This window comes from Lactuca saligna, chromosome 6 (assembly GCF_052625555.1).
Source record: "Lactuca saligna cultivar CGN05327 chromosome 6, ASM5262555v1, whole genome shotgun sequence".
Classification (NCBI taxonomy): domain Eukaryota; kingdom Viridiplantae; phylum Streptophyta; class Magnoliopsida; order Asterales; family Asteraceae; genus Lactuca; species Lactuca saligna.
Genome location: NC_136422.1, coordinates 85,956,418 through 86,100,596, shown reverse-complemented (window position 1 = coordinate 86,100,596; position 144,179 = coordinate 85,956,418).

The following is a 144,179-nucleotide window of genomic DNA, read 5'->3' as shown; positions in this document are numbered from 1 at the left end:
AGATTATTTGAGAGGATGGATTTTCGCAAGATGGGCGTTCGTTATGTTGATTGCCTCCATAGTCTGTGGTGGATGTTCGAGTCGCAATACTCACTAGTCAGAGGGTGTTGTGATACTGCGTGGAGTTGCAGTACTCACTGGGTGACAAGAGAATTTTTATGTTGGAATATTTTCGAGCAGCGTATGAGGTGGAAGAGTTTCGAGTTTGGGTAGCCCTGGTATTGAGTCTTTGGAGCTTGGATGTTGAGTCGGGGGCGAGACGGGGGTCTTCATCTCTGTCGGGAGATGCGGGGCGATACGCAAGGAAGAGGCACAGCAGAAACCAGAGATTAGAGTTGAGACGATCCTCGGTGGGATTGTATTTTCTCTCACGAGGAAAAGAAGATTTTGTGACTTACGTGTCACTGGGTCGGGATAGTGGTCACGGGGAGAAAAGTTAGTGGAATATTTGGATCGCGATATGGGTGACCGTTGGGGGCTCAGAGGTGGAGCCAAAAGTTGATCTGGTACTTAGTCTTGAAGAGGAATATGGGAAAGGAGCTTATCATGATGACATCTGAGGACACTTTAGAGAGGGCGAACGATGCGGACGTTCGAAGACATGTTTCGGGCATGTGTATTAGCTGTCGGAGGAAGCTGCGGTACGTAATTATCATTGGTTGAGTTGTTCCATATTAACAGCCATCATTAGTGCATTAGTATGCCGCCCTTTGAGCTGTTGCATGGAAGGTGATGTCGGAATCTCGTTCGTTGAGGAAAGGTAATGCATGGACCCGAGAGTCCTTGCGAGCAGATCCGGAACGGGTGCGGTACATGGAATAGTGACAAGGTCGTCAAGCGGATTTCCTAGGTAAAGGAAGAGAAAGGTACGTGGGGGGCGAGTGCAGCATGTGTATACGATTGCAAGAGGAGAACTCGTGAGAGTTGCCCTAAGAATTGAGAATGGGTCCCTCAGTTGTCCGATATGGATAAAGTGGGCTTAGGAACGGGGAACCGGTGATTCAGAGTTTCATAACCCTTATGGGTCGTGTGATCATTGAAATTTAGATCAGAGTCGCGTCTTGGGTAATTCTCGGTTGCAGGAAGCGGTGGACAGTACAGCGATCGTGTTTTGGTCGACAGAGCAGATGCAGTAGGATTAACCAGAGGTTAAAGATCGTTAGAGTTGACAGGAAGGTTATGCTGATAGACGCCGTTTCGAGCATGGGTTTCAGGTCGGCGACTTCGTATTCCTGACAGTCTCTCCCTGGGAAGGGGTGTTTCGATCCAGGAAGTGGAGTAAGTGGGGGCCTCGGTATGTTGGGTCTGTGTGTGAAGGTGCGAAGGTAGGAAAGGTGGCCTACCGGTTGGAGCTGCCAACGGAATTGGGATGGATCCATGACACTTTTAGGTGTCGCCATTGAAGAGGTGTATAGCAGATGAGTCAGCAGTGGTTCTACTAGAGAACGATTAGGTGGATGCGAGCCTGTGTTACGCCGAGAGGCCAGTGGCCATCAGGGATCGGAAGATCAAGTTTATGAGGAACAAGGAGGTACCTCTGGTATTGATTCAGTGGCAACCGCGGAAGAGATCGTAAGTGTCTAGGGAAGCCGAAACGTGTGGTGCGGGAGCAGCAGCCAGAACTATTTTCAGAGTGAGACTTCGAGGGCGAAGTCTAATTCTAGTGGGGGAGAATTGTAACAGCCCAAAATCTTAAGTATTGTTTAATAGCATTTTGGGGTGTTTTAAAGGGGGGACTCGGCGAGTTGGAGCCAGACTCGCCGAGTAGGGTCGCAGTTGTGGTCGTGGGTTCGTGGCTGGACTCGACGAGTCCAGGTATGGACTCGGCGAGTCGACGCTGTTCAGCGGAAAACCCTAGCCGTTCAGTTTGGGACGTATATAAGGGATCTTATGCCGTCATTGCTCGTCTTTTGGCCGATTGAAGAGAACCCTAAACGACTGAGGCGTCTAGAGCAAGCTTGAAGGCCATGGGTTACCTTGAAGGAATTGTTGTGCAAGGAGGAGAAGGGTTTTAGTTAAAGGAACTGCAGGGAGTTCGAGTTCTGAAGTTTGGGGAACATGGAAGGTACATCATTCAGGTAATAACTCGGATTACATTCTCCTGTGATTGATGTGTATATAGATTTAGGGTTTATGGAACCCATTTGGAGTCTAGATGGTTTGTTGTGTTGTTATTCAACGTTTATAACCTTGCATTAGGACCCTTAGAGGTCCAGAAGGATCCATGTTTGTATATTCGGGAAAATATGTACCTCAGGAAGCAGTTCGATCGACTGCATGGCGTGGACTCGCCGAGTCGGATGGTCAGACTCGGCGAGTAGCTTGAAGATTCACTGGGACTCGCCGAGTTTGTTCTTCAGACTCGGCGAGTGGAGTCGGGGTGGCCCCGCGATTCTTCCAGGAGTAACTCGTCGAGTCAAAGGGGATATTCGACGAGTAGAAGGGGAATTTTAGAGGATTGAAGAACGACCAGACTCGCCGAGTCGCCAAGGAACTCGCCGAGTCCAGTCGAGCTGACAATGGACTGTTGACCAGAGATAACCGGTGTGATTTCTTAGGGTCAGCTAACGTGGAAGGTAGAAGTGTTAATAAGAGATATATGATGTTACAGGGAGCTTGTAGCTCGGAGGATCAAGTGCAAGGGACTTCAGGAGTTGCTATCTCCCAGCGTCTGCGAGGTGAGTCTTCTCACTATACTTCACCCGGAAGGGTTTGATTGTGTGACTGGAAGGTCAAGTATGTTATGTGTTATGTTTATATGCTATAAATGGAAAGTTAGCTGCTACGCGTGATATACATGTTTATATATGGGCCGGAAGGCAAAGTATTATGTGACAGAAAGGTCAGGTATGATATATGATATATGTGCTTTATGTGTTAGAGTATGTTACGGGCCGGAAGGCAGGTTGATATATGATATATGTGCTTTATATGTTAGAGTATTTGTATTATGTGTTATATATGTGTATGGGCCGAAAGGCAATTATTTTATGGGCCGGAAGGCAATTATCTTATGGGCCGGAAGGCAATTATCTTATGGGCCGGAAGGCAATTATCTTATGGGCCGGAAGGCGATTATCTCATGGGCCGGAAGGCATTGTGCAGTGGACCGAAAGGTCAGGGCCTGGAAAGGCGTACGTGCGTAAGGTGTATATTGGGGAACTCACTAAGCTTCGTGCTTACGTTTTTTATGTTATGTTGTTTCAGGTTCTTACAGTAACGCGGGATGGCAACGGTTCGATTGTACACACCGAAGAAAGAGTTGTGTTTTGGAGGATCCTGGTCTTCTATTATAATGAAAATGAAACTATGTTTTGTAATTCGAATGTGAATAAGATTTTAAATAAGTGTTTTTAATATTAAATTGATTATTTAAATGAAAAATCTTGTCTTGAAAATCACGGTGTTACACGGTTTAAGGTAGTTAGTACAGCAGTAGTTCCTATAAAACAAAATTACAGTACTACAATAATTTACCCATTACATTTTGGTGATAACCTCACTTAAACTTTAATGTACAAACTATATTTTGTTAAATGATAGTTACACTTGGGAAATTACACACTTTTACATCAAACGAGCATACAAAACAGTTAAGCCTTGGTAGAGGGCTACTTTAATAGAAAATATAGGTTTTTCTGAGAGATTCAAACTTTTACAAACACTTACATACATTTACAACTCATACCTGCGACAGGTTCAAACGTTTTGATAATAAACCTCGACACTAAAATACTTATGAATTCACCAGCTTAATGCTGATATACTCTTTCAAAATAACTTGTATTCTTAGGTCATCAGTAGACATGTACCGATGCTAGCTTTTGAGAAGATGGAGCGCATTCAAGACTCATCATACTATTTTGATTTACATTATATTTTTGGTGTCTAAAACTGTACGGAACACGCTTGTATTAAAATTTTATATTTAATGCAATGGATGATGTTGTTTTCTTATTTACATTTACTGTGTTGTGATACTTTACATGACGTCCTCCGCCCTAGAACGTTTCCGCCATTCTTGGTTTTGGGGTGTGACAGATTGGTATCAGAGCATTGTTTATAGTGAAGCAAGTATATCAACCCATAAAAGATATACTAAACTATAAACCCATTTGGGATTAAAACACTCTGACCAAGAGTCTATACTTTAAATACTAAAATAGTTAATTAAGTATACTAGTCTGCATTCATACTAAAACCAGTGTCACAACAACAAGAACAAGAGTATTACGATTGTTAAATATCACAGGTAAGCTAGGGGATGTATGGTCAGTCCTGGGAATGGCATAGCGTGATCAACTATGCTGGTCCGAGGAGTGATTAGCATATGCCCTAGAATAGTTGTGATGTGTTAAAAAGTCTAAAAACTTACCAACAATGCCACAAAAAGATCAGTGGAACTTAAACTTAAAATACTATAGGTGTATTTTGTGCTATTAACTACATACATACTATATCTTTATACCTCTCTTCTAGCGTAGATTTAAATGGCTGGATTCCATCACGACGACCCGTACTTTCCAAATGAAGGCAACATAGGAATGCTCGAAGCAGAGTCTGACAATGAACACTAAATTCCGTTGGATGATCATCAAGCTGAAGGCTTCTCAGATGGATCAGACTCTGAGCCTGAAGTCAACAACCTACCGCTCGTAGGTCAACCCACGAACAACAACCCTCGACCAGCTTTTCCAGGTCCTACTCCCTTATGGGCAAACAACTTGAATCGTTGGAGTGATGAACAGGGTCAACCCTTACCATACTTTGGGGACCGAAGCTTTTACAACGTCAGCAATGGTGGCTCTGCTGACCGAGCCCTGCCTGTCATTATCCGCAGAATAGCTCGTAATGTCGAGCAAGGTAGAGCAGCCATCGACCGGGTCATGGAGATTGATGCCAACTCAGGTGTCAACACAGTCCGCATCCGCCGTCTTGAAGAAGACATGGAATGGACCCAGAGAACCAATGAAACCCTACAGCAACATCTAGTTGCCTCTCAAGCTGAAGTCTTGGAACTCCGAGCTCGCCAAAGTGCTCATGAGCAACACCTTCAAGAGGTGATCCGTCAAATAAGAGACCTTAGGGTTCTCCCGAGGAATATTCATCGCCGTTAGATGATGTCTAGTACATCATTATCTTTAGGGTTAAGGATTAGCCTTTAACATCTGTGCTCTAAGTAGCACTTGTCTGTAAAATATTCCTAACTTTCAGTACTCTAATTAGGAATCTAAGAACTGTCAAAATTTTCTATATGGTATGATGTAAGACCTACTGTTAGGTCGATTTTCCTTGAACTTATTACATCAGTAATACCAGTATTATTGAAATCTATCTAAATTGTGGGAAAAATCTATACACTTGTGTTTTCCTACTAATATTTCTTGTTGTGATTTCAAACACTCATTTAACTGTTGGGCTATGGTTAGTTAGTCCATGTGTCACTCTCACGTTAGTAAGTTACCATCGGGGTAACACGGGATCATACTACTACAATTTCTAGATCAACGAGTCAGTTCATTTAGGAGTCAATACTTATTACTAAGAGAACATATACAACGATACTAGAACAAGTAACATTATATTTCATATACACGAATACGTTAACAATTATGATCCACTGTATGGGAGCATGTCTTAATTGTCATGACCCGAGTTGTAGCCAGAGTCTCTTGGAGGGAGAGCGTGAGTTTGCGTATAGATCTATACTAGATTGACTATCCTACACCTCGCTGCTAGCTATAGTGGGACTGACAGGTCTGCGGGTGCCAAACGTCATACCTTATTTTTCGACTATACGTTGTTGATGTTACCAGTCGATAGTATGGTGCAATTTATCACATGATACCTTAATATAAACCCGGTTTAAGGTAGTTAGTACAACAGTAGTTCCTATAAAACAAAATTACAGTACTACAATAATTTACCCATTACATTTTGGTGATAACCTCACTTAAACTTTAATGTAAAAACTATATTTTGTTAAATGATAGTTACACTTGGGAAATTACACACTTTTACATCAAACGAGCATACAAAACAGTTAAGCCTTGGTAGAGGGCTACTTTAACAGAAAATATAGGTTTTTCTGAGAGATTCAAACTTTTACAAACACTTACATACATTTACAACTCATACCTGCGACAGGTTCAAACGTTTTGATAATAAACCTCGACACTAAAATACTTATGAATTCACCAGCTTAATGCTGTTATACTCTTTCAAAATAACTTGTATTCTCAGGTCATCAGTAGACAGGTACCGATGCTAGCTTTTGAGAAGATGGAGCGCATTCAAGACTCATCATACTATTTTGATTTACATTATATTTTTGGTGTCTAAAACTGTACGGAACACGCTTGTATTAAAATTTTATATTTAATGCAATGGATGATGTTGTTTGCTTATTTACATTTACTGTGTTGTGATACTTTACATGACGTCCTCCGCCCTAGAACGTTTCCGCCATTCTTGGTTTTGGTGTGTGACAGAATCACATGTATAACAACTGTCATCGTAACAAAGTACATCCCAAGATCATAAAACAATTCCTTCATCAGTGTGTACAGATCACACCGGCGCCTTCCCACGGTCCTCGCTAGTACCTGAAACACATAACACAACAACTGTAAGCATAAATGCTTAGTGAGTTCCCCAAAATACTACTTACGCATGTACACCCTTCCGGGCCATGACCTTATGGTCCATGTGTCTCAGGGGACTTCCATCTCGACTCAGTAAACCTTCCGGTCCTACCTGCATCAACCTTACGGTCCACATCACAACGCCTTCCGGCCTATAACATATATGCCTTCCGGCCCATAACATAATGCCTTCCGGCCCATATCAAGCATAGCATACATAACACATACAAATGGTTAACTTATCATATACAATGCATACAACTCATAACATATCCGACCTTCCGGTCACACAATAAAACCATTCCGGGTACAGTATAGTGAGAAAACTCACCTCGTGGAAAGTGTAGAATCTCGCATGCTCGCTATCTCCGAATCCCAACCCCGCGTAATCATAACGAATATCATTTAATTAATATAGACTTCCACAACTAGACTTTACCCTTATTAATATTCCTCAGAGGGGTAAAAGAGCATTTTAACCTTCCTTGACTCAAAGTCCTCATGTTGACCAAAACCCTAAAAGTCAACAAAAGTCAACATCTTACAGTACGCGGGGCGTACATCACCAACTCACAATCGGGGTCTCCACCAGTACGCTGCGTGTACTGGGAGTTACGCCCAGCGTAACACTCAGATTTAACCATGCTTCATTTTTGGTCTTAAATGGCTAAGACACTTCTTCAACTTCTAGATCCAGCTCTCTTTAAGCCTCCTTACCCATAAAGTCGAAACCGTTAAGCCTTGGCATGGCTGTAAAGGCTCCTACACTCCTTAATACCTTTCCATTTCAACTCAAAAGATCTAGATCTCATGCATGGCTAATCATTCACATCCACGATTACATGTTTATGAATCTACAACTCAAATGGACTAGAAATATGATGGATCTAAGCTAATGGAGACTATTTGCTCATAATGTCTCCATCTTTGGAACCAAAACCCTAGAAAATGGTCCATAAAGCATACTACAAGAACTACAAGGCAAGATCTGAACTTTTTACCTTAGGAAGAAGCTCCAACCTTTGCTAAACATGGATCTACACTTGAACACCAACTTCTAGCCTCCACAATGGACTCCTCTTCTCTTTTGCTACCTTGAAATGACACCACCAAGCTTAGAACACTCACAAATAAGCTATGAACGAAGGAACAACTCTCTTAGGGTTTCTTTCTGAGGGATGGTGGCTGAGGAACCAAGCAATCTCATTCCTTTTATAGCTGTGACAACTGCCAATTCAGGTCATTCTTGGACTCATGCATCTTTATGATAACCATTCATGCACAACATGCCATGACCTAGTAGTATAAATTAGGTCAAAAATCTTGCATAAACTAGGATCCAACTAAGGTCTAGGACTAATATACTTGATACTTACAATTCTAGTAAGTTGCTTAGCTACAATAGGAAATGCCAATACTATAATTAGAATAAAGCTTCAAGCTTTGTTATAATTGAAATAGGGTATAAAACTCTAAAAATAAATTAAAACATTCTAATTATACTTCAACATGTTGTTGAATATCAAACAATATTCCAAAAACCCTAAAGAGCCAAAAATCCAAAGTTATAAATTATAAAGCTTAAAAACTTTATAAAATTTGGCTATAAACTTCCTAATATCAAATTTTATTAATCAAATTATGGATTATACCAATGAACTAGAAATATAAATTACAAGTATTAATCATAAATTATTTGTTGAAAACAAGATTTTTAAATAAATCAAATTGCTTAATAAACATTTTATAAAAATGAATGTTTTTATATAAAATATAGGAGGGAAGTTTATAAAGTTTAAAATTTAGGAGAGAGGAGGCCAAAATGCATGCAAAAACTGGCCATCACCTCTCCCCATGCCCTCTCTCTTCTCCAAAACACAATCATTAAGCTTAAACCCTTACTCCACCTCTTCCCTCTTCACTCTCTCACTTCACTCTCTTCACACACTTCACTCTCTTCTTCCCTCTCTCTAAACTCACGAAAACCCTCTCATTTCTCTGCAAAATTTCGAGATTGTGAAGCCCTTGAAGTGTTCTTACTTCTCTCAAGGTCAAAACCAAGGTAAACAACAACATCTTCTTCCATAGTTTCATGGTTAAACCTCTTTTTCTTCTTAGTCTTCTCTACTTTTCGGATTCTATGCCTTTCCATGGCTAGAAATCTTTATTCTCCCCTTGTGGTTTGTAGATTCTCACCATAACACAATGCATGTGTTAGAGATGGTGAAAATCCGGGATCAAACCCATGCAAGGAGTGGAAAAGATGCACATATGATCATGTGACATCAAAACCTAATATTTCATGTTCTTCTCCATTTCTTTTGTGTTCATGCATGAACAAAAGCATTTAAACCATTTCTAGTACATCTTGGATGCTCATTCATTCCATGAATGTGTTAGAAATCGGGCCTTACCAAAGACATGCATGATGTTCTTGTTGAAATACCCTAATAATGCACACAAGCAAACATGCAATCTGCCAGATTACTTTGTTCGACTTTGAACAGTCATAATTCAGTCATTTCTTAACCAAATCATGATATTCTTTTTGTATTGGTTAGTTCCACGAGTTAACTTTCAAACCCAACTGGTCTCACTGTAAAATATTAAATATCCGATTTTTAGCAGATTTTACAAAAAGGTTGCACATACAGCTCTTTTTCTGTGATCACTATTTTTATCTTGCTTAAACAATGGCCTTAAACCCAATCATAAATCTGAGGAAAAATACCTTAGAAACTTAACATATCTAATGAATTATGGTTGAAATTTCGTGGCTTAAAACCTCACTGAATGGGCAACACAGATTCATGAACTTCAGCCACATTTACACTTCATGCATTATTGCATGTAACTTTTCTTAAATTGTTTGGAATCATTACCCTCATTTCTCTTCTAAATACATTTTTTTACATTTTTCCTTTTGAAAGCCCTTGCATGCATGAGATAATCTGGAAAATTTCAAGAGCTTTTGTTATTTCTTTGATTTATTAGAATTATTGCTAAAACCAAGGGCATAAATCATATAAAATACTTCCAGAGGTCAATAAATCCTAAATAAATTCATGGATGATCCTTATGGGGAATAATGACCCCTCACCAAATTTCAGCAATTTTTGTTACTGTTTCATATGATTTCTAATTTTCTTTGATTTAGGACATGATAAATTACAAAACCACTTTATAGGATGTGAAAATTGTATCTAACAACTTTCGCATACCTTACCTATGATGGGTGACTCCAGAAAATAATTTCAAGATTTTCCATCATGTTTTACTATTTTTCCCAATTTTTGGTAATTATAATGGTCTAAAAATGGGAGAAATAGTTCTGATTATCCAAAATTTATGAAAATTTACCAGGATATATTATTATAGAGTAGGAGGTTACATAAAAATTTTGAATATTTTTATCTATTGTAAACTATTTTTCTCTTATTTTCTAAAGTTAATTGCACTAAAATACACTTAAATATACATAAATACCCAAAACCAGTTTATACATTATGAAAACCACTTTTGATATTTTTCCCAGGATATTTATACTATAAATGATGTTACAAAAATTTATGGTGATTTATTTTAACTGTTTAATATTATTTCTTTAATTAATGACTATTTAAAGGAATAAAGCAAGGAAAAATAGAAATACCCACTGAAAAATATCTTTTATATTTTTCCCAGCCTATTTATGTATAATAACAATTAAATAAAAAGTTTGGGTAATTTTGGAAACTGTTTTCTATTTATTTCAATTTTTATTGAAATAAATGCTCAAAAATCATAAAATATAATTAAACAGCTTGGAAATCCATTTTTATAATTTTCCCAGCTTAGTATTGTGTAATAACAGTTAAATAAAAAGTTTGAGAATTTTTATCCCTCGAATGCTATTTTCGTGAATTTATATTGTAATAAGGACTTAAAAATTTGGAAAGTTTATATTCCAAGGTTGTAATTAATCGCCCGATATATAGAATTTCATTACTTCAGAAAGAGTGTAACTAATTGATATAAACTCCAATACTAAAACATAAATTGGCATTTCCCTATATGTAGAGTTTAGTATATTAGCATTAGATATCGACATGGAAACTCACTAGTTCGTGTGTTTGATGTCGTAGGATCCCGGTAGTAAGATGTTGGTGCATCCCGAAGTACCGCTTGTGTCTACACAAAACATCGTGAGTATTCACCACTCCCCTATTTTATGGTTTTAAATGTTTTGGGGTGGAAAAGCATGTCCTAAACTATTTATATCCGTTGTATTTATTTAACTCGTATAAACTTGGTTGCTATATTTAGCATCTTGTGAGTATTCACGCACTCCCTTATTTTCGGTTTTTATGTTTTGGGGTGGAAAAGCATGTCCAGAAAAACTACTGTTTGCATGTTGTATTTAAATTGAATTGTATCAAACATGATTGCTATTGTATTGCTATGTTTCTTTATGTATATCTATGCAACACGAAACATGAGAACTTATCGTACTAAGGCCCTTCCCTTATCTCTAACCATTAACTCTTTGAGCCAATGGTCGTTATGGATAGTGCTATTAGGAATTGACAACTCCTCACTCGCCCGAATCGCTGGAGTGCATGATACCATATTCATCTATCGAACGATAAGCATAGATCTCGATAGGGCTTCAGTCATAGGTTTGGTTGAGACTCATTGTTTGCTCATACACATACAAACGCGTTTCCCGTTCTAGCAATAAACTTGTATACCTTAATAGCAATAAACTTTGTTTTATCATTGAAGCAATGTACTTGTACTTACGAAAAGCACTATTGTACCCTCGATTTATAAACTTGTGATACTCACCAACTATTTTCATAGTTGATGCTCGTTTTACATGCTTTTTCAGGAAGTAATTAGTAAGTGGATGTAAAGATTCATCATCATAGAGCATGCTGCATCGTGTTGAAGCTATTATGAAGCTATATTTTGAACAATGTTATTTTGAAAAACTTGTATTTTGTTTCTTTTGAAGCTATGGGTTGTAAACTTTTAAATACTGCTATGGTGATGTATCTTTATCTTTTGCATTGAAACTGTTATCGTTGTCATACCTTGCGTTTCCGCTTTAGCGGGGTGTGACAATAGCCAACCATTAAATTAGGGTTTTTGGGTCTGGACCAGTTACGCCCAGCGTACCCGAGGGAGGATGTATTTAAATGAAGCGCACGAGTACGCGCAGTGTACTTCTTGTACGCCCAACGTACGCGCCCAACGCAAAAGCCAAAAATGACAATGTATCAAAAGATGAAGGGATAATTAAAAGTACCTGAATTTCAGGATACAATTCTCCCCCACTAGAACCAGACTTCGTCCCGGAAGTCTTATACCGAAAACAATTCCGGATACTGCTCCCGCATCTCCGACTCGGACTCCCATGTCAGCTCGGACCCCTTCCGATGTTGCCACTGCACTTGCACCAAGGGTACTTCCTTGTTCCTCAGAACCTTAACCTTTCGATCCCTAATTGCCACTGGTCTCTCAACATAATTCAGGCCTACATCCACTTGAATATCATCTAATGGTACAACTGCCGACTCGTCGACAATACATTTCCTCAACTGCGACACATGAAAGGTGTCGTGGATCTGACCCAAATTAGCAGGTAGATCCAACCGGTAGGCTACCTTGCCTACCCTAGTGATTACCCTGAAAGGTCCAATATATCGAGGTCCCGACTTGCCCCTCTTCCTGAATCGTATCACTCCTTTCCAAGGAGAGACCTTTAAGAACACCAGGTCCCCAACCTGAAACTCGAGCTCGGACCGACGCCTGTCCGCATAACTCTTCTGGCGACTCTGAGCGGTCAACAATCTTTGCCTGACCTGCTGTATCTGCTCGGTCATCCGAATCACAATCTCCGTACTACCCATTACCCATTTCCCCACCTCTCCCCAGCAGATGGGGGTTCGACACCTCCTCCCATACAACAGCTCAAAGGGTAGCATACCAATGCTCGAATGATGGCTGTTGTTGTACGAAAACTCTGATAAGGGTAAATAGATGTCCCAACTCCCTCCAAAATCCAAAACACACACTCGGAGCATACCCTCGAGCATCTGAATCGTCCGCTCGCTCAGTCCGTCCGTCTACGGGTGGTATGCGGTACTAAAATGCAGCCTCGTACCCAACTTCTCGTGAAACTTCTTCCAAAACCTGGAAGTAAATCGTACGTCCCGATCTGAAACGATCGACATCGGAACCCCGTGTCGTGATACCACCTCCCTAACATATAACTCTGCTAACTTCTCTGCAGAAGAGCTCTCACTGATAACAAGAAAATGAGCGCTCTTCGTCAATCTATCCACAATCACCCAAATTGCATCGACCCCTCTCGAAGTCCTTGGCAATTTGGTGATAAAATCCATGGTAATCTGTTCCCACTTCCACTCGGGAATCTCCAGCGGCTGCAAGTTACCATGCGGATGCTGGTGCTCGGCCTTAACCTGATGACAAGCCAGGCATCTCTCGACGAATCATGCAACATCCCTCTTCATACAGGGCCACCAATACTCCTTCTTTAGGTCCAAATACATCTTAGTAGCCCCTGGATGGATCAAAAACTTCGATCGATGTTCTTCTTCCATCAAAATAGTACGCGTCCCACCCACAAACAGTACCTAAATCCGACCTTGAAATGTTATAAGTCCCCGACCATCAGTAACGAATTACGATACCTGCCCGACAACCCGCTCCCTCTTTCAGTTTTCTGGTCTCGCAGCCTCAGCGTGGACCCCTCGGATGGTGTCCAAAATCGAAGTCATCACCGTCAACCTCATACAGATGTCTCGGATCGGGGAGCTCTCCGCCCTACGGCTCAACACATCGGCTACGACATTAGCCTTGCCCGGGTGGTACAGGATCTCACAATCATAATCCTTCACCACATCCAACCACTCCTCTGGCGCATATTCAGATTTGGCTGATCCATCAAGTACCTCAGACTCTTGTGGTCCGTGTATATGGTACACCGAACCCTATAAAGATAGTGTCGCCAGATCTTGAGGGCAATCACCACAGCCCCCAGTTCCAGGTCGTGGGTGGGATATCTCGACTCATGAGGCTTCAGCTGCCTCGATGCATACGCTATAACGTGTCCCCTCTGCATAAGCACTGCCCCTAATCCAGATACAGATGCATCACAATAGACCACAAAATCCTCCATCCCTTCCGGGAGTGCGAGCACCAGGGCCTTACACAATTTCTGACTAAGGGTCTCAAATGAGGACTGCTGCTCCGGACCCCATGATAATGCAACACCCTTCCAGGTCATCTTTGTAAGTGGCACGGCGATCTTGGAGAAATCCCTAATAAACCTTCGATAATAGTCGGCCAATCCCAGAAATCTCCTGATCTCAATGGGCGATCTCGACACTTCCCATCTCGTCACAGCCTCGATCTTGGTCGGATCGACCAATATCCCCTTCTGGTTAACAAGGTGCCCTAGGAACTAGACCTCTCGTAACCAGAAATCACACTTGGAGAATTTGGCATACAGCCTCTCGGATCTCAATACTCCAAGAATCTCCCTCAAATGTTCCTCATGCTGCTCTCTAGACCTCGAATATACCAAAATATCATCAATGAATACGATCACCGACCGATCCAGCATCGGCCTGCACACCGTGTTCATAAGATCCATGAACGTAGCCGGGGCATTGGTGAGCCCAAAAGACATCACCACAAACTCGTAATGTCCATAACGAGTTCTGAATGCAGTCATCTGGATATCGTCATCCCGAACCCTCATCTGATGATAACCCGACCTCAAGTCTATCTTAGAGAACCAAGATGTCCCCTGCAACTGATCGAACAAATCATCGATCCTAGGTAACGGATACCAGTTTTTAACCATCAACTTGTTCAACTCCCGGTAATCGATACACATCCGGTGTGAACCATCCATTTTCTTGACAAAAAGAATCGGCGCTCCCCAAGGTGACCTACTCGGTCGAATAAACCCCTCTCCCAACAGCTCCTGAAGCTGCGACGATAACTCCTGCAATTCAGGTGGAGCGAGGTGATAAGGCACCTTGGCGATGGGTGCCGCGCTGGGAACCAGATCGATACGGAACTCCACTTGCCTTTCCGGAGGCACGCCCATCAGTTCCTCGGGAAACACATCCGAAAACTCGCACGTGTATAGCCTTAATAGCCTTAATTTTGGAGGGGTCCACGTGTATACCCTTTTCGCTAACAACGTGACCTAAAAATTCGACTCTTCGAATCCAAAATTCGCATTTAGAGAACTTCGCATAGAGTTTTTCCGTTCGCAGTGTTTCTAGGACTTGTCGTAGGTGTTGACCATGCTCTTCCTCACTTCGAGAGTAGATAAGTATATCATCGATAAAGACGATGACGAACTGGTCCAAGTAAGGGCGGCATACCCTATTCATTAGGTCCATAAATACTGCTGGTGCATTGGTTAATCCGAACGGCATCACCACGAATTCATAGTGTCCATAACGAGTTCGGAAAGCTGTCTTTGGAATGTCCCCCTCTAGAACTCGTAATTGGTGATATCCGGATCGCAGGTCTATTTTGGAGAAGTAGTTCGCCCCTTGCAGTTGATCGAATAGGTCGTCGATACGGGGTAGAGGATAGCGATTTTTGACAGTAAGTTTGTTCAGCTCTCTGTAGTCGATGCACATACGGAAAGATCCGTCTTTCTTCTTTACAAACAAGACCGGTGCTCCCCAAGGTGAGAAACTTGGTCTTATGAATCCTTTGCGAAGGAGTTCGTTAAGTTGACTGGAAAGTTCTTGCATCTCTGCTGGTGCGAGGCGATAAGGCGACTTCGCTACTGGGGTAGCTCCTGGAATTAAGTCGATCCTGAACTCGACTTGGCGTTGCGGTGGTAATCCTGGTAGTTCTTCTGGAAAGATATCGGGAAAGTCGCGTACCACCAAGATGCTCTTGATGTCCTTCAGTTCTTGACTTGTATCGACGATGTGTGCTAGGAATGCCCGACAATCCTTCCGCAAGCACTTTCGAGCTTGGATGCACGAAATGATGCGAAGGTTTGTACTAGATTTGTCGCCGTAGATAACTAATGCTTCGTTGTTTGGGAGGTTAAGACGGACTGCTTTCTCAAAGCACATGATGTCAGCGCGAAAGAGACTCAACCAATCCATGCCGACTATGACGTCGAAACTTTTAATTTGTACTGGCATGAGATTGATTGGGAAAGAATGACCGTCCAATGTTAACGTACAGCCCATGTATATGTAATTTGTGCTTTCGGTTTTTCCATTGGCCATCTCTACAGTGAATGATTCTTTTAACTTGCTAGGTTTAGGTTTAAGTAAATGGATAAAGTTTTGACTCACGAAGCTTCTCTCCGCTCCACTATCGAATAATATGCATGCGTATGAATTATCGAGAAGAAACGTACCAGCAACTATAGTTGGGTCAGCTACAGCTTCGTCGTGGCCTATTGCCAAAACTCGTCCTACACCTCCAGTGCCTGCTGCCTTAGGACAGTTCCTCTTGTAGTGGCCCACCTCGCCACAACCGTAGCAAGCCTGCCCTACACCCGCACCGGGAATTTGAGTGATCGGCTTTGCGGGTTCTTTGTAGAAACGAGTCGTGTGTCCTTTCCTGTTGCAGTTGGCACACTGCATATCTCGGCACGGTCCATGGTGGTGGAAATTGCACTTGGTGCACTTTGGGAGGTTGCCTACATAAGGCTTTGTTGGGTAGGTATTTGTAGGGACTGTAGCAGGTACAATAGCAGCATTAACCGACACGAGTGGTTTCTTTGCGGATTCTTGGGAAGATCCACCCTTTCCTTTGATCCACGCTCTCTTCCTGCCATTGTTGTTGTTGTTGTTGTTGTAGTTGTTGTTTCCTTTCTGTGGTGCTGGTGCAGAAGTGGTTGAGTTCTGATGACCTCCGTAGTCGATCAGAGATTGTGCCAGTTCCTTAGCACTTTCGAAGGTGTCAGGTTTGGAAGCTAACACGCTTGACCGCATCTGGGGCGTCAGTCCCCAGATGTACCTTTCTATCTTCTTGCTCTCGGGAGCAATCATGTCTGGACAAAGGATTGCCAGTTCGCAGAATCTGTTGGTATAAGTAGCGATGTCGGTACCCACCATCTCGAGAGTCCATAGTTCGTGTTCAAGCTTTTGAATTTCTCCCCGCGGACAGTATTCTCTCATCATCATGGCCTTCAAGCTCTCCCAGCTTGTGGAGTTTGCCACGATTAGGGTAAGTACTTTAACGTGGCCATTCCACCAAGTTAAAGCTTTATCGAGAAGGGTGAAGGTGGCAAACTTGACCTTGCTGTGTTCGGGACAGGAGCATATTTCAAAGACTGCCTCCGTCCTTTCAATCCACTGTCTCAGGGCCATCACACCACCAGTACCATAAAACATCCGGGGCTTGGCATTGGTGAAGTCCTTATAGGTGCATTCCCGAGGTGGTCCATGACTCTCGCCATGATTGGACGTGTGTACGCCAGATCCCGAGACATTAGCACTCGAGTTATTGATCTGAGACATGGCAGCTGCCACTGCTGCGGTGACGGCTGCTTGAAACATTACAGCATCAAATTGGGGTGGTGGAGGTGGTGGTATAGGTATTTCCTCATTGTTGTATCGCCTTGGATTCCTACGCGGAGGCATCCTTCAACTATAGATGGAAAGAAAACAATGATAAGAATTTCATGAAATGGGAAATGTATGTGTCTCATGAATTAAATCACTATAATTCAACAACAAGGGATAGTATGAGTCTTAAAATAGAAGAATGAAAGTTATTTGTAAGACTGAGGGTATGAAACAAGTATTTGGGTTCCCAAGGACCATTCAAGGTTCGAACGAAATACTCCACATAGTAATAATAGTGCCACTTATATTAATATAAAAGTTGTTACAACGATCAAGAAAATTTGTCCTCTATAAGGATCTCCGTTTACTAAGTTTAAGAAATTTAAAGACTTTTAGCCGAGGTCCTAAGCTATAACAAAATTTGAGTTCTTGGCAAGCTCTACTTGTGTCGAAAGTTGCGTTTGGAGCTTGACTCCGCATCTGATTGCTTTGACTCCATTAGACGTCTATCTAAAGCGGCTTGCTGTTCCCTTAGTTTGGCGAGGGCTGCAATAATTTGCGCTTGAAACGCTTCGGTTTGGAACTGAGCGTTGTCTTGCCTATTATCCAACCTACGGATGTCAGAAGTGTGAGCCTGCACTTCTACGTTGATATCCCGGAGTCGACTAGCTTGTACTCCAGACTGATAGGACTGATTGGCTAACTTACCCACCATTACTGGGAGTGCTCGATTAGCCGAACCTCCGCCGCGGACATCATAGAAGTCCCGGCACATGCCGTAGGGAGGGCGTAGGTTCTGCTGTTGGCTCCAATGGTGGAGGTGACTTCCCCAGACGGGAGTCGGTCCTTGAAAGTTCCTTACGAAGACGGGAGGTTGAATGGGTGGTGGATCGATGACATCCGGCTCTGAGTCGGTACCGGAGTCATCACCCACGTTTATGGGTTCCTCGTCCTCTTCAGGATCATCTTCGATCCATCCTCCGTTACCTTGGTTGGGAAAGTAGGGATCGCCAGGGTGGTGAAATCCAGCCATTTGACTATACGAGAATTAAGGTTATAAGAATTGAATAACGTCGGAACATGTAAAACGTGTAAGTTAAACTAGTTTTAGATAGTAAATACTCCTATAGTATTTAAATTCTTGTGTTTGATTTTTGTAATGACTTGGTAAGGTTTGACTTGTTGCTTACTACGATCATTCCTTGATTCGTGCGTATCAACTTGCCTATATACTTGTAAAATTGTATAACATGAAAATAGTTTGTGGTATGCATGTAATTGTACTTAAATGAACTATTAATTTAAGTTGAACGAAATGCTGCTTAAGTGTAAAAAGGAATTTGTTTTGTTAGAGAGTATTAGTCCCTTAAGCTTTTATAGTTTGTATATCTTATGTGGTTCGATATACTTAGTTCACTATAAACATTGCTCTGATACCAATCTGTCACACCCCCAAACCTGAACGGCGGAAACGTTCGAGGGTGGATGACTTCATGTGGTAGCGTAACAAATGAATACATAGTAAAGAAAGCAATACAACCATCATATATATAATTGAAAGTTTACATTTGTCAAAAGTTACATGTTCAAAACCAATTACAATATGATGTTCAAAAATATGAGATTAAGCTGGCGCCGCAGCATCTCTTCTTCAAAAGCATACTAGTACCTGAAATTTACTGAATCCCTGGGATATACAAGTAATTTTGAAAGAGTTGATCAGCATTTAAGCTGGTGAATTCCATAAGTATTTAAATGACAATGTTTAAATGAAATGAAATGTTTTATCTTTTCTTGTGTGTGTTTAGAAAATCCTATATTTTCTACTAGCATAAAAGTAGCCTTCACTCGAGACCAATGTTTGTTTCCAAAATGTATGTAAAAGTAAAATAATAAATGAGTTTGAAAACCTTGTAAATCAATGCGTTTTTAATACCCCATGTGAGTTTTATAACCATACTATTGACTAGAAATGCCTATACACAACGTTCTTCAGGCGTTGGAATGTTATGATGTTTGTCACCCTAAACGGTGGACTGTAGCTAACAGTCAGGGCGCGGGTTGTCAAGCCCGTATAGATCTATACACAAACACCATGCTCCCCCTCCAAGGGATTCTGGTATATAATACAGGACTTGAGATGTGTACTCGAACGTACATGAAGTTAGTGTCTCACGAACCCGTGGTATAAAAACAGATCAACTTGTTAAAATGTTACGTTTGTTCTTGTATACGAAGGTAAACCTCTTGAAATATATGTTTCTAGTACATAAGAGTTAGAAATCTATTCGTAAAACTATACCTATTATAGTTTCGAAAAGTGTGCTTTGTTTGTTTAGAAATACTTAGAAAAGAATAATTTAAGAACCGTTTAGTTTTACACATGTATTACAACCACTTCATATTTTAAAAGATTCGAATACTATTGTAACATATGTGTTGTATTTATATATAAAAGTTCCTTTAAAAGTTTATAAACCGAATGTGATTTGAGTATTTAACAGTATATAAAAGAGTTTCTTTATGTAACACACGATAATACTCGTGTGTTTTACTTGTAATCCCCCCCTTTGAAAGCATATAAAAGTATTTAGAATAATTAAAACGGTTGATTAAGGGGTATGAAACTCACTTGAAAGTTTTGGAGATAGCGAGATGGAAGACCGGGCAGAGTTTCGTCTCGGGAAACGGATTTTCCTCGGGATTCTCGGGAATCTCGGGAGTAAAATCGACCTTCGGGACTTGAGCCAAAAAGACCAGAGCTTCGGGTTTGAAAGGGCACGGAAAACGAGGCAAAGTAGAGTGAGAGAGAAGAGAAATGAGCCCCTTCTTTGGAAACCCTCGCATGCTATTTATAAGGAGGCTGGTCTACCTCGGTACGCGGGGCGTACGCTAGTACGCAGCGCGTACGCGTGCGTCATGCGTGACCGAACCCGACCGCCTCTGCCTCGGATGGGACGGGTTCATAGGTTCGCGGGTCGGATGGGACGGATCGCTGGCACGCGGGTCGGATGGGACGTCGGGTCGGGTCTTCGGATCGTGCGACGTGGACTGTTTGAGACCGAGCGTTCTCGGGTACGCGGGGTGTACAGCAGTACGCGGCGCGTAACGCGTATGCTGACTCCCCTTCGGATAATATCCGAATATTGATTTAAATAAATAATTAATTTATTTAATAAACTTCAAAAATTCATATCTTCTTCATACGAACTCCGTTTTCGATGGTCTTTATATCCCCGCGTAGGTGAGACTACGCTCTTCAACTTTCGTTTAGATTCCGTCGGCAAATTCCAAAATTATTTTTTTATTAAATATAAAATCTATCGTGTTTAAGGAATTTCTTTGAAAATTCGTAACTTCTTTATCTGATGTCGGTTTTTGCCAGACTTTTTACCGCTAGAATACCATTGTTGAGACCTTCGATTCTCGTTTAGGTCATTCCGGTCAAAAGTCACTCAATTTTTGATTCGAGTTTTTAGCTGTCTGTTGCTGAGTCGAATTTGGAAAATTCATAATTTCGCTAAATGAAGTCGGATTTGGGCGTTCTTTTCACGTACGATCATGGTTCAAAGACATTTAATCATAGAAGGAAAATAAATAGGACTTATTTGTACATTTATTATGAAAGTAAATTTTATTACTCAGAAGTGGTTACAATACTTGACCCACTTTGATCGTTACAAAGAGTTGAAATATCGGGTTGTCACATAAGGTTTGTTAATATATTATAAGTTCTAATATATTAATAAGGTTATTTAATTAGTATTGATCAAGAATTAATTTGGAATTAATTAAGTGATCAAAAGAAGACTAATTAAATATATGGGTTGATTGTGTAAATCATTCATTCTTATATGTGTGGGCTTGTGATCCAAGATTCCTTATGTTGGACTAAGTCCATGGGGTGACCCATGGATACTCCATGGAGGTTAAAATCCATGGAGCATAAGGAATGGGTAAAGTCATGAGTTACATGGTGTAACCCTAATAGCCACCATATAAAAGAAACCCATGGCTCAAGAAATCGGGACGATTACTAACACTAGGTGTATGTATGAGGGCTACACGATTTCATGAAGTGTTCTAATTTCTCTCTAAGTTATTCCAAGTGCTTATGGTGTTGTGTGAACCATTTGAGGTGTCACACTTGGGGCACTAAGCACTCAAGCTTCATGAAGACAAGCACTATCAAAGAGGTATGTATTCTATCTTGTTATATCCATTATTTTGTATGCTAGATTAGGATAATACCTTGGATGTTCATATTTGCATGTATAATAGAGAAAACATAGATCCAAGGTATTTAGGGTTGCATGTACACTTAGGAGTGTTAGAATGCTCATAACCCAACAGTGGTATCAGAGCCTAGGCTTGTTTTCTTGTTATACCTGCAATAGAAGCTAAAAAATCGAGTTTTGATGCTGTCAGCCCAGCTGACTCGCCGAGTCCATTAAGGGACTCGACGAGTCCATGGAAAAATGCATCCAACTCGCCGAGTTGAGTTCATGCACTCGACGAGTTGGACCCCAGACAGCATATCTTCGAGGTTTTTGGCTAGAAATGGACTAGGAACATTACCCTAAGTTGTTTTGAACTTATAAACTTGTTTTTTAATGTGGTAATGTTCATGCTAATCCATTTTCAAAGATAATTGTCAATAGATTCATGTTTTGTATTAGTTTAAAGGTTAGACTAATTACATGAAAAAGTTTGATTTGAATTATCTTGTTCTTATGAGTTGCTTAGATTAATAGAAAAGTTGAGTGAAAAAATTGTTTTCAATCCAAATTAATCTAAGAGTTGAGTATAAAATGTGTTTGTGTAACTTATCCTTAAGTTACATGAAGAGTCACATTAAAGACTCATAAAACTCATAAAGTTGGCAAAGGTTACAAAAAAGATGAAGAGTCTTGTCCTTAAGTTATGGAGGTTCAAGAGTCACTTCATTAATAAATAAATAAATAAAATATGTAACCTTAATTAATTCCATAAGTTATAAAATAAAGAAACGATTAATTCTTTATTAGTTTAAAGTCTTCCATAATTTGTCCACAAGTTATGGAACTTGAAGAGTTTTTGGATTAAAACTACTATAAATACATAAGTTATGGAATTAATTAGTTTTGAATAGTTTCAAAACTTGCCCTCAAGTTTTGGAATTTGTAAAGTTTTCTCTTATGAATACTTTAATTCCAAGTTAGCCCTTAGAATTTTAAAAGTTAAAATTCAACCCTTATACTTTATAATATTATAAGTTAATAATATTTATATGTATAAGAGTAAAGTCGGTCTTACCGCTAGTACGCCTCATTCACGAAGCCGGTCTATAAGGTGGGTATAAGGTTGTTGCCTATAAAATGGCAACTTAATGGGTGTTCACTCTCACCCACCGCTCGCTTGACTGGTGGAGGGTCGTTAGCTGAACGGGTTTGACATGACTATAATTCTCCCTTCATTAAAAGTATTAATGATAAATACTAAGTAACTAAACTTTTAATAATACCCAATCTTAGTTACTTAGAAAAATGTGAATAAGGTGCTAATCCATGAAATTACACTTTGCACTTTGTTTGAGTCGGTTAGTGGAGCGCGTGTGGTTAACCGGCACACTAACTCGTATTTAACAAGGTAGGCAAAGGGTAACTTAATGTTTATCATAGTATCGATGGAGCGTGTGTGGTTAACCGGCACATCGATTGAGGGGTAAACACTTAAGGGTACCAAGTAATTTGCATGGTTACTTCATACCTTGTTTTGTGATCCTCGGCATCCCAGTCACAAAACCTGAAGGGCACACTCGAGATTGAAACATGCCATTGAACAGTTCAATGAATCTCAAAAGATCTAGGAGTTTCAAAACCAATTAAAACCTAATAATACATTTCGTTTATCTTGGTGGAAATTGGTGAATCGTCATTCACCTACCTTCAAATTGTTTTATAGCTTGGATTACGACATACCTCTTCTAAGTTATAAAATAGTTTGTTGGGTCCTAGCCTTAATATTTTCATATTGGGTGTCATATTAAGGACTCAAAGATCAACTATCTTGAATATCTCCCATAACATGTCTGGATTAGACATTTATGATCTTCCCAAATCTCTTGAAACAAGCTTTCCTAAATGAAGATGATGTCCCATGGATATCATACTTCTTTCTCCTCCTCCAATTATTCTCCCTAACCCACAAGTTCTTGAAAAGTTTAAGATCACTCAAGCCCTAATGGCAAGGCAAGGTCTAGGTGTGATCACATCTTGGAGATGTAGTCACATATTGACAAGCCGGGAGAGTTGGGTGTCAAAGTCTTGAGAAAGTTGGTGGTTCAATCACTTTCTAAGTCACATAGTGAGTTCCTTTGGGACACCTATGAAATAGACTATGACAAGACCCTTAATGATCTTATCTATTGTTAAGATCAACTTCCTGAAACTTTATGGACATTGACAATGGTGACACTGGAAATACAGAAAAAGCATTCTCTTGCCAATGGAAAGGGATCGGCCATAGTCAACACAGTTGAACAAATGGTAAAGAGAAAAGCTAAGTCTGTGATAGTCCCGTGTACCATTATCAAAGGGTCCATATGTTTATATTGCCAAAGTAAGGGTCATGAGTTGCAAAGCTGCCTAATTTACCTAAGGATGTTAAAGTCAATAAGATTGACTCTACTTCAGGTAAAAGTCCACAAATCTAACTCTGTTAAGTTTCTATTCTGAGATTCCTGATACATGTTGTGACTGGGTCACATGGTAATGTTTTAAGAATCAAAGAAAAGTAAAGGAACTTAAAGAAAGAATATGCTGAATCTGATCGCATAGATGGATTTCTATCGCGTAGTTTGAAGATCGGATTCTTGAGTTACTTCTTAGGAGTTATGAGATATTGCTAAGGAATAGACAACAACAAGTTTTCGTATGGATTGTAAGGATAAGTTTTTCCGCATAGTTTTAAAATAAAAGAAAGTTTTTGATTTTATTTATTTTAAAAAAAATATCCTTACAATGGCATTTGAGAAAAAAAAATTGTTGCTTATACGATTCCATTAATAGCAAGAGTGGAAGTATGAAATTGATTCTTTCATTTGTGGTAATGTCTAAATTTATCAAATAAAGGAAAGATTCTCATCACCCAAGTCTCAATTGGACCGGGACTTGGAATCATGCAAGTTGTATAGCATGATGAATGAGAACTTTCAAGTATTGGAAAATTAAGACTAATTACTTATTCACATGGATGTGTGAGTCAAGTAATGGACTAAGGGATCGAGTACATAGTCATGTGCACTGATTAAGTCCACCACAAAAGATATAAGGCTATTCGTCATAGTTTACTAAAGCTCAGTAAATATGATTATACTTACAAGCTTAAGTGTAACTCTGAGACTTTGGAAAAGGTTCCAATGTAAGGCAGAGCGGATAAGAAGAATCAAATTAGGTAGAAGGATAAAAGTCTCTCAAATCTGAAAAGATGGGAGAGTACTTTAGTATCAGCTTTGTGATCATCTCAATGATTAAGAAACCATATCAAAATTAGTTCTCCAAGGAAGTCTTAGTGCATTCTTATGACTAAGAAGAAGGGATCTTAAATTGTTGAAATGGTTAAATCAAGAAGATGAGTCATACTTCGTTCCAATACAAGTCTTAGAGTCATACTCCAAGATTGTAATATGAGTGACATGTCTTAAATAAGGTTTAAAACACTTGACAAATGTAAGAGTAAAAGTTTTCTACTCTTGTACATTTGAAATTGGTAAGTTGTGATGTTTTGGATAAAACAAAGACCAACTAAGGCCAATTGTGTGAAGTGTCTGTCTTGATTAGAATCCACACTATCTCTTGGATGTTTGACAAGGAAGTCTTATAGGTCAAGAGGACAGTGGGAGTCTTAAAGGTCTTGAAAGTCTCAAGAACTAATCAAGAATGAAACCTAAAGTTCTTCACTAGCACACGACTTGAGGTTTATAACCTATCGTGTTGACATATTCTGTGCCCATTCTAGTTAAAGTTGGCTTCGCATATGAGTTCTTAGAGTTCTCAATGTGTTGCACAACAACTTGGAAGCAATGGTAGGCCCTTGAGCTACCAGGTGGCAAGAAATTAAGATTGAGTTCAGTCCATATGAGTTTGGATTTGTCATTATCCTTGTTTTGTGACTATGGTTTTGACAATTCACGTGGATAAGAACACATACACCATTAAATCTAAGTGTCATAGAGTTTCTCTCCGATTCATGAAAATGATGGTGAGGAAACACTTCCACTAAGTAGATTTTAGCTAGATAGCAATTGTGATATTTGCATTCTCAAAGTCGTTAGTGGAGCGTGTGTGGTTTACCGGCACACTAACTTGGACTTGTGAGAAATGGCAAAAGTCAAAACGATCAAGACTATGATTACGACATCCCTTTTCATAGTTCTTAAAATTGTTTTGACACACCCATGAGCTATCTAAGGGAAGGCGTATGTTTTTTGATAAAGTCTTATCAAAACAATCTAGTATCAGAAATCTGAACTTTGGTAACAAAGTCAATAAAGTATTGATTTCTAGAAGTCGAGCTTTCTGAGTATATGTCAAAGCTAGTGGGAGCATAAGTGTTATGCTAATAATCATCATGTTAGTGAGAGCATGATAATTACGATAAGTATTGCAAGCTAGCAATGTTAATTATAGAAAACAAAAGTTTCAACTGGGAAAAAGTTGTTTTGCTATAATTAAGGGAGAGGAAATTATACTTCATCTCAAATCTATAAGCTTAGATTGTGAGGTTTTAATCATTTAGTCAAGGATATATATGAATTTCATGTTGGAATGGCTCAACATAAGGAAATTCTGTATATGGGTCCATTATTTGCGTTCTTAAATTCGATTATGATTACGACATCCCTTTTCATAATCTGAATTATGAGAACTTGGCAAATTGAAATGGAAATGTTATAGCAAAAGACTGGTTTAGTCTTTATGTGAGACATCATGAATCGTGTCCCATATGCTTCGGATATAGGATCGATTACATGTGTTATATTCATCCTTTCTAAAATTTTCCAAATGCCTAGGGCATTAAGAAGGGAAAAGGTTTAGAACTGGATATGACTAAAAGGATTAAACAATTGTCGAGGACAATCTAAGGTTTACCAAAGACTGGTTTCTCAAGGACAATTGGAAGTATAGTGGTAATTCTGGAAGGACCATATTGACATAATCTGTAAGGAGGCAACTCTTGTTCAGAAGTGATAGTCAAAATGGAATTTGGAAATGTTTCAAAGTTAGAATTTTCAATCTGTGTAAGATTAAGGAAACTTAATGCAAGAAGGATGGTTCCAAGGACTTGATCTCCTTTGGAATGCTCTGTAATGATTGTTGTTAAGTCTTTCTGACTTTGTGCATAATCATTACAAGAGGATCGATGCATATGAGTTTAGAATCTAACAGATTTCAGTAAATGACATGAATTTGGAATTCTTGCATTTGCAGTAAGGATTTGGGAGTGTGAAAAGAGAATCATTGAAGTTATGTTCATTTGATCTAGTTCACAAAATAAAGATCATAGTCAAACATATTATGCATACTTGGTGTATGGCATGACTATTGTTTAGAAAACATAGTGTGCATGCTTGGAGCATGGGACAACTATTGTTTTAAATTCAAGAATAATGTTGATAGCTGAAACAATATACAATGTATAATGTGTAATCATATGGTGACAAATAAAAAGTGTTTTATTTATATTCATAAGTTCTGAGACCATATTGGATTCAATTATTATTGTGTTTCACTTTGCATGTTTTGACTTCCCGAATAAACTAGATTATTCTTCCGGAATGACTAAGTTATTCAAACCATCCACAGTCGGTCATATGTTGGAAGTAGATATGAATTAAGACTATCATGGGTTGGCTTGTAGAGGTCTAAGTTGTTGGACAAATGGCTACAACACTCATGAGTGCTCATAAGTTCTGAGTATTGGATTCAACCCGCGCTCATTGGAATCACTTCATGGGTTTTATCACGAGTGATCATGAGACGATAATATCTTATATTCTTCAAACCTAGAGATATGAGTTGTTACTATGAGTTGATAGTACATTGATTACACGTAACGCATTGGTAACTCGATGTTATAAAACGTGTCTTTGTGTATGATTCAACAAGTAGTAGAACAAGCCATATGAGTTGAAGTTTATCCATTCCTTTTACCTTCGGGATGAAAGCGATATCTGTGGGCCCCTCGATGATTTGATGATGACAAATGGAAGTGCTCGGCCGGGCCAAGACTGATTTGATTTGTTCAATTAGTCAGTCGTCATAAATCGGAAATCAGGAAACAACAAATGGACAGAGAGAATGATTATAATCCATGTCTCAGTCCATATGATATCTAGAATGGAGGAATATATGATCCCTTATCTAATGGACAAGTCGTTGACAAAGATCAGAGTTCATCTACAAGGTCAGAGTTCGACAGAAGCTTTTGAGAGCTACGATTGCTAGTTGGTTCCTGAAGTCATACGCAATAATAGTTTTAGACTTATCCAAGTGGGAGACTGTTGGATTAATGTCTAAGTCCATAACTATAATTGGTAAGACTTGACCCGACCCGACATGGTCCATTTGGGTTGCATGGCATCATGTACTTGGATAAACTAAAATGAGAGAAATAACACTTAAGGTTTGTTAATATATTATAAGTTCTAATATATTAATAAGGTTATTTAATTAGTATTGATCAAGAATTAATTTGGAATTAATTAAGTGATCAAAAGAAGACTAATTAAATATATGGGTTGATTGTGTAAATCATTCATTCTTATATGTGTGGGCTTGTGATCCAAGATTCCTTATGTTGGACTAAGTCCATGGGGTGACCCATGGATACTCCATGGAGGTTAAAATCCATGGAGCATAAGGAATGGGTAAAGTCATGAGTTACATGGTGTAACCCTAATAGCCACCATATAAAAGAAACCCATGGCTCAAGAAATCGGGACGATTACTAACACTAGGTGTATGTATGAGGGCTACACGATTTCATGAAGTGTTCTAATTTCTCTCTAAGTTATTCCAAGTGCTTATGGTGTTGTGTGAACCATTTGAGGTGTCACACTTGGGGCACTAAGCACTCAAGCTTCATGAAGACAAGCACTATCAAAGAGGTATGTATTCTATCTTGTTATATCCATTATTTTGTATGCTAGATTAGGGTAATACCTTGGATGTTCATATTTGCATGTATAATAGAGAAAACATAGATCCAAGGTATTTAGGGTTGCATGTACACTTAGGAGTGTTAGAATGCTCATAACCAGCATAAAAGTAAATACACGAAAGAATACATACCAGCCACAACATCGGGCGCTGCGTGGACCTCCTCCACAGTCAACTGAAAAGCTCTCCCACGAGCCTTTGGAGCCTCGACTTTCACTGGCCGAGTCTCGGTAACCCTAGCAGTAGGCGCAGACCCCTGTGCTGATCCCTGGTGAAGCTGAGGACACTCGGCCTTCTGATGGCCGGTCTGGTTGCAATGGAAGCAAACCATAAATCCCGTGGGGCAATCCCTAGCGATGTGCCCTTCCTTGCCACACTTGTAGAAAGCACCTGATCGACAGGTCCCCTCATGACCCTTGCCGCACTTTCTGCAAGTGCGGCCCTTCTCACCTCCCGTCCTCGAATCGGCGGACTTGGTCCGCTTGGCTGTCGGCTGGGTCAGAGTCGCCCGCCAATCCACCCGCTGAGACTCGGCCTCCTCCCTCACCTGAGTCTCCAACTCGATCTCCCTCTTCAGGGCATTTTCCTGTAGCTCAGCAAATTTCCGGTATATCGCCCTCTCATGAAACTTCCGGGTGATCACAGTAACTGAATCGTTACCCTGCTTGAGGGTCAAGAACTCCTGAATCAACCGTTCCCTCTCCACCAGGGGAATATACTCATCTCTGAACATAATAGTAAATCTCTTCCAAGTCACGGCCGAAATCTCCGCAAGGGTGAAGTTCGCCGTCACGAACTTCCACCAATCCTTTACTCCCAGGCGGAGCTGGTTCAAAGCGAACCGTGCCCTCAGATGCTCCGGACATGAACATGTGTAGAAGCATCCCTCAATGTCAACAATCCATCTCATCGCAGCGATCGGATCCTGCGTCCCGTCAAACTCGGGTGGCTTCGTGTTGTTGAACTCCCAGAATAGCAACAAGTCACCTCCCTGTGGTCTGGCAGCAGCCACAACTGCGGTAGCTGCAACGGATGCAACCTCAGTTACTGCGGCGTACCGCTCATCGAAAGTCTCCATCAGTGTGGTCTTGATAGACCCAAACATCTCCGGAATCTCAGCCCGGATCGCCGCAGCCACCTCTTCGTGAATCATCTGACGAAGCTCCTCGTCACTCACACCGCTCGTCTCAGGTCTGTGGCGTGGCCCAACCATAATGCCTCTGAAATACAACATAAAAATATTAGAGACTCACTCGAGCATACTCGCACTTGATAACGCAACCCTACTCGGCCTCCGATACCCAAAGGATTCTTACTTGGGTTGCCCACTAATCCGTTGTCTTCAGTAGTACGGGCCCTATACTACCGACTACACCACATCAGCATTCACACCAAGTCCTCCTCCCTGGACCCCGGATCACGAGTACTCTATTCTTGCTACGCACTGGCTACCTACTCACTCTCAAAGCATCTCATAGCAGTAGGTTCCCCTAGACTAAGGCATCACAAATCAGGCCACTCTAGTCCTAATATGAATACCTAGTCTACTCTAGCATGCATAACATATCATAACATATCTCATAACACATATTGTAAGGGTATTTTGGGGATTTTACCGTTCGGGCGCTGGCTGACCGTACACACCGCTTCTCCTTTGGTTATTACAAAATCTCTTATAAAAAATTTATGCCTTTATTAATTGAAATTTTTTCTCAAATCCTCGGTTTGAGTTCAGTTACGCCCGAAGGTGCATCCGAATCCCTCATACCAAGGCTCTGATACCAACTTGTAACAACGTGAATTTTCAAAACAATTTTTTGAAAATTTCAAACAACATAAACCATCATTTAATATTCTGAAATCAAATGTATAACAACTGTCATCGTAACAAAGTACATCCCAAGATCATAAAACAATTCCTTCGTCAGTGTGTACAGATCACGCCGACGCCTTCCCACGATCCTCGCTAGTACCTAAAACACATAACACAACAACTGTAAGCATAAATGCTTAGTGAGTTCCCCAAAATACTACTTACGCATGTACGCCCTCCTGGGCCTTGACCTTATGGTCCATGTGTCTCAGGGGACTTCCGTCCCGACTCGGTAAACCTTTCGGTCCTACCTGCGTCAACCTTATGGTCCACATCACAACGCCTTCCGACCCATAACATATATGCCTTCCGGCCCATAACATAATGCCTTCCGGCACATATAAAGCATATCATACATAGCACATTCAAATGGTTAACTTGTCATATACAATGCATACAACTCATAACATATCCGACCTTCCGGTCACACAATAAAATCCTTCCGAGTATAGTATAGTGAGAAAACTCACCTCGTGGAAAGTCTAGAATCTCATGTGCTCGCTATCTCCGAATCCCAACCCCGCCTAATCATAATGAGTATAATTTAATTAATATAGACTTCCACAACTAGACTTTACCCTTATTAATATTCCTCAGAGGGGTAAAGGACCATTTTACCCTTCTTTGACTCAAAGTCCTCATGTTGACCAAAACCCTAAAAGTCAAAAAAGTCAACATATTATAGTACGGGGGGTGTACAGACTTATGTACGTGGGGTGTACATCGCCAACCCACAATCGGGGTCTCCACCCAGTACGCTGCGCGTACTAGGAGTTACGCCTAGCGTAACACTCAGATTCAACCATTCTGTAGTTTTGGTCTTAAATGGCTAAGACACTTCTTCAACTTCTAGATCCAGCTCTCTTTAAGCCTCCTTACCCATAAAGTCGAAACCGTTAAGCCTTGGCATGGCTGTAAAGGCTCCTACACTCCTTAATACCTTTCCATTTCAACTCAAAAGATCTATATCTCATGCATGGCTAATCATTCACGTCCAAGATTACATTTTTATGAATCTACAACTCAAATGGACCAGAAATATGATGGATCTAAGCTAATGGTGACTATTTGCTCATAAAGTCTCCATCTTTGGAACCAAAACCCTAGAAAATGGTCCATAAAGCATACTACAAGAACTACAATGCAAGATCTGAAGTTTTTACCTTAGGAAGAAGCTCCAACCTTTGCAAAACACGGATCTACTTTTGAACACCAACTTCTAGCCTCCACAATGGACTCCTCTGCTCTTTTGCTACCTTGAAATGACACCACCAAGCTTAGAGCAATCACAAATATGCTATGAATGAAGGAACAACTCTCTTAGGGTTTCTTTATGAGGGATGGTGGATGAGGAACCAAGCCATCTCATTCATTTTATAGCCAACCATTAAATTAGGGTTTTTGGGTCTGGACTGATTACGCCCAGCGTACCCGGGGGAGAGGATGCGTTTAAATGAAGCGCGCGAGTACGCGCAGCGTACTCCTTGTACACCCAGCGTACTCACCCAACACAAAAGCCGAAAATGACAATATATCAAAAGATGAATGGCTAATTAAAGGTACCTGAATTTCGGGCTGTTACAGTTGAGTTTCGCATCGACCCGATTCCTAGAACAAATCCTGTAGCCAAATCTTCCTATCGCTTAACCTCAACAAAAATGCATGATTTATCTAGTCAGCTTAATGAGCTACTCTGCAAAGGTTTCATCAGACCGAGTTCCTCACCCCGAGGAGCCCCGGTATTGTTTGTTCCTTTCGAATGTGTATAGACTACCGCGAGGTGAACAAATAAACCGTCAAAAACCAATATCCCCTTCCTCAAATTGACGACTTCTTCGACCAATTTTAGAGAGCCAGTTACTCCACGAAGATAGACCTCATATCAGGATACCATTAGACACGAGTTCATGAGAATGATGTTTCCAAGACAGCATTCAGTACTCGATATGGTCACTACGAGATCGTAGTGATGCCCTTCTGTCTAACCACTTTCCTTGGTCACGTGGTAAGCAAGGAAGGCATACATGTGGACCCGTCCAAAATCCAGATGATAGAGAATTAGTCGGCACCGCAGACACCCACATAAATCCGTCAATTCTTGGGTCTCGCTGGCTACTATCGCAGGTTCATCCAAAATTCATCTAGAATCGTCTAAACACTAACCACTTTGACACAGAAAGGTGTACCCCTTATGTTGGAGAATTGTGTCTTGTTGATGGCCTTACCTCAAAAAGACATGATACACTTTGAAAAGCGCGTAAAACTTAACCTGAGGTACATAAGACCTTTCGAAATCCTCGTTGGGATCGATCCCGAAACCTACAAACTCCGACTACCTTCAGAACTTAGCAACATCCACGCTGTCTTTCACATCTCTACTCTTGGAAAGTACCTATCCGATGAAACCCTAGTAATCCCTTCGATGAGACCAAGATCAACAAAAGTCTAAGCCACATGAAAGAACCAATCGAAATCATAGATCAAGAGATTAAAACGTACGAAACAAATCCATATCCCGATAAGTGAAGTTTCGTTGGAATACCATGCGAGAACCCGAATTCACTTAGATACACAAAGACTCGATGAAATAGAAATAACCACGTCTGTTTCCAAACCGATGATTGTGCCTTAAATCAAAATTTCGGGACGAAATTCCCTCTAATGGGGGGATAATGTGGCAACCCGAAAATTTTCTGTCACGATAACCCGTTCCCGTCAGCGAAACCCGTCTATCTTTCAATTTTTCAGCTAACATTTTGGGTTAGGTCATTTAACTTAAGACTTTTTTAATGATCTCGTAAGTATCCAAACCCATTAGAAACACATGAAAACGCCCCAAATTATTATTTGGAAAAAATTTTAGTTTTATTCCATCGGGTTATAAACAATTAAATCGGGTACAACCAAAAGCCCCGTTTAACGTCAATATCGGGTAGAATTCCACTAAGCCCCAAACCCGAACCATATATAAGGTTGAGTGGCCTTCATTTGAAGCTTTTCCACTCTTTCTCTCTCTCTCTCTCTACTCTCTCACTAGAAACTCAAGTTGATCCAAAAACCATCCAATTCAAGCTCCAAATCGGTAAGGAATCAATTCTAGCTCATAGTATAACATGTTTAGCCTTCAAATTCGTGTTTAGATTATGAAATAGGACCATAAACATGTTTTTATGGCCCTGGAACAGCCTTAGGCCGCAAACACATACAAATGGGGTTTTTGAGCCTTAAAACCCTTCCAAGCCACATTGGAGCTTAGATATGACTTAGGGGATTACAATACTAGACTTGGAACACCAAAAACTCATCCTTAAAAGGGGTAAACAAGAGTTTATGGCCCAAGCACATGCTTGTACCGTAAACACCCTTTCTTAGGCCGTAAACACCTTCTAAGGTGTTAAGATGCCCCTTAAACACCTCCTAAGCCTTGGAATAAAGTCTAGAACCAACCACCATTTTTTTAGGGGCCTTAATCATCAAGAAAATTACTCCCTAAGGAGTTCACGGCCATAAATCCCCCAAGGAAAGGTTCCTAGGCCGTAAACTCCTATAAATGGGTCAAATGGTGCCTTAACTTCATCCTATGACTTGTATATTGAGCTAGAAACACTTGTGATTGACCTAGGACCACCAAAACACACTTTGAATGGGTACATAAGAGTTTACAGCCGTAAACTCCTAGTTTACTACCATAAACTTCTCAAATGGTCCCTATGATGTTCAAATTCCATTCCAATGCCTTAAAACCAAGCCTAGCATTAACCTACAAGAGTTGTGAGACCATTAGGCACCCAAGAACCCCCCCACCCCCACCATGAGTTTACAGTCGTAAACTCATGGGGAGTTGGTCATTTAGGCTGAAAACTCCATTAGGAGTTTACTCTTGAAGAGTAAACTCCATATCCAAGCCATACACATCCATAGATGCCACCCGGGTCACTCCAAACATTTGTATTGAAGTGTTTTCGTGTCTCGAAGTATTTATTGATATTTGATTAGTGGTTCAGGGTCTAATTAGATACAAATGTGTATCTCTTCATATTATAGAGGAACCCCGCAGGTAATCAATCCCCAAACTGACGTTTAGCATCGAAACCGACACATTCCTCGATTGGTGAGTTCATACCCCTACTCTTTTTCCGTGTTTTTGAAATGTTTTCAGGGGGGAATACAAGCAAAAATACAAGGAAATCTAGTACTCAAACTTATTATTTTAGTTCAAATGTTCATATTCTGTATGCTTTTAATATCGAAAACCGTATTAACCAACAATTTGACTCGCAGGGTTAGGTTTCAAACTAATTGTAGATTTCTTTATAAAATGTTATAATCTTTGTTTCATTTTATAATTTTATGAAAGATTCATGTTAATCATAAACTAAGGTTACTACTAATAAAATACGCCTCCAGATAGTAACAGAACGACAAAAGTACAGCTAGGGCACGCCTTTGGTTGGCACCAAGACTTCGGAAATACAGCTAGTGCGCCTTGATTGTCAGCAGAGTTTCAGAAATAATTCGAAAGTACGCCTTTGGATATCAACAGAGTTTCAAAAACATACGCCTTTGGATGTCAACAGAGCTTCGGAAATACATCTAAAGTACGCCTTTGGAAGTCACCAGAACATCGAATATAGTCTCTGAGTGTCTCCAAACATTCAAAAATACGGATAAGTATAGTAGATATTCGACATTCGAGTGTAGGATAACCAAGATATCATAATACCTAACTAATACTACAAGTATGATAGATACTAGTACATAGCATTCTGAACCAAGAACTAACCACGACTTTTAGGAAAATAAGGGTTTTTTCTGGGATAACGAACTGTTCCTAACCAAACTACAGAATAAATGAATAACTAAACTTACATATAAGAAAATATGGGATTTTCGTGGATTACGAACTGTTCCTAACTTGACTGTGCAACAAATGGATAACTAAACTTTACTTATAAGAAAATATTGGATTTTCTTGGATAACGACTTTTTCAGAAAAACCAAAGGAAACTTGTTCATTTTCATAAAATAAACCGCTTATGAACTCACCAGCTTTATGCTGATTTTCAAACTGCTTGTATTCTCAGGTCCACTTTAGACAGGTACACAATGATCTTTTGGAGAAGACGGAGCGTATAGAAGACTCATCTTATCTTTTGTTCATATGATATATATGTATAACACTTGTAACACTTTGTTTTCAAACAATGTAAATATTTCTATGTAATGTAATGGTTGTGTTTACTACGCTTACTATGTACATTGGTTGCGATACTACATGCCGTCCTCCGCCCAGGAGCGTTTCCGCCATCGGGTGTGACAGGCTGGGACACCATGAAGGACCTAATGATGAATGAGTACTGCCCTATGGGCGAAGTTCAGAAACTAGAAGAAGAACTTTGGAATGTCAAGATGAAGGGGACTAACATAATAGCTTATACTGCCAGGTTTTGCGACCTCGTAGCTCTGTGTCCCAACATGATCCCTTCTGAAAGCAAGAAGATAGAATGATACATCTGGGGTTTAGTGCCCCCGTATCAAGGAAACGTGTTGGGATCACGCCCTACAACCTTTGATAGCGCCAAGGAATTGGCCCAGAGGTTAATCATGAAACCCCCTCCACCCCATCAACAACCATGATGTGACAACTGTCAATTCAGGTCATTCTTGGACTCATGCATATTTATAATAACCATTCATGCACAACATGCCATGACCTAGTAGTATAAATTAGGTCAAAAATCTTGCATAAACTAGGATCCAACTAAGGTCTAGGACTAATATACTTGATACTTACAATTCTAGTAAGTTGCTTAGCTACAATAGGAAATGCCAATACTATAATTAGAATAAGCTTCAAACTTTGTTATAATTGAAATAGGGTATAAAACTCTAAAAATAAATTAAAACACTCTAATTATACTTCAACATGTTGTTGAATATCAATCAATGTTCCAAAAACTCTAAACAGCCAAAAATCCAAATTTATAAATCTTAAAGCTTAAAAACTTTATAAAATTTGGCTATAAACTTTCTAATATCAAATTTTATTAATCAAATTATGGATTATACCAATGAAATAGAAATATAAATTACAAGTATTAATCATAATTTATTAGTTAAAAACAAGATTTTTAAATAAATCAAAAATTGCTTAAAGAATCACTTTTATAAAAATTAGATTTTTATAAAAATTAGATTTTTATAAAAATTAAGGAGGGATTTTTTATAAAAATTTGAATTTAGGAGAGAGGAGGCTTTAATGCCTCAAAAATCTGGCCATCTCCCCTCTCCCCATGCACTCTCTTCCCAAAACTCATGATTAAACTCAAACCCACACTCCACCTCTTCTCTCTTCACTCTTCTCACTTCACTCTCTTCACACACTTCACCCTCTTCCTCTCTCTCTCTAAACTCACGAAATTTCTCTCATTTCTCTGCCAAATTTCAAGACTTTGAAGACCTTGAAGTGTTCTTACTTCTCTCAAGATCATAACCAAGGTAAACAACATCATCTTCTTCCATAGTTTGATGATTCTACTTCTTTTCCTTCTTAGTTTTCTCTTCTTTTAGGATTCTATGCCTTTCCATGGCTAGAAATATTTATTCTCCCCTTGTGGTTTGTAGATTCTCACCATAACACAATGCATGTGTTTGAAATGGTGAAAATCCGGGATCAAACCCATGCAAGGAGTGAAAAAGATGCACATATGATCATGTGACATCAAAACATAATATTTCATGTTCTTCTCCATTTCTTGTGTGTTCATGCATGAACGAAAGCATTAAACCATTTCTAGTACATCTTGGATGCTCATTCATTCCATGCATGTGTTAGAAATCGGGCCTTACCAAGGACATGCATGATGTTCTTATTGAAATACCCTAAAAATGCACACAAGCAAACATGCAATCTGCCAGATTATTTTGTTCGACTTTGAACAGTCATAACTCAGTCATTTTTTAACCAAATCATGATATTCTTTTTGTATTGGTTAGTTCCACGAGTTAACTTTCAAACCCAACTGGTCTTACTGTAAAATATTAAATATCCGATTTTTGGCAGATTTTACAAAACGGTTGCGCATACAGCTCTTTTTCTGTGATCACTATTTTTATCTTGCTTAAACAATGGTCTTAAACCCAACCATAAATCTTAGGAAAAATACCTTAGAAACTTAACATATCTAGTGAGTTATGGTTGAAATTTCGTGGCTTAAAACCTCACTGAATGGGCTACAAAAATTCATGAACCTCAGCCACATCTACACTTCATGCATTATTGCATGCAACTTTTCTTAAATTGTTTGGAATCATTACCCTCATTTCTCTTCTGAATACATTCTTAACATTTTTACTTTTGAAAGCCCTTGCATGCATGAGATAATCTGGAAAATTTCAAGAGCTTTTGTTATTTATTTGATTTATTAGAATTATTGCTAAAACCAAGGGCATAAATCATATAAAATACTTCCAGAGGTCAATAAATCCTAAATAAATTCATGGATGATACTTATGGGGAATAATGACCCCTCACCAAATTTCAGCAATTTTTGTTACTGTTTCATATGATTTCTAATTTTCTTTTATTTAGGACATGATAAATTACAAAACCACTTTTTAGGATGTGAAAATTTTATCTAACAATTTTCGCATACCTTACTTGTGATGGGTGACTCAAGAAAATAATTTCAAGATTTTTCATCATGTCTAGCTATTTTTCCCAATTTTTGGTAATTATAATGGCTTAAAAATGGGAAAAATAGTTCTGATTATCCAAAATTCATGAAAATTTGCCAGGATATCATATTATATAGTAGGAGGTTACATAAAAATTTTGAATATTTTTCTCCACTGTAAACTATTTTTCCCTTATTTTCTAAAGTTAATTGCACTAAAATTCACTTAAATATACATAAATACCCAAAACCAGTTTATACATTATGAAAACCACTTTTGATATTTTTCCCAAGATATTTATACTGTAAATGATGTTACAAAAATTTATGGTAATTTATTTTAACTGTTTAATAATATTTCTTTAATTAATGACTATTTAAAGAAATAAAACAAGGAAAAATACAAATAACCACTGAAAAATATATTTTATATTTTTCCCAGCCTATTTATGTATAATAACAATTAAATAAAAAGTTTGGGTAATTTTGGAAACTGTTTACTATTTATTTCAATTTTTATTGAAATAAATGCTCAAAAATTATAAAATATAATTAAACAGCTTGGAAATCCATTTTTATAATTTTCCCAGCTTAGTGTTGTGTATTAACAGTTAAATAAAAAGTTTGAGAATTTTTATCCCTCGAATACTATTTTTCGTGAATTTATGTTGTTATTGAGACTTAAAATTTGGAAAAATTAACCTTCCAAGGTTGTAATTAATCGCACGACTTGTAAAATTTCAATACATCAGAAAAAGTGTAACAAAATGATATAAATCCAATACTAAAACATAAATTGGCATTTCCCTATATGTAGAGTTTAGTATATTAGCATTAGATATCGACATGGAAACTCACTAGTGCGTGTGTTTGGTGTCGTAGGATCCCGGTAGTAAGACGTTGGTGCATCCCGAAGTACCGCTTGTGTCTGCACAAAACATCGTGAGTATTCACGCACTCCCCTATTTTCGTTTTTTATGTTTTGGGGTGGAAAAGCATGTCCAGAAAAACTATTGTTTGCATGTTGTACTTAAATTGAATTGTATCAAACATGATTGCTATTGTATTGCTATGTTTCTTTATGTATGTCTATGCAACACGGAACATGAGAACTTATCGTACAAAGGCCCTTCCCTTATCTCTAACCATTAACTCTTTGAGCCAATGGTCGTTATGGATAGCGCTATTAGGAATTGACAACTCCTCACTCGCCCGAATCGCTGGAGTGCATGATACCATATTCATCTATGGAACGATAAGCATAGATCTCGATAGGGCTTCAGTCATAGGTTTGGTTGAGACTCATTGTTTGCTCATACACATACAAACTCGTTTCTCGTTATAGCAATAAACTTGTATTCATTAATAGCAATCAACTTGTTTATCATTGAAGCAATGTACTTGTATTTACGAAAAGCCTTATTGTACGCTCGATTTTATAAACTTGTGATACTCACCAACTATTTTCATAGTTGACGCTCGTTTTACATGCTTTTTCAGGAAATAATTAGTAAGTGGATGTAAAGATTCATCATCATAGAGCATGCTGCATCGTGTTGAAGCTATTATGAAGCTATATTTTGAACAATGTTATTTTGAAAAACTTGTATTTTGTTCTTTTGAAGCTATGGGTTGTAAACTTTTAAATACTGCTATGGTGATGTATCTTTATCTTTTGCAATGAAACCGTTATCGCTGTCATACCTTGCGTTTCCGCTTTAGCGGGGTGTGACAGAAGTGGTATCAGAGCTAAAGTTATAGAGAACATCGGTTTTTCTTTAAGAAAACACAACCTATAACTAAAACTTACAAAGAAATTCTTTTTACATCAAACATATTACTAGTCTAATTAGGTCGGGAGTTGTATTATTGGACCTTGATTAAACATAGCCTGATCACCTATGTTTAATTAAGAAAAGATTTATACAAAGCTTGAGCTAATTATAATGGGAATATGTTCAACAAAAATATTTGAGAAAACCTTATTTAAAAATTTCAAAAGGTTAATTTTGGTGTGTGTAAGCATTGCATATTATAGGCATGCATTGTCATTTATTTCATATCTCATTGAAACTATGTCACAGTCCACTATGTCAAGATCGTCATCTTCCCGCGCTACCGCCTCAGCCGATGAATCCGGCTACGTCACTGTTATCCCTCGACGTAATCCCCCCGCCTCGATAGAAGAAGACCCATCAGAGGATACGGAAGATACTGGGAACTCGGTGGAGATCAGCAATGACAACGCCCCGAGTCAACGACGCGAGGCATCACCGACATCGGTGTTGCCACAGCCACCGCTCTATGGACTTCGCATTCGGAGGACAGCGAGGAAGAGTGTCCCCATTCCAGGAAGGATACCCGCCAGCACAGCAGGACATGGCACGGCAGGACCTAGCGGGGTAGGACCCAGCGATGCAGGACCAAGAGCATCCTCACCTCAGCAAGTCATAGGGATACCTGTCCGACAGCCAGGTATGACCCCGGAGGAGTCCCGGAGATTGCAGTCGATAGCAGCAGGCCTACGTCACAGTCTCGCTGTGATAGCTGGGCATCGAGAAGTTTTGGATGAAGTCTTGGCAGGAATGGAAATCCTGTATCAGCATTCGATGGAGACTGCTGACACTGCTAGTGCTGCTAGACGAGAGGCAGGTCATGCGATGACAGCATATTATATGTTTGGTTGGCTATTATTGATTGTGATGTGATAAGGATGGGAGCATCGACAATGGAAAGCTCTAGTAGCAAGAGGAAGCCAGCAGATCAGGGAGAGAAGAAGTATGGAGGCAAGTCAGGGAGGAAGCAGAAAGTCTCAAGAAACTTTATGGTAAGAGCCCAGGAGCAAGAACCAGTGAAAACTCAAGGACAAGAAGTGCAGGAGCGAAAGCAGTACTCAGGGTCGCTTCCGAAGTGCAATAAGTGTAACTTCCATCACAAGGGAGCTTGCCCGGTGTGCCAAAACTGTAAGCAAACAGGCCATTACTCGAAGTATTGTAAGGTGAATAAGGAGGGAAAAAGGACATGTTACGAGTGCGGGAGTAATGATCATCTCCGTAGAGCATGTCCTAAACTGAACAATGGACCTGGTAACAATGGACAAGGCCAAGCCAGGAAAAACTTTCAAGGAAATCAAGTTGGACAGCCAAGAGGTGTAGCCTTTGTGATTGGTGCAGAAGAAGCTCGTCAGAACCCTGAAGTGATAACAGGTACGTTCCTCCTGAACAACCATTTTGCATCAGTAATATTCGATGCGGGAGCAGATAGGAGTTTTGTTTCTTTAGCATTTAGACCGTTAATTGGCTTGAAATCGGTAAAGATGAGGATTGCATATGCTATTGAACTTGCTGATGGGTATGAAATTAGGGCTAGTGATATAATTCCTGGTTGTACTCTGAATTTAGCTGATAAACTCTTTAGCATTGACCTAATTCCTATAGAGCTAGGTAGTTTTGATGTGATAGTAGGGATGGATTGATTATCCAAAAATAGAGCAGACATTGGTTGTTATGAGAAAGTCATCAGAGTGCCTCTCCCTAATGGAGAAACCCTTATCATACACGGTGAGAAGCCAGGAAGAAGTTTAAACATAGTATCAAGCGTGAAGGTTCACAAGTACCTGAAGAAGAATTGTATTGCATGCATGGCCCATGTGCTAGAAAGAGAACTAGAAGCTAAGCAACTCAAGGAGATTCCAGTGGTTCAAAACTATCCCGAAGTATTTCCGGAGGAATTGCCCGGTCTACCCCCTTATAGACAGGTCGAATTTCGGATAGACTTAGTTCCCGGAGCGGCACCGGTAGCAAAAGCACCATATCGCCTTGCACCATCCGAGATGCAAGAACTATCCGGACAACTTCAAGAACTTCTAGACAAAGGGTTTATTCGACCAAGTTCTTCACCTTGGGGAGCCCCAGTGTTATTCGTCAAAAAGAAAGATGGTTCGTTCTGAATGTGCATTGATTACAGAGAATTGAACAAGTTGACAATCAAGAATCGATATCCCCTCCCTAGAATAGATGACTTGTTCGATCAGTTGCAGGGCGCTTCCTACTTCTCAAAAATCGACCTTCGGTCAGGGTATCATCAGCTAAGAATTCACGAAGAGGACATTCACAAGACAGCGTTTAGAACCCGTTATGGACATTATGAATTCTTAGTCATGCCTTTTGGACTAACGAACGCACCCGCTGTATTCATGGATTTGATGAATAGGGTCTGTAGACCATACCTAGACAGGTTTATAATTGTCTTTATCGATGACATACTTGTTTACTCGCGGACCAAAGAAGATCACAATAGACATCTAAAGCTAGTGTTGGAGCTGTTGAAGGAACAAAAATTGTATGCCAAGTTCACTAAGTGTGAATTTTGGATTCGGGAAGTACATTTTCTTGGTCATGTGATCGGTGAAAGAGGAATCCATGTAGATCCAGCTAAGATAGAGGCAATCAAGAAATGGGAGGCCCCCAAAACCCCGACAGAAATACGACAATTCCTAGGATTAGCTGGGTACTACAGACGCTTCATTGAGAATTTCTCTAGGATTGCTCAACCATTATCATCTTTGACCCAAAAGGATAGAAAATTTCTCTGGGAAGAGAAACACGAAGAGGCGTTTCAAATCCTGAAAAACAAGCTGTGCAATGCACCAATTCTGGCTTTACCAGAAGGATCAGAGAACTTTGTGGTGTATTGTGATGCGTCTCATCAAGGATTAGGATGTGTGCTAATGCAAAAAGATAGGGTCATTGCATATGCTTCCAGACAACTCAAACCGCACGAGAAGAATTATACCACCCATGATCTAGAACTAGGAGCAATAGTTTTCGCCCTTAAGATATGGAGGCATTATTTGTACGGAACCAAATGCACCATTTATACCGATCACAAAAGCCTTCAGCATATCCTGGATCAGAAAATGTTAAACATGCGGCAGAGAAGATGGGTAGAGTTGTTTAGTGATTATGATTGTGAGATACGATACCACCCAGGAAAGGCTAACGTAGTAGCCGACGCTCTTAGTAGGAAAGTAAGAGTGAAACCTTCCCGTGTGAGAGCTTTGGGAATGGTAATTCAGACAAGCTTGAAATCTCAAATCATTAATGCCCAGGAGAAAGCGTTATGCAAGGAAAATCTTCCAGGCGAAACTTTACATGGTTTGGAAGAAAGATTTGAAACCAAACCTGATGGAGTTCGTTATTTTAAAGACAGGGTCTGGATTCCAAGGGTTAACAACCTGAGAGACATGGTATTAGAAGAGTCTCATCGATCTAAATACTCCATCCACCCTGGAGCAGATAAGATGTACAAGGATCTTAAAGAGTACTATTGGTGGCCTGGAATGAAAAAGGATATTGCCTTGTACGTCGGGAAGTGTTTGACATGCTCAATAGTCAAAGCTGAACATCAGAAACCTTCCGGGTTGTTGCAACAACCTGAAATTCCCCAATGGAAATGGGAGCAAATATCTATGGACTTTGTTACCAAACTTCCTAGAACTGCTAAAGGTCATGACTCAATTTGGGTCATAGTGGATCGACTGACGAAATCCGCTCACTTTCTCCCTATTCGAGAAGATTTCAAGATGGAAAAATTGGCCCAAATCTACATCGACAAAATTGTTTCTCTGCATGGTGTACCCCTATCTATCATTTCTGATAGAGATAGTCGTTTTACATCTCGATTTTGGTGGATGTTACAGAGGGCACTAGGAACCAAGATAGATTTGAGCACAGCTTACCACCCTCAGACAGATGGGCAAACAGAGAGAACAATACAAACATTGGAAGACATGCTACGAGCGTGTGTCATTGAGTTCAAAGGAAATTGGGATACTCATTTGCCCCTAATTGAGTTTTCCTACAATAACAGTTACCACACGAGTATCCAATGTGCTCCATATGAAGCATTGTATGGACGCAAGTGTCGTTCGCCCTTATGCTGGACAGAAATCGGTGACAGACAGTTGACTAGAGTCGAACTTATCCAGGAAACATCTGACAAGATTACTATCATCAAAGATAAGCTTAAAGCTGCTAGAGATCGTCAGAAAAGTTATGCGGATAATCGTCGAAAACCATTAGAATTCCAAGTAGGAGACAAGGTACTTTTAAAAGTGTCGCCTTGGAAAGGGCTTGTGCGTTTTGGTAAGAAAGGAAAACTAAGCCCGAGATATGTTGGACCCTTTGAAATCCCTGAAAGGATTGGTCCAGTAGCGTATAAACTCCAATTGCCCCAAGAGTTAAGCGCCATTCACGACACATTCCACGTCTCCAACCTTAAGAAATGTCTAGCCGACGAAACATTGATAGTACCCCTGGAGGAAATTAAGATCAATGATAAGCTGAGCTTCGTTGAGGAACCGATAGAAATCCTTGACAGGGAGGTAAAACAACTTAAGCGGAGTAAGATCCCGATTGTGAAAGTTCGATGGAACTCAAAACGCGGGCCGGAGTACACCTGGGAGCGCGAGGATTACATAAAGGAAAAGTATCCGCAACTATTCCCATGCGATGACAAGCGATGATATAGAATGAATTTCGGGACGAAATTCTTTTTAAGTGGGGGATACTGTGACAACTGTCAATTCAGGTCATTCTTGGACTCATGCATATTTATAATAACCATTCATGCACAACATGCCATGACCTAGTAGTATAAATTAGGTCAAAAATCTTGCATAAACTAGGATCCAACTAAGGTCTAGGACTAATATACTTGATACTTACAATTCTAGTAAGTTGCTTAGCTACAATAGGAAATGCCAATACTATAATTAGAATAAGCTTCAAACTGTGTTATAATTGAAATAGGGTATAAAACTCTAAAAATAAATTAAAACACTCTAATTATACTTCAACATGTTGTTGAATATCAATCAATGTTCCAAAAACTCTAAACAGCCAAAAATCCAAATTTATAAATCTTAAAGCTTAAAAACTTTATAAAATTTGGCTATAAACTTTCTAATATCAAATTTTATTAATCAAATTATGGATTATACCAATGAAATAGAAATATAAATTACAAGTATTAATCATAATTTATTAGTTAAAAACAAGATTTTTAAATAAATCAAAAATTGCTTAAAGAATCACTTTTATAAAAATTAGATTTTTATAAAAATTAGATTTTTATAAAAATTAAGGAGGGATTTTTTATAAAAATTTGAATTTAGGAGAGAGGAGGCTTTAATGCCTCAAAAATCTGGCCATCTCCCCTCTCCCCATGCACTCTCTTCCCAAAACTCATGATTAAACTCAAACCCACACTCCACCTCTTCTCTCTTCACTCTTCTCACTTCACTCTCTTCACACACTTCACCCTCTTCCTCTCTCTCTCTAAACTCACGAAATTTCTCTCATTTCTCTGCCAAATTTCAAGACTTTGAAGACCTTGAAGTGTTCTTACTTCTCTCAAGATCATAACCAAGGTAAACAACATCATCTTCTTCCATAGTTTGATGATTCTACTTCTTTTCCTTCTTAGTTTTCTCTTCTTTTAGGATTCTATGCCTTTCCATGGCTAGAAATCTTTATTCTCCCCTTGTGGTTTGTAGATTCTCACCATAACACAATGCATGTGTTTGAAATGGTGAAAATCCGGGATCAAACCCATGCAAGGAGTGAAAAAGATGCACATATGATCATGTGACATCAAAACATAATATTTCATGTTCTTCTCCATTTCTTGTGTGTTCATGCATGAACGAAAGCATTAAACCATTTCTAGTACATCTTGGATGCTCATTCATTCCATGCATGTGTTAGAAATCGGGCCTTACCAAGGACATGCATGATGTTCTTATTGAAATACCCTAAAAATGCACACAAGCAAACATGCAATCTGCCAGATTATTTTGTTCGACTTTGAACAGTCATAACTCAGTCATTTTTTAACCAAATCATGATATTCTTTTTGTATTGGTTAGTTCCACGAGTTAACTTTCAAACCCAACTGGTCTTACTGTAAAATATTAAATATCCGATTTTTGGCAGATTTTACAAAACGGTTGCGCATACAGCTCTTTTTCTGTGATCACTATTTTTATCTTGCTTAAACAATGGTCTTAAACCCAACCATAAATCTTAGGAAAAATACCTTAGAAACTTAACATATCTAGTGAGTTATGGTTGAAATTTCGTGGCTTAAAACCTCACTGAATGGGCTACAAAAATTCATGAACCTCAGCCACATCTACACTTCATGCATTATTGCATGCAACTTTTCTTAAATTGTTTGGAATCATTACCCTCATTTCTCTTCTGAATACATTCTTAACATTTTTACTTTTGAAAGCCCTTGCATGCATGAGATAATCTGGAAAATTTCAAGAGCTTTTGTTATTTATTTGATTTATTAGAATTATTGCTAAAACCAAGGGCATAAATCATATAAAATACTTCCAGAGGTCAATAAATCCTAAATAAATTCATGGATGATACTTATGGGGAATAATGACCCCTCACCAAATTTCAGCAATTTTTGTTACTGTTTCATATGATTTCTAATTTTCTTTTATTTAGGACATGATAAATTACAAAACCACTTTTTAGGATGTGAAAATTTTATCTAACAATTTTCGCATACCTTACTTGTGATGGGTGACTCAAGAAAATAATTTCAAGATTTTTCATCATGTCTAGCTATTTTTCCCAATTTTTGGTAATTATAATGGCTTAAAAATGGGAAAAATAGTTCTGATTATCCAAAATTCATGAAAATTTGCCAGGATATCATATTATATAGTAGGAGGTTACATAAAAATTTTGAATATTTTTCTCCACTGTAAACTATTTTTCCCTTATTTTCTAAAGTTAATTGCACTAAAATTCACTTAAATATACATAAATACCCAAAACCAGTTTATACATTATGAAAACCACTTTTGATATTTTTCCCAAGATATTTATACTGTAAATGATGTTACAAAAATTTATGGTAATTTATTTTAACTGTTTAATAATATTTCTTTAATTAATGACTATTTAAAGAAATAAAACAAGGAAAAATACAAATAACCACTGAAAAATATATTTTATATTTTTCCCAGCCTATTTATGTATAATAACAATTAAATAAAAAGTTTGGGTAATTTTGGAAACTGTTTACTATTTATTTCAATTTTTATTGAAATAAATGCTCAAAAATTATAAAATATAATTAAACAGCTTGGAAATCCATTTTTATAATTTTCCCAGCTTAGTGTTGTGTATTAACAGTTAAATAAAAAGTTTGAGAATTTTTATCCCTCGAATACTATTTTTCGTGAATTTATGTTGTTATTGAGACTTAAAATTTGGAAAAATTAACCTTCCAAGGTTGTAATTAATCGCACGACTTGTAAAATTTCAATACATCAGAAAAAGTGTAACAAAATGATATAAATCCAATACTAAAACATAAATTGGCATTTCCCTATATGTAGAGTTTAGTATATTAGCATTAGATATCGACATGGAAACTCACTAGTGCGTGTGTTTGGTGTCGTAGGATCCCGGTAGTAAGACGTTGGTGCATCCCGAAGTACCGCTTGTGTCTGCACAAAACATCGTGAGTATTCACGCACTCCCCTATTTTCGTTTTTTATGTTTTGGGGTGGAAAAGCATGTCCAGAAAAACTATTGTTTGCATGTTGTACTTAAATTGAATTGTATCAAACATGATTGCTATTGTATTGCTATGTTTCTTTATGTATGTCTATGCAACACGGAACATGAGAACTTATCGTACAAAGGCCCTTCCCTTATCTCTAACCATTAACTCTTTGAGCCAATGGTCGTTATGGATAGCGCTATTAGGAATTGACAACTCCTCACTCGCCCGAATCGCTGGAGTGCATGATACCATATTCATCTATGGAACGATAAGCATAGATCTCGATAGGGCTTCAGTCATAGGTTTGGTTGAGACTCATTGTTTGCTCATACACATACAAACTCGTTTCTCGTTATAGCAATAAACTTGTATTCATTAATAGCAATCAACTTGTTTATCATTGAAGCAATGTACTTGTATTTACGAAAAGCCTTATTGTACGCTCGATTTTATAAACTTGTGATACTCACCAACTATTTTCATAGTTGACGCTCGTTTTACATGCTTTTTCAGGAAATAATTAGTAAGTGGATGTAAAGATTCATCATCATAGAGCATGCTGCATCGTGTTGAAGCTATTATGAAGCTATATTTTGAACAATGTTATTTTGAAAAACTTGTATTTTGTTCTTTTGAAGCTATGGGTTGTAAACTTTTAAATACTGCTATGGTGATGTATCTTTATCTTTTGCAATGAAACCGTTATCGCTGTCATACCTTGCGTTTCCGCTTTAGCGGGGTGTGACACATGACGATTACTACCGCACCACCCAAATCGACTGACAACAAGAGGAAGCATTGGGATCTGAAGAAGGGCAAGAAAACTCAATCCTCCTCCAAGAACCAATAGATCGTGGCCGTCCATGCTGCCACCACTCCTGCTACCCCCGTACCAGCCAAATCCTATGCTGGAAAATTACCTAAGTGTCCCAAGTGCCTCTTCCATCACAACGACCCCTGCCGTGAATTACACTACACCAACTGTGCACTAATTGTGACCGAAAGGGCCATACTGTCCGGTTTTGTAGGTCCCAACCCAAACCTATCTCCCAAGTCCCCAGCTCGGGAGTGAGCCAGGCCTGCTATGGCTACGGTGAAGTTGTCCATTTCAAGAAAAACTGTCCGGAGGCCGAGAATACGGGAGGAATAGGAAGACTACTCGCTATTGGCCACAATGAAGCAGTAGCGGACCCCACAGTAGTCACGGGTATGTTCCTTCTCAACAACTCTTATGCTTGTGTCTTATTCGATAGTGGAGCAAAAAGAAGCTTCATAAAACAAAACTTTAAACACTTACTTAAGCAATCCCCACAACTACTAAAAGAAACATTCATCGTAGAAATGGCTAACCGGAAAGACAAAGAGCTCTTACGAAATCTACATAGGTTGCACTCTCACACTAGATGATCATTCATTCCTAATCAACCTCATACCAGTATCGATCAAGAGTTTTGATGTCATTGTGGTCATAGACTGGTTGAGCCTCCATCGTGCTGATATTTTGTGTTTCGATAAAGCAATCCGTCTGAATCTACTGAATAATGAAACCCTGTTAATCTACGGAGACAAACCCAGTACAAGCCTTCGCATCATCTCGAATATTCAAGCCCAGAAGTACTTATGTAAGGAATATCGTGCATTCCTTGCTCACGTTGTCGATACGAGCCATAAAACAAAAGATCTAAAAGACTTCCCCGTTGCATGCGACTTTCCTGAAGTCTTTCCAGCAGAACTCCCAGGTTTACCTCCCAAACGTCAGGTTGAGTTCAGAATTGACCTAATCCCAGGAGCTAACCCCGTAGCTAAATCGCCCTATCGTCTAGCACCTGCTGAGATGCAAGAACTGTCCGGTCAACTTAACGAGCTGCTCAGCAAGGGCCTTATAAGACCAAGCTTCTCACCCTGGGGAGAAATGATCTTGTTCGTAAAGAAGAAGGATGGATCATTCCGTATGTGCATCGACTACAGAGAGCTCAACAAGCTGATGGTCAAGAATCGCTACCCTCTTCCCCGTATAGACGACCTATTCGACCAACTTCAAGGGGCGAGTTACTTTTCCAAGATTGATCTTAGGTCCGGGTATCACCAGTTACGAGTGCTTGAGGAAGATGTTCCGAAAACAGGCTTCCGAACTCGTTACAGACACTACGAATTCGTAGTAATGCCATTCAGACTGACCAACGTGCCTGCAATATTCATGGATTTAATGAATAGGGTGTGTTGTCATTACTTGGATCAGTTTGTCATCGTCTTCATTGACGACATACTCATCTACTCCCGAAGTAAGGAAGAGCATGGCGATCACCTACGACAAGTCCTAGAAACCCTATGGTCAGAGAAGCTATATGCGAAGTTCTCGAAGTGTGAATTCTGGATCCGAAGAGTCAAATTCTTAGGACACGTGGTTAGTAAAGAGGGAATCCATGTGGATCCATCCAAAATCAAAGCTATTGAAAACTGTTCAGCATCGAAGACGCCTACAGAAATTCGTCAATTTCTAGGCCTCGCTGGCTACTACCGCAGATTCATTCAGAACTTCTCTCAGATTGCGAAACCCCTAGCCACATTAACTCAGAAAGGCGTGACGTTTGATTAGGGTGAAAAACAGGAGAAGGCATTTCAAACCTTGAAGTGAGCCCTATGCACCGCACCGATACTATCCCTCCCCGAAGGGACGGAAGACTTCGTGGTATACTGCGATGCATCAAATCAGGGGCTCGGCTGTGTTCTGATGCAACGAGGTAAGGTCATTTCCTATGCCTCAAGGTAACTGAAGACATACGAGGTCAACTACACCACACACGACCTCGAATTAGGAGCGGTTGTATTCGCCCTAAAGATCTGGAGACATTACCTGTACGGTACGAAGAGCACGATATTCATCGACCACAAAAGTCTACAACACATGTTCAACCAAAAGGAGCTCAACACGAGACATCGAAGGTGGGTCGAGCTACTTAATGATTACGAATGCGAAATTCGTTATCACCCGGGTAAAGTCAATGTAGTAGTGGACGCCCTAAGCCAGAAGGAACATTCTGGTCGAAGAGTCAAGTCGTTAACAATGACTATCCATTCGCATCTCTCCGCACAGATCAAAGAAGCTCAGCTCGAAGCGTTGAAGGCTGAAAATGTGGTGGGAGAATCCCTACGAGGAATGTATAAGAACTTGGAAGTCAAGGGTGACGGAGGTTTATATCTCATGGACCGAATCTGGACACCGCGTCACGGTGGCTTCATAGACTTGGTCATGAAGGAAGCCCATAACACTCGATACTTCGTTCATCCTGGATCAGATAAAATGTATCTGGATATTAAAAAGTGCTACTAGTGGCCTAACATGAAGGCAGAGATTGCTACTTTCATGAGTAAATGCCTTACTTGCGCTAAGGTCAAAGTCGAATACCAGAAGCCATCAGGTCTTCTACAACAACCAGAGATACCGAAAGGGAAGTGGTAGCAGATCACTATGGATTTCATAAATAAGCTACCTAAGACAACGGGTGGACTTGATACCATATGGGTCATCGTCGACAGATTGACCAAATCCGCACACTTCCTGCCCATCAAATAAATAGACAAGATGGAGAAACTCACAAGGACATACATTAAAGAAACCGTACGACTGCATGGTGTCCCTATATCTATCATCTCTGATAGAGATAGTAGGTTTACTTTGAGATTTTGGCAATCACTGCAAAACGAATTAAGGATGAGGCTGGACATGAGTACGGCCTACCATCTGCAGACTGATGGACAAAGTGAGAGGAAAATCCAAACCCTAGAAGATATGCTGCGAGCCTGTGTGATCGACTTTGGTAAGGCATGGGATACCCACTTACCCCTTGTGGAGTTTTCCTACAACAATAGTTATCACACGAGCATTAAGGCAACTCCATTCGAAGCCCTCTATGGCCAAAAATGTAGATCCCCTCTATGCTGGGCTGAGGTGGGTGACACTTAGTTAGTGAAAGGACGCTTTCCTAACAACGCTTTCACGAGTCCGGAGATCATTCGAGAAACAAACGAGAAGATTGTACAGATATGTGAACAACTAAAAGCCGCTAGAGATCGACAGAAAAGCTACGCAGACAAACGGAGAAGACCCTTGGAATTCCAAGTGGGAGACCGAGTCCTTTTGAAAGTCTCTCCCTGGAAGGGCACGATACGCTTTGGGAAGCGTGGAAAGTTGAATCCAAGATACATAGGGCCTTTCGAGATTCTCGCCATAATCGGCCCCGTAGCTTACAAACTTAATCTACCCCGCGAGCTCAGTAACATACACTCTACCTTCCACGTCTCGAACTTGAAAAAGTGCCTATCTGACAAAAACCTAGTAATCCCACTAGACGAGATCTAGATCGATGAAAGTCTCAACTTTGTGGAAGAACCTGTGGAAATCACGGATCGGGAGGTCAAACGAGCGAAACTAAGTCGCATCCCAATTGTGAAAGTTCGATGGAACGCCAAGCGAGGGCCGGAATTCACTTGGGAATGTGAGGATCAAATGAAGTTGAAGTATCCCCATCTTTTTGCTTAATTATCTTGTAATAGCATTATTGTTTGAACTCCAATTTCGGGATGAAATTCCCTCTAATGGGGGGATGATGTGACAACCCGAAACTATTCCTTCACCGTAACCCGTTTTCCGTTAATAGAACTCGTTCTTATTTAACTTTTTCGTTCACATTGGAATCAAACAAATAAATATTTGTACTTTTACTATGACTTCATAAGGATCAGAATAAATTAGGAATGCGGGGAAACTCCCTAAATATCCTTTTAAGAAGTTTTAGTTACAAACAAATTAAAATACGACCATTTAATCGGGTACGACCTTAAGCCCCGTTTAACGTCGCTATCGGGTAAAATTCCACCTGGCCACAAACTCAAACCCTATATGAGGGATTGAGTGGCCACAAAGTTAGAACTTTTACCACTCTAGTCCCTCTCTTTATCTACTCTCTCTCTCTCTCTCTCTTCAGGCCCGATTCTTCCGAAATCTGCTAGTTTCCGCTCCAAACTGTAAGTACACTTACCCTAGATTGTTCTACAACCCATTGCATGTCATTATAGCTTAAAAATCGTCCAATAAGGCTAAGAGTAAGGAGTTTATGGCCCAAGAACACTCTAGGGCCGTAAACCCCTAAAAATGTGCCAAAATGTCCCTAAATCCCTTCCTTAGGCTTAGAGGCTAACTTAGAACATACCCTAGAAGTGTTTTAGCCATTTAATCTTGTGTTTAGAGGCTTAAAAGAGGGTTTATGGACCAAGAATACCCTTAGGCTGTAAACTCCCTTAAACTATGCAAAATGAGCCTTTAATCCCCTAATTAGCCTTATACCTTCACCTAGAAACACATAGGAGTGAACAAATGACCTAAAAATCGAAGTATAAGGGGTGTCCAAGAGTTCACGACTGTAAACCAATGGGTTCATGACTGTAAACTCCCAAGGAGTGGTCCTAGGACCACAAACTCAAAGGGAGTGCCCCTTTGGAACCTTAAACACCCCTCAAGCCTTATATATTGCCTTGGAATCCCTTCTAGAGACACAAGAGACTTGAAAACAAACAAATACACTCCTCCCATGAGTTTACGATCGTCAAATCATGGGGGAGGTGGTCCCTCAGCCGTAAACTCACCCAAGGTGAGTTTGTGAGGAGTAAACTCCATAGTGAGGCCTAAAACTCCTTCCTTGCAACCCAATAGCCTTCTAGCACTTAACCATAGAGCTTTTATTCACATTACGATGTCTATGTGTGTTTAATTAGTCTCTAAATCACTAATTTCTTATAAAAATATGTCTTCATATGTTACTAGGGTCATAAAGTGCGTACAAGTCTTTACTTGGCACCAAACGCTCAACCGACACTTCCACCCGATCTACTCGCTTCAGGTGAGTTCATACCCCTTTATTAACCTTTTTAAATGTTTTTACATATTTTAGGGGGGGGGGGGGGATACAAGTAAATGCAGTAAGTTCTAGTTCCGAACCATATGTGATTTATAACTTACAACAAAAAAAGGATTTCTATACTTTTAAATATTTGTCAATAAAACTGTTTTAAATATTTGTCAAACGCATTTTCTAAACTAAATTGTTGTTAAACTATTTTCAAATTGTATTTAAACTACTTTTCTTTTAAACTATATCGAAATCAATATATTTATATAAATAAGACTTGAAGGACTTAGGACCGATAGCTCACCTTATTTCCTGTTCTTGTTTGATTGTGGTCTTAGGGTATATTGTTATCCGTCTGACTATTGTTGATTTCTTAGTTATATATCATATATATTGTGTTAGATATGAAAGTCTTCATCTTATAAGCTTTGTAAATCAAAGGCATGCGACTCTACTCTCTATATAACTATAATAGGTATAGTTAATACTACTGCTTGTTACCTTTATCACTATGATACCCGCTATAATTACTACTATCGCGAGTTAAGACACGTTTAAGAGAACACTCTCTATACTATACTAAAAGTTACTATACTATAATACAAGAGAATACACTAATCCAGAATATAACACACTATCCCTCTATACGACACTCTACTACGTAAATACCATGTAATCAGGGTTTCCCGAAAGGAAAGCAACACTACATGTATAGATCTATACATGACGGACGCTATTACATCCCGACTGTTAATTACAGTCCGAGCCGACTAGGCCTAGGGATGGCACTACATCACTACACTACGGATGACCGGGAAGGTCATCGGACCCTCTACAATCATTCAGTTTGGTTACATGAGAAATCATATCCATATCCAAATTAACACACTAAGAATTAAAGTCGAAGCAAATTTCCCGAAGTAAATATATATATATATATATATATATATATATATATATATATATATATATATATATATATATATATATGTTAAAGTTGAAACACTACTACAGTCAACCAGCAATACTTTTACTCATCTACGTTACTTGTATGAAATTTATTACTTTTTTTTACACTGAAAGTTTCAATGAAATTACTTTTACACACTCAAAGGATTTAACTTACAAACATACCATCCTGAAAAATATAGGATTTTCTAGGGATTTCTACTACTCTCACCATTTATCTCAGCTTTTATATTACATGATTGTAAACACTCTTATACAAGAAATGACACTAAAATCTTACGAATTCACCAACTTTATGTTGATACTCGTTTTCAAAATAACTTGTATCGTCAAGTCAAAGATAGACAGGTACTGGTGCAGCTTTTTAAAAGATGGAGCATATACAAGACTCATCTTTTATTTTTGTTATAATTTTAGTGTCTATTAACTGTACAGAACACGTTTGTATTTAAAATCACTATATTAATGCAATGGTTGTTGTCGCTTGTTTTTACTATTATGCAATTGTTATGATACTGTACATGACGTCCTCCACCCCAGAACGTATTCCGCCGTTCTCGGTTTTGGGGTGTGACAAAGAGCATCAAAGACATTCAAGATGTCTGTGATTTTCCCGATATCTTCCCTGAAGATCTCCCAGGTGTCCTACCAGAACGACAAGTCGAGTTCAGAATTGATTTGATTCCCGGAGCTACCCTAATATCTAAGTCGTTGTATCGTCTGGCACCCGCTGAGATGCAAGAACTATCCAGCCAATTATACGAACTGCTCAACAAAGGGTTCATTAGGCCAAGCTTCTCACCATGGGGAGCACCGGTCTTGTTCATAAAGAAGAAGGATGGATCTTTCCGAATGTGCATTTATTACCGGGAACTTAACAAGCTTACTATCAAGAACCGATACCCGCTACCCTGCATTGACGACTTGTTCGACCAACTCCAAGGAGCGAGTTATTTCTCAAAGATCGACTTAAGATCTGGGTATCACCAGCTACGAGTCTTGGAAGGAGATGTTCCCAAAACAGGTTTTCGAACTCTTTATGGTCACTATGAGTTTGTAGTGATTCCCTTTGGATTAGCAAACTATCACACCCCAAAACCGATAACGGCGGAATACGTTTCGGGGTGGAGGACGTCATGTACAGTATCATCACGATTTCATAATAGTAAAAACAAGAAACATACAACCATTTCATTTACATAGTGAGTTTAGCTACAAGTGTGTTTCATAATGTTCAACAAACACCAAAAGTAATACAAAAATAAGAGATGGATCTTGTATGCTCCATGTAACACCCGCAGATCCGGGCTAGTCAATTTAGAGGCAATAGGGGTCAAAATTGACTTTTCGACAAAAGATTATTTAGAATGAATAGTATTAACCAAGTTTTAGAATATGTCACAAGGTTTCTGTACATATAAAGAACGCCGAAATCCGAGTTATAACGAACAAGTTATGGCCCGCCGAAGTTTTACGGCAAAACCGGCACGGCACCGGAAGACGTAAATAGTGAATTTACGATAGAAGTCTTTTTAGCCTTAGCAATCTAAACAAAAGTCGTAGAATATGTAAAACTAAGAGCGTCAATAAAAAGAACGCACAAATCTGACTTCGTATGAGGAAGTTATGATTTTTCTAAGATTCGGCTCAGTAGTGTACAGACGAAAACGGAGTCCGTATGAAGGAGTTACGAATTCTTCGCGGTCATTTACAGTCTAAACACCTTGTACTGTTAAATTTAAGATCGGTCGAGAATTAGCCGACGGAGTCAAAATGAAAGTTGTAGATATTATTTTTACCTACGCGTGGATATAAAGAACGTCAAAAACGGAGGTTGTATGTGAAAGTTACGGATTTTAGAAGTCGGAAGTGTGTTGTGCGAAAATGGGTGATGTGGTACAATCTTGGCCATTGCTTTCTCCCCAAGTCTTGCCACTAGATGGTGACATGTGGCACCAAGTTCAGCCATTTTCACCCTATAAATACCACCTCTCCCAACCCCATTTTCTTCACACCTTTCCCATTCTTTCTTCTCTTTACTCTCTCTCTAGAACCTCTCTCTAGCCCCGAAATCCCCCGAAAAGCTTAGGGAAACTCCCTAGCACAAGGCAGAAGCCCCGGAGTGCTCGACGGCTCCGAGAAGAAGAGCTTTTCGGCTCAGAAACGCTGCTCCAAGCAAAGCCTGGTTTTCTATAAAACCAGTTGTAAGTGAGCTACGCCTACGCTATTTTTAATATAGTTTTTATTTAATTATATTAACGTTATTAAGAACATATAATAAATACTTGGGCTATTATTATGGGTTATATAAGTATTTTTTTTAACGCTTATATAATAGTAATAATAGGTAGACTATTAATTAGTCTCGGCAAATAATAGACTAAAATCTATTGGTGATAATACTAGGTTCTGTCGAAAGAAATTATTTTAAAGTAAACGAAGCGTTGTCCGAGTACCGAGTCACCACCTTCTCAGGTGAGTGCATAGTCCCTTTCATGAACATGATTTTAATACAAGTATTGATTGAAGTATTAATTATATGTTTATGTGCGAGTTAATTGATGTTGCTTGAAATTCGTGTTAAAGAACATACCTGATTATATTTGATAATTTAGGATAAAGAGTAGACCTAAATTAAATATGAGGAATATTGGGTAGTATATTCTTACGAGTACAAGTGAGTTAAACTCAGAGAATAGAAGTTAGTATATGTCACTTATCCGGGAGTATGGATTAGACATAGTCATTGTCCCTAGTCCGAGAATATGGATTAGGCATAATCATTCGTCGTTAATCCGAGAGTATGGATTAGCTATTGTCCTTAGTCCGAGAGTATGGATTAGGCATAATCATTCATCTTTAATCCGAGAGTATGGATTAGTCATTCGTCCCTAGTCCGAGAGTATGGATTTGGTAAATTCGTGCATTTCTGATCCGAGAGTATGGAGTAGGTAAAACGACTAATCTTAGGTCCGAGAGTATCGATAGCCTCGTTGCGAGGATCGACGGGGTGGGATAAGAGTTGTTTATATATATGTATGGTGAAATTGTATATTTTGTGAATTTTAAACTATATATATGGTATAACATTGTGGGATTGAAATCCCTATGTGCTCACCAGGTTTCCCAACCTGACCCACTCAGTTTATTTATATCACAGGTGTTGATATGAAGTGACATTACACTGAGAGATTTAAAGAGATGTAGACCACTAGTGTGAATAATTGTAAGTTCTGTTTATGCTTATGTTCCTGTATTAACGATGACATCCCAAACGTTTTAAAATGAAATAAATACGTTTCTTCGAAAATGTTTTAATAACGTATTTACCATGTTTTTCTGGGAACAAATTCTGCAACCTTTTTATAAAATGAAGTACTCTGATTTTTATAAAGCATAAACAAAATCGGTCTTTTCTGGCCGTGATTTTGGGGATGTCGCAGTTGGTATCAGAGCATTAGTTTAAGAGAACTAGGAATATGGATTTATTTCTAGACTTAAACTTAGAATGCTAAGCGATGATTGTGAGGTGTGAGCACTTGATTATTTTAGGAATTGTGCCTAAAATGCTTTTATGTGCTAAATACTTGTGCCTGATATAGTGTTGGTTGTTCGGATCTATGGTCTGTTGTCGACCAGATCTGGAAACCTTATGTGTTTAGGATTCTAAGCGTTTAACTATGATATTAGAACTAGCGTATAAACGTTTCGGAGTGATAAGGATGATTTAACCGTCAATCCTAAGTAAAGATCTAGATTCACCTTATTCGGTGTATAGATCAAGATGACAAGAACCCGTAGCGGAAACGTGAATGCAAATGGGAACCGAAACCAACCCCCAGTGATTGAGCAAATACCGGTTATGGTAGCCGCTGCTGAGCCAATAACGATGGCCGGAGTGCAAGCGATGATCCAGGAAATGTTGGATCGTCAAATGGAGGAAACCAAACGTTTGATCCAGCAAAATCGAGAGGAAGCGACTATTCAGATCGAACGTCCCGAGTTGAATGAAGGGCAGACTGAGGAGGAGAACTACAGTGGGACTGTTGGTCAAGTCAACCCACCAATAGTTCGACAAAACAACCACGACGACGAAGTTGAGAGGAATGGATGCAAGTACAAGGATTTTCTGACTTGCAAGTCATCGAATTTCACTGGAAAGGAGGATCCGATCGGGGTCATGGATTGGATCTCGGAGATGGAATTAGCTTTCATGACGTGTGGTTGCAAGGGAAAACAACAGACCACATTTGCAGTGCGCCAATTTCGAGGAGGCGCTGTACGTTGGTGGAATACCTTAGGGAAGACTCTGAGCCCCTGCAACTGACATGGGTAGAATTTCTGGAGCAATTCAAACGTAGGTACTGCTCAGCCCAAAATCTGCTCGAGCTAGAAAACCAATTCCTTACCTTGAAGAAAGGAAGCATGTCTATTGATGAATATGATGGGTTTTGAGCATTCTAACACTTCCTAAGTGTACATGCAACCCTAATAACCTTGGATCTATGTTTGTCTAATTTGTCATGCAAAGTTGAATTCCAAGGTTATATTCCTATCTAGCATACATGGGGAATAATTTTAACATAAAGTATAGATAGAATAACTTACCTTGTTGTTGCTTGTGTTCCTTGAAACCTTGTGAGCCTAGCACCCCAAGTGGTGATGCCTCAAATGCTTCACACAACACCAAATGCTCTTGGAAGAACTTATGAGAGTATACTCACTTCTTCAAATCGGCCAAGCCCTCTTTTTCCTTAGTGTAACCGATTTGGGAGGAGATCATATTACTTATATAGTGTTGACACATCTAGGGTTAAACCCTAATGTGTCATGACTCTTCATTTCCATGACCCATGGGTTTGTAACTCCCATGGAGCATCCATGGAGCATCCTATGGGTGGAACCCAACTTGATGATCCATGGAGCCTTTTAGCCCACTATACAAGATATGGATGATTTACTTAATCAACCCATATATTTAATTAGTTATCTATTGATCACTTAATTAATTCTAAATTAATTCTTGATCAAACTAATCAAATAATATTATTAATATATTAGAACTTATAATATATTAATAATCTCCAAGCGTTATTTCTCTCATTTAGTTTATCCAATTGCATGGTGCCATGCAACCCAAATGGACCATGCCGGGTCGGGTCAAGTACATACCAGAAATAGTTATGGACTTAGACACCTTATCCAACAGTCTCCCACTTGGATAAGTCTAGTAACTATTACTGCAAGTATGACTTTAGGAACCGATCGGCAATCGTAGCTCTTTACAAGGTTTCTCGAAACTTGAGAAGATGATGGTACGCCATTTAAGATAAGTGATCATATAATCCTCTGTTCTAGATATCAGTCGGACAAACACATGGAACAATGTCTTACTTATTGTCCAACATTTGTTTCCCGATTTCCGATTTGTTTGACAAAGAACTTTATTGAACACATCAATTTAGTTCTGACCGGGCCCGGTACATAGGTCAAAACAAAATCATCGAGGGGCCCAGATATCAGCTTCTAATCCAAGAAGGAATAGATAAACTTCGACTCATATGTTTGTTCTACTACTCATTGAATTACACATAAGAGCACGATTTTATAACATCGAGTTACCAATGCGTTTTTCGTACAATCAATGCATAACCAACTCGTAAGTAACAAATCATATCTCTAGGTTTAAAGACTTATATGATATTACCGTCTCACGATCACTCGAGATAGAATTCCATGAAGTGATTCCAATGAGCGTGGGTTGAGTCCAATGCTCAGAACTTATGAGCACTCATGATTGTTGTAGCCTCGTCCCAGACCTCTACAATCAAACATGACAGTCTTGATTCATACCTACTTCCGACATATGACCGACTATGGAGGTTTGAATAATATGTTATACCAAACAAAATTATTCTGGAAGTCAAAACATGCAAAAGAAATATAGTAAACGATCGACAAGAGATAGCAACACTTTACTCATAAATAAAACACTTTTATTCATCATCAAATGTCAATTACACTTTACAAATTTCGAGATTATCTAACTACTAAATCTAATATCATCCTTCAGCCCTATGCTCCGAGCATGCTGGAGATGCTTAACCCGAGTCAGTCCCTTCGTGAGGGGATCTGCCGGATTCTCATCTGATGATACCCTCTTTGCCACGAGGAGTCCTTCTTCGATCCGATGTCTGATGAAATGGTATTTTCTGTCGATGTGTCTGGATCTCCCGTGATCCCTTGGTTCCTTGGCTAAGGCAACAACACTTTCACTATCACAGAAAATTTCCATCGGCTCTTTAATAGCTGGTACAACTCCAAGGTATCCAATGAAGTTCCTCAGCCATAACGCCTCCTTTGCCGCTTCGCTAGCTGCAATATATTCTGATTCACAAGTAGAATCTGCCACTGTCTCTTGCTTGGAACTCTTCCAAGAAATTGCTCCTCCATTTAGGGTAAAGACCCAGCCCGACTGAGAGCGGAAGTTATCCCTGTCAGTCTGGAAGCTAGCATCACTATACCCTACAAATCTCAAGTCATCACTCCCACCGAGGGTAAGGACCCAGTCCTTAGTCCTTCGTAGGTACTTGAAAATATTCTTTACCGCAATCCAGTGTGCCTTGCCAGGGTTCCCCTGAAACCTGCTAACCATGCTCAAGGCAAAGGCTACATCAGGTCGAGTACACGTCATAGCATACATGATCGAACCTACAGCCGAAGCATAAGGTATTCGACTCATTTCTGCTATCTCAGCCTCAGTGCTAGGGCTTTGTGTCTTACTCAGCTTGGCGCTACTCTGGATGGGCAACTCTCCTTTCTTGGAGTCTTGCATTCTGAATCTCTTCAGAATCTTCTCCAAGTAGGTACTTTGACTAAGTCCAATTAGTCTTTTACTCCGATCTCTCAAGATCCTTATCCCCAAAATATAGGCAGCTTCACCAAGGTCCTTCATAGCGAAACACTTTCCAAGCCAGGACTTTACTTCCTGCAAGGTTGGAATTTCGTTTCCTATGAGTAGTATGTCATCCACATACAATACCAAAAAGCTAACTATACTCCCACTAGCCTTGACATATACACAAGATTCATCTTCACTCCTAGAAAAGCCAAATTCCTTGACCTTTTCATCAAAGCAAAGATTCCATCTGCGAGGTGCTTGCTTTAATCCATAAATGGATTTCTCAAGCTTACACACTCTATTAGGGTACTCGTTACTGACAAAACCCTCTGGCTGACTCATGTAAACATCTTCAGCCAACTTCCCATTAAGGAAAGCGGTTTTGACATCCATTTGCCAAATTTCATAGTCATGAAATGCGGCTATGGCTAACAGAACCCGAATAGACTTAATCTTGGCTACCGGAGAAAAGGTCTCATCATAGTCCACTCCAGGAATTTGAGAGAAGCCCTTTGCAACCAGTCTAGCCTTATAAGTGTGTACTTTACCATCCATGTCGGTCTTCTTCTTGAAGACCCATTTGCACCCTACAGTCTTTCGACCTGGTACATTCTCAACCAAGTTCCAAACTTGATTGTCATACATGGATTGTATCTCGCTATCCATAGCCTCTTTCCATTTGGCAGACTCGGGGCCTGCCATGGCTTCCTCGTAGCTGTTAGGGTCATCTTGACTTACTAGTGTCTCATCACTAATAAGTGTCTCACCTTCTGCAGTAATATGGAATCCATAGTAATGCTCAGGTGCACTCCTAACTCTCGTGGAACGCCTCAGAGGTACAGATTCGTCAATTGGCTCAACAGGAGTTTCCTCCTCAAGTTGAGGGCTAGAGTTTGAAGTTCCTTCACCACTTGACTCTTGAATTTCTTCAAGATCAACTTGCCTCCCACTGTCTCCTTGGCTTATAAACTCTCTTTCTCGAAAGACTCCTCTTCTTGCTACAAAGACCACATTGTCACTAGGTCTGTAGAAGAGGTAACCAAAGGATTGCTGTGGGTAGCCGATGAAAATACACCTCTCGCTTCGGGGTTCGAGCTTATCATGAGTCTCGCGTCTCACGAAAGCCTCGCATCCCCAAATCTTGATGTGGTCTAGTTTAGGTACTTTACCAGTCCACATCTCGTGAGGAGTTTTGGCAACTTTCTTTGTAGGGACTAGATTAAGGATATGGGCGGCAGTCTCTAAGGCATACCCCCAGAATGAGATTGGTAGGGAAGCTCGACTCATCATGGAACGAACCATGTCCAACAAGGTTCGATTACGCCTCTCAGCCACACCATTCAACTGTGGTGTCCTGGGAGGTGTCAATTGTGAGACAATCCCACATTCCTTTAGATAGTCGAGGAACTCTGAACTAAGATACTCACCACCTCGATCGGATCGAAGCATCTTAATGTTCCTGCCCAATTGATTCTCGACTTCCTGTTTAAATTCCTTAAACTTCTCGAAAGTCTCTGACTTATGCTTGATTAAGTAGACATATCCATATCTACTGTAATCATCGGTAAAAGTCAAATAATAACGATTAGCATCCCTTGTGGCATGTTTGAATGGTCCACACACATCCGTGTGTATAAGGTCCAACAAACCTTCACCCCTTTCACATGAGCCTGTGAAGGGTGACTTTGTCATTTTTCCAAGTAAGCATGATTCGCAACTATCATTTGACTTTAGGTCAAACGACTCCAAGACTCCATCCTTTTGGAGTTGGCCTATGCGTTTCTTGCTTATATGTCCAAGACGACAATGCCATAACGATGCTTTATCCAAGTTATTATTATTAGTAGAATCAATACACAAAACATTATTTCCTAAGTTATCTACAACAGACACAGCTTCATACACACCATTACAAGGTAATGCTTTAAAATAAAGAACATTATTAAAGAAAGCATCAATAGAACCAACTTCATTATTAAACGAAAAGGTAAACCCTTGTTTGTACAAAGCATAAAAGGAAATAATATTTCTTGCCATTCCTGGTGAGTAACAACACTTATTTAAATCTAAACTAAACCCACTACTTAGCGATAAAGTATAAACTCCAATCTTGGTGACATGTGAAGCTTTCCTGTTCCCCATGATCAAGTTTATTCTTCCTTGCTCCACATCGTCACTTCTTCTTAGTCCCTGCAAATCACAACAAATATGAATACCACAACCGGTATCAAGGACCCAAGATTTCGAATGGGGTGAGTTATTAGAAATGATAGTGTAAATACCTGCATGGTTGGGTTTGACTTTCCCATCCTTTACATCTTGCTGGTACTTTGGGCAGTTCCGCTTCCAATGAGCTTTTTCGTGGCAATAGAAGCATTCAGCCTCTTTTGGGTCAGAAGAAGGAGTAATGAAACCTTTCTTGGTTCCACTTGAAGAAGAGCCATCAAGGGTCCGAGCCTTGGTACCCTTTGAAGATCTCTTTCTCTTCCTCCCTCGACTCTGCCCGATTGCCAAGACCGGAGTTGTTTCTGGAGTAGGAGTGATAGCAACCGACTTCCCCTTAAGACCTGTTTCTGCGGTCTTGAGAAGTCCCTGAAGTTTGCTGAGGGTTACCTCTTCCTTGTTCATGTGATATGTCATGCGGAATTGATTATAGCACGATGGTAAGGAGTGCAAAATGATATCTATTGCAAGCTCCTCAGGGAAGTTCACATTGAGCTTCAGCAACCGATCCACATACCTTTGCATTTTCTGCATGTGGCTCGTGACGGACTCTCCGTCCTTCATCATGGTTGTTATCATGGAGCAGATGACTTCGTACCTCTCTTGTCGTGCACTTTGATGGTATCTTTCCATCAAATCTTGGTGCATTTCATAAGGGTAGAAGTCTTCATAAGACTTTTGGAGTTCAGCTGTCATGGTGGCTAACATGATGTAAGCCACCTTGGTTGCATCTCTTTCATGAGTATGAAAGTCAGCGATCTCCTGGGGAGTTGCAGTGGACTCGTCAATTTCCTTAAGCTCCTTGTCAAGGACATATTTTTTGTCCTCGTAGCGAGTAATCATCCTGATGTTTCTGATCCACTTATTGAAGTTGGATCCATCAAAGGTGACTTTCCCACATAGACTTATAAGAGTAAAGGAGCCATTAGGATTCGAGCCAGAAGCATTAGATGAAGACATCTGAAAAGAAGAACAAGTTTAGTTTAGATTTAAGAGAGTCCTTAATAAAACACCCAAATGTAATATTAAGGCTAGGATCCAATCACAATATAATATAACTTAGAAGAGGTATGCCGTAATCTAAGCTATACCATATTTGAAAGGTAGGTGAATGACGATTCACCAATTTCCACCACGAAAACCGAAATAATAAATATTTAGTTTTTATTGGTTTCAGAAATTCCTAGATTCTTTGAGATCCAATGAACTTTTCAAAGGCATGTTTCAATCTCGGGAGTGCCCTCCAGGTTTTGTGACTGGGATGCCGAGGATCACAAAACGAGGTGTGAAGTAACCATGCAAATCACTTGGTACCCTTAAAGTTTATCACTCAATCGATGTGCCGGTAAACCACACACGCTCCACCGATACTATAATAAACCTTAAGTCACCCTTTACCTACCTTGTTAAGTCCAAGTTAGTGTGCCGGTTAACCACACACGCTCCACCAACGACTCAGACAAAGTGTAAAGTGTAATTTCATGGATTAGCACCTTATTCACATTTTTCCTAAAGTAACTAAGATTGGGAATTTAATAAACATTTAGTTACTTTATATATTCATCATACTTTGAATGAGAATTTATAAGTCCTTGTCTTACCCGTTCGGCTAACGACCCTCCACCAGTCAAGCAAGCGGTGGGTGAGAATATACACCCATTAAGTCACCATTTTATAGGCAACAACCTTATACCCACCTTATAGACCGGCTTCGTGAATGAGGCGTACTAGCGGTAAGACGACTTGTTCTTATACATATATATATAATTATTAAATCATCATAATATAAGTATAAGGGTTGAATTTTAACTTTTAAAATTCTAGGGGTTGGAACTAAAGTTTTAACTTAACTTTACTTGTCCCAAAACTTGCGGGCAAGTTTTGTAACTTTCAAAACTTTTCATTTCTTGTAACTTATGAGTTTAATAGAGTCATAAAATGAAGACTCTTCATTTTTATAACTCTTGTGTTTTCTTACTGGTTTTAACTCAAGTGTGACTCTTGGTTTTCCATAACTTAAGGATAAGTTATGGACTCCATTAAAACACATTATGATCAAGAATTAAACTGCCAAATAGGTTACAAATAATTCCTATGATCATCTAAAACATCATAAGAACAAGAACATGAATATGAACATAATCAAAAATTACATAAAACTTTGTAATTTTGATAACTAGTTGTTGTAAATGAATTAGCAAAACATTACACCACCAAAAACAAGTTTACAATTACTAAAACAGTTTAGGGTAATGTTTCTAATTCATTTTCCAGCAACTGAATCGAAATTCTGCACTCATTCGACCCTACTCGCCGAGTGCATGAACATGACTCGCCGAGTTGGTTGAAGATACACATGGACTCGACGAGTCCCCCCAATAGACTCGACGAGTCCGATCGCAGACAGCAAATTTTCGATTCTGTTTTCAACTTTTAAGCACAAATAAGAACAAACAAGCCTAGGCTCTGATACCACTGATGGGTTTTGAGCATTCTAACACTTCCTAAGTGTACATGCAACCCTAATAACCTTGGATCTATGTTTGTGTAATTTGTCATGCAAAGTTGAATTCCAAGGTTATATTCCTATCTAGCATACATGGGGAACAATTTTAACATAAAGTATAGATAGAATAACTTACCTTGTTGTTGCTTGTGTTCCTTGAAACCTTGTGAGCCTAGCACCCCAAGTGGTGATGCCTCAAATGCTTCACACAACACCAAATGCTCTTGGAAGAACTTATGAGAGTATACTCACTTCTTCAAATCGGCCAAGCCCTCTTTTTCCTTAGTGTAACCGATTTAGGAGGAGATCATATTACTTATATAGTGTTGACACATCTAGGGTTAAACCCTAATGTATCATGACTCTTCATTTCCATGACCCATGGGTTTGTAACTCCCATGGAGCATCCATGGAGCATCCTATGGGTGGAACCCAACTTGATGATCCATGGAGCCTTTTAGCCCACTATACAAGATATGGATGATTTACTTAATCAACCCATATATTTAATTAGTTATCTATTGATCACTTAATTAATTCTAAATTAATTCTTGATCAAACTAATCAAATAATATTATTAATATATTAGAACTTATAATATATTAATAATCTCCAAGCGTTATTTCTCTCATTTAGTTTATCCAATTGCATGGTGCCATGCAACCCAAATGGACCATGCCGGGTCGGGTCAAGTACATACCAGAAATAGTTATGGACTTAGACACCTTATCCAACAGAATACACCAACAACTTCACAGAGAAGATGGAGTTCGCATTACTTCTTGTTCTGGATGAGCTGACGAAAGTTGACAAGTATGCAAAAGGACTTCCATGGGAGTACATGGTGCCAGTGCGTCAGGCACCTACTTTGGAGGCAGCTATCTGGGCTGCCAAGTCGGTTGAGGAGATGATCAAGGGAAGAGCCGCCAACAAGACCGAGGTTGGCGAAAAGAGAAAGTTTGAGGGGTCTGCGAAGCCCGATGAGAGAAGCAAGTCCAGTACAAGGAAGTTTAGAGGAGGAGGGAGTGAAGAAAGATTGTGCGAGAAGTGTAAAAAGAAACACTCTGGAAAATGCGGTGAGGAGGTGACTTGTTTCAAGTGTGGGAAGCATGGGCACTATGCCAACGAGTGTAAATTCAACAGAAGGGTGTGTTATGAATGTAACGAGGAAGGGCACTTCAAGCAAGATTGCCCAAAGAGAGAAGGGGCTACAAAGCCAAATGTGCCACCAAAACCAAAGCCAAGAGCATTTCAAATGATCCTTGACGAAGCAGCTGACGATGCAAGGGATCAGGAGTAAGGATGGATATATAGAGATCGAGTCATGAAGAAGCTATATAGATAGTGTCAGATGATGTAGCCTATTAGAGGCATAATCTAAGGTGAACTTGAACACCCATGTAATCGTTTCAAGTAATAAAATAAAACCTTCATTTTGTTATCTAATGTGTTGAATGATTGTGTGATTTGCTGCATGGTGACTTGGGAAACTGCGGGACAATACTTGGGACGAGTATGAGTAGGTGTGAATGGTAGTAGAGGCCTATACTACCGGAAGCACAGGAATCACACTTGGATCAGGGAAAGTCACAAGGTTACCAAGAAGCCAGTAATTGATTTCGTTTTATTCAAGTATGCCATTACCATTGTTTCAGTAATGACTAAGAAGATTGTTGTTATCCCGACCCTAGTGGTCATATCACCTTGAGTCCGACTACGATGAGTAGGTTACGTGGTTCAGAGAACCAAGTTTGATATAGCGTCCGACTTAAACCAAACGATTAAAAATCAAAGCGATCAATAGAAGTATCGCGCTCGTTGGTAGCTAGAAATGCTACATGTTAAAGTATGATTATATCACATTAGAACATGAAGGAAGGCTTAGTCTGTTTTAGAATTTAAGAGACCTGAGTCTAAACGTACATCACATGATGATAGGTCATAATTTGGAGTCTAATATGAGGTAGAGAGCAGGTACCTGATCAAGTACTGCTTACAGTCAATAAGTCTAAGAGATAGACTTGAAGGAATAAAGAAGTTATAATTACTACCTAGGATGAAGAGATGACGTATGGAGTCATTATACGATCCTTGTTTCGTTGATGATTCCGGAACGTAATCATCCTAAGGGGGAGATAATTGTAACGCCCGCAGATCCGGGCTAGTCAATTTAGAGGCAATAGGGGTCAAAATTGACTTTTCGACAAAAGATTAGTGTGAGTTTTTGTATCAAGAAGCATTAGAACCGATAGTGTGAAGAGCTGTAGTTCACAGTCATAAGTAGTAGTAAAACCTAGAAAATCCTATATTTTCCAGAAATACATTGTAAGTGAAAACCTTTAAGAAACATGTCATTTTTCTTCTTTGAAAACCATTTATCGTAAGAGTATATTAGTGACTCTCAAATAAGTAATGCAATATGGTAATTTATGCCTGAAGTCAACAATAGTGGTACCAACTTCCTTTATTGCTAGATACTTGGTTACTTCGGGATATTAACATAACCTTTAGTTTAGTATTTTAGTGCGGTTATAGTGTATTCCTTGTATGTTTCCGATAGTGTGAGCAATAGAGGACCCCATGACCTTTAGTTTAGTATTTTAGTGAGGTTATAGTGTATTCCTTGTATGTTTCCGATAGTGTGAGCAATAGAGGACCCTATGACCTTCCCGGTCATACATAGTGTAGTGAAGTAGTGGCATCCCTGGGTCTGCACGGCTCGGACTGAAGTTAACAGTCGGGATGTTAAATTTGTACTTTAGTTTAGTATTTTAGTGTGGATATAGTGTATTCCTTGTATGTTACCAATAGTGTGAGCAATAGAGAACCCCATGACCTTCCCGGTCATACATAGTGTAGTGAAGTAGTGGCATCCCTGGGCCTGCACGGCTCGGACTGAAGTTAACAGTCGGGATGTTATAGTGTCTGCCCCGTATTGATCTATACATGTAGTGTCGTCTTCCGGTCGGAAAAACTTTGGTCATATTATGTAGCGAATAGAGTATCTCGTAGTGAGTTAGTGTGTTATCTTTTGTTTAGTACCTTTTCTTGTATTATAGTGTAGTAGTCTTTTGTATAGCTCATAGTGTGTTCTCTTATTAGTGTATCGTCTCATAATAGTGTGTATTATAGTGTGTAGAGTAGTAGTTATAGCGAGTAGTAATGGCCTTAAATATACCTATTATAGTTAACTTAGTGTGTATAGTTCTTACCAATTTAGTGGTTTAAACATTGGATGAAATGAAAATGCTCGTATCCAACACTAATATACATGATATATAACTAAGAAATCAACGACAATCGGACGGATAACAACTACCCTAAGCCCACAATCAAACAAGAACAGGAAATAAGGCGAGCTATCGGTCCTAAGTCCTTCAAGTCTTACTTATATAAATATATTAGTGTGGTTACGTTTCATAAGAAAATTTATTTAAGAAAAATCTTGTCCAAAGGGAACATTTAAAAAGTTGTTTATTTATTCAAATAGTTTTGAAAACGTAAAATCCTTTTATAAGACGTAGTGGTAAATCAAATGTGATTTGAAATACGAATAGCGAATCACATGTGATTAATTTCCATAAACATGTATAATTGACTTGTATCCCCCCCTAACACGTATAAAAATGATTGAAAGGTTCATTAAAGGGGTATGAACTCACCTGTAGTGAGTGGTTCTGATGATAAAGTTGGATTTGATGCTAGGTGTCAAGTGGTGACTTGAGTATACACACGAAGCCTATTTAGCATATGTAGGCACATATATGGATTTAATTAGTGTTATGAACATCTAACTGATGATTTTGGGACCACCTTAGGGACTAGTAAACACTTATAATGAAGTGTTATAATCATATATGATTGTATGAGGGTTTATAAGTCTATACAAGAGGGTATATGGCCAAAATACACACTATATGTGTGTGTGCGGCCAGGTGTGCGGCCAGGTGTGCGGCCTAGTGTGTTGCCGGCACTTGTGTGCGGCCCTATGTGCTGCCATGTGTGTGTGTGTGCGGCTACACACAAGTGTGTGCGGCCGTACACTCCTCTTGTGAGTCCAAATGAGGTGTTTGCTCTTCACATTAAGAAGTTTTGAATGTGTGCTGCTCCCTCATGAAGGGGTGCGGCCGTTCACCTTCAAGGGTCCATGAATATGATGAACATGATGGCTTATAAGGCTTGGGACTCAAGTGTTTACCTCTAAATAAGCTTGAATATGTACTAGATCACAAATATGAGGTCTTCAAGGTGTTCTTGGTTAAAGATTTTAGAGAGAGAAAGTAGGGAGAGAGTAAAGAATATCCAAATAAATTAATGGAGAAGGTACCCAACTATATATATATATACATACATATACATATATATATATATATATATATATATATATATATATATATATATATATATATATATAAATATGATTGAGTGTGAGGCTGGAGGGTGTGAGGTTGGGTGTGCGGCCGCACACATGGGTGTGTGGTTGTTCACACAAAAGTGTGGCCGCACACACCTCTTTTGGTGTGTTTAATTCAATTTCATGATGCAAAACACTTTCCAACACCTCCTAAGACCCATAACTAGACTATATTGTGTCCAAAATGCATTCAGAACCACAAGATTTCCAAAGGGGTGATGAATTCAAGTTTTTAAAGACATTACGCAGACCAATTACATAGGATGAAAGTTTCGAGTTGTCACATTATCCCCCCGTTAGAGGGAATTTCGTCCCGAAATTTAGAATTTCTATAGAGAGTAGTTACAGAACTATTAGGTAAAAAGATGGGGATATTTGAGTTTCATTTGATCCTCGCATTCCGAAGTGAATTCCGGACCGCGCTTGGCATTCCAGCGAACCTTCACAATAGGGATACAGCTTTGTTTCGTCTGCTTCACCTCACGGTCCATGACTTCTACGGTTCTTCCACGAAGTTGAGGCTCTCATTGATCTCGATCTCGTCGAGTGGAATTACGAGAGTCTCGTCTGACAGGCATTTCTTCAAGTTTGAGACGTGGAAGATAGGATGTATGTTACTTAGCTCGTGGGGTAAGTTAAGTTTGTAAGCTACAGGGCCGATTTTGGCGAGAATCTCGAAAGGCCCTATGTACCTTGGGTTTAGCTTTCCACGCTTTCTGAAGCGTATCGTGCCCTTCCAGGGCGACACCTTCAAAAGAACTCGATCTCCCACCTGGAATTCCAAGGGTTTTCTTCGTTTGTCGACGTAGCTTTTCTGTCGATCCCTAGCGGCTTTTAATCGTTCACGAATCTGTACAATCTTCTTGGTCGTTTCTTGAATGATCTCCGGACCAGTGAGAGCGCTGTCAGGAACTCGTCCTTTAGCTAACTGAGTGTCACCCACCTCAGCCCAGTACAGAGGGGATCTGCACTTCCGGCCGTAGAGGGCTTCGAATGGAGCTGCCTTGATGCTTGTATGATAACTATTGTTGTAGGAAAACTCCACAAGAGGTAAGTGTGTATCCCATGATTTACCGAAGTCGATCACACAAGCTCGCAGCATATCTTCTAGAGTTTGGATCGTCCTCTCACTTTGTCCGTCAGTCTGCGGATGGTAGGCTGTAGTCATATCCAGCCTCGTCCCTAGTGCTTTTTGCAATGATTGCCAAAACCTAGAGGTGAATCTACTATGTCTGTCTGAGATAATAGATATAGGAACACCATGCAGCCGTACTATTTCCTTAATGTATGTTCTTGTGAGTTTCTCCATCTTGTCTGTTTCCTTGATGGGTAGGAAGTGTGCAGACTTGGTCATTCTGTCTACGATGACCCAAATGGTATCGACGCCACCCGCTGTCTTGGGTAGTTTGGTTATAAAGTCCATTGTAATCCGCTCCTACTTCCATTCCGGTATCTCTGGTTGTTGGAGGAGTCCTGATGGCTTTTGATATTCGACCTTGACCTTTGCGCAAGTTAGGCACTTACTCACAAAGGTAGCGATCTCTGCTTTCATGTTAGGCCACCAGTATAGCTTTTTGAGATCCAAATACATCTTATCTGAACCTGGGTGGACGGAGTATCGAGTGTTGTGTGCTTCCTTCATGACCAGATCCCTGAAACCTCCATGGCGCGGAGTCCAGATTCGATCCATGAGATAGTAGGCTCCGTCACCCTTGACCTCCAAACTCTTATCCATTCCGCGCAGGGATTCTCCCGTCACATTCTCAGGTTTCAAGGCCTCAAGCTGAGCCTCCTTGATCTGTGATGACAAATGCGAATGGATAATCATTGTTAACGATTTGGTTCTTCGACCATAATGCTCTTTCCTACTCAGGGCGTCTGCTACCACGTTGGCTTTTCCTGGGTGATATCAAATTTCACAATTGCAATCGTTAAGTAGCTCGACCCATCGACGTTGTCTCATGTTGAGCTCCTTCTGGTTTAGTATGTGTTGGAGGTCTTGTGATCAGTGTACACCACGCTCTTCGTCCCATACAAGTAATGTCTCCAGATTTTTAGTGCGAAGACGAACGCTCCTAACTCGAGGTCGTGATTAATGTAGTTCACCTCATGCGTCTTTAGCTGTCTTGAGGCATAGGCGATGACCTTACCTCGTTGCATCAAGACACAACCGAGCCCCTAATTCGATGCATCGTAGTATACAACAAAATCTTCAACTCCTTCGGGCAAGGATAATACTGGTGCGGTGAATAAGGCTTGTTTCAGGGTCTGAAATGCCTTCTCCTGTTTCTCCTCCCAATCGAATGATACACCCTTTTGTGTCAACATGGTGAGAGGCTTCGTAATCTGAGAGAAGTTTTGGATGAACCTGCCGTAGTAGCCAGTAAGGCCTAGTAGTTGGCAAATTTCTGTAGGCGTCTTCGGTACTGACCAATTCTCAATAGCTTTAATTTTGGAGGGGTCAACGTGGATTCCGTCTTTACTAACCACATTCCCTAGGAATTCAACTCTTCGGATCCAAAATTCGCACTTAGAGAACTTCGCATATAACTTCTCTGATCGTAGGGTTTCTAGGACTCGTCGTAAATGATCCCTATGTTCTTGCTCGCTCCGAGAATAGACGAGTATATCATCAATAAAGACGATGCTGAACTGATCTATGTATGGATGACACACCCTATTCATAAAGTCCATGAATATTGCAGGTGCGTTGGTCAGTCCAAAGGGCATCACCACGAATTCGTAGTGCCCGTAACGGGTTCGGAAGGCTGTTTTCAGAACATCTTCCTCAAGAACCCGTAACTGATGATACCCGGATCTAAGATCAATCTTGGAGAAGTAACTTGCTCCTTGTAGTTGGTTAAATAGATCATCGATACGAGGGAGAGGGTAGCGATTTTTGACCGTGCGTTTATTGAGTTCCCTATAATCAATGCACATTCGAAACGATCCATCCTTCTTCTTCACGAACAAGACCGGAGCTCCCCAAGGTGAGAAGCTCGGTCTTATAAAACCCTTGTCGAGTAGTTCGTTGAGTTGACCGGATAGTTCTTTCATTTCGGCAGGCGCTAGACGATAGGGCGACTTGGCTACGGGAGTAGCTCCTGGAACTAGGTCGATTCTAAACTCCACCTGACGTTTGGGAGGTAAACCTGGAAGATCCTCTGGGAAGACATCAGGAAAATCGCATACTACGGGAATGTCTTTTGGATCTTTCGATTTCTGGTTTGTGTTGACGATGTGAGCAAGGAAGGCGCGGTATTCCTTACGTAAGTATTTCTGAGCCTGAATGCTGGAGATGATACGAAGACTCGTACCGGGTTTATCTCCATAGATCAATAGTGTTTCACAATTCGAAAGATTTAGGCGAATGGCTTTGTTAAAGCATAAGATATCGGCACGATAGAGACTCAACTAGTCCATACCAACAATGACATCGAAACTCTTGATGGAGACTGGTATAAGATTGATTGGAAATGAGTGATCGTCTCACGTGAGGGTACAACCTACGTAGATTTCGTTAGAGCTTTCGGTCTTCCCGTTATCCATTTCTACGACGAATGTTTCTTTTAGTGGTTGAGGGGTTTATTTGAGTAAGTGTTTAAAGGTTTGGTTTACGAAGCTTCTTTCTGCACCACTATCGAATAAGACACAGGCATAAGAGTTGTTGAGAAGAAACGTACCCGTGACTACTGTGGGATCCGCCACCGCTTCATTGTGACCAATAGCGAGTAGTCTTCTGGTTCCCCCAGGATTCGCAGCCTTTGGACAGTTTTTCTTGAAGTGACCAGCTTCACCATAGCCGTAACACGTCGGGGTCACTCCCGAACCGGGAACTTGCGAAATAGGTTTGGGAGGAGCTTTGCAGAATCGCACCGTATGGCCCTTCCGACCACAGTTGGAGCACTGCAATTCACGACAGGGACCGTTGTGGTGGTAAGGACACTTGGGACACTTTGGCAGATTCCCACTATAAGCTTTTGGTGGTGCAGGGGTGGCTGGAGTAGTGGCAGCATGGATCGCCACAATTTGCTGGTCCCTAGAGGAGGTTTGAGTCTTCTTGCCCTTCTTCTTATCCCATCGCTTCCTCTTTCTATCAGAAGAATCGGGTGGTGCATTGGTAGTTGTGGTTGCCGTTGCTGGAGTGGAAGAGATTTCATGGTTGATCAGACTCTAGGTCAATTCCTTGGCACTGTCGAAGGTGGTAGGGCGTGAGGCTAGAACATTTCCTCGATACGGGGGCACTAAACCCCAGATGTACCATTCAATCTTCCTACTTTTGGATGGTATCATATTGGGACACATAGCCGCCAAGTCACTGAACCTGGTTGTATACGCTATTATGTCGGCCCCTTTCATCTTGAGGTTCCAGAGTTCCTCCTCAAGTTTCTGAATTTTGCCCCTTAGGCAGTATTCCTTTCTCATGAGGTCCTTTAGAGTGTCCCAGCCCATGGCATTGGCTGTAACCAAGGAGAGTGCACTGACATGGCCGTTCCACCATGTCAAAGCCCTGTTAATGAGGGTGGCAGTTGCGAACTTGATTTTGCTCTCTTCGGGGCAAGAGCACATTTCAAAGACAGATTCGGTTCTTTCGAACCATTGGGACAGTGCCAGAATTCCTCCGGTACCATCAAAGAAGGGAGGTTTACAGTTCATGAAGTCCTTATAAGTGCATCCCTGCACTCTTTGATGGACTTCACCAAATCTAGAGTTGCCACCGCTCGCGTCACCGGAGTTCACTTGAGCCATGGCTGCTGTCACAGCTGCAGTCACAGCCGTTTGGAACAGCACTGGATCGAACTACAGAGGAGGAGGTGGTGGAGGAGGGGTTTGAGTTGCTGGTCTTCCTCTGCTTGAACGCCTTCGTGGAGGCATCTTTCACGGGGAGACCATAGGAATGATAGCAATAGTAAGAGTCTATTGCGAGTATGAATAGAGAGTGTTTCATGGATTGAATCACATAATTCAATATCAGAATGAGAGTCATAGAAATAGAGTAGTTAACTGCCTATAAACTGGTATTAATGATGTAACACAAGTTCATGAAAATTGACCTAACAGTAGGTCTCACATCAAACCATAGAGAAAATGTTGGCAGTTTAGAGATCTGGTTAGAGTACTTTTAAGCTAGGAATGTTTACAGACGAGAGATCTATGGAACATAGAGAGGAAAGGGTAGTCCTTTAAACAAAAGAGTGGGGTACTAGACATCTTCTACTAGCGACGATTACTTGTTGGGAGAACCCTCAGATCCGCTAGCTGACTCATGACTTCTTGAAGGTGTCGATCATGAGTCCTTTGGCGTGCTCGGAGTTCCCTAACTTCGGCTCGAGATGCAGCTAGCTGATGCTGCAGAGCCTCGTTATTCCTCCTTGTCCTGTCCACGGCTTCTTCGAGTTGGCGGATGCGAGCAGTGTTGAGATTCGAGTTGGCATCAACTTCTACAACTCGACCAATAGCTGCTTGACCCTGCTCGACATTCCTAGCAATCCTTCGGATCATGATGGGCAGAACCCGATCCGCTGATCCTCCTTCGATTATGTTGTAGAAGCTTCGATCTCCATTGTAAGGCAAGGGATGGCCCTGCTCCTCGCTCCATCGGTGGAAGGATATGGCCCACATAGGAGTGGGGCCCTGAAATGTCGGACGGGGGTTAGGGTTCGGAACTCCGGGAGGTAGATTATTAACCTCTGGCTCGGAGTCGGAGTTATCCGAAAAGCCTTCTGCTCGGTGGTCATCCAGAGGGATTGGGTGATCGTCGTCCGACTCTTCACTGAGCCATCCTTCATTGCCCTGGTTTGGGTAGTACGGGTCGCCTGGAAGGTGGAATCCAGCCACGATATCTATGCGAGAAAAGGGGAAAAGAAGATACATAGACGCACTAACCTAAAATACTTATAAGATGATCGTCACGAGTCAGACCAATACTTGCATAATGCATACTAATTACATATGACCGGGGCAATATAGTTCGTCGAATAAGTGACCCTAACCCTAAATCCACAACCAAACAAGGAACAGGAAGTAAAGCACAGAACACAGATTCTAAGTCTATAACTCCCTAGTCACATGTAACCGGAAAGTATCCATTTAGAAACAATTGCTCCATCAGTAGCGACCCTTTTTAGTTCTCACACATGTATGTTTTAGAGGTACATAATACTCCTATAGTATTCTTATGCTAACGTTATTGTGGTAGTGTTGGTAAGTTTTAGACTTGTTGCAACACCACAACCAAGCTAAGGCACATGCTAGTCATTCCTAGGAAAACGTAGTTGATCAGGCTACATCCCCCCAAATGTGACCATATGTCTCTAAGTCCAATTGTGCTATCCAACAATCTTAATACTTTTGTTCTGTTCTAGTGTGTTACTGACTTCTGTATTTTGTAGTGGTGTGTGTGTGTATATATATATATATATATATATACACTTAGTTAAATCTTTTAGATACTTAACAGTATAGATTCTTGGCCAGAGTGTTTTAGTCCCGAAGTGTTTATAGTTCGTATATATTTTATAGGTTGATACACTTGATTCACTATAAACAATGCTCTGATACCAATCTGTCACACCCCAAAACCGATAACGGCGGAATACGTTTCGGGGTGGAGGACGTCATGTACAGTATCATCACGATTGCATAATAGTAAAAACAAGAAACATACATCCATTTCATTTACATAGTGAGTTTAGCTACAAGTGTGTTTTGTAATGTTCAACAAACACCAAAAGTAATACAAAAATAAGAGATGGATCTTGTATGATCCACCTTCTCCAAAATGCTGCACCTGTACCTGTCTATCTTTAACATGAGGATACAAGTTATTTTGAAAACGAATATCAGCATAAAGCTGGTGAGTTCATAAGAGTTTAGTGTGAGTTTTTGTATCAAGAAGCATTAGAACCGATAGTGTGAAGAGTTGTAGTTCACAGTCAGAAGTAGTAGTAAAACCTAGAAAATCCTATATTTTCCAGAAATACATTGTAAGTGAAAACCTTTAAGAAACATGTCATTTTTCTTATTTGAAAACCATTTATCGTAAGAGTATATTAGTGACTCTCAAATAAGTAATGCAATATGGTAAGTTATGCCTGAAGTCAATAATAGTGGTACCAACTTCCTTTATTGCTAGATACTTGGTTACTTCGGGATATTAACTTAACCTTTAGTTTAGTATTTTAGTGTGGTTATAGTGTATTCCTTGTATGTTTCCGATAGTGTGAGCAATAGAGGACCCCATGACCTTCCCGGTCATAGATACTGTAGTGAAGTAGTGGCATCCCTGGGCCTGCACGGCTCGGACTGAAGTTAACAGTCGGGATGTTAAATTTGTACTTTAGTTTAGTATTTTAGTGTGGATATAGTTTATTCCTTGTATGTTACCAATAGTGTGAGCAATAGAGAACCCCATGACCTTCCCGGTCATACATAGTGTAGTGAAGTAGTGGCATCCTTGGGCCTGCACGGCTCGGACTGAAGTTAACAGTCGGGATGTTATTGTGTCTGCCCCGTATAGATCTATACATGTAGTGTCGTCTTCCGGTCGGAAAAACTCTGGGCATAGTATGTAGCGAATAGAGTATCTCGTAGTGAGTTAGTGTGTTATCTTTTGTTTAGTGCCTTTTCTTATATTATAGTGTAGTAGTCTTTTGTATAGCTCATAGTGTGTTCTCTTATTAGTGTATCGTTTCGTAATAGTGTGTATTATAGTGGGTAGAGTAGTATTTATAGCGAGTAGTAATGGCCTTAACTATACCTATTATAGTTAACTTAGTGTGTATAGTTCTTACCAATTTAGTGGTTTAAACATTGGATGAAGTGAAAATGCTTGTATCCAACACTAATATACATGATATATAACTAAGAAATCAACGACAATTGGACGGATAACAACTACCCTAAGCCCACAATCAAACAAGAACAGGAAATAAGGCGAGCTATCGGTCCTAAGTCCTTCAAGTCTTACTTATATAAATATATTAGTGTGGTTACATTTTATAAGAAAATTTATTTAAGAAAAATCTTGTCCAAAGGGAACATTTAAAAATTTGTTTATTTATTCAAATAGTTTTGAAAACGTAAAATCCTTTTATAAGACGTAGTGGTAAATCACATGTGATTTGAAATACGAATAGCGAATCACATGTGATTAATATCCATAAACATGTATAATTGACTTGTATCCCCCCCCCTAAAACATATAAAAACGATTGAAAGGTTCATTAAAGGGGTATGAATTCACCTGTAGTGAGTGGTTCTGATGACAAAGTTGGATTTGATGCTAGGTGTCAAGTGGTGACTTGAGTATACACGCGAAGCCTATTTAGCATATGTAGGCACATATATGGATTTAATTAGTGTTATGAACATCTAATTGATGATTTTGGGACCACCTTAGGGACTAGTAAACACTTATAATGAAGTGTTCTAATCATATATGATTGTATGAGGGTTTATAAGTCTATACAAGAGGGTATATGGCCGAAATACACACTATATGTGTGTGTGCGGCCAGGTGTGCGGCCTAGTGTGCTGTCGGCACTTATGTGCGGCCCTATGTGCTGCCATGTGTGTGTGTGCGACTGCACACAAGTGTGTGCCGCCGTACGCTCCTTTTGTGAGTCCAAATGAAGTGTTTGCTCTTCACATTAAGGAGTTTTGAATGTGTGCTGCTCCCTCATGAACGTGTGCAGCCGTTCAACTTCAAGGGTCCATGAATATGATGAACATGATGAGTTCTAAGGCTTGGGACTCAAGTTTTTACCTCTAAATAAGCTTGAAGATGTACTAGATCACAAATATGAGGTCTTCAAGGTGTTCTTGGTTAAAGATTTTAGAGAGAGAAAGTAGGGAGAGAGTAAAGAGTATCCAAATGAATGAATGAAGAAGGTACCCAGCTATATATATATGTTTGAGTGTGAGGTTGGAGGGTGTGAGGTGGGGTGTGTGGCCATTCACACAAAAGTGTGGCCGCACACACCTCTTTTGGTGTGTTTAATTCAATTTCATGATGCAAAACACTTTCCAACACCTCCTAAGACCCATAACTAGACTATATTGTGTCCCAAATGCATTCGGAACCACAAGATTTCCAAAGTGGTGATGAATTCAAGCTTTAAAGACAATACGCGGACCAATTTCATAGGATGAAAGTTTCGGGTTGTCACACAAACGCATCAGTAGTGTTCATGGACTTCATGAATAGAGCGTGTCGTTCATTCTTGGACAAATTTGTGATCGTGTTCATAGATGATATACTCATTTATTCAAAGAATAAAGAGGATCATAGTCAACACCTTCGACAAGTTTTGGAAACGCTAAGAAAAGAGAAGCTATACGCGAAATTCTCCAAGTGCGAATTTTTGATTCGGAAGGTAGATTTCCTAGGTCACGTGGTTAGCAAAGGCGGAATACACGTGGACCCTTCCAAAATCAAAGCAATCGAGAACTGGTCAGCTCCAAGAACCCCAACGGAAATTCGACAATACTTGGGTCTTGCTGGCTATTACCATAGATTTATACAAAACTTCTCGAAGATTGCTAAACCATCCACCACCCTGACACAGAAGGGTGTAACTTTCGTTTGGGAAGGAAAACAAGACGCTGCATTTCAAACGCTTAAGCAAGCACTATGCAGCGCACCTATATTTTCCTTGCCAGAAGGAACAGAATACTTCGTAGTCTACTGTGATGCATCTAACCAAGGTCTTGGATGCGTACTAATGCAATGAGGTAAGGTCATTGCTTATGCTTCAAGACAACTCAAGACGCACGAAGTCAACTACACTACCCACGATCTTGAACTAGGAGAAGTTGTTTTCGCGCTAAAAATCTGGAGGCACTATCTTTGTGGAATGAAATGCACGATCATCACCGATCACAAGATGTAACAACCCGAAATTCCATATCATTACTTGTAACTCTTTTAGTAGTTCAATTCGATCAACCAATCGTCGTTTTCAGATCCGATTCCGATTTCATTATTTAATTAAGTCAATAAATTGTACGTATCTAAAATGAATTAAAGGGTGTCTTAATACAATTAGAAATCATTTTAACACCCCATATTAGTGATCAAAATATTTCTAGAATCGACCATATCGGGTTACGGTAACTTAATTGGGTGCGACCAAAAGCCTCGTCTAACACCGGTATCGGGTAGAATTCCACCGTGTCCAAAACTTAGACACTATATAAAGTGTTCTAAGCCTTTATTTGAAGCTTTTGGCTTCATCTCACTACTCTCTCTCTCTCTCCAACCTCTCTCCTCATTCTAGATTAAGGTCCAAAATCAAAGATTTAAGGCTCCAAATCATCGAGGTAACCTTCCTAGCTTTTTATTCAACCTCATAAGCCTTCAAATCTATGTTTAAAACGTGAAATAGGACCTGGAACAAGTCTTTACGGCCAAGGCACATGCTTGGGCCGTAAACACATAAATATGGGGTTTTAGAGCCATTTAACCCTTCTAAATCATTGATTGGGACTTAGATACGACCTTGAGGCTTACAAATCGGGACTTGGAACACCTTAAACATGTATTTTGAGGGGTAAACATGAGTTTACAGCCAAGACACATGCTTGGGCTGTAAACCCCTCAAACATGCGGAGTAAACACCTTTTAACATGGGGAGTAAACACCTTTTACCATGTTAGAATGCCTTGAAACTTAACCAATAGCCTTGTGGTAAATCCTAGAACCATCTAAAAATAGTTTGGGGACCTTAAACACATCAAACATCCTCTTAATAAGTGTTTACATCCAGGACACATTCATGGGCCGTAAACTCCTAAATATGTGTCAAATGATGCCCTAAAGTCACCCCAAGGCTTGGAAAAATTACTAGAATCACATGTGATTGTTCTAAGCACCTCAAATGAATTTTGGTTTGAGCTTGGGGGAGTTTACGGCTGTAAACTCCATGTTTACAGCCGTGAACTCCCATAAATGGTGTTTATGTCCATACAAATTATTCCAAGGCATTTTAAAAGTCCATTCCAACAATCCTCATGTCCAAACAAGCCATTAAACACTCAAAATCACCCAAACATGAGTTCACGGTTGTGAACTCATGTAGGTATGTGTTTTGTGGGTGTAAACTCCCTTAAATGTTTACTCTTAGGGAGTAAACTCAAATTCCAAGTCCCTAGTGCCATTACACGTCCGTAGATGTCACTCGGGTCACTCCAAACACCCGTTTTGAGGTGTTTTAATTCATTGGAGTGTATTATCCTATCTAATTAGTGGTTTAAAGTCTAATTAGATACCTTTGGGTACCATTTCAAATTACATAGGAACCTCGCATGTTAACAAACCCCGAACCAATGTTTAGTGTCCGAAACAGTTGCGTCTTCTCGTCTGGTGAGTTCATACCCCTACCCTTTTTCACTGTTTTCACTGCTTTCAGGGGGGGAACACAAGCAAAGTACAAGGGATTACTTGTACTCAAAACATGTTTTCATGTGTGTGTTTCACATTTTATATGCTTTTAACACTGATTACTACAACTGATAACCGTTTGAACATGCAGATCACGTAAACATATATTTGTGAAATGGATTTTAAACTGTTATGTTTTATATATATTTCACAAATGGTTTTCCACATTTTATCAGTTAAAAGCATGACATTAGAACATTTGAACATAAAACCTGTACTGTTTTGTCCTCAGTAACAATCCACAGAAATACGCGAGTGGAGGACTACCATATTATTACTAGTAAATTTGTTAATCCTGTATGATTGGAGACACGTCCTCGGCGAACACTCCACAAAGATACGTGAGTGGAGGACTGTACCCATAACCAGAATGTCTGGGATTTAGAGAGCGTGACTTGGGTGTATAGATCTATACGGGGCTGACTACCCCACAACTGGCTGCTAGCTACATCCGAACCGAAATGGTTAAAGGGTGACGAAAGTCATAAGGTGATGTGGACTATTTATTGCCATATCTAGTCTATTGTATGGTTATGGAACTCGCAATTAGGATAATAGAAATTTACTCAATAGTAATAATGAATAACGTAATACATCTTTTACATTGATAACCAACATTCAAGAAAGTATGGGACTTTCCTAGGGAAAACATTGAACACAACCACGTTTTACAAATACATCTTTTACATTGATAACCAACATTCAGGAAAGTATGGGACTTTCCTGGGGAAACGTTTACATAACTAGAATGGGTGACAAACCGGATAACTTTACTTCTTTCCCAGGAAAGTATGGGACTTTCCTGGGAATACATTGGTACATAACCAAGACAGTATGTCAAACCAGATAACCTAACTGTACATTTTCACAAGAGTAAACATGTTTTTAGTGTACGACTTTACTTTACATGTTGATAAACGATAACCAACCTTTTTAAGAAAATATGGGATTTTCTTGGTGTGCGTAACATTTCAGAAACAGAAAGGAAACTTGAACATTTCACAAACAAAAACCGCTTATGAACTCACCAGCGTTATGCTGATTTTTAAACAGCTTGTGTTCTCAGGTCAGCGTTAGAACAGGTACCTGAAGATCCTTATTGTCTGAAGACGGAGTACTCGGAAAACCCGTTTCATTTTGTTCATATATATATACTATGTATCACAACTGTACAACTTTACTTTTGAAACAATTGTAAAACTTTTCTTTATGTAATGTAATGGTTGTTTTACTTTACTTACTATGTGCATTAGATTTGATACTCAACGTGGAGTCAACCCCGGAAACGTTTCCGCCTTCGGTTTTCGGGGTGTGACAGATTGGTATCAGAGCCCTTGTTTATAGTGAATGAAGTATACCAAACCTTACATGGTATAAAACTATAAACACTAAAGGGCCTAAGTGCTCTGAATTAAAAGTATCTTCAAACTACAAGTATTTTCAAAAGTATACAAGTATACCGAACCGTCGTGATCCGTAACTACAAGTAGAACAGAACATAAGTAAGTGGGTGTTGTATGCTGTGGTTAAACCTGGGCAGTTATGTAGTTGTGTCTAGGGTCAATATAGCCTGGCCAACTAAATTCATTCGAGACACGGCCAACATGTGCCTAGGAGTGACTGTGGTGTGCAACATGCCTAAAACTTACCCTAATTTCCCAAACATCGAACCAATGTCATAAGTAAATCATGAAATACTATGGGAGTATTTCTCGAGCCAATCCCCTGTAGAAATCCTCATTCGAGTGGTGATCTGTGATCATTCATAGCGATAAATTATCTATTTTGATAACTCTTTCCTGCTTTATCGCTTATTCGGAACATATAACTGCCATATCTATCGATTCAATGTAGAGGACTTACCATCCTCTCTCTTTCTTGATCTTATTAGATCAAGATGCCTCCCAGAAAGAGACCCAGCTCAAATAACAACAATAATCCTCCTTCGCCACCACATCCTCCTCAATTTGATCTTGCATCGCTTCAGACAGTTCTGACTGCTGCAATGGTGGCAGCCATGTCACAAGTAAACCCTGGTAGCTCAGGAGGTGGTCCTCAACTCTAAAGCCAAGAAAATAATTAGGGACACTGATAGGAGGGTTCCTATAAGGATTTCATGAATGCGAAACCAACATCCTTCAATGGCACTGGAGGTGTCATTTCCTTATCCCGATGGTTCGAGAAAATCGAATCCATCTTCGAAATCTGTGCCTGTGCAGAATCTGATAAGGTCAAATTCACAGCCTGTACCTTCGTTGATAAACCCTTGACTTGGTGGAATAGCCGAGTCAAATCTCCGAACCTACCCGTAGCCAATGCCATGGGCTGGGAAGCCATGAAAGAACTCCTCATAGCTGAGTACTGTCCCCGTGGTGAAATGCAGAAACTAGAGCACAAGCTCCGGAACCTGAAGATGAAAGGTTCTAACATTACTGCATACACTTCCCGATTCGATGATCTCACACTTCTCTGCCCGGGATTAGTCACTCCTTAAAGTAAAAAGATCGAAAGGTTCATTTGGGGGTTAACCCAACCGACAAAGGGTCATGTAGTGTCTGCTCGTCCAGATACCTATGATAGTGCCAAGACTTTAGCCCAAACCCTGATTGATCATAGCGATAATGTTGAGGAAACCACTACCACTCCTGAGCCGACTCAAAGGAGTGGTGAGAAGAGAAAGTTCTGGAAGAAGAAGAAGGGTTAATCTTCCCAAGGATCTTCGAAGAAACAGCAGACCGTAGCAATCCATGCTGCTACTACCCCTGTTGTTGCTGCTTCTGTTGTGGGATCCACAGCTCCAACTCCTACCAGCAGATATGCTGGAAACGTTTACCGTCGAGATGGCTAACGGTGAGAAAGAAAGTGCTAGCGATGTATTCATAGGTTGTACCCTTACCCTGAATGATCACTCATTTCCTATAGATCTTATTCCAGTTTCCATAAAGAGCTTTGATGTTATCATTGGCATGGATTGGTTGAGTCCCAATCATGCTAATATCCTTTGTTACAAAAAAGCCATCCGTCTCAACCTTCCTTCAGGACAGACTCTCGTAATCTATGGCGATAAACCCAGTTCCAATCTTCGTATCATTTCCTGTATCAAGTCTCAAAAGCTCCTACGAAAGGAGTGCATTGCATTCTTAGACCATGTGATCAATGAGAAACAGGAAGTTAAAGACCTCGCGAGCATCCCTGAAGTCTGTAACTTTCCTGATGTATTTCCCGAAGAGCTTCCAGGAATTCCTCCCGAGCGTCAGGTCTAGTTCCGTATTGACCTAATTGCTGGAGCTACTCCCGTAGCGAAGTCTTCGTATCGCTTAGCTTCAGCAGAAATGAAGGAGTTATCCAGTCAACTCAATGAGTTGCTCAGTAAAGGATTCATTAGACTGATTTCCTCACCCTGGGGAGCTCCGGTATTGTTTGTCAAGAAGAAAGATGGATCCTTTCGGATGTGTATCGACTACCGTTAGCTGATCAAGTTGACCGTTAAGAACGATATCCTCTTCCGCGAATAGATGACCTCTTCGATCAACTTCAGGGAGCCAACTACTTCTCAAAGATAGACCTTCGGTCAGGGTACCATCAGTTATGAGTTCAGGAGAGTGATGTTTCCAAAACAGCTTTCAAGACTCGGTATGGACACTACGAGTTCATATTGATGCCCTTCGGTCTAACCAATGCACCATCTGTGTTCATGGACATGATGAACCGGGTGTGCCGTCCCTTCTTAGACAAGTTCGTCATCATGTTCATTGACGACATCCTTGTCTACTCCCGAAGCGAAGAAGATCACAAGCAACACTTGAGGTTAGTGTTGGAAACCCTTAGATCCGAGAATCTGTACGCGAAATTCTCCAAGTGTGAATTCTGGATACGGAAGGTAACTTTCCTCGGTCACGTGGTAAGCGAGGAGGGTATTCACATGGATCCTTCCAAGATTAAAGCGATAGAGAATTGGTCGGCACCGAAGACACCCACAGAAATCCATCAATTCTTGGGTCTCGTCGGCTATTATCAGAGATTCATCCAGAATTTTTCCAAAATCGCCAAACCCCTAACCACTCTAACACAGAAAGGTGTACCCTTTTGTTGGAGTGATAAACAAGAAACTGCATTCCAAACGTTGAAGAGAGCCTTATGCAGCGCGCCTGTTCTGTCCTTACCCGAAGGGACAGAGGACTTCGTTGTCTACTGCGATGCGTCTAATCAAGGTTTAGGCTGTCTGCTTATGCAAAGAGGAAAAGTGATTGTTTATGCCTCAAGATAGCTGAGAGCACACGAGGTCAACTATACCACACATGACATGGAACTAGGAGTCGTAGTCTTTGCATTGAAGATTTGGAGACATTATCTCTACGGAACCAAGTGCATGATCTTCACTGATCACAAGAGCCTTCAACACATCTTTGATTAGAAAGACTTGAACATGAGGCAACGGCGATGGGTAGAACTACTCAGTGATTATGAGTGTGAAATCCGTTACCATCCCGACAAGGCCAATGTGGTAGCAGATGCCCTTAGCCGAAAGGAGAGTGCAGGGCGCAAAGTAAAGAACCAGACGATGACTATCCATTCCAACTTACCCATGCAAATCCGAGAAGCCCAGTTAGAAGCCCTCAAACCCGAGAACGTGTTGGTCGAAACCTTGAGAGGAATGGAAAAGAAACTTGAGATCAGAGGTGACGGAGTCTATTGTTTCATGGATCAGATCTGGATTCCAAAGTCCGGAGGATTCAGGGAGATTGTCATGGAGGAAGCACACAAAACCAAATACTCTGTTCACCCGGGTTGTGACAAGATGTACCTGGATCTCAAGAAACAATATTGGTGGCCAAACATGAAAACTGAGATAGCGACGTTCGTGGGCAAGTGTCTGACTTGCGCCAAAGTAAAATTTGAGCACCAAAAACCCTCAGGTCTGCTCCAACAGCCCGAGATACCCAAATGGAAATGGGAGATGATTACCATGGATTTCATCACCAAACTACCCAAGTATCCTAGTGGGTACGATACCATTTCGGTAATTGTCGATCGTTTGAACCAAATCCGCTCACTTCATTCCGATCAAAGAATCATACAAGATGGAAAGACTCGTGCGAATCTACATCCAAGAGGTAGTTCGATTGCACGATGTACCTGCATCCATTATCTCTGATCGAGATAGCAGGTTTACCTCCAAATTCTAGTAGTCCCTTCAGAAAGCCCTTGGAACCAAACTAGATATGAGCACGACGTATCATCTTCAGACCGATGGACAGAGTGAGAGAACAATCCAAACCCTGGAGGATATGCTTAGGGCATGTGTCATTGACTTTGGAAAATCGTGGGACACACATCTATCTTTGATTAAATTCTCATACAATAACAGTTACCACACCAGCATTTGTGTTGCTCCGTTTGAAGCCCTATACGGTTGTAAGTGCAGATCCCCTCTATGCTGGCTGAGGTGGGGGATACACAGTTAGCCAAGAGTTGAGTCCCCGATAGTGCTCTCACTGGTCCTGAAATCATCCGTGAAACCACCGAAAAGATCATCCAAATCTGAGACCGATTGAAAGCTTCACGAGATCGCCAAAAGAGTTATGCTGATAACCGTCGGAAACCTCTAGAATTCCAGGTTGGAGACCGTGTCCTGTTGAAAGTCTTGCCCTGGAAAGGCACTGTACGTTTTGGTAAACGTGGGAAACTTAACCCTAGGTACATTGGACCCTTCGAGATCCTCACCAGGGTCGGTCCAATAGCCTATAAACTTCGTTTACCTCACGAACTCAGTAACATTCATCCTGTCTTCCATGTTTCAAATCTCAAAAAGCGCCTATATGATGAAACCCTAGTGATTCCGATAGACGAGATCTAGATCAATGAAAACCTCAACTTTGTGGAGGAACCGATCGAAATCATGGATCGAGAAGTCAAATGTACAAAGAAAAGTCGTATCCGGTTAGTGAAGGTTCGTTGGAATGCCAAGCGGGGACCGGAATTCACTTGGGAGCGGGAAGACTCAATGAAACAGAAGTATCCACAACTCTTTCCAGATCCATGCTTTGTATCTTGTCTAGTGTTTTAACTTTGAATTTCGGGATGAAATTCCCTCTAACGGGGGGATAATGTAACAACCTGATATTCTGTATCATTACTTGTAACTCTTTTAGTAGTTCAATTCGATCAACCAATCGTCGTTTTCAAATCCGATTCCGATTTCATTATTTAATTAAGTCATTAAATTGTGCGTATCTAAAATGACTTAAAGGGTATCATAATACAATTAGAAATCATTTTAACACCCCATATTGGTGATTGGAATATTTCTAGAATCGACCATATCGGGTTCCGGCAACTTAATCGGGTGCGACCAAAAGCCTCGTCTAACGCTGGTATTGGGTAGAATTCCACCGTGTCCAAAACTTAGACACTATATAAAGTGTTCTAAGCCTTTATTTGAAGCTTTTGGCTTCATCTCACTACTCTCTCTCTAACCTCTCTCCTCATTCTAGATTAAGGTCCAAAATCAAAGATTTAAGGCTCCAAATCATAGAGGTAAACTTCCTAGCTTGTTATTCAACCTCATAAACCTTCAAATTTAAGTTTAAAATTTGAAATAGGACCTGGAACAAGTGTTTACGGCCAAGGCACATGCTTGGGCCGTAAACACATAAATATGGGGTTTTAGAGCCATTTAACCCTTCCAAATCATTGATTGGGACTTAGATACGACCTTGAGGCTTACAAACTGGGACTTGGAACACCTTAAACTTGTATTTTTAGGGGTAAACATGAGTTTATGGCCAAGACACATGCTTGGGTCGTAAACCCCTCAAACATGGGGAGTAAACACCTTTTAACATCTTAGAATGCCTTGAAACTTAACCAATAGCCTTGTGGTAAATCCTAGAACCATCTAAAAATAGTTTGGGGACCATAAACACATCAAACATCCTCTTAATAAGTGTTTATGGCCAGGACACATTCATGGGCCGTAAACTCCTAAATATGTGTCAAATGATGCCCTAAAATCACCCCAAGGCTTGGAAAAATTACTAAAATCACATGTAATTGTCCTAAGCACCTCAAATGAATTTTGGTTTGCGCTTGGGGGAGTTTATGGCCGTAAACTCCATGTTTACAGCCGTGAAATCGAATAAATGGTGTTTATGTCCATACAAATTATTCCAAGGCATTTTAGAAGTCCTTTCCAACAATCCCCATGTCCAAACAAGCCATTAAACACTCAAAATCACCCAAACATGAGTTCATGGCCGTGAACTCATGTATGTATGTGTTTTGTGGCATTAAACTCCCTTAAATGTTTACTCTTGGGGAGTAAACTCAAATTCCAAGTCCCTAGTGCCATTACATGTCCGTAGATGTCACCCGGGTCATTCCAAACACTCGTTTTGAGGTGTTTTAATTCATTGGAGTGTATTATCCTATCTAATTAGTGGTTTAAAGTCTAATTAGATACCTTTGGGTACCATTTCATATTACATAGGAACCTCGCGTGTTAACAAACCCCAAACCAATGTTTAGTGTCCGAAATAGTTGCATCTTCTCGTCTGGTGAGTTCATACCCCTACCCTTTTTCACTGTTTTCACTGTTTTCAGGGGGAACACAAGCAAAGTACAAGGGATTACTTGTACCCAAAACATGTTTTCATGTGTGTGTTTCACATTTTATATGCTTTTAACACTGATTACTACAACTGATAACCGTTTGAACATGCAGATCACGTAAACATATATTTGTGAAATGGATTTTAAACTGTTATGTTTTATATATATTTCACAAATGGTTTTCCACATTTTATCAGTTAAAAGCATGACATTAGAACATTTGAACATAAAACTTGTACTGTTTTGTCCTCAGTAACAATCCACAGAAATACGCGAGTGGAGGACTACCATATTATTACTAGTAAATTTGTTAATCTTGTATGATTGGAGACACGTCCTCGGCGAACACTCCACAAAGATACGTGAGTGGAGGACTGTACCCGTAACCAGAATGTCTGGGATTTAGAGAGCGTGACTTGAGTGTATAGATCTATACGGGGCTGACTACCCCACAACTGGCTGCTAGCTACATCCGAACCGAAATGGTTAAAGGGTGACGAAAGTCATAAGGTGATGTGGACTATTTATTGCCATATCTAGTCTATTGTATGGTTATGGAACTCGCAATTAGGATAACAGGAATTTACTCAATAGTAATAATGAATAACGTAATACATCTTTTACATTGATAACCAACATTCAGGAAAGTATGGGACTTTCCTGGGGAAAACATTGAACACAACCACGTTTTACAAATACATCTTTTACATTGATGACCAACATTCAAGAAAGTATGGGACTTTCCTGGGGAAACGTTTACATAACCAGAATGGGTGACAAACCGGATAACTTTACATCTTTCAAAATTGGTAACACCATCAGGAAAGTATGGGACTTTCCTGGGAATACATTGATACATAACCAAGACAGTATGTCAAACCAGATAACCTAACTGTACATTTTCACAAGAGTAAACATGTTTTCAGTGTACAAATTTACTTTACATGTTGATAAACGATAACCAACCTTTTTAAGAAAATATGGGATTTTCTTGGTGTGCGTAACATTTCAGAAACATAAAGGAAACTTGAACATTCACAAACAAAAACCGCTTATGAACTCACCAGCTTTATGCTGTTTTTTAAACCGCTTGTGTTCTCAGGTCAGCGTTAGAACAGGTACCCGAAGATCCTTATTGTCTGAAGTCGGAGTACTCGGAAAACCCGTTTCATTTTGTTCATATATATACTATGTATCACAACTGTACAACTTTACTTTTGAAGCAATTGTAAAACTTTTCTTTATTTAATGTAATGGTTATTTTACTTTACTTACTATGTGCATTAGATTTGATACTCAACGTGGAGTCAACCCCGGAAACGTTTCCGCCTTCGGTTTTCAGGGTGTAACACAAGAGCCTTCAGCACATCCTTAATAAAAAAGAACTCAACATGAGGCAGAGACGATGGGTTGAACTACTAAATGACTACGAATGCGAGATTCACTATCATCCAGGAAAAGCGAATGTAGTAACTGATGCCCTTAGTCGGAAAGAATACTCAGGTCACCGAGTGAAATCCTTAACCATTACGATCCATTCACATCTGTCCACACAAATCAAGGAAGCTCAGAGGGAAGCCTTGAAAACAGAGAATGTGGCAAGTGAAGCCCTAAGTGGAATGGACAATAATCTTGAAGTCAAGGTTGACGGAGTCCATTCCTTCATGGATCGGATCTGGACATCGAAGTTTGGTAGATTCCGAGACGTAGTCATGAACGAAGCTCATAAGACTTGATACTCTGTGCATCCAGGTTCGGATAATATGTATCTAGACCTCAAGAAACTATATTGGTGGCCGAACATGAAGGTAGAGATCGCTAAGGTCTGACCTACGCTAAGGTCAAGGTAGAGTACTAGAAGCCATCGGGATTGCTGCAACAACCCGGAATACCCGAGTGGAAATGGGAACGGATAACGATGGACTTCATAACCAAATTACCCAAGACAATAGGTGGAATAGACACCATCTGGGTAATCGTTGATAGGTTAACAAAATCCGCATACTTCCTACCAATAAGAGAAACCGACAAGATGAAGAAGCTAGCTCGTACCTACATCCGAGAGATTGTGCGCTTACATGGTGTACCAATATCCATTATCTCCTAAATAGATAGTAGGCTTAGCTCGCGATTCTGGAAATGGTTACAAAAATCTCTAGGAATGAGGCTCGACATGAGTACTGCCTACCATCCACAAACCGACGGTCAAAGTGAGAGGACCATACAAACCTTGGAAGATATGCTAAGATCTTGTGTAATCGATTTTGGTAAAGCATGGGATACTTATTTACCACTAGTCAAATTTTCATACAACAATAGTTATCAATCCAGCATTAAAGTTGATCCATTTGAAGCCCTCTACGGATGGATGTGCAGATCACCACTGTGCTGGACTGAAGTAGGTGACACACAACTAGCCAAGGGACAAGTACCCGACAACGCTCTCACTGGCCCGAAAATCATAAGAGAGACAACCGAAAAGATTGTACAAATTCGGGATCGACTAAAGGCTTCAAGAGACATACAAATGAGTTATGCAAACAAAAGACAGAAACCCTTGGAATTTTAGGTAGGGGACCGAATGCTATCAAAGGTCTCACCCTAGAAGGGGTTAATACATTTCGGAAAACGTGGGAAACTAAACCTGAGGTATATTAGACCATTCGAGACCTTTCAAGGATCGGCTGGTAGCCTACAAACTTCGTCTACCGCATGAACTCAATAACGTACACCCTACCTTCCATGTGTCAAACTTGAAGAAATGTTTGTCCGATGAGACCCTTATCGTCCCTCTAGATGAAATCGAAATCAACGAGAGTCTCCATTTTATATAAGAACCAATTGAAATCATGGATGGGGAAATTAAAAGAACAAAACAAAGTCGCATACCCATCGTGAAGGTCCGCTGGAATGCAAAGCGAGGACCTGAATAAACCTAGGAACGCGAAGATCAAATGAAACACAAGTACCCACATCTCTTTCCCTAATCCACAAGTGTTTTTCTTACGTCGAATTTCGGGACGAAATTCCCTTTAACGGGGGGGGGGGGGGGTGATGTGACAACCCGATATTTTAGTTCTATTTAATGACTTAAAAAGTCAAGTATTGTAACCACTTTTGAAAATAATGAAATTAACTTTGAAAATAAAATATACAAACGTCTCTATTTTGGTTACCTACTATATTAGATATCATTAAACCGTGAGCGTACATAAAAAGATCGTCCAAATCTGACTTCGTATAAGGAAGTTATGATTTTTCCATGTTCGGTATAGCGGTAGACAGCCAAAAACTCGAAACAGAAATCGAACGAATTTCGGTCGGAATGACCTAAATGAGAATCGAAGGTCTGAAAAGTGGTATTTCAATGGTAAAAAGTCTGGAAAAACCAGAAATCGGATAAAGAAGTTATGGATTTCTAACAAACTTTTCTTACCCCGATGTTTTAAAAATAAATAATAAAAATAATTTCAAAATTTGGTGACAGAGTCTAAATGAAAGTTGTAGAGCATAGTCTCACCTACGTGTGGATATAAAGAACGTCGAAAATGGAGTTTGTATGAAGAAGATATGAATTTTTGAAGTTCACTAAATATTAAACATATAAATTTAAAACAAAAATTCGTTATTATCCGAAGGGGGAGTCACCGGCCCAATCCAAGTTACACCTGGCGTAACAGTGTACGCCCAACGTACGCGAGGACTAGGCCTCGGATCGTCCACGTCGCCCCTATGCGAGGCTATGCCCCGTCCCATCCGAGCTCCGAGGAAGTCGAGGATGCGGTCACGCATGACGCACGCGTACGCCCAACGTAACGAGGCGGTTCCCAGCCCCTATAAAAGGGATCCGAGGGTTCTGGGGAAATTACTCATTTTCTCTCATCTTTCTTGCGTTTTTGCCTTGTTTTCCATGCACGTGATATCCCGAAGCCCCGGTGTCCATACTCAAGCCCCGAAGGTTGTTTGTGCTCTCGAGATTTCCGAGAAAATCCGCTTTGGCGAGTCAAAGTTCTACTCGGTTTTCATCCCGCTTTCTTCGATCTTTCAAGTGAGTTCATACCGCTATAAACTACGCTTTTAAATGTTTTATAAATGTTTTTTATACAGTATTAAGGGGGAAAATGCATGTAAAACACGCGGTTATTATTATGTGTAACTTAACGATTCACTATATAAACTTTTTATCTAAGTAATCATATGTGATTCATAAAATACTACATGAGTATTCTCGTATGAAATATATATTTTCAATAACACCTTGTCTTGTGGAAATAAAACATATATATATATATATATATATATATATATATATATATATATATATATATATATATATATACACAAATCAAATGGTCCATTCTACATTAGGTATATGTGAACGATTAAGTCACTTTACGTGTTATACTTTACATAAGGAGTGAGCATTACACTAGGGTTTACTATATGAACAAAACACACTTTGAAAAACTATAATGGGTATAGTTTACGAGGAAATCATAAACATTTACATACTAGGTACACTACATCAAAGAAGATATTTTCATATACAAGAACAAATGGACATTTTCATACGTAAATATGTTTATACTAAATTTTGTGAGACATTTCACGTACTTTCAAGTATGCATTTTAAGTCCTGTATTATATACCATAATCCCTTGTAGGGGAATCGTGATACTTGTGTATACATCTATACAGGATTGACAATCCCACACCTAAGCTGTTAGCTACAGCTAGGCCGACAGGCATGGGGTGGCAAACGTCATAACTTTCCAACGCCTGAAGAATGTTGATATAGGCATCCTGGTCAAATAGCATGGTTATAAGACTTACATGGAGTATTAAAAACACATTGATTTACGGGGTTTTTTCAAATGCCTTAACGATTTACACATAAAACTACTATTTTAGGTATGAAATGCACTATTGCATTACAATTTTGGAACAAATCAAACTACCATCTACTATGTAGAAAATATGAGATTTTCTTGGAACATTTAACGTGAACAAATCATTTTCATTCTTTTTCTTATATACATTGTCACTAAATACTTATGAACTCACCAGCTTAAATGCTGACATACTCTTTCAAAACCACTTGTATTTCTCAGGGATTAAGTAATACAGGTAAACTGCAACTTTTGAAGAGGGGACACTACGACATTAGTTTAATTTCATTTTAAACATCATATTGTAATTTCTTTTGAAACAAGTACCTTTCAACAATGTACACTTTTAAATTATATATGTGATGGTTGTATTGTTTTCTTTACTATTTATTTAATTGTTACGATACTACATGAAGTCATCTACCCTCGAACAATTCCGCCGTTTTGGTTTGGGGGTGTGACATATCTCGGGGCCCATAAACTGCTTCTCTCCGGTTTCAATCCAACAAGACGGTGTACGACACTTCTGTCCATACAAGGCTTGATAAGGTGCCATCTTGATGCTCGAGTGGAAACTATTGTTTTAGGAAAATTCTACCAGAGGTAAGTGCTCGTCTCAATTTCCTTGGAATTCAAGGGTACATGCTCTCAACATATCTTAAAATGTTTGAATCGTTTTTTCGCTCTGGCCATCAGTTTGTGGATGGTAAGCAGTACTCAAACACAACTTTGTACCGAACTCCTCTTGTAGACTCCTCCAAAACCTCGACGTGAAACGACTATCACGATCTGATACAATTGTAAGAGGTACACCGTGAAGTCTTACAATTTCCTTCACGTAAGCATTTGTGAGCTTATCCATAGACCATTTCTCGTTGGCTGCTATGAAGTGTGCACTCTTAGTGAAATGATCCACGACCACCCAAATCATGTCGTGTCCATTCTTCGTCCTGGGCAGTTTGGTCACAAAATCCATGGTGATGTCCTCCCATTTACCCATGGGTATAGGGTGTAACATCCCGAAATAGCAAGAGATGTGTGGAAGGGCTAAAAGTGTGATTTGGGAAAGAGTGACTCGTCGAGTCCATGTTTGGACTCGGCGAGTAGAGTCGCGACTTGGTCGCGTGTTAAATAGCCGACTCAGCGAGTCATTGAGATGGACTCGGCGAGTAGGCGCTGAGTGGAGAAAACCCTAATTCTTGGGGTTGATCCCTATATAAAGAGCATTATGTTTCCTCCCCAGCCTCTTTATCACCCCTTTGAGTCCCTAAAACCCTAAAATTGTGGAGAAGCACCATTGTTGAGTGGATTGGAGCTTGGAGAAGTAATTGTTGGAGAATGTTTGGAAGTTTAAAGGTGTGGAGCAAGGGGTTTTACTTGGATTCGAGTTTCCTTGCAGATTAGGGCGTTCTTTAAAGGTAAAATCTCGTTCTTGAGTTGCTATTGTCTTGTCCCTTCATTTTGGGGTTTGGGGGGAAACTTATCTTGGGTTATTTTGGAGTCTAAAGGTTGGATCTGAGGTTGCTACCTCAGATCTAGAATAGAGGAGGGTTAGAATGCAGGAAAGTCCCTGTGTTGAGTGTTGGATGAAGCTATCTTGTCCCAAACCTTAGCCCTAATGTGCAAAATGCATAGATCTTTTTGGATTCACGTAAAGATTGCCACTTTACGTGATGGATGAGTTGTAGGAGGATAAATCTATGTTTTGGATCAATTGCATGGTCTGGAACGCTTCTGTTTGGATTCAGACCGGTGGTACTCGGCGAGTCACATGGGTGGACTCGACGAGTTGCTTGAAGACGAGCTGAGACTCAACGAGTTGAAAGAACAACTCGGCGAGTTTGATGAAGATGGTCTGGAACTCAACGAGTTGGATGAACAACTCGGCGAGTAGGTTGAAGATAGCCTTAGACTCGGCGAGTCTGTTCTTGGACTCGGCGAGTCTTGTCGAAGAGTCCCTAATATCTTCTGGTTGAGTCGAAGAATCGGCTAGTCAAGGGATGAGTCGGTGAGTTATGTGCGAATGGACTCAGAGTTGTTGGACTCGGCGAGTCTCGGGGTGACTCGACGAGTTAGATCGCGGATTGAGTGAAGTTTTGAGTTGGGAACTCGGCGAGTCATAGGGTTGACTCGGCGAGTTGGGTCAGTCAGGGGTTGACTTTGACCCAGTCTTTGACCAAGCGTTGACCAATGGTTTCCAGGGCTATTTTGGTAATTGTTGGTTATGGTTTTGAGTTCAGTGCATTGGTGGCTGTCCAGTGGTGGAGATCGTATCAGGGATCGGAGCAGTTCGGGTTATCTGTTCAGTCGGCAGGTTCAAGGTGAGTTATCCTCACTATATCTATAGGGTTTAAGGCACCAAGGCCGACCCTTTTTATCGGATGGAAATCCGAGTAATTGTTTGTTGTATGATATTGCGGAAATGGGCCAGAAGGTGTTACGTTATGGGCCGGAAGGCATTACATGTTGTGGGCCGGAAGGCAATACGATGTGGACCGGAAGGTCATGGCCTGGAAAGGCGTACATGCATAATTAGTATGTTGGCTGAGTCGTAGGGTGATGTTATGCTAGTGATCGGCTAGGCTGGTGTCTTGGTTAGAGTAATGATATGTTATGTGATCTGTTGATCAATTTGCTAACTGTGAACTGTTATATGATTACATGTTATGTGCATGGTTGTTTTATGTTTTGTCATGATATGTATGCTTTTATGTTGCGGGCCGGAAGGCGATATGATATGGGCCGGAAGGCTATGTGTTGTGGGCCGGAAGGCATTACGCTATGGGCCGGAAGGCGATATGTTTTGGACCGGAAGGTTGTGGCCTGGAAGGGCGTATATGTGGTTGGTATTTTGGGGGTATCTCACTAAGCTTTCGGGCTTACAGTTGTGCTTTTTATGTTTTCAGGTTTTCAGGAGTCTGTGGCAAGGCAAATGCGTGATCGTACCATTCCTCGTGTTGGTGTTTTATGAAATGGACCTGGGAAAATACTCTGTTAAATAATGTATTAAAAACCTTTTTGTAACAACGTTATTAAAATGGGTTGTTTTTGAAAAGTTTTAATTGTTTCGAAATTTCGGTCGTTACAAGTTGGTATCAGAGCCTTGGTTTGAGTGAATTGGAGGAACACTTGTGTGACTCTAGTCTCAAATCGAGGAAGGTTTTAAAAGAGAAATTAAAATGGTTTTAAAATTTAATAAAAGGAGGAGGCAGAGGTACGATCAGCCGGAGCCAGTAAGTAACCCCAAATTACCATTCACGACATTTGTTTTGTTGAGCTTTGATAGAACAACATGCTAGAGTTAGGCTAGGGATCTTCAGGAATTCATGTTAATGTTGCCTGATTGTGATGCCTGTAGCCTAGGGTTCCTTATGGGAGATTCTCAGTGTTCCCCTAGTGGTGAGGGTTGAGCGTTGTTATGCATGTTTCTCTAGGGTGTTGTGGTAGTACTTCATACAAATATGGGTAGGTGTGGAAGGTAGTATGGGCCCGTACTACTGAAAGCACAGGACCCATACGCGTATCAGGGAAACCATGACCTCTAGGGTTGGGTTGAGAGTCGGTTCCCGGGATAGTGGGAAGAGTCTGAGGTTTTCTAATATATTTTCAGTATGGAGATTTCGAGGCATGCTGGAAGCGGATCCGGGTCAGGATCGGGTGCAAGAGGGGGAGTTGCGGACGGGTTAGTACCGCCCGAGATTATTGGTCAGATGAGCTCATGCGAGTTGGATGCGAGGATCCGCGAGATCCTGCATGATGAGGTTGCTGCATTGTTCCGGGCTGAGTTGCCGAAGTTGTTTGGGTCGATCAAGACCGCCATGGTTGGGTATTTTGATGAGCGCTATGCGGCTCTCGCGGAGACGGCTGCCGCGGCGGCTACAGTGGCTGTAGCAGCAGTAGGGGGAGGAGCTGATAGGGATTTTCACTATCGGGACTTCGATAATACGGAGCCTCCCAACTTCGATGGAGTTCAGAACCCGATTGTTGCTATGAGATGGTTATCGGAAGTGGGGGGTTGTTTCTTCATGTGTTCATGCCCTGCCGATTTGAGGGAGAGGTGTGCTCTGAACCTGTTGAGGCTTGGAGTAAAGGATTGGTGGAGGTTGACCACGGGGTTATATTCGGATGCGCAGAGGGCTGCGATTTCATGGGATCAGTTCAGAGAGATGTTCAGTACTCATTATGTTCCGCAAGTGGAGAGGGAGAGGTTGGCTCGGGAGTTCCTCGAGCTGAAGCAGGATTCGGAGTAGGTGATGGAAATCACCAGAATGTTCACTGAGAGGGCGATGTTCTGCCCTAAGTTCGCTTCGGAGCAGGCTCAAATGTCCCGATATCTGAGTATGCTAAAGAGAGACATCAGACAGTTTGTGTCCGCACAGAGGTGCGGGACATTGTTGGAGTTGCAGGAGGCCGCCCGGCGGCGTGAGTTAGAGATTGAGTTGCAGTTGCGTGAGCTGAGGCAAAATCCGGTTCAGTCGGAGCCGGCAACGAAACGGTCTAAGACCGTTGATTCCAGGATGGGGGTTCGGAGCAGCCGCACTTGTGGGAGGTGTGGGAGGAGTCACACCGGAGTTTGCAGGTCCGGTGGTGCATGCCGCAAGTGCGGAAAGGAGGGACACTATGGCAGGGATTGTCGGCGGTCAGCGCCGGTTCGGGATTTGAGGATTTGCTATCATTGTCGTCAGATTGGACGTATGAGGGTCAATTGTCCACAGTTTTCCGCGGGATCGGTGCAGGCACCATCACCGGCCACTTTGAGGATGTCAGGAGAAGGTCAGGGTGGAGCGGAGCCCCCAAGGGCTCAGGGTCGTGCTTATTAGCTTGCGGAAGAGGAGGTCAGAGCAGTGCCGGATGCAGCTGCGGGTATGCTTCTCTCTGGATGTCATGTTATCTTGCGATTATTGTGGTGTATTTTTTGGGCTGGTATCTTTGTGTGGTTTTTGATGCGTTATTCATCGTCTTGCAGGTTGAGGTTCTGGTTATGGATTTGTGATTCGGGTTTTCGTCTTGGTACCCATTGTTCCTTGAGGGTTTGGCATGGTTATGGATTTGTGATTCGGGTTTTCATCTTGGTATCCGTTGTTCCCTAAGGTTTGGGTATGGTTATAGTTTGTTGTTTTGTGCTTTCGTTGGTTATCATTCGTGAGGGTTATTAGTGGAGATGCAACATTGGGTTGAAGGTCGGGTAGCATCGGCTTTCCGAGGAGTGGTTAGATACAGTTTGAGTTTCTTTCGAGCGGGTTAATCAGTGTTGATGTGAGATCTCGTTAAGGTTGTTTATGCTTGTGGGAAGCAGTCCGCGTGTAAGTGTTTCTTTGTACAGGGTTATTCTAGAAGGTCGGTGATGGCGACCGGTGATTGTTAATCAGTGCTATAAGTGGGGGAGAGTTGGAGAACTCTCTGGGAGATCGATGAGTATTTTAGAGTGCTTAGCTGTTGGCAGTCAGCAGTGCTCTATCAGCCCAGAGTATAGGCTGATAGGAGCGAGTGTGGGGCATGCGGGGTGGGATACCGACCTAGGGCATTTGATTGTGGAGGCCTGGGAGCATGCTGGGATCGAGTATGTATGATGGAATTAGAGTTCGGAAACCCCTAGAGGGCTAGAACGGTATGCATGGGAGGATTTCCGGGGGTGATAGCTCGGAATGGTGAATGCTTGTTGAGCGGTCCAGAATGGACTGAAGGCCTGGTAAGATGGTCTAGTCATGCTGAAGACTTTGCAGGTATTGTTGGATCAGTTTGAGGATATGGATTGGGTATGTCGCAGTGTGTTTGCATTAGAAGGTCTGGCCCCGGGTAGTGATCTTCGTGAGTTGAGATAGTGCATGGACTTGAGAGTCCCTGCGATGAGAGTCAGAGTATGTGTGTTGGACGGATAGTGGATACGCTATGAAAGGGTGGTGTAGCGTTGGGGGAGCACCGTGGCACTTGTCGGAGTGACATTGTGGTCGAGTGGATTCCTTGGTAAAGGAGGAGAGAGTGAGGTGTAACTCCGAGAGGGAGTGTAAGTTCACGGAAGTGAAAGCGGCAGAGCAGAGTTGTGATTAGAGTGATTCGCGTATGGTTTTTTGAGCCGCATGTTTGCGGCAGTGGAATAGGAGCTCATCCGGTTTGGGATGCCTGCTGAGGTTGCGAAGGAAATTCCGCAGGTGTAGAGCCAAGAGGCTCAGAAAGGATGCAAGGAGAGGGTCTTGAACTCTCAGTGTGATTTTGATCAGGGTATGGGGTATGTATTAGTGGCTTATCCCGGGGGATGTTTGAGGATATTATCAGTGTATCAGGTTTTCCCAACCTGAGGGTGTTAGGACTAGTTCAGCATGTGTATGCGGTTGCAAGGGTGGAACTCGTGGGAGTTGCTCTGAGATTGAGAATGGGTCTCTCATTCGTCCCGGATTGGATAAAGTGGGATTCGGATCGGGGATCCGACGGTTCAAAGTTTTCTAACCCTTATGGGTTGAGTGATTATTGAGATTGGGGCAGTAATGTGTCTTGGGTAATTCTCGGGATTCGAGTGTGATCATCAGAGGGTACAGTCGGTGCCCGGTTCGAGACGGTGGTCAGGACACCGTAAAGGAAGGGAATGTGTGTTCGAGTTTCGACGAGTATGCCTTGCAGGACCTGGTCCGGTTAAGGCCAGATGGCGTGTTGTGGGAACATCTTTGGAGATGTATAGTTGTAGGCTTTAGGGGTGAAGCCTAATTTAAGTGGGGGAGAATTGTAACATTCCGAAATAGCAAGAGTTGTGTGGAAGGGCTAAAAGTGTGATTTGGGAAAGAGTGACTCGTCGATTCCATGGATGGACTCGGCGAGTAGAGTCGCGACTTGGTCGCGTGTTAAATAGCCGACTCGGCGAGTCATTGAGATGGACTCGGCGAGTAGGCGCTGAGTGGAGAAAACCCTAATTCTCGGGGTTGAGCCGTATATAAAGAGCATTATGTTTCCTCCCCAGCCTCTTTATCACCCCTTTGAGTCCCTGAAACCCTAAAATCGTGGAGAAGCACCATTGTTGAGTGGATTGGAGCTTGGAGAAGTAATTGTTGGAGAAAGTTTGGAAGTTTGAAGGTGTGGAGCAAGGGGTTTTGCTTGGATTCGAGTTTCCTTGGAGATTAGGGCGTTCTTTGAAGGTAAAATATCGTTCTTAAGTTGCTATTGTCTTGTCCCTTCTTTTTGGGGTTTGGTGGGAAACTTATCTTGGGTTATTTTGCAGTCTAAAGGTTGGATCTGAGGTTTCTACCTCAGATCTGGAATGGAGGAGGGTTAGAATGCAGGAAAGTCCCTGTGTTGAGTGTTGGATGAAGCTATCTTGTCCCAAACCTTAGCCCTAATGTGCAAAATGCATAGATCTCTTTGGATTCACGTAAAGATTGCTACTTTACGTGATGGATGAGTTGTAGGAGGCTAGATCTATGTTTTGGATCAATTGCATGGTCTGGAACGCTTCTGTTTGGATTCAGACCGGTGGTACTCGGAGAGTCACATGGGTGGACTCGACGAGTTGCTTGAAGACGAGCTGAGACTCGACGAGTTGGAAGAACAACTCGGCGAGTTGGATGAAGATGGTCTGGAACTCGACGAGTTGGATGAACAACTCGGCGAGTAGGTTGAAGATAGCTTTAGACTCAGCGAGTCTGTCCTTGGACTCGGCGAGTCTTGTCGAAGAGTCCCTAATATCTTCTGGTTGAGTCGAAGAATCGGCGAGTCAAGGGATGACTCAATGAGTTATGTGCGAATGGACTCAGAGTTGTTGGACTCGGCGAGTCTCGGGGTGACTCGGCGAGTTAGGTTGCGGATTGAGTGAAGTTTTGAGTTGGGAACTCCGCGAGTCATAGGGTTGAATCGGCGAGTAGGGTCAGTCAGTGGTTTCCAGGGGTATTTTGGTAATTGTTGGTTATGGTTTTGAGTTCAGTGTATTGGTGGTTGTCCAGTGGTGGAGATCGTATCAGGGATCGGAGCAGTTCGGGTTATCTGTTCAGTCGGCAGGTTCAAGGTGAGTTATCCTCACTATATCTATAGGGTTTAAGGCACCAAGGCCGACCCTTTTTATCGGATGGAAATCCGAGTAATTGTCTGTTGTATGATATTGCGGAAATGGGCCGGAAGGCGTTACGTTATGGGCCGGAAGGCATTACATGTTGTGGGCCGAAAGGCAATACGATGTGGACGGGAAGGTCATGGCCTGGAAAGGCGTACGTGCATAATTAGTATGTTGGCTGAGTCGTAGGGTGATGTTATCCTAGTGATCGGCTAGGCTGGTATCTTGGTTAGAGTAATGATATGTTATGTGATCTGTTGATCGATTTTCTAACTATGAACTGTTATATGATTACATGTTATGTGCATGGTTGTTTTATGTTCTGCAATGATATGTATGATTTTATGTTGCGGGCCGGAAGGCGATATGATATGGGTCGGAAGGCTATGTGTTGTGGGCCAGAAGGCATTACGCTATGGGCCGGAAGGCGATATGTTTTGGACCGGAAGGTTGTGGCCTGAAAGGGCGTATATGTGGTTGGTATTTTGGGGGTTCTCACTAAGCTTTCGGGCTTACAGTTGTGGTTTTTATGATTTCAGGTTTTCAGGAGTCTGTGGCAAGGCAAAGGCGTGATCGTACCATTCCTCGCGTTGGTGTTTTATGAAATGGACCTGGGAAAATACTCTGTTAAATAATGTATTAAAAACCTTTTTGTAACAACGTTATTAAAATGGGTTGTTTTTGAAAAGTTTTAATTGTTTCGAAATTTCGATCGTTACATAGGGAAACGTTCTAAACTCCCATAAGGTTTCTGATGTTGTGCTTTAACTTTCGCACATGTTACACACTCGGCCACATACTTTGCAACATCGAGCTTCATCGTCGGCCACCAGTAGTAGGGTTTTAGGTCCCTATAAATTTTAGTGCTTCTGGGATGAATTGAGTACATAGTTTTGTGTGCTTCTTCCATCAGAAGATCTTTTATTCCTCCCATTTTAGGTACCCAAATCCGATCTTGGAATAGCTTCAGTCCTCGACTGTTTGTACCGAACACTAACGTTTTACCCAAACGTTCTTCCTTTCGGTCATTCTTCTCTAAACGTTCTTCTTAGGCTTTCCTGATACTTTCCACAATCGTTAAGACGACTTCAATTCTCAATGCTCTTGTCCTTTTCCTTTCAAGGTTGACTTTCTGACTGAGATCATCAGCAACAACATTTGCTTCACCGGGGTGGTAAAGTATCTCACAGTCATAGTCCTAGAGTAGTTCTAGCCAGCGTCATTGCCTCATGTTCAACTCCTTCTGATTAAAGAGATACTGGAGACTTTTATGATCAGTGAACAACTTGCACTTCGTGCCGTAGAGATAATACCTCCATATCTTTAAGGCAAATACTATCGCTGCCAACTCCAGATCATGAGTGGGATAGTTCTTTTCATGCTCTTTCAATTGTCGAGATGTCTATGATATCACCTTTTCTCTTTGGTTTAGAACACAACCCAACCCGACTCCAGATGCATCACTGTAAACCGCGTAGTCTTCAACTCCATTAGGTAGAGAAAGTATCGGTGTTTCACATAACTTCTTCTTTAGCTTCTCAAATGCCTCATCGTGCTTCTCACTCCACGTATACGTAGCTCCTTTGTGGGTCAACGTTGTTAATGGAGCAGCTATCAAAGAAAAGCTTTGGATAAAGCGTCAGTAATATCCGGCTAATCCTAGAAAGCTTCGAATTTCTGTGGGGCTCTTTGGACATTTCCACTTCATTATGGCTTTGATTTTTGCGGGGTCAACCATTATTTCCTCCTGGTTAACCACATGACCCAAGAATTGGACTTCTCGGATCCAAAAATCACACTTGGAGAACTTAGCGTAAAGCTTCTCCTTCCTTAACACTTCCAACACTTCCCGTAGATGCTTGCCATGCTCCTCTTGGCTTTTTGAGTAGATCGGAATTTCATCGATGAACACTATCATAGATTTATCGAGGAATGGTTTACAAACCCTATTCATCAAATCCATAAATGTTGCTGGAGCATTGGTAAGTACGAATGACATAACCAAGAAGTCGTAGTGTCCATATCTCATTCTAAATGCAGTCTTCTCAATATCCTACTCTCATACCTTCAGCTGATGATATCCTGACCTAGAATCGATCTTTGAGAAGTAGCTCGAACCTTGCAGCTGATCGAATAGGTCATCAATCCTCGGTAATGGATACTTGTTCTTCACTGTTGCCTTATTCAGCTCTCGGTAGTCTGTACACATTCTCATACTTCCATCCTTTTTCTTCATGAATAACACCGGAGCTCCCAAGGGTGATGAACTAGGTCGAATGAAACCGTTGTTCAACAGCTCCTGAAGTTGCATCATAAGCTCTTTCATCTCCATCGGTGCTAATCGGTAAGGTGCCTTTTCTATCGGTGTTGTACCTGGTAACAATTCTATCCGAAACTCCACTTGCCTATTAGGTGGTAACTCGGGAAGATCTTCGGGAAAGACTTCCGGATAGTCACACACAACTGGCATATTCTGCACCTACTTCTTTTCCTTTTTAGCATCGATAACAAATGCCAAGTATGATGCACATCCCTTGGAGAAACATTTTTTGGCTTTTATCAGGGAGATGATTCCAGAATTCACTCTGCGTTTGTCCCCGTACACCATAAATGATTCTTTTCTAGGTGGGTTCACCCTTACTATCTTCTTTTGGCATTGAATCTTAGCATCATTGGCGCTAAGCCAATCCATACCCAAGATGATGTCAAAACCGTTAAACTCTATGGGTAATAGCTCTTCGTGGAATTCGTTTCCATTTAGGTTGATGACGACGTTCCTAATACGATCACTAACAGGTACAAATTTGCCACTGGCAACTTCTACAATCAGGGCATTATCAAGTTTTTCTATAAGCAATTCTAATTTCCCTCCAAATTTATGCGACACAAAGGAGTAGTTGGCTCCGGAATCAAATAGTATATTTGCAGGCAAACCATTTACAAGAAAGGTACTTGAAGCGACGTCTGCTGCCTCCTTTGCAACCTCAAGCGTCATCTGGAAGGCTCTTGCCTTCGGTTTCGGTGGAATGTTGGGTCTTCCTGCCTCCTTCTTCTTCGGGCAATCCTTTGAAATGTGCCCCTCCTCGTTGCACTCATAACAGACCTTCTTAGTGAACGTGCATTCCTTGGCATAGTGCCCAGGCTTTCCGCACTTGAAACAAGTGACCCCTCCGTCACACTTCCCAGAGTGCTTCTTCTTGCACTTGTCACACCACTTCGCTTCTGATCCTCCTCCTCTCGAACCATATTTTGAGAGTTTACTCTTCTTTCCGGACCTCGAGGATCCTTCAAACTTCCTTTTCTCTCCCACCTCCGCTCTCTCTAGACCCCTCTGTTGTATCTGGGTCTCCACATTCTTAGCAGCTAAGATGGCGACATTCAGAGTGGTAGTTTGCTTAACCATTAGACCGAAGTTGCTGGTAATCGGAGGGCAAATTTGTTAACCTTGTAGAGTTCAATTGGGACGAGGTGAGGAACAAGCTTCATTTTCTCAGTAAAGCTTGCAGCATATTCAGTAACACTCATTCTTCCCTTCTTCAAATTCTGGAATTCGTTGTTGATCTCCAGAAGATCCTACTCAAAGCAGTATTGCATCTTCAATTGTACCAGAAAATCCTCCCACGACATCTTGCTTGCTTCACCTTTGGTCATTGAATTAGCTAGTAGCTTCCACCAACTTAGTACTCCAGATTTCAATAGAGGAACTGCGAGAGCAGTCTTCTGCCTGTTGCTACACTCGCAACTCTCAAACATCGTCTCCATCTCAGAGATCCAGTTCATGACTTCCACCGGCGTCGGGCTTCCGGATAGACTCGGTGGTTTGGATGCCATGAAATCCTTGTATTTGCATCCACGTCCATCATTTCCTCTATCTTGGTGGTTTTGCCTAACTATCGGTGGGTTGGCTTGACCAACAGTCCCATTGTAGTTTCCTTCCTCAGTCTGCCCTTCATTCAACTCGGGCTGTTCAATCTGTATGGTCGGTTCCTCTAGATTTTGCTGGAGCAAAGGCCTGGTTTCCTACATTTGATGATCTAACATCGCCTGGATCATCGTTTGCACTCCAGCCATCGTTAATGGCTCGGCAGCGGCTTCCACAATTGGTATTTTCTCAATCACTGGGGGTTGCTTTCTATTCCCATTTGCATTCACGTTTTCGCTACGAGTCCTTGCCATCTTGATCTATACACCGAATAAGGTGAATTTAGATCTTTATTTAGGACTGATGTTCAAATCATCCTTATCTCTCCGAAACGTTTACATGCTAGTTCTAATATCATAGTCGTACGTTTAGAATCATAAAAACATAAGGTTTCCAGATTCGGTCGGCAATAGACCATAGATCTGAACAAATAACAACATATCAGGCACAAATCATTTAGCACATAAAAGCATTTTAGGCATAATTCCTAAAATAAGCTAGTGCTCACACCTCACAATCATTGTTTAGCATTCTAAGTTTAAGTCTATAAATCCTACAAATTCCTATTTCGCTTAAGCTAATCCTCTGATACCAACTGTGACATCCCCAAAATCACGGCCAAAAAAGACCGATGTTGTTTGTGCTTTGTTTAAAAATTACAGTAACATTTTAAATAAAAGTGTTGCGGAATTTGTCCTAAAACAAAATATGATAAAAAATTATCAAAAGAATTTCCAAAGAAATGTATTTCATTAAAAGACTCGGGATGTCATGTTCGATACAGATCAAAAGCATAAACAATACAATATAAGCCTTACTACATTATTTTTTATATCTACATGCCTATATCCGTAATCCCTCATCCAAAACATCACATCTATGCTCATGCGCTACTACCTGTAATACAAGAAACTGAGTGGGTTAGGATTGGGATCCTGGTGAGCACATAGGGTTTTCAACCCACAATAAATAAGTTTATTAATTTCATCAAACAACAATAACCTGATTACCTATTCCCGTTATCCTCACTTTACGTCCCTAAACACTTATCATACGGGACCTAGCCTAAGGATCATCATCGGGATGGACACTTCTTCTAAGGGGATTCCTTAGCAATAAATGTCCTAAAGGCAACCATGTGGAGGATGGAGTACACCGGTGAACACATCGTTCACAAACACCTACAGGTTGCGAGCCTGCTAGTGTTTCATTGGACTATCTAGAAGAGTCCATGGTCGTCATCTATACTCCGCTAGATGACTGGATCAACGACAACAACATTGAGGCCTGTCATCATTTTATCACACACCGTCTTATTGATGGGTTTTGAGCATTCTAACACTTCCTAAGTGTACATGCAACCCTAATAACCTTGGATCTATGTTTGTCTAATTTGTCATGCAAAGTTGAATTCCAAGGTTATATTCCTATCTAGCATACATGGGGAACAATTTTAACATAAAGTATAGATAAAATAACTTACCTTGTTGTTGCTTGTGTTCCTTGAAACCTTGTGAGCCTAGCACCTCAAGTGGTGATGCCTCAAATGCTTCACACAACACCAAATACTCTTGGAAGAACTTATGAGAGAATACACACTCTTCAAAATCGGCCAAGCCCCCTTATTACATAGTGTAACCGATTTGGGAGGAGATCATATTCCTTATATAGTGTTGACACATCTAGGGTTAAACCCTAATGTGTCATGACTCTTCATTTCCATGACCCATGGGTTTGTAACTCCCATGGAGCATCCATGGAGCATCCTATGGGTGGAACCCAACTTGATGATCCATGGAGCCTTTTAGCCCACTATACAAGATATGGATGATTTACTTAATCAACCCATATATTTAATTAGTTATCTTTTGATCACTTAATTAATTCTAAATTAATTTTTGATCAAACTAATCAAATAATATTATTAATATATTAGAACTTATAATATATTAATAATCTCCAAGCGTTATTTCTCTCATTTAGTTTATCCAATTGCATGGTGCCATGCAACCCAAATGGACCATGCCGGGTCGGGTCAAGTACATACCAGAAATAGTTATGGACTTAGACACCTTATCCAACACTTATTACATCTACCCATGTTTTTGATGGGTTTTGAGCATTCTAACACTTCGTAAGTGTACATGCAACCCTAATAACCTTGGATCTATGTTTGTCTAATTTGTCATGCAAAGTTGAATTCCAAGCTTATATTCCTATCTAGCATACATGGGGAACAATTTTAACATAAAGTATAGATAGAATAACTTACCTTGTTGTTGCTTGTGTTCCTTGAAACCTTGTGAGCCTAGCACCCCAAGTGTGATGCCTCAAATGCTTCACACAACACCAAATGCTCTTGGAAGAACTTATGAGAGAATACACACTCTTCAAAAATCGGCCAAGCCCTCTCTTACTTTGTTGCAACCGATTTTGGTGGAGATTATATTACTTATATAGTGTTGACACATCTAGGGTTAAACCCTAATGTGTCATGACTCCTCATTTCCATGACCCATGGGTTTGTAACTCCCATGGAGCATCCATGGAGCATCCTATGGGTGGAACCCAACTTGATGATCCATGGAGCCTTTTAGCCCACTATACAAGATATGGATGATTTACTTAATCAATCCATATATTTAATTAGTTATCTTTTGATCACTTAATTAATTCTAAATTAATTCTTGATCAAACTAATCAAATAATATTATTAATATATTAGAACTTATAATATATTAATAATCTCCAAGCATTATTTCTCTCTTTCAGTCTATCCAATTGCATGGTGCCATGCAACCCAAATGGACCATGCCGGGTCGGGTCAAGTACATACCAGAAATAGTTATGGACTTAGACACCTTATCCAACAGTCTCCCACTTGGATAAGTCTAGTAACTATTACTGCAAGTATGACTTCAGGAACCGATCGGCAATCGTAGCTCTTTACAAGGTTTCTCGAAACTTGAGAAGATGATGGTACGCCATTTAAGATAAGTGATCATATAATCCTCTGTTCTAGATATCAGTCGGACAAACACATGGAACAATGTCTTACTTCTTGTCCAACATTTGTTTCCCGATTTCCGATTTGTTTGACAAAGAACTTTATTGAACACATCAATCTAGTTCTGACCGGGCCCGGTACATAGGTCAAAACAAAATCATCGAGGGGCCTAGATATCAGCTTCTAATCCAAGAAGGAACAGATAAACTTCGACTCATATGTTTGTTCTACTACTCATTGAATTACACACAAGAGCACGATTTTATAACATCGAGTTACCAATGCGTTTTTCGTACAATCAATGCATAACCAACTCGTAAGTAACAAATCATATCTCTAGGTTTAAAGACTTATATGATATTACCGTCTCACGATCACTCGAGATAGAATTCCATGAAGTGATTCCAGTGAGCGTGGGTTGAGTCCAATGCTCAGAACTTATGAGCACTCATGATTGTTGTAGCCTTGTCCCAGACCTCTACAATCAAACATGACAGTCTTGATTCATACCTACTTCCGACATATGACCGACTGTGGAGGTTTGAATAATATGTTATACCAAACAAAATTATTCTGGAAGTCAAAACATGCAAAAGAAATATAGTAAACGATCGACAAGAGATAGCAACACTTTACTCATAAATAAAACACTTTTATTCATCATCAAATGTCAATTACACTTTACAAATTTCGAGATTATCTAACTACTAAATCTAATATCATCCTTCAGCCCTATGCTCCGAGCATGCTGAAGATGCTTAACCCGAATCAGTCCCTTCGTGAGGGGATCTGCTGGGTTCTCATCCGATGATACCCTCTTTGCCACGAGGAGTCCTTCTTCGATCCGATGTCTGATGAAATGGTATTTTCTGTCGATGTGTCTGGATCTCCCGTGATCCCTTGGTTCCTTGGCTAAGGCAACTGCACTTTCACTATCACAGAAAATTTCCATCGGCTCTTTAATAACTGGTACAACTCCAAGGTCTCCAATGAAGTTCCTCAGCCATAACGCCTCCTTTGCCGCTTCGCTAGCTGCAATATACTCTGATTCACAAGTAGAATCTGCCACTGTCTCTTGCTTGGAACTCTTCCAAGAAATTGCTCCTCCATTTAGGGTAAAGACCCAGCCCGACTGAGAGCGGAAGTTATCCCTATCAGTCTGGAAGCTAGCATCACTATACCCTACAACTCTCAAGTCATCACTCCCACCGAGGGTAAGGACCCAGTCCTTAGTCCTTCGCAGGTACTTGAGAATATTCTTTACCGCAGTCCAGTGTGCCTTGCCAGGATTCCCCTGAAACCTGCTAACCATGCTCAAGGCAAAGGCTACATCAGGTCGAGTACACATCATAGCATACATGATCGAACCTACAGCCGAAGCATAAGGTATTCGACTCATTTCTGCTATCTCAGCCTCAGTGCTAGGGCTTTGTGTCTTACTCAGCTTGGCGCTACTCTGGATGGGCAACTCTCCTTTCTTGGAGTCTTGCATTCTGAATCTCTTCAGAATCTTCTCCAAGTAGGTACTTTGACTAAGTCCAATTAGTCTTCTACTCCGATCTCTCAAGATTCTTATCCCCAGAATATAGGCAGCTTCACCAAGGTCCTTCATAGCGAAACACTTTCCAAGCCAGGACTTTACTTCCTGCAAGGTTGGAATGTCGTTTCCTATGAGTAGTATGTCATCCACATACAATACCAAAAAGCTAACTATACTCCCACTAGCCTTGACATATACACAAGATTCATCTTCACTCCTAGAAAAGCCAAATTCCTTGACCTTTTCATCAAAGCAAAGATTCCATCTGCGAGGTGCTTGCTTTAATCCATAAATGGATTTCTCAAGCTTACACACTCTATTAGGGTACTCGTTACTGACAAAACCCTCTGGCTGACTCATGTAAACATCTTCAGCCAACTTCCCATTAAGGAAAGCGGTTTTGACATCCATTTGCCAAATTTCATAGTCATGAAATGCGGCTATGGCTAACAGAACCCGAATAGACTTAATCTTGGCTACCGGAGAAAAGGTCTCATCATAGTCCACTCCAGGAATTTGAGAGAAGCCCTTTGCAACCAGTCTAGCCTTATAAATGTGTACTTTACCATCCATGTCGGTCTTCTTCTTGAAGACCCATTTTCACCCTACAGTCTTTCGACCTGGTACATTCTCAACCAAGTTCCAAACTTGATTGTCATACATGGATTGTATCTCGCTATCCATAGCCTCTTTCCATTTGGCAGACTCGGGGCCCGCCATGGCTTCCTCGTAGCTGTTAGGGTCATCTTGACTTACTAGTGTCTCATCACTAATAAGTGTCTCACCTTCTACAGTAATATGGAATCCATAGTAATGCTCAGGTGCACTCCTAACTCTCGTGGAACGCCTCAGAGGTACAGATTCGTCAATTGGCTCAACAGGAGTTTCCTCCTCAAGTTGAGGGCTAGAGTTTGAAGTTCCTTCACCACTTGACTCTTGAATTTCTTCAAGATCAACTTCCCTCCCACTGTCTCCTTGGCTTATAAATTCTTTCTCGAAAGACTCCTCTTCTTGCTACAAAGACCACATTGTCACTGGGTCTGTAGAAGAGGTAACCAAAGGAATGTTGTGGGTAGCCGATGAAAATACACCTCTCGCTTCGGGGTTCGAGCTTATCATGAGTCTCGCGTCTCATGAAAGCCTCGCATCCCCAAATCTTGATGTGGTCTAGTTTAGGTACTTTACCAGTCCACATCTCGTGAGGAGTTTTGGCAACTTTCTTTGTAGGGACTAGATTAAGGATATGGGCGGCAGTCTCTAAGGCATACCCCCAGAATGAGATTGGCAGCGAAGCTCGACTCATCATGGAACGAACCATGTCCAACAAGGTTCGATTACGCCTCTCAGCCACACCATTCAACTGCGGTGTCCTGGGAGGTGTCAATTGTGAGACAATCCCACATTCCTTTAGATAGTCGAGGAACTCTGAACTAAGATACTCACCACCTCGATCGGATCGAAGCATCTTAATGTTCCTGCCCAATTGATTCTCGACTTCCTGTTTAAATTCCTTAAACTTCTCGAAAGTCTCTGACTTATGCTTGATTAAGTAGACATATCCATATCTACTGTAATCATCGGTAAAAGTCAAATAATAACGATTAGCATCCCTTGTGGCAAGTTTGAAGGGTCCGCACACATCCGTGTGTATAAGGTCCAACAAACCTTCACCCCTTTCACATGAGCCTGTGAAGGGTGACTTTGTCATTTTTCCAGGTAAGCATGATTCGCAACTATCATTTGACTTTAGGTCAAACGACTCCAAGACTCCATCCTTTTGGAGTTGGCCTATGCATTTCTTGCTTATATGTCCAAGACGACAATGCCATAATGATGCTTTATCCAAGTTATTATTATTAGTAGAATCAATACACAAAACATTATTTCCTAAGTTATCTACAATAGATACAGCTTCATACACACCATCACAAGGTAATGCTTTAAAATAAAGTACATTATTAAAGAAAGCATTAATCAAACCAACTTCATTATCAAACGAAAAGGTGAAACCTTGTTTGTACAATGCATGAAAGGAAATAATATTTTTTGCCATTTCTGGCGAATAACAACATTTATTCAAATCTAAATTTAACCCACTACTTAGCGATAAAGTATAAACTCCAATCTTGGTGACAGGTGTAACTTTCCTATTCCCCATGATTAAGTTTATTCTTCCTTGCTCCACATTCCCACTTCTTCCTAGTCCCTGCAAGTCACAACAAATATGAATTCCGCAACCTGTATCAAGGACCCAAGATTTCGAATGGGGTGAGTTATTAGAAATGATAGTGTAAATACCTGCATGGTTGGGTTTGACTTTCCCATCCTTTACATCTTGCTGGTACTTTGGGTAGTTCCGCTTCCAATGAGCTTTTTCATGGCAATAGAAGCATTCAGCCTCTTTTGGGTCAGAAGAAGGAGGAATGAAACCTTTCTTGGTTCCACTTGAAGAAGAGCCATCAAGGGTCCGAGCCTTGGTACCCTTTGAAGATCTCTTCCTCTTCCTCCCTTGACTCTGCCCGATTGCCAAGACCGGAGTTGAGTCTGGAGTAGGAGTGATAGCAACCGACTTCCCCTTAAGACCTGTTTCTGCGGTCTTGAGAAGTCCCTGAAGTTTGCTGAGGGTGACCTCTTCCTTGTTCATGTGATATGTCATGCGGAATTGATCATAGCACGATGGTAAGGAGTGCAAAATGATATCTATTGCAAGCTCCTCAGGGAAGTTCACATTGAGCTTCAGCAAACGATCCACATACCTTTGCATTTTCTGCATGTGGCTCGTGACGGACTCTCCGTCCTTCATCATGGTTGTTATCATGGAGCAGATGACTTCGTACCTCTCTTGTCGTGCACTTTGATGGTATCTTTCCATCAAATCTTGGTGCATTTCATAAGGGTAGAAGTCTTCATAAGACTTTTGGAGTTCAGCTGTCATGGTGGCTAACATGATGCAAGCCACCTTGGTTGCATCTCTTTCATAAGTATGAAAGTCAGCGATCTCCTGGGGAGTTGCAGTGGACTCGTCAATTTCCTTAAGCTCCTTGTCAAGGACATATTCTTTGTCCTCGTAGCGGGTAATCATCCTGATGTTTCTGATCCACTTATTGAAGTTGGATCCATCAAAGGTGACTTTCCCACATAGACTCATAAGAGTAAAGGAGCCATTAGGATTCGAGCCAGAAGCATTAGTTGAAGACATCTGAAAAAGAAGAACAAGTTTAGTTTAGATTTAAGAGAGTCCTTAATAAAACACCCAAATGTAATATTAAGGCTAGGATCCAATCACAATATAATATAACTTAGAAGAGGTATGTCGTAATCTAAGCTATACCATATTTGAAAGGTAGGTGAATGACGATTCACCAATTTCCACCACGAAAACCGAAATATTAAATATTTAGTTTTTATTGGTTTTAGAAATTCCTAGATTCTTTGAGATCCAATGAACTTTTCAAAGGCATGTTTCGATCTCGGGAGTGCCCTCCAGGTTTTGTGACTGGGATGCCGAGGATCACAAAACGAGGTGTGAAGTAACCATGCAAATCACTTGGTACCCTTAAAGTTTATCACTCAATCGATGTGCCGGTAAACCACACACGCTCCACCGATACTATAATAAACCTTAAGTCACCCTTTACCTACCTTTTTAAGTCCAAGTTAGTGTGCCGGTTAACCACACACGCTCCACCAACGACTCAGACAAAGTGTAAAGTGTAATTTCATGGATTAGCACCTTATTCACATTTTTCCTAAAGTAACTAAGATTGGGAATTTAATAAACATTTAGTTACTTTATATATTCATCATACTTTGAATGAGAATTTATAAGTCCTTGTCTTACCCGTTCGGTTAACAACCCTCCACCAGTCAAGCAAGCGGTGGGTGAGAATATACACCCATTAAGTCACCATTTTATAGGCAACAACCTTATACCCACCTTATAGACCGGCTTCGTGAATGAGGCGTACTAGCGGTAAGACGACTTTATTCTTATACATATATATATATAATTATTAAATTATCATAATATAAGTATAAGGGTTGAATTTTAACTTTTAAAATTCTAGGGGTTGGAACTAAAGTTTTAACTTAACTTTACTTGTTCCAAAACTTGAGGGCAAGTTTTGTAACTTTCAAAACTTTTCATTTCTTGTAACTTATGAGTTTAATAGAGTCATAAAATGAAGACTCTTCAATTTTATAACTCTTGTGTTTTCTTAATGGTTTTAACTCAAGTGTGACTCTTGGTTTTCCATAACTTAAGGATAAGTTATGGACTCCATTAAAACACATTATGATAAAGAATTAAACTACCAAATAGGTTACAAATAATTCCTATGATCATCTAAAACATCATAAGAACAAGAACATGAATATGAACATAATCAAAAATTACATAAAACTTTGTAATTTTGATAACTAGTTGTTGTAAATGAATTAGCAAGACATTACACCACCAAAAACAAGTTTACATTTACTAAAACAGTTTAGGGTAATGTTTCTAATTCATTTTCCAGCAACTGAATCGAAATTCTTCACTCATTCGACCCTACTCGCCGAGTGCATGAACATGACTCGCCGAGTTGGTTGAAGATACACATGGACTCGAGGAGTCCCCCCTATGGACTCGACGAGTCCGTTCGCAGACAGCAAATTTTCGATTCTGTTTTCAAATTTTAAGCACAAATAAGAACAAACAAGCCTAGGCTCTGATACCACTGATGGGTTTTGAGCATTCTAACACTTCCTAACTGTACATGCAACCCTAATAACCTTGGATCTATGTTTGTCTAATTTGTCATGCAAAGTTGAATTCCAAGGTTATATTCCTATCTAGCATACATGGGGAACAATTTTAACATAAAGTATAGATAGAATAACTTACCTTGTTGTTGCTTGTGTTCCTTGAAACCTTGTGAGCCTAGCACCCCAAGTGTGATGCCTCAAATGCTTCACACAACACCAAATGCTCTTGGAAGAACTTATTAGAGAATACACACTCTTCAAAAATCGGCCAAGCCCTCTCTTACTTTGTTGCAACCGATTTTGGTGGAGATTATATTACTTATATAGTGTTGACACATCTAGGGTTAAACCCTAATGTGTCATGACTCTTCATTTCCATGACCCATGGGTTTGTAACTCCCATGGAGCATCCATGGAGCATCCTATGGGTGGAACCCAACTTGATGATCCATGGAGCCTTTTAGCCCACTATACAAGATATGGATGATTTACTTAATCAATCCATATATTTAATTAGTTATCTTTTGATCACTTAATTAATTCTAAATTAATTCTTGATCAAACTAATCAAATAATATTATTAATATATTAGAACTTATAATATATTAATAATCTCCAAGCGTTATTTCTCTCTTTCAGTCTATCCAATTGCATGGTGCCATGCAACCCAAATGGACCATGCCGGGTCGGGTCAAGTACATACCAGAAATAGTTATGGACTTAGACACCTTATCCAACAGTTTTACCCCAACATTTTTGTAGATCTAAAATACATAAACAGTTTAAATCATTTCAAACTTGTATAAAAACATTCATCCAACATAGATAGCAAGTATACAGATAATATGCACACACAGCACGTAATATATAAAATACTTCATATCTATGTCTAAGATGAAAGTAACTATGCACTCACCTGAAAGGTGGTGACTCAGCACTCGGACAACGCTTCGATACTCTCAAAACAATTTTTCTTCGATAAAACCTAGTACCGGGAACTAGGGTTTAGTCTAACGATAATCGTGACAAATTAATAGTCTGACTATTATTATTATTATATAATCGTTAAATAACACTCAATATAACTCATAATAATAGCCCAAATAATTATTTTAAGGACCTAATAACATTACTATAATTATTTGAAAGCAATATTAAAAATTGCGTAAGCGTAGCTCACTTACAACGAATTTTAAAGAAAACCGGGCTTTATTTGGAGCAACGTTTCGAAACTGAAAGACTCTTTTTCTCGGACAGCGCTTCGATACTCTCAAAACAATTTTCCTTTGATAAAACCTAGTACCAATACCACTAGGGTTTAGTCTAACGATAACCGTGACAAATTAATAGTCTGACTATTATTATTATATAAGCGTTAAATAACACTCAATGTAACTTATAATAATAGCCCAAATAATTATTTGAAGGACCTAATAACATTACTATAATTATTTGAAAGCTATATTAAAAATTGCGTAAGCGTAGCTCACTTACAACGAATTTTAAAAAAACCGGGCTTTATTTGGAGTAGCGTTTCGAAACCGAAAGACTCTTTTTCTCGGGACTCCGGGAGCTTGGGGCTTCCTTAGGGTGCTAGGGGATCACCTAGGCTTAGGGGAGGGTTTGGAACCTTAGAGAGAGAAAGATTGTAGAGAGAGAAGTGAAGAATGTGTGAAAAATCCAGAGACCTTCGCAGCCTATTTATAGGCGCGAGCCTTCGGCGGTACGCTGGGCGTACAGCACTACGCGGGGCGTAGTCCTCGGATAAGAACGCCAGCCGAAGCTAGCTGTCTCGCACAATCGGATGGATCAGAAGCGAAGTTACGTGGGGCGTAACTCCTTCATATGTGGGGTGTAAATGCAAGGGCAACGTGGCGCGAATCCGGAGCAAGGCGTGATCAGTAAGCGACGGTACAGATGCTGTCACGTCATCAACTTCGCACCAGATTCGTGATTTTCTACTCCGGCTTCTAAAAATCATAAATCTCGCATACGAGCTCCGTTTTTGATGGCCTTTATATCCACACAAAGGTGGGAACGTACTCTACAAATTTCGTTTAGACTCCGTCGGCTAATTCTGACTTTATTTTAAAAGTTATACTATTAACAGGCCGGGACAGGATTGGTCCGTTAAAAATTCATAACTTCTTCATACGACGTCCGTTTTCGCTCATCTTTTTCTTGTTACGCTACTCTTAACGAGATCTTCGATTCTCGTTTAGGTCGTGTCGGCTAAAAACCGATCGTTCTACTATTTGGATTTCGGGTTGTACACTGCTAAGCTGAAATTTCGAAAAATCATAACTTCCTCATATGAAGTAAGATTTGGGCGTTCTTTTTATGGAATCTCTCGGTTTAACATATTTTATGACTTTCGTTTGGATCGCTAAGGCTAAATCTGGCTCTATCGTAAATTGACTATTTACGCTTCCCGGTATCGTGCCGGTTCCGTCGCAAAACTTCAATGAGTCATAACTTCTTCGTTATAACTCGGATTTCGGCATTCTTTATATCCCCAGAATCCTTGTTTCGACTATTATAACTTTATATAAAGATATTAGGATTATCTCATACTTTAATTTTGATGCTTATTTTTATTCTTTATTAATTATACATTTATAATTAAATAATAAGCACATAAATACACATAATTCACATAATACTCAAATATTTCATCTTTATTTGTAACATCTCGAGTCCAGTAGTGCAAGTTTGGGGTTCAAAGTGTAAATTTGAAGGGCAACTCGGCGAGTCCATGGGTGGACTCGATGAGTAGGGTCGCGACTCAGGTTGCGTGTTAAGTGGCCAACTCGGCGAGTCCAAAGCTGGACTCGGCGAGGAGGCGTTGTGCGAAGAAAACCCTAATTTCGGGGAATGATCCCTATATAAAGGACATTATACCCTCTCCCCAGCCTCCTTACATTCCCTTGAAGTCCAGAAAACCCTAGAAACGTGATTGTGAAGGATTTGAGTGCATTTGAGCCTTGGAGAAGAAAGTTGGAGGAAGATCTTGGAGAGTTAGGAGGCTTGGAGTAAGGGGATTTGCTTAGATTTGGATTCCTTGCTGTTGGGGGCTTCTCTTTGAGGCATTATCTCATTTTTGGGCTGCTATTCATGTAGATTCATCATTTTTGGGTTGTATGGAAAGTTTGGCTTGTGGTATATAGAGTTTGAAGGTTAGATCTGAGGTTGCTACCTCAGATATGGAATGGAGAAGGTCTAGAGTGCATTAAAATCTTTGTTATTGAGTGATTGGTGAAGCCATCTTGTCCCAAACCCTAGCCCTAAAGTGTAAAATGCTTAGATCTCTTTGGATTAATGTAAAGTTTGCCACTTTACGTGATAGAAGGGTTGTAGAAGGGTAGATCTATGTTTTGGATCCATTGCATGGCCTGAAAGGCTTATGTATGGGTTAAGAACAAGTGGTACTCAACAAGTTGCTTGAAGGCGGGCAAGAACTCGACGAGTTTGAAGAACAACTCGACGAGTTGGTTGAAGATAGCCTTGGACTCGGCGAGTCTGTTCTTGAGGTCTTAGCCTTTCCTGGTTAAGCTATGAATCAGTGAGTCAAGGGATGATTCAGTGAGTTGAGATGGGTCCTTTTCAGTATTGGGGGACTCGGCGAGTCAGCGGGCTGACTCGGCGAGTAGAGTCAGCTAGAAGGTTGACTTTGACTTTCACTTTGGCTAAGAGTTGACCAGTTGACTTCTAAGGGTATTTTGGTAATTGTTAGCTTTTGTTTTGAGTTCAGTGTTGGTGCTAGCTAGTGGTGGAGATCGTGTCAGTGGTCGGAGCATCTCGATCTTATCTTTCCAGTCAGCAGTTGCGAGGTGAGTTATCCTCACTATATCAACAGGGTCTAAGGCACCAAGGCCGGCCCTTTATCGGATTGTAATCCAGGTATTGTTGTTATGTTGTTGTTTTACTATGTTTTCATCCTGCTAGTTAGGATGGTATTCGTTAGAGACTTGGTTAAGGTTGGTATCCTGGTATATAGGATGATGCTATGCTAGTGACCGGTTAGGTTGGTATCTTGCATAGAGTATGTTGTGTTACGTGATCTGCTAGATCGGTTTGATTGAATATGAATTGTTATATGATTGTATGTTTATGTGCACATGGTTGTTTGACTGGGGTCGGGTTGAGGCGGGACCTGCTTTGTGTTGTAGGCCAACATACCCAGGGCAGACCGGTTATTCCGAAGGCCCAGTGAGCAGTCTGGATAGGCTGTAGGCACCACGAGGGTGGACCAGACGTGCTGAGGCTCGGAGAGTGGACCAGGCCGACTGAAGGCCCGTTGCGGGTGGACCAGTCATACTGTAGAGTCAGAGAGTGGACCAGGTGGATTGAAGGCTCGACGCGGGCGGACCAACCACCCTGTAGACTCGATGTATATGGCTAGACGTGGAGGGTGGACCAGGTGGACTGTTGGTCGGTGCGGCGGACAAGTCACACAGTAGACCCGATATGCATGGCTGTTCTGTGATTCGATATGATATAGCATGTTATGTGTGTGGTATATGTGGTTGGTATTTTGGGGGTATCTCACTAAGCTTTCGGGCTTACAGTTGTGGTTTAATGTTTTTCAGGTTCTTCAGGAGACCGTGGCAAGGCAAAGGCGTGATCGTACCGCTCCTTGTGTTTATGTTTTATGATATGGACCTGGGAATACTCTGATAATAAATGTATTGAAAACCTTTTTGTAATAACGTGATTAAAATGGGTTGTTTTTGAAAAGTTAAATTTTGTTAAAATTTTTGGTCGTTACAAGTTGGTATTAGAGCCTTGGTTTGAGTGAATTGGAGGAACATTTGTGTGAATCCAATCTCAAATCAGGGAGAGTTTTTTTAAGAGAGAATTTAAAAATGGTTTTCAAATTAATTAAAAGGAGGACGCGGAGGTACGATCAGCCGGAGCCAGTAAGATACCCCAAAATACCATACATGATATTTGTTTTCGAGCGTTGATAGAACAACATGTTAGTACTAGGCTAGGGATCTTCAGGATTTCATGATAATGTTGCCTGTTTTATGATGCCTGCTAGCCTAGGTTTTCCTTATGTATGAGATTTTCAGTGTTCCTCTAGGAGTGAGGATTGAGCGCTTGCTATGTATATTTGTCACTAGGGTGTTGTGGTAGTACTTCATACAAATATGGGTAGGCGTGGAAGGTAGTATGGACCCGTACTACTGAAAGCACAGAACCCATACGCGTATCAGGGAAACCATGACATCTAGAGTTGGGTTGGGAGTTGGTTCCCGGGTTAGTGGGAAGTATTTGAAACTTTTTGATGTTTTTCAGTATGGTGGTCACGAGGCATGCTGGGAGTGGATCCGCGTCGGGATCAGGAGCAGGAGAGGGAGGTCAGGGCGGGTCTGTACCACCCGAGGTTGTTGGTCAGATAAGCACAGGCGAGTTGGATGCTAGGGTACATGAGATCCTGCATGATGAGGTTGTTGCGTTGTTCCGGGCCGAGCTTCCGGAACTGTTTGGGTCGATCAAGACCTCCATGGTGGCGTATTTTGATGAGCGTTATGTGGCTCTCGTAGAGATCGCTGCCACGGCAGCTTCAGCGGCTGTAGTAGCAGCAGGGGGAGGAGCTGGTAGAGGTTTCCAGTATCGGGACTTCGATAATACAAAGCCCCTACCTTTGATCGAGTTTAGGACCGGATTGTTGCTATGAGATGTTTGTTAGACGTGGAAGGGTGTTTCTTCACATGTTCATGCGCTGCTGATCAGAGGGTGAGGTGTGCTCTGAACCTGTTGAGGCTTGGGGCGAAGGATTGGTGGAGATTGACCACGGGGTCATATTCGGATGCTCAGAGGGCTGCGGTTTCATGGGATCAGTTCCGAGAGATGTTTAGCACTCGTTATGTTCCGTGAGTTGAGAGGGAGAGATTGGCTGAGGAGTTCCTTGAGCTAAAGCACTCGTTATGTTTCGTGGGTTGAGAGGGAGAGATTGGCTCAGGAGTTCCTTGAGCTGCAGCAGGATTCGGAGTCGGTGACGGAGATCACTAGGATGTTCACTGAGAGGGCGATGTTTTGCCCTGAGTTTGCTTCAGAGCAGGCTCAGATGTCCTGATATCTGAGTATGCTCAAGAGGGATATCAGACAGTTATTGTCTACGCAGAGGTGCGAGACCTTGTTAGAGTTGCAGGAGGCCGCCAGGCGGCGTTAGTTGGAGATTGAGTTGCAGTTGCGAGAGCAGAGGCAGGCTCCGGTGCAGTCGCAGCCGACGCCGAAACGGTCTAAGACCATCGATTCTAGATTGGGAGATCAGAGCAGCCACACTTGTGAAAAGTGTCGGAAGGGTCACACCAGAGTTTTTCGGTCCGGTGGTGCATGCCGCAAGTTCGGAAGGGAGGGGCACTATGCGAGGAATTATCGGCAGGCAGTCCAGAGTCGGGATTTGAGGATCTTTTATCATTGTCATCAGGTTGGGTACTTGAGGGTCAACTGTCCACATCTTGCTGCAGGAACGGTGCAGGCTCCAGCACCGGTGAAGTTGAGGATCACAGGTGGAGGTTAGGGTGGAGTGGAGCCCCCAAGGGCTCAGGGTCGTGCTTTTCAGCTTACAGCGGAGGGAGTCAGGGCAGTGCCGGATGCAGCTGCGGGTATGTTTCTTCTTGATGCCTTATTATTTTATGATTATTGTGGAGTATTGTTTATCTGCTAGTCTCATTGCATGGTTTTCGGTATTGTATTCTTTGGTTTTGAGGGTTACGGCATGGTTATGGGCTTAGTGTTAGAAATTTCGTTGGTTATCATTCATGAGGGTTGCTCATGGGAATCGGGTGTTGGTTTGGATGCCGGGTAGCATCTGCAGTCTGAGGAGTGGTTAGCTAAAGATTGAGTTTCTTTCAAGTCCGGGATGATTAGTGTTGATGTGTGATTTGTGAAGGTTGCTTGTGTGAGTGGGAATCGGTTTGTGTGTAAGTGTTTGTGTCGGGAAGGTTTGTTGAGGAAGGTCGGCAATGGCGACCGGTGGTTGATAGTCAGTGCTCTATGTGGTGGAGAATTGGAGAATTCTCCAGGAAAAATCGATGAGTATGAATGGTTTTTTAGCTGCATGGAATTCAGTAGTGTCTCGGTCAGCCAAAGGCGTAGGCTAGTATGAGTAAGTGGCAGGCGTGCGGGGCGGGATGCAGACCAAGAGTGATTGATTGTGGAAGTCCTAGGATCGGGCTGGGATTGAGTATATGGGATGGAGGTAGAGTTCCGAACCCCTAGAGGGCTAGAACAGTTTGCATGGGAGGAGTTTTCCCGAAGGAGTAACTCGGAATGTTGAAGTGCTAGTTGAGCGGTCCGGATAGACTGAAGGCCGGTCGGCGTGCCAGTCAGGCCAAAGGCTCGGAGAACGGTCCAGCTAGACTGAAGGCCCTGGAGGGCGGTCCAGGTCTGCTGAAGGTTATGAGAGTGGTCCAGTTGGCTGAAGGCCTAGTAAGGCGGTCCAGTCATGCTGAAGACTCTGCATGTGTTGTTAGATCGGTGCGAGGAAATGGATTGAGTATGTCGCGATATGTTAGCGTTGGAAGGTCTGGCCTCGGATATTGATCACGATTAGTGGAGGTAGTGTATGGACTTAATAGCCTTCGCGAGCGGATTCAGAGTATGTATGGTGCATGGGATAGCGGTTATGCCATAAGGAAATGGTGTGGTGTTGGGTGAGCACCGTGGCACTTGTGGTAGTGTCAAGGCAGCCAAGTGGATCTCCTTGGTAAGGAAAAGGAAAGGAATGTAGCTCCGTGAGAGAGTGTAAATCACGGAAGTGAAATAGTAGTGCGAAGTTATTACCGAAGTGTTTCAATTATGGTTATTGCGCAGTGTGTGCGGCGGTGATATGGAATCACATCCGGTTTGGATGTCTGCCGAGGTCACGGAAGGAAATTCCGAGGGTGTAAAGTCAAGAGGCTCGTAAGGGATGCAGGGATGGAGTTTTGGATTCCCAGCTTGATTTCGGTGAAGGAGTTGTGTATGTAGTGGTAATTCATCCTGGGGGATGTTTGGAGGTATTGTTAGTGTATCGGGTTTTCCAACCCGAGGGTGCTAGAGCCCGTTCAACATGGGGTAATAGATTGCGGAGGGGAACTCATGAGAGTTGCTATGAGATTAAGTGATGTATCATCTTGTCAGCATGGAGTGGGTAAAGTTTAATTCAGACCGGGATTCTGGTGGTTCAGGGATTATCTCTAGCTTGCATGAGTCAAATGATTGTTGTGAATTGGAGCGAGCGAAGTATAAAGGAGTGGTACTCGGTGGTTAGGTATGGTTATCAAAGGATGAAGCCAGTGGCCGGCTTAAAGTGGTGGTCAGGACACCGCAAGAGGGAAAGTTGGGTCTTGGGTTCTGATGGCTGTGTTTTGAAGAATCTGGTCTGGTTAATGCCAGCAGGTGCATTGCAGGAGTCGTTCTGAAGTTGTGTTGTCGTAGGCTTCGAGTACGAAGCCTAATTTAAGTGGGGGAGAATTGTAACATCCCGAGTCCAGGAGTGCAAGTTCGGGGTTCAAAGTGTAAATTTGAAGGGCAACTCGGCGAGTCCATGGGTGAACTCGGCGAGTAGGGTCGCGACTCAGGTAGCATGTTAAGTGGCCAACTCGGCGAGTCCAAAGCTGGACTCGGCGAGTAGGCGCTGTGCGAAGAAAACCCTAATTTCGGGGAATGAGCCTTATATAAAGGACATTATACCCTCTCCCTAGCCTCCTTACATTCCCTTGAAGTCCAGAAAACCCTAGAAACGTGATTGTGAAGGATTTGAGTGCATTTGAGCCTTGGAGAAGAAAGTTGGAGGAAGATCTTGGAGATTTAGGAGGCTTCGAGCAAGGGGCTTTGCTTAGATTCAGATTCCTTCCTGTTAGGGGCTTCTCTTTGAGGTATTATCTCGTTTTTGGGCTGCTATTCATGTAGATTCATCATTTTTGGGTTGTATGGAAAGTTTGGCTTGTGGTATATAGAGTTTGAAGGTTAGATCTGAGGTTGCTACCTCAGATATGGAATGGAGAAGGTCTAGAGTGCATTAAAGTCACAAGGGTGTACTCGACGAGTTGCTTGAAGGTGGGGAAGAATTCGACGAGTTTCAAGAACAACTCGGCGAGTTGGTTAAAGATAGCCTTGGACTCGGCGAGTCTGTTCTTGGACTCGGTGAGTCTGTTCTTGAGGTCTTATCCTTTACTGGTTAAGTTATGAATTGGTGAGTCAAGGGATGACTCAGTGAGTTGAGATGGGTCCTTTTCAGTATTGGGGGACTCGGCGAGTCAGCGGGCTGACTCGGCGAGTAGAGTCAGCCAGTAGGTTGACTTTGACTTTGACTTTTGCCAAGAGTTGACCAGTTGACTTCTAAGGGCATTTTGGTAATTGTTGGCTTTTGTCTAAAAATACTTAGCCCTGAAACCCAGGCGTTACAAAATATAATCATATCATATAACAAATACAAACAACATGCATAATGAGCCTTCAGCCTGACTGGACCGCATCATAGGCCTTCAGTCTATCTGGATCGCTCTCCGAGCCTTTGGTACATCTAGACCTCCTCGCAGGGCCTTCAGCCTATCCAGACCGCTCGTCGGGCCTTCGGTCTGACTAGTATACCCTCATGGGTCTGTAGTCTATCTGAACTACCCTAGGTATGTTAGCCTACAACACAAAGCAGAACCGCCTCAACCCAACCCCCAATAAAAAAAACATGTGCATATAAACATCATTCGCTAGCTCATATCATATAATAGGCAAACCGATCTAACAGATTGCTAATCATAGCAACATCCCATAACCGGGATACAGACCTAACCGGTCACTAACATATCATCATCCTATATACCAGGATACCGATTTAACCATTTCACTAAGCATATCACCATCCTAATTACCAAGATGTAAATCAATAACATATCATGTAAATAACTCGGATACAAATCCAAAAAAGGCCGGCATTGGTGCCTTCGACCCTGTCAGTACAGTGAGGACAACTCACTTGGTACTGCTGAAGTCCCGCAGATGAAACTCTAGCTGCTGGTTGACAGATTCTCGAACTGCCAACATCAAACAATACTTAATTAATAATTAGGTTCCAAGCCCAAGGTCCAAATCACACACCAAAACCCCAAAAGTCAAGTAATAGGCCAAATCCCAACATATGACCCAATTTTCCAAATTAGGCCCAGACCTCTACATGGTCTTTCCTTAAGGCCCATTTAGTTATTCTAGTCCAAAATCTTGGTATTCCTATGGCCCAATATCACATAATCATAAAGGCCCAGTTATGGCCCATTTATGGCCCAATTTTCCAAATTGGGCCCAAGTCCTTCACATGGGCCTTACCCTAAAGCCCATCCAATTATTTTTGTTCATTTACTTGTTCTTAGATAGTCCATCAGTAGATCAATCACCAAATCCCAATGGAAAGGCCTAATTCAAGGCCCAAGTGAAATTAGGGTTTTCACATGAAATGACGATTAGGGTTAAGTGTTTCTACTCAACCCATTAAGGACTTAATCTATAAGTCCAATGTTACCTTAGGTTAATTTGCAAATAATTATTAATTAACATTTCCAGTTTCGTAATTAATTCAAGTGCGGGTCGTGATAATTCCCAAAATTAGGGTTTTATGTCATTAGGGTTTTCCAAACCCTAATTAGGGTTTTCTACCCAATACTAGCCCATTAGTCACATGGTTGGGATTTTAGGTCAATTAGGACTTCATTGGGCCCATTAGGGTTTCATTGGGACCATTAGGGTTTCTTTGGGCCCAATAGAGTTTCATGGAGCCCATTTTATCCAAGTATCCCAAACGATTCAACACGCAAACGGGGCACACCGCCACCCAACGTGGCGGTTAGTTGCAACATGAGGCAGTAGCCACCACCTTAAGGTGGTGGATATAGGTTTTCTTGATTATTCCAATTACAAATTACAATGATACACACACTAGCCCAAAATAAACATCTAATAATTACACATACAACCACCTTGAGGCAGCAGACGGTGGTAAAGGGTGGCAGCCACCACCTTACGGTGGTGGTGATAGCCTTTTCGTGAATTCCGATTACACAACATACACCCACACTTAACACAATATAGAAACCGCATACACACACACACCCCTAAATACACATCAACACTCACACACAACCACTTTCCACAGTGGCTGGTGGTGACGGAAGAAGCAGCAGGCGGAGGCCTTCGATCTCCTAGGCTGAGTGATGAGGGTGGCAGCTTCGTCTTCATCGGCAACAACACGGCGACATCAACTTCAGTTTGGAAGGAAACAAGAGCAACCATCCTGGTGGTTCACGCTATGATTTTTTGTTCCTAGTAGTGGTCGCAGCAACCAAAACACAGTAGTACGCCACCGAAAGGGACGATGACAGCGACGGACGACAACTACTGCTGCGGAGAAGAAACAGGAGCAAGGGAAACCAGAACAACACCGACAATTTTCATGAACGGTTGAGAGCGACGACTGAAAGAATAAGAAGAAAAGAAGGGTGGCGGTAGCGTTGGGAGGTGGTTATCCGTCACTGAGGTCTTAATGTGAGGATGTAAGGACCGCCATTATCGTCAACATGGGCCACTGGTGGACGTCTGGTGGCTTGGGGCTTCAACCGATTGGAAAGACAATAGGGAGTTAGGGTAGTGACGGCGGCTGGAGGGATGGGGGCATAAGGTGGCGGTTGGAGCTTAAACCATTAGGGTTAGGGTTACCAGTTGTAACAATTATATACCCACTTCATGTTTTTCCCATAATACCATATTTTGTCCCTCATTCTTCCTTTTCTTTCAAATTAAATCCAAACGCTACCAAATGGCCCCTCCATGATGAATTCTTCTCAATTTAAGTCCAACATTTACTCTTTAACCCCTATTTCCACAAATTCTTTTCATAATGAGTCCAAAAGTTACCAATTACACCCTGCCTTCTAAAATCATTTTCAAAATAAATCCTAAACTTACACTTTAACCCCCGAAACTAACATCCGATAATTATTACTTGTTTTTGGGCTATAATAATATAAAATAATAAAAAATTACTTTTAAAGGTTTTGGATATATTATTTAAATATTCTATTTAAAACGGGATGTTACATATAGTGTTAGGTATAGTGTAGGGTTAAAGCATTATACTGTAATTTATAGTGTAAAAGTAGCTTTTTAGTGTAGTGTTAGAGATACCCTAAAGGGTGTGGTAATGTTTTTTCCAATGGTAAAATGTTATCATATTGTAACTCTCGGTTTCTAGTCATTTCTTAATCCAAGGTTGTGGACCAAAGGTCGGTCATGTAAAGGTTTTAGGCCCTAAGGAAGTAAAGTTTAGCCCCTTTTGGGAGGTGGTAATGTTGGCTGTGAGATCAAACCCTTGAATTGTGTGTGGACCGAAGGGTTTCTTGCACGAAGTAAAGTTCGATATTTTTTTAGTCCAAAGTAACTAGATAAGATTATGGGCTCTTCAATACCTTTTCGTACATATAAAGAACGTCGGAAATGGAGTTGGAATGAAGAAGTTTTGGTCGTTAGAAGTTGAAGTGGAAATTGGGGATTTTTGGGTTATGCATGGCGTAACGGCATTTAATGAATTACGCAGGGCGTAATTAAGAGGTACGTAAGGGGTACTTAGCTAGAGAGAAAACCGTAAATATGGGGTTTGAAGCCCTATTTAAGCACCTTAACCTTCATAAGCCCCTTTTCATTGTTAGCCTCTATTCCCCCAACGTCCTTATTGAAACCCTAACCCTAGTTTGGTGCATTATGAGCTTAAAGTGTGTTTTTAGGTGACTTTGAATAAAGAAGAAGGTAGGGGTAGTGATTGGAAGCTTGAAACAACTTTGGATCTGGAAGTTCTTCTCCCTCATTCATCTCCAGAAGGTATAAAGTTTGTACCTTTATGCGTCTATTGATAGATCTAGCTTAGATGTTAAAGTTATGTCCTTTTTGTCCCTCAAATTGATCCATTTGAGTGTGCATTGTTCTAGATCTCATAAGGTACATTTTCAAGTGTATTTGAGGGTGTTAAGTCACAAAAATGCAATCTCGATCTTTTCCTTCCATTTATGCATGAGTTATGAAGCTTAGAATATTATGATAAGTTAAGGTTTTGGATTTGGACTCTTTTTAGCCATGTAAACTCATAATGTTTGAAACTTTATGATTTTGGATGTCATTTGGGATTAGAGCTAAGTATTGGATGAAAGGTCTTAAGGGAATAAGAACTACATAAAGGACTTATTTTGGACATAAGTATGCAGGGCATACCTTTGGTGTATGCAACGCGTACTGAGTTTGAGTCTCGTACAACATGCGTACAAATTGAGTATGTAGGGTGTATTCAGCCTAATGTGGACCTTGACTTTCCTTGACCATTGGCTTTTTGAACAAGTATGACTTTGGGTAAAATGGTGGTTGTCGAGGCCAACAAAATAAATACCCTAAATATTACACACTAAAATAGTGTATAGTGGTAAAGGGATCATATCTACGGAGATTGGTTCAAATTTATAACTCTATGATAATCTTGTTGTACTAGCAATTTATAAAATAAAATTGGGGGATTTTGATCTTTTGAGATGTTTAAAAGAAAACTAGAATTACACTAAGATTTAAAACACAATCAACAAAAGAAAAGCTTGATGCAAAATAAATAAGAGAAATATGGTTGACTATGGACCTTCATTACTTGAACATTTGGTTAAATAATAATGAGAATAACAAGGTGCAATACTTATGTTTATAATCTAACTTCGATATAGCAATTTATAAGCATAACTTGCCTTAACTCTTCTTTTGTATTAAAATGACTAGAAAAGCTCATAGCATATTTCCTAAATCAAAGTCACAAAACTAATGAAGCATGTAATTTTGTGAAAATCAATTAGCATTAGGTTTTAAGAGTCACCAAATCCAAAGAGTAATCTATTGCTTTCATTACCACTATGGAGAAAACATTTTCTTAGTCTAAATGAAATGAAAACAAACATTTAAACTAATTGTTGCTTGTTAAATTAAAGACTCATTACTTAGCTAAGAATTTAACCAACAAAAATAACATTCACATATCAATATTCATGACTAGAGATATATAAACATAAAGGAAGTTTTCATAGAAAATATAATCATAGATATTCAACACAAGTTCATGGAGTTCTTCAAAATAACCAAAACATTCAAGTAGTTACATCCAAGTCAACCAAATATGAGTCTAGCCAAGCATGGCCAAAATGAAAGAAATGCAAAGTAGATTAGTGATACCAAACATTGTTTAAGATGCATGTTAGAAAGAAATTACACTACTCTTCAAAAGATCTTCAAGTCTTCCTAAAACCTTCTTGAGAGAAAAGTGGGTTGTTCTTCCAAATGATAGATGAGAATAATGCCTCCAATCTCCAGTAAAAGGGTCTCATTTTCGGATTCAAAAAGGTGCTAAAACCCACCCACCAACCTTCCACAAATAGAGTCAACAAGTCAAACCTGGGTTCAATTATCCACTCTTCATGCGGACCACGTGTGGATCCACGCGGACCGTATGGGTCATGCGTCAATCATTCCTTGGCGCATTTGTAAGTACCATCCTGGCCAATCTTTAAATTTATGCTACAACCCATTTGTGCAAATTCTTAATAGCCCAAGTGTGGAAATCTAAAGCCCTTCCAAGATGCTCTAATGCCCCTTTAATATTCTATAGCTCAAATTCTAGTCGTCCCGTCCGAAATTTAAGTCTGACGCGCTTTCTTGTTTATGTTGACACCAAGCCCATTTGCACCACTTCAAGTCCATAAACAAATTGTAAGCCTCCAGCAGTCCCGCATTCCTTCCACATCTCCAATAATAAAAAAGTCTTCGATAAATCCTATAAATAAGCTCGAAAGACTGGAAAGCACCTGGTAAAAGGAGAAAAATAATAAAAAGATAAAATATGCATGAAGATTCACTAAAATGAGATGGTTTTAACTAAAAATAAACTATGAAAAGAAGTAATAAAAACGAAACTGTTATCAAACATGAGGATTTTGGACTGTTGATTAAGATTCTACATGGTTTTGGTGTTAATGGAATTGTGGGATCAAGCAGTGTAGAAAAGGGAGTGTGACACAGTGTTTCTGGGCTCTTCGTTTCAAGTGAGTTTTCCTTATTGTACCCGTATGTATAAGACACCAATGCTGGCACATTAGTTATGGTTAACAATTATTAGAGGGATGCCCTATGGGTTGTATGTAGTCACGTAGGATAAACTGAGGACTCTTGATCTAGGCTTTCCCACCTGTTCCTTGTTTGGTTGTGTCTCTAGAATAAAATCATATGTTTGGTGTTTATCTTACCTCTGGGTACATATGGTTACGCATTCATTGCAGAGTCACTCACATATCCTTGTTTATAGGATGTTTCTATGCTATAGTAATCTACTAGATATACGTATATCCTAGTGTGATAGGATGCAACAGTAGTGGTAGGCTGGTTAGAGTACCGGTAGGTTGGTTATCGTTTAATAAAGTGCTTAGGGGTTGTATGTAGTCATGTTGGATAGCTTGAGAACTCTTGATCTAGGCTTTCTTGCATATCCCTTGTTTGGTTGTGGCTTTAGAGTATGGTCAATTGTTCGGGTAGCTATCTCACCTCTGGTTACTTATGGTTATGCATTCCATGGAGGTTAGTTGGTAGTGAAGCAGTGTAATGTGAAGGGTTTAGTGTAACATCCCTGAATATCAAGAGTAGAGTTGAAGGGCTAAAAGTGAAAATATATAAGGGCAACTCGTCGAGTGCATGGGTGGACTCGACGTGTAGGGTCGCGACTTTGGTCGTGTGTTAAGTGGCCTACTCGGTGAGTCCAAAGATGGACTCGGCAAGTAGGCGCTGAGTGGAGAAAACCCTAAATCCAGAGGATGAGCCCTATTTAAAGGACATTATACCCTCTCCCCAGCCTCTTTGATCTCCCTTGAAGTCCAGAAACCCTAGATACGTGATTGTGGAGGATTTGAGTGCAATTGGAGCTTGGGGAAGTGTTTGTTAAAGAAATCTTGAAGGAGAAGAGACTTGGATCAAAGGGCTTTGAAAGGATTTGGATTAATCTTCTCTTGGAGCTTCCTTTTGAGGTATTACTTCATTATTTGAGCTGCTATTATCAAGATTCATCATTTTTGGAAGTGAAAGAGATCATATCTCTTGATGTATTGGAGTTTAGAGGTTAGATCTGAGGTTGCTACCTCAGATCTGGAATGGAGAAGGGTTAGAATGCATAAAGGTCCCTGTTTTGAGTGATTGATGGAGCCATCTTATCCCAAAACCCAAACCCTAGAGTGAAAATGCCTAGATCTTCATGGATTCACATAAAGATTGCCACTTTACGTGATGGATGGCCTTAGGAGGGGTAGCTCTATCGTTTGGATCATCTGCATGGCTTGGAAAGCCTCTGTATGGATTCAGACCTGGTGGTACTCGGCGAGTCACATGGGTGGACTCGGCGAGTTGCTTGAAGAAAGGCTGGAACTCGGCGAGTTGGAAGAACAACTCGCCGAGTTGGATGAAGATGGTCTGGAACTCGGCGAGTTGTAAGAACAACTCGGCGAGTAGGTTGAAGATAGTCGTAGACTCGGCGAGTCTGGTCGTAGGGCTCGAGTTTCTTTTGGAGGGGTTGTGACTCGGTGAGTCAATGGATGACTCGATAAGATGTGTGCGTGTGCACTCAGAGTTATTGGACTCGGTGAGTCTCGGTGCGACTCGGCGAGTAAAGTCAATCAGGTGTAGAGTTTGACTATGACCAAGGGTTGACCAGTTGATTTCAAGGGGCATTTTGGTAGTTGTTGAATATTGTTCAGTGTTTTGGTGGTTGGCGAGTAGTGGAGATCCTATCAGTAGTTGGAGCAGCTTGAGTTATCCGTTCAGTCAACAGTTTCGAGGTGAGTTGTCCTCACTATATCAATGGGGTGTAAGGCACCAAGGCCGGTCCTTTATCGTATTGAGATCCGGGTATCTGTTGTTATGTTATTGCTTTGATATGTTTGCATCCTGGTAGTTAGGATGGTATTCGTTAGGGACCTGGTTAAGGTCAGTATCCTGGTATATAGGATGATGCTATGCTAGTGACCGGTTAGGTCGGTATCCTGCTTAGAGTACGTTGTGTTACGTGATCTGCTAGATCGTTTTGATTAAATATGAATTGTTATGTGATTATATGTTTATGTGCACGTGGTTGTTTGGACTGGAGTTGGGTTGAGGCGGGTCCTGCTTCGTGCTGTAGGCCAAGATACCCAAGGCGGACCGGTTGTACCGAAGGCCCATCGAGCGGTCCGGATAGGCTATAGGCCCCACGAGGGCGGACCAGATGTGCCGAGGCTCGGAGAGTGGACCAGGTCGACTGAAGGCCCGATGCGGGCGGACCAGTCATACTGTAGACTCAGAGAGTGGACCAGGCGAGTTGAAGGATCGGTACGGGCAGACCAACCACACTGCAGAGTCGAGGGACATGACTAGACTCAGAGGGTGGACTAGGTGGACTGAAGGCCCGACACGGCGGACCAGTCTCACAGTAGACCCGATATGCATGGCTGTTCTGTGATCTGTTATGATATGTGTATGGTATATGTGGTTGGTATTTTGGAGGTATCTCACTAAGCTTTCGGGCTTATAGTTGTGGTTTAATGTTTTTCAGGTTCTTCAGGAGACCGTGGCAAGGCAAAGGCGTGATCGTACCACTCCTCGTGTTTATGTTTTATGATATGGAGCTGGGAATACTCTGACAATGAATGTATTGAAAACCTTTTTGTAATAACTTAATGAATTGGGATGTTTTTAAAAAGTTTAAATTTTGTAGAAAATTCTGGTCATTACAAGTTGGTATCAGAGCCTTGGTTTGAGTGAATTGGAGGAACACTCGTGTGACTCCAGTCTCAAATCGAGGAGGGTTTTTAAAAGAGAAATTAAAATGGTTTTCAAATTAAGTAAAAGGAGGACGCGGAGGTATGATCAACCGGAGCCTGTAAGTAACCCCAAAATATCATACATGATATTTGTTTTATTCAGCTTAACAGAACAGCATGCTAGTGTTAGGCTAGGGATCTTCAGGATTTCATGATAATGCTTCCTGTTTTGTGATGCCTGCTAGCCTAGGGTTTCCCTCTGTTTGAGATTTCCAGTGTTCCGCTAGTAGTGAGGGTAGAGCGTTGTTATGTATGTTTTCACTAGGGTGTTGTGGAAGTACTTCATACAAATATGGGTAGGTGTGGAAGGTAGTATGGGCCCGTACTACTAAAAGCACAACACCCATATGCGTATCAGGGAAACCATGACCTCTAGGGTTGGGTTGAGAGTTGGTTCCCCGGATAGTGGGAAGTGTCTGAGATATTGTGGTGTTTTTTAGTATGGAGATTTCGAGGCATGCTGGAAGTGGATCCGAGTTAGGATCGGGAGCAGGAGAGGGAGGTTAGGGCGGGTCAGTACCGCCGAGGTTATCGGTCATATGAGCACATGTGATTTGGATGCTAGGATACGTGAGATCCTGCACGATGAGGTTGATGCTTTGTTCCGGGCCGAGCTGCCGGAACTGTTTGGATCGATCAAGATCACCATGGTGGAGTATTTTGATTAGCATTATGCGGCTCTTGTAGAGACGGCTGCTGCGGCGGCTACAACGGTTGTAGCAGCGGCAGGGGGGAGCTGGTAGAGTTTTTCAGTATCGGGACTTCGATAATACGAAGCCCCTACCTTTGATGGAGTTCAGGACCCGATTGTTGCTATGAGATGGTTTTCAGACGTGGAAGGGTGTTTCTTCACATGTTCATGCCCTGCTGATCAGAGGGTGAGGTGTGCTCTGAACCTGTTGAGGCTCGGGGTGAAGGATTGGTGTAGATTGACCACAGGGTCATACTCGGATACGCAGAGGGCCACGGTTTCATGGGATCAGTTCAGAGAGATGTTCAACACTCGTTATGTTCCGTAGGTCGAGAGGGAGAGGTTGGCTCGGGAGTTCCTTGAGCTGAAGCAGGATTCGGAGTCAGTGACGGAGATCACCAGGATGTTTACTGAGAGGGCGATGTTTTTCCCCGAGTTCGCTTTGGAGCTAGCTCAAATGTCCCGATATCTGAGTATGCTAAAGAGAGATATCAGACAGTTTGTGTCCGCGTAGAGGTGCGAGACATTGTTGGAGTTGCAGGAGGCCACCAGGCGGCGTGAGTTAGAGATTGAGTTGCAGTTGTGTGAGCTGAGGCAAGCTTCGGTGCAGTCGCAGCCGGCGACGAAACGGTCTAAGACCGTTGATTCCAGGATGGGAGATCAGGGCAGCCACGTTTGTGGGATGTGTGGGAGGGGTCATACCGGAGTTTGTAGGTCCGGTGGTGCATGCCGCAAGTGCGGAAAGGAGGGGCACTATGCGAGGGATTATCGGCAGTCAGCACCGGTTCGGGATTTGAGGATTTGTTATCATTACCATCAGGTTGGGCACTTGAGGGTCAACTACCCACAGCTTGCTGTAGGACCGGTGCAGGCTCCAACATCGGCCACTTTGAGGATCACAGTTGGAGTTCAGAGTGGAGCGGAGCCCCCAAGGGCTTAGGGTTGTGCTTTTCAGCATTCAGTAGAGGGGGTCAGAGCAGTGTTGGATGCAACTGCAGGTATGTTCCTGTCTTGATATTTTGTTATCTTGTGATTATTGTGGAAGTATTATTATCTGCTGGTCTCGTTGGGTGATTTTTGTTTTGGTATTCGTTGTTCCGTGAGGGTTTGGTATGGTTATGGGTTAGTGTTTCGGGTTTTTGTTGGTTATCATTCGTGAGGGTTATTAGTGGAAATATGGCGTTGGTTTGAATGTCGGGTAGCATCTGCAGTCTGAGGAGTGGTTAGCTGAGGATTGAGTTCTTTCGAGCGGGATGATTAGTGTGGAAATGTGATTTTGGAGAAGGTTGCTAGTGCTGGTGGAAATCAGTCCGCGTGTAAGTGTTGGGTTTTGTGTGTGACAACCATCAATTTTCGGTCAAGTCAAAGTCAACTAAAGTCAACAAGTCAAACCGTTCGACTCAATTTGCTCGTGGGTACTAGAGTTTACTTTAGGTAAATACTAAACAAGTCGCTATTCTAATGAGAAATCATAAATCAAAAAGTGTGAACATCTAGATCTCCTTAACCTACAACTGTGGTACGTGGCGAGCCAAACCGATAAAACAATGTTGCATACTCATTGGGAGTGTGTAGGTTCCTTAAACAAGGCTTAACATGGTTTACGGACCTTGCATTGCAAAGCTGGACACTCACAAATACCACACATGAAACCTCTCTCAATCGTTTTCACTCTATCTCTTCTTATCAAGAATCTCTCCCAAATCTCTCTAAGAATGTCAAATCTCTCCAAGTATATGAAATCTCTCCCAAATATCTCTTTGTATGAGAAATCTCTCCAAGTATGTGAAATCTCTCCAAAATTTCTCTTTGTATGAGAAATCTCTCTGAGTACGTGAAATCTCTCCTAAATCTCTCTAAGTATGTGAAATCTCTCCCAAAACTCTCTTTGTATGAGAAATCTCTCCAATAATGTGAAATCTCTCCCAAATCTCTCTTTGTATGAGAAACCCCTCTAAGTATGTGAAATCTCTCCCAAACCTCTCCTTGTATGAGAAATCTCTCCAAGAATGTGAAATCTCTCCCAAATCTCCCCTTGTATGAGAAATCTCTCCAAGAATGTGAAATCTCTCCCAAATCTCTCTCAAAAGTTCCTTAAACTTTTTATAGTCTTTCAGGCCATCCCGACCCTTAACCGGGTAAAAAACGGCTTAAAACGGGGTAAAAACAAGTAAAATAGCCTCTTAGGACCCGAAAGTCCTCTTAGGGGCCGAACCCTCCTGAGCCGAACCCTCCTGAAGTGAACCATCCTGAGCCGAACCCGAAGCTACTGTTCATTCGGTCTATTTCGCTTCTTACTTCCAGAACCGAAACCTGCGAACCGAAAGGTCCTGTCGAACCGAACCTGCTAAGAGCCGAAACTACACACTCGGGACCGAACCTCGCACATACAACCGAACCCAAACCTCGCTCAAGAAGAACCGAACCCGAAACTATTGTTCATTTCGGCCTATTTCGGTTCTGATGCCTATGGACCGAACCCTTCGCTTCCTCGCCTCCCTTCGCTTCTTTCTTCGGACCGAGCCTGCCTTTCGCCTCTTACTCCCGGTTCGCTCCTTTCGCTTCCTGCTCGGCATCTGCAAGGACCGAACCTCGGCCTAGGTCCGAGAGGTCTCGCTGGAAGTGCTTTTTCTCCCGGTTTTCGTGTAGTTTTGCGTTTAAGGCCCGTTTTTAATTATTTTAAGGCGGGATTTTCACCCAAAATCATATTTTAACATAATGAACCCTAAATATTCATAATTTAATCATATTTTCATGAAAATCTTTATTTAAATAATAAAAGCTAGTGGGTAAAGTACAAAGAGGTGGAGTGTTGACTTTGCTTTACCTTTTGACACAAGCAACCACTCCCACACCCACTCTATGACCAGCCACACCTTCCCACCTTACCTAGGTCACATAAATGTCCTTTATACTCAATTATCACCCTTTCCCACGTTTTTGAAAGCTGGACATTCATCCTCTCTCCTCACTTCTCTCATTTGCTCTCATTTCACCAAGGATCCAACTCCACTTTTCTATCAAACTTTCTCTATCAAATTCGAGATTCAAGGCTGATTATCAAGCTTTCTCACACTCTTGGTAAGTATAATTCATCCTCTCTATGATTATTTAACTTCCTTCTACTCCAATCATAGATTGCTTACACAAATTACATCATTTTGGTGTTAGATTCTCGAAAATCTTCAAGGCATCTTCAAGTGTTCTTGAGTTGAACACTTCCATAATCCAACATTCATCCACTAAAATCACTCAAGGTGAGTTCATACCCCTACATTTTAATGTCTTCTCAAGTTTTAAGGGGGGGGGGGGGGGGGGAATACAAGTTAAAACACCAAGAACATAAGTAAACTTTTCTAACAGCCTTCATCAGAAAAGTTCAAGTCCCATCATGGACTGTTTCGGACAACTTAAACATTTTAGTCTTTAAAACTGTTTTAGGTGCTAGTAGTTCCACTTCTTAGCTTTAAAATGAATACTTGCACACCCCTATACAATTTTTCTACAATTTATGGTGATTTTTACAAAACAGCCTGTCTTTTCAAACACAAATCCGGACCAGTCTGTGAATATGAGCATTTTAATACAAGTTAAATGCTTCCAAAAATCATGATAAAAATTATGAGTAAACTACACACAATTTAGGAACTCTCAGAATTTACGGATCTAGTTTTCGACTCCGTATGATTTTTCTATGATTTTTCCAAAACAGTGCAGAAAGGTTAAAGTTAGTTAACAGCATATAAATTTCATAACACTTTGTATTATGTTGAGCAAAGTGTATAATCATAAGTTATAATTATTGAATGTGTTTCCTTGTTAGTTTATCATCATAAACTGAAACTAAGTCATTCATGATAAGATTATTCACTCATTTAGAACACGTATATTAAGCCATAAAAAGCGTAGTCTAATGGATTCATAACACTAATGCATTTTCATAAAAGAGTTCTTACATATTACGAACGTTTTAGATAAACTATAATAGGTATAGTTTATGATACATCACATAACACACTCGTACAAAAAGGGTACATTCATACAGAAAAGGTTTACACTCACACACATTACACGTAAACTTGTTAACCTAAATTGTGAGACAATCTCTTTCCGTACGTCCGAGTGCGGAATATGATTCCTGGTAGTTATAATCAGAGTCTCCTGGAGGGAGAACGGGATACTTGTATATAGATCTATATTGGGTTTGACACCCCACACCTTGTTGCTAGCTACAGTGGGACCTGCAGGTCTACGGGTGACAAATGTCATTTCAGTTTTGCGACGCCTAAGAAACGTCGTGGCAGGTTCATTCAGTCATAGTATGATTATAGCGACTCACATAGGGATATAACATTACATAAAGTTTACGGGATTTTTATAAAACCTAAATGGGTTTTATGTCAATTTAAAATCACTTTTTATCTTAATAAGTACAAATATTACTGTACACTTTCGGTTTTGGTAATTATGACTACACATCATTTGAAACCACATTTACACTTTTAAGTATGCCCAATACTTGTTATTTCTCGGTCCTGGGATCTAGGACTACATATACATAAAGTATTAACAAACATAAGAATTTACGGGAATTTCATTTAATTCAAGCGCGTTTATGTCGATTTAAACACATATCACTTTCTATTATTAAGAGAGGTTATTTATATATTTTGGTCTTCGGTTATAAGACTACATTACACAGATTTTAAAGAAAATATCGGATTTTCTGGATACATATTCTAACACTTTTACAAGGAAAATGGTTTACTTCTGTAACAAAATCTCTTATGAACTCACCAACCTTTGTGTTGACATTTTTTTTAAAACTACGTGTATTCTCAGGAATTCAGTGAAACAGGAAATCAACAACATTTTGTATCGTAATGTAATTGATGTGAATCATGTAAACATATACTTTGATGTAACTTTTTCAATTATATTTGTGATGGTTGTATTTACTTTGAGCACTATTATACTCGTTGTTGTGATACTCTACATGAAGTCCTCCACCCCTAGATGTTTCCGCCATCCTTGGTTTGGGGGTGTGACAGATTGGTATCAGAGCATTGTTTATAGTGAATTCAGTATATCGAACCACATAAGATATACAAACTATAAATGCATTGGGACAAAGGTCTCTGATTTAAGGTTTTCAAAACAGTTATACTTTTAGAAATAAATAGTTTCTTGTTAATAGTATACATGCATGCATACATAATAAGGTCAACATCATTCTAGAACAAAACAAAAGTAATGATTGTTGGATATCACAGGTAAGCTCGGGGATGTATGGTCAGTCTTGGGAGTGGCATAGCCTGATCAACTATGCTGGTCCGAGGAGTGATTAGCACATGCCTAAGTATAGTTGTGATATGGAAACAAGTCTAAAAACTTACCAACACTACCACAATGAGAACATTATAACAGAACATGAGTTTAAAATACTATAGGAGTATTTTGTAATATCATAACTTATATGAAAACTAAATAGATCCTTAATAATAGGTCTATAGTCCCTAAGTGGATAGTTTAAGGTTATATATAACTTAGAAATCATAGACTTTGAATTTGTGGTCATTACCTTACTTCCTTTTCCTTGTTTGGATGTGGACCTAGGGTGGGATCACTTATTCGAAGGTTTATCATATCTTGTTATATGTAATTAGTATGCACTATGTCATTATAGAAGTAACTAATAAGGATCACCCCTATAAGTAATTGATTATAGAGTTAGACGCATAGTAATTATCTCTTCCATTCTTATTCTCGCAAGTACAGGATAGCAAGATCCTACTTGTCGGACGACCCTTACTTTCCTAATCCAAACTCGAGGAATGGTGAATGGTTATGAAAAAAACCAAAAGCGGAACCGAAGGTAATCGATCCTCCATGCATAGCAAGGGTTCTGCGAACCATTTTGGCTATATCGAACCTGTGCCCCGTTCGGCAATCGTGATCGAGGGTTGATGTAACAACGCAAATTTTAAAACAAAATTTTTCATTTTTGCAAACATCCAAAAACCATTGTTTAATATTCCAAATTCAAACGAGAACAATGTTATCATAACAATATACATCCCAATGATCATAAAATAGTTTCCCCAACAATGTGTACGATCACGCCGACGCCTTCCCACGGTCCTTGCTAGTACCTGAAACACATAACACAACTGTAAGCATAAATGCTTAGTGAGTTCCCCAAAATACAACTTACGCACATACGCCTTTCCAGGCCCTAACCTTCCGGTCCATGTGTCTCAGGGGACTTCCGTCCCGACTAGGTAAACCTTCCAGTCCTACCTACGTCAACCTAACAGTCCACATCACCACGCCTTCTGGCCCATAACATATTCGCCTTCCGGCCCATAACATAATGCCTTCCGGCCCATATCAAGCATATCATACATGGCACATATAAACGATTAACTTATCACATACAATGCATATATCTCATAACATATTCAACCTTCCGGCCACACGATAAAAACCCTTCCAGGTACAGTATAGTGAGAAAACTCACCTCGTGGAAAGTCTAAGATCTCGTGTACTCGCTATATGTGACAACCCTATATTTTCCAAAAGCATTGTAACGCTCAAAAGTCAAATACAACTAAATTAACCTTGAAAATAAAGTATTCAAATATCTAAGTTGGCATGTATCAAATATTATATAACGTGTCAAGGTTTCCGAAAACATAAAGAACGCTCAAAACCGGGTTATATTGAAGAAATTATAACCACTCGTATATTTACGACACGCCGTTAAAACATTTTTTGACGTAAAAAGAAAAATCTCAATAATATGCATTTTAACCTTAATTATCTAAACAAAAATCGTAGATCTCGTTGAAAGGTGAGTGTGCATAAAAAGATCGCCCAAATTGGACCTCGTATGAAGAAGTTACGAATTTTCAAAGTTTCGTAACAGTAGTAGAGGGCTAAAAACTCGAATTGAAGATCGAGTGTTAATTAGCTAACGCAATCTAAATGAGAGTTGAAGATCTCCACAATAGGAGCAAATTAATAAAAAGACAAACGAAAACCGACTCCGGATAAAGAACCTATAAATCTTTAACGGACTTTAGGAGGCCCAGCCTATTTAAAATTATGTCATTAAAAATAAATCAAAACTAGCCGACGTAGTCTAAAGGAAAGTTGTAGAGCATAATCTCACCTACGCGTGGATATAAAGAACACAAAAAACGGAGCTCGTACGCAAAAGTTATGGAATTTAGAAGAGGACAGATCGGATTACGCCCCGCGTTCTCTGGGAGTACGCCCCGCGTACTAGACCCAGAGTCGAGTCCCATCGGCCCGCCCACTCTATGCTTAGCTAGCCAGGAGTCGTAAGCCATGACGCATTCTTACGCCCAGTGTAATGAGGTACGCGCTGCGTACTCCAAAATTACGCCCCGCGTACTCACTCTCCCAGCACTATAAATAGATGGCATCAGCTGCGAGTATAGGCACACTTTCTCAAATCTCCAGTTACTCTCACACACTTCCAAGCACAAGAAGCTGTCCCGACGACCTCGGTTTCCGCACTCGAGCCCCCGACGAAAGATTTACACTGCAGAGATCCCCGAAGAGCCCGACGACGCAACTATCCGCAATCGAAGTTCTCCTCAACCCTAGCCTCTCTCTTCAGACTTAACGAGTGAGTTCATACCCCTACTTTTCAATTCTTTTCACATTTTAAGGGGGGGGGGGGGGGAATACAAGTACATTACAAATCAAAGTATCGTTTTATAAACATAGTTATAATACCTTTCTTATAGGGATTTGATACAAATATCTTTATGTTTAAAAGCTATTATAACACTAAGTTGTTCTTACAAAATGGAAACATACTTTTTGAGAAACTATAATGGATATAATTATCAGGCTATTCGTACATTATACGTATACATCTTGACAAACGAAATACTTTCAAAAGAAGTAAAGTCTTTATTACCGTAAATATGATTATACCAAGTAATGTGAGACATTCAAACTTCACGTACGTTCGAGTATGCATTTTAAAGTCCTGTATTATATACCATAATCTCTTGGAGGGAGAGCATGATAATTGTGTATAGATCTATACGGGATTGACAATCCCGCACCTAAACTATTAGCTATAGTTAGACCGGCAGGTCTGGGGTGACAAATGTCATAACACTACAACACCGGAAGAATGTTGTTACAGGCCATCAATGTCAATAGTATGGTTATAAAACTCACATAAAAGTATAAAACAAGTTTGATTTACGAGAATCATTATGCATTCAGTTTTTCTACATCATTTTGGCACACACTTATCATTATTATTCTAGTATGAAACATACTAATTCTAAAAACTATTCAAACCATTTATAGAAAATATTGGATTTTCTGAAAACCTCGTTCATCGATTTACTACTAAAAAGGACACACTTTTCAATGCAAAACAATTCATGAACTCACCAACTTAATTGTTGACACTTTTTCAAAACCACTTGTATTTCTCAGGGAATCAGTAATACAAGTAACTACCAGCTTTTGTGAGAAGGAATACTAAGGATGTTTTTATTATTGAACATTTATCATCATATTGTAATATTCTTTTGATAACATGTATAACGCAACAATATACGTTTTCATTATATATATGATGGTTGTGTTACTTTCTTTACAATATTCAATTGTTGTGATACTACGTGAAGTCATCCACCCCCGAATGTTTCCGCCATTCTGGTTTGGGGGTGTGACAGATTGGTATCAGAGCTTTGTTTATAGTGAACTAAGTATATCAAACCACATAAGATATACAAACTATAAATACAACGGGAACCAAAAACCCTCTGACAAAACATTTTCATAAAAATATATTTTCTTTTAAATATATACATTTTTACCCACATGTATCAGTCTCGTATCATGACAAGTTTTTCTAAAAAGTATTAAGGCAAGTTGCGATACCACGATTGGGCCTTGGGGTATGTAATCAAATCAAGAATAAATATAGCTTGATCAACTATATTTATCCTGGATTTGACCAATGTACGTCGAGGAATGGTCGTAGTAGTCAACAAGCCAAAAACTTATAAAATTAATCTGGATTCACTAATTTGGAATACTAAAGAACTATTGTTAAATATAATAGTACAGTGAAAAACTTGCACTCCGTAAGATATAGTTAAACGTAGGATGTCGTTAAATAGAAATTTCTTTTCTTATAAAAATCTCATACCTCTATCCCAGTACAGACAAATGGCCGGATTTCCTTCACCAGGAGACCCCTACTACCTAAACCAAGGTAACGGCGGCTGGATAGAAGAAGACACGGCGGAAGACCTAGAGGAAATCGAAGAAGAGGTCGAAGAAGAGTTCGAGGAGGAAGTCGAAGAAGAATTCGAAGTCGAAGTCGGAGAAGAATTTGAAGTCGACGAGGAGATCGTGGAAATTTCTAGCGGAACAAACTCCGAACCGGAAGTAATCGACCCTCCTATCCCTCATCCTCCCGTAATCAGACCATATCAACCGGGACCCATTCCCATCTAGGGAAGCCACCTCTACTACTGGAGCCGTCATCAAGGTGTACGCCCTCCATTCGGCATGTGTCGGGATTTTTACAACGTTAGTGGGGGAGGCTCAGCTGATCGAGCACTTCCTGTCGTCGTAAACGCTATAGCTAACCAGAACTACCAGGCGGACCAACAAGCAGCCAGAGTTCGCGAGATCAATGCTGCTACCCAAGGTAACGTCGCTGACATCCGCCGTTTGGAAGGACTACATGAGAATACCCAAATCTACACGGGGACACTTCAGAACCAAATGATAACAGCTCTAGATGAAATAAGAGAGATGAAGGAACAACAAGCAGATCTCGAGAGGCGACTGATGGGAGTCAAACGGTTGGATGCCGAATCCAGCTCCAAACGCCACAAGTAGAGCTTGTT